At 34.8% G+C, this 144,179-nt stretch overlaps 1 long non-coding RNA gene across 1 annotated transcript; it reads right to left on the reverse strand.

The window, feature by feature from the left end:
* Window positions 1-3,377: 3,377 nt before the first annotated feature.
* Window positions 3,378-70,464, reverse strand: LOC143229904 (uncharacterized). The gene is made up of 3 exons (XR_013016120.1): window positions 70,191-70,464; window positions 69,337-69,787; window positions 3,378-3,506 (listed from the first exon to the last, which is right to left on the reverse strand). It is a non-coding gene; the product is annotated as an uncharacterized LOC143229904 (long non-coding RNA).
* Window positions 70,465-144,179: the final 73,715 nt, after the last annotated feature.

Genomic DNA, 144,179 nt, shown 5'->3' on the forward strand with positions numbered 1-144,179 from the left:
CTAAAGATAAAAAACAAATAAATACCGCGACAATGGTGACTACAAACACAAACAAAGAGCTTCGAAAACATTCAGCGGTTACTACTTGAACATTATTTTGTAAAACCCAAATATTCTGCTATCCTTGTTAAGTATCAGTGGCGGCGCCAAGGGGGAGCTTGGGGGGCTTGAGAACCCCAAAAATGAGCCAAGCCCCGCTCAGCCCCCCAATATTGTTACCTACATATATTCATAAAATATGGAAAGCACTTCCTCTTTTACATATACGCATGTTTTCATAAACAGATTATTTCTAATTTGTAATAATGAATTATTAATCAGAGTACGAGTTTCCAATGAAAACTGCATTGAAAACGCAGTTCAAAATAGCACACCTTTCTGAAATGTACCTTGGTGTTTACATTATTATAATTTACCATCTATACTTCATATTGATGGCATTTTGGGAAGCCCCTCCACAGTTTACCTCCCCCCTCCCCCCCAACGAAAATATCCTGGCGCCGCCACTGCTAAGTTAATTTTTATATATATAAATGCTTATATATATATATGTGTGTGTGTGTGTGTGTGGAACACTGAGTAAGAGTTATGAAGTAACAAAACTAATTTTCAATATAATTAATTTTCTCTTAAGTGGCATTCATAATGTGAATGCGCTGGAACTATCACCAAGGAATGTTATTCACGGGCGGAGCCACACACCCACTGGTAAGGGTGATTTACAGTGATTTTTTTGCAAAAGAATGTCCCGCTAAAAATGAGAAATGTAGCAAAGCGACTTGTGTACAATACGGCGAACTTAAGTACTGAGATATACATGATCGCGTACTCCACTAAAATACTGAAGCCAACATGGAGCCGATAAACTACTACTTTATGAAAGTTACATTTAGAAAATAGGTTTGATGATGCGCTTCCAAGTAAGAAGTATTCACAAAATCAAGGCAAGAAATGTATTACGTGCCTTGAATAGTACCATAAGTTTGATATTCTGATAGATAACACTAGGTAACAGAAACACCGTTTTTCAACTGGCGATTTCCAGTTAAAACATTATTTTACTAGCATTAAACATCACCGCGAACACTTGGTTTGTTTGGTTGTTTTGAATTTTGCACAAAGCCACTCGAGGGCTATCTATGCTAGTCGTCCCTAATTTAGCAGTGTAAGACTAGAGGGAAGGCAGCTAATCGTCACCACCCACCGCCAACTCTTGGACTACTATTTTACCAACAAATAGTGGGACTGACCGTTACATTATAACGCCCTCACGGCTGAAAGGGCAAGCATGTTTGGCGTGACGAGGATTTGAACCCGCGACCCTCGAATTACGAGTAAAGTGCCTTAACCACATAGCCATGCGTGGACAAACACATAAGACTGAAAAACGCTAGACTCGGAGTTTCGACAAGCCAGCCCATTGTGTAGCTTTGTGCTTAGTTAGAAACAAACCAATTTAGATTTTTTTTCCAGTTATCTGGAACTTAAAATCTCTCTAAACATTCAAGCGTAGGCATTCTATGTTATTAAATTTCAAATATTTATCATGTTTATTAAATATATGCAATGCTTGTTTTATTTATTTACGTTTTGCAGCATTGGATTACACTTAACAAATCCAGTGACATCTGAACTAATATCAAGTTGGTAGAGAACGACCAGGTTTCCTGTGTAGACAGAAGTGGACAACAAATCACGTTTCAAAGGAGAATGTTTAATATGGTATAACAACAGATGTAAATACAGTTAGGGTTCTGTCATCCAATCATGAAATAACATGAATTGTTCAAACTAATTACGAAATATTCTCGTAACTTTAAACGTGCAATCCTTAAATACAGCTTTATATATAACAGGACAATATATACTGCTGCTCGTGATATCTTTAGATATTTATCTAAAGTAAAAATATTTATCATTATTTAATTTCAAGAAATATTTGTATATAAATATTAAGCAATGCGATAGCGTGTGTTAAATGGTCCGTAATTGGTTATTTAATATTCATAACAAAATTATTAAAAAAATTAAAAAAATGAAGTTTGCATTAAACATTTTGACCTATTGGGGAATTTTGTTTCAGATGAGAAAGACCTGTCTATCAAATGAAATAAAACATGTTTTTAATGCGGTGTTTTCAAACTGTGTAATCTGTAACAAGTTACAAACCACTTTAGTAAATACAAACAAAAAAACTGAGATTTACCTTACTAATGTTCTTATGGGTCTACACTTTTTTAGGCTTATGAATTTAGCATAAAACTACGAAAGGCTCTTAGGCTACTCTTTTATCAACGAATAAATGGAGTGACCATCACATTACGATGTTCCACAGTTGAAAGATTGAGCAAGTTTGGTGAGACTGGGATTCGAACCCACGACCCTCAGATTACGAGTCAAGCTCCCTGAATACCTGGCCATGTCAGACTACTTATCAAAATATTTTTCTTTTGTTGTTGACTTCACTCAATTTTGACTGTCACAGTCGTTAAGAAATATATATCTGCCAACATCCGTGAAATTCAATAAAAAATACATACATTTGCCAGCATCTGTCAAATTCAATAAAAAATATATACACTTGCCAGCATTTGTGAAATTCAATAAAAAAATATACACATTTGCCAGCATCTGTCAAATTCAATAAAAAAATATACACATTTGCCAGCATCTGTGAGATTCAATAAAAAATATACACATTTGCCAGCATCTGTGAAATTCAATAAAAAAAATACACATTTGTCAGCATTTGGGAAATTCAATAAGAAACATACACATTTGTCAGCATCTGGGACTTAAAGTAACTATACACATTTGCCAGCATCTTTGAGAAGGCAATACAAAATTTTTTTTTCATTTGTGAGAATATGAACGTGAATATGATTCACATTTGCCAGCATCTGTGAAATTCAATAAATAAAATACACATCTGTCAACATCTGTCAAATTCAATAAGAAACATTTTCTTCAATACGTTTTAAAATTAAGCTGGGACCTAAATAACTAAAATAAATCTATTAACCTGAATCAATATTCTATTTTTTCATAACACAAAGAAAATGAACGTAAATGGAATTCCACTTACGTCAAACTTTAATGCATCACAATCATCTTTTCCAACAGTAACTTCGGTCTTCTCCTGAAAAGGAAAATTTTCTTCAATACGTTTTTAAAATTAAGCATATACTCGAAATACTAAAATAAACTATTAACCTGAATCAATATTCTATTTGTTCATAACACAATAGAAAATTTTGTATGGAATTGTCGCATACGTCAAACAATGCATCACAATCATTTCCAACAATAACTTCGGTCTTCTCCTGAAAAGGAAAATTTTCTTCAATACGTTTTTGAAATTAAGCATATACTCGAAATACTAAAATAAACTATTAACCTGAATCAACACTCCATTTTTTATAACACAATAGAAAATTTCGTATGGAATTGTCGCATACGTCAAACAATGCATCACAATCATTTCCAACAATAACTTCGGTCTTCTCCTGAAAAGGAAAATTTTCTTCAATACATTTTTGAAATTAAGCATATACTCGAAATACTAAAATAAACTATTAACCTGAGTGAACACTCCATTTTTTATAACACAATAGAAAATTTCGTATGGAATTGTCGCATACGTCAAACAATGCAATTTTACGTCGTCTCCTCAAATTCTAGAAGTTCAAACGAAAAGATCCACAGTGTTGAATTACAGATTTACACTGGTAACTAAAAGAACTTCATTCATCAGCTTAGACAGAAGGAGTTGCTGTTATGTTGCCTACATAAACTGTAATTGTAGTTTTGATGTGTTCTTTTTTATATAAAAAATGAAAAGTTTAATTATATGGAAACGTTACTTGCTCATAATTTGACAGCGACAGAAATTTCTATAACTATTTAATTCAAAACATCAAAATCGTCAAAGATATATTATTGAAAAGTTTTGATCAAAACGAATTGTATATGCAAAAACGGCTCGTTTGGGTTGAGAAAATATTTTACATAGAAGAGCGAACAACGTTTCGACCTTCTTCGGTCATCGTAAGGTTCACAAAGAAAGAGAGAGGTAACTGACCGGAAGCTGACCACATGTTTGAAAGGGGTTGTGTAACTGAGTGTCGGAATGTAGAGGGCGGTGTTAAATGTTTGAATTTATAATTTTATTTATTTTATTATATTAATATAGGTATAAAGGCGTTCCTTTATATTGGTTTATTTTGGGTTTAAGTTGTTGTATAAGTAAGGCTTCTTTAATTTTGCGTTTGTTTATGTTTGTTTCTTTATTTAGTATTTGAGTGTTTTCTATGGTTATGTTGTGTTTATTTGACTTGCAGTGTTCGAAAACGTGTGAAGGTGACTTTTTATGTTCTTTTAATCTGGTTTCCATTTTTCTACTTGTTTCTCCAATATAGAAGTCGTGGCAGTTATCACATTGTATTTTATAAATAATGTTAGTGTTGTATTTGTCAGTGTAAAGTACTTAAAGCCATGTTGAACACAAAATACAAAGAACTACATGACTTACAAAAACAAAAAATGAACCTAGACAATCAACTGGCATGCTGCATTAAACCAGAGATTTACGGACTTATACAACGAAACGTAAACCAAATCAATACTAAGAACGACAGAGACAAAAAGATCTGCCACAACAAAAAACTAGAAAAATTAAGATGCAAGCAACAGAAAAGACATCAACATGACAAACCGTTGACTAACCTCATAATTAACAGATCTGACCGACAATTAAACACAGATGAGATACATCTACTTAACAAAGGACTCAACTTCGCAATAGCACCTAGGTACATTCCAACCATAGAAATCAAAACATGTTTAGAAGACCGAGCCAGGAGACTTGTGATACTTTCTACAGAAAACAAAAACAAGAAAACAACCAAAAACAACCAACAGAAAGAAGACAACTTAGATAATTGTATTGACATCCAACAGCCAAACTTCCCAGGTAAAATTACAAATTTATATTTTCCAGAAACACCTAAAAACAACATCTTAAACGATTTTTTCAAAGAATTTTCTCACAAAACCATCAACATAATTCCACAAAACAGAAAACTGAAAAACAATCTTACAAAAAGAGACATTAATTACATTAAAAACCTAAAACAAGACAAAAACATAAAAATTCTAAAAGCAGATAAAGGTAACGCTATAGTCATAATGAACACGAACGAATACACCCAAAAAATGAAGAACATCCTATCAGACACGAACAAATTTAAACCAATACACACAAATCCAACAAAGACACACGAGACGCAACTGAACAAGTTACTACTACAAATGAAAAAAGACAACACAATTTCACAAACACTTTATTCCTACCTATGTAAAACAGACTCACGCACACCACAAATATACGGCATTCCCAAACCTCATAAACCAGATTGTCCATTACGACCAATAATGTCCACATATGAATCGTTTAATTACAATCTTGGTAAATACATAGCATGGGCATTCTCCAAATATATAACATCAGCCAGCTCATTCATCAAAGACTCTTTTAATTTCAAGTCTAATCTAAATCAACTTAATCATAAAGCCTTAATGGCCAGTTTCGATGTTATATCCCTCTTTACAGAAGTTCCAACCACTGAAGCCTGCAAGATAGCCTTAGAACTCTATATCCGAGATCCTAACCCAACTACAGGCATTCCCAGTAACCAATTAGCAACCCTCATAGAATTCACCACGATAAAGACAAACTTCATGTTCAACAACCAAAACTATATACAAACAAATGGCCTAAGCATGGGTAACCCAATATCACCAGTTCTAGCCAATATTTTTATGACACAAGTTGAAACACAAGCAATTAACACAGCATTACATCCACCACTATACTGATACAGATATGTAGATGACACGGTTGCGCGATTCAGATCTACAGAACACATACTTAATTTTTTCAATCACATTAACTCTATACATCCCAACATTAACTTCACATGTAAACAGGAAGAAAGCAATCAAATATCATTTCTTAACCTCAAAATTACAAGAACCGACACACAATTCAAAACAGAAATCCACCGAAAAATCACCCATACTGGACTATACATTCCTTGGGACTCAGCACGTGAAACAAAACAAAAACTCAACATACTAAGAAACCAAATAAACACAGCCATAAAACTATGATTACCAGATAAAATTAACGATGAATTAGACAAAATAAAACAATACTTCATCAACATCAATAAGTTTCCTCCACAAACCGTAGAAAACATTATATGCACACACCTAGACAGAAAGCAAAATCAACCAACAAAAGTAAATATATCTCACGAATCAAAAAATCACGAAACCATTACTGCTGTATACCATATACTCCTGACATCAGCAGACAAATAACCAACATTTGGCAAAAAACTGGTAACAAAATATGGCATTCCAGTTAATACCAAATTTATTCAAAAACCAGGCACAAAACTGAGGTCTATACTATGTAAAAACTACACTGACAAACACCACACCAACATTATTTATAAAATACAATGTGATAACTGCCACGACTTCTATATTGGAGAAACAAGTAGAAAAATGGAAACCAGATTAAAAGAACATAAAAAGTCACCTTCACACGTTTTCGAACACTGCAAGTCAAATAAACACAATATAACCATAGAAAACACTCAAATACTTAATAAAGAAACAAACATAAACAAACGCAAAATTAAAGAAGCCTTACTTATACAACAACTTAAACCCAAAATAAACCAATATAAAGGAACACCTTTATACCTATATTAATATAATAAAATAAATAAAAGTATATATTCAAACATTTAACACCGCCCTCTACATTCCGACACTCAGTTACACAACCCCTTTCAAACATGTGGTCAGCTTCCGGTCAGTTACCTCTTTCTTTGTGAACCTGACGATGACCGAAGAAGGTCGAAACGTTGTTCGCTCTTCATGTAAAATATTTTCTCAACCCAAACGAGCCGTTTTTACATATATATTTCTCTACAAGTGGGTTTTCTCGACATCACTGAAAACGAATTGTGTTTCGTACTAAGCTAGAGAAAATCTTCGGTACACAGATAAGATCTCGATTCTCCCCCGCTGGTACAGCGGAAAGTCCACAAATTTACAACGCTAAAATAAGGGGTTCAACTCCCTTTGGGTGGACACAACAAATAGCCCAATGCGGCTTTGCAAAAATAGAAAAAAACACACACAATATCTTGATTATTAAGGCATTTTAATCAGACGATGTTAAGAACATTTCCAAGAATTTCTTTACCAATCCAAGATAACAAATTTCTTGTTCTCTTGGACTATGCATTTGTGGATATAGTTAAAGTATTTGTTTTAAATTTTGTGTCAAGAACAGTGAACTTCCAAACACTAAACAAACGAAACTGTTGATCCATGCTACTTACAAAGATTCATAACTCTGTTATACTTACAAAGTAAAATGCTAGCACTTAAAACCGTATGTATTTACAATATTGCAGGTGATTCAAAGCACACACACCTGAATGATGGACTAGATTCACAGTAGCTTCAGACACAACTACCACACATCATCATTTTGTCTGATAGAATACAAACGAATCAAGTGCTATTTTGTTTTGATTTTCGCGCAAAGATACGCTAGAGTTATATGCGTTAGCCGTTCCTAATTTAGCAGTGTAAGACTAGAGGAAAGGTAGTTAGTCATCGCCACCCACTGTCAACTCTTGGGCTACTCTTTTTACCAACAAAACAATGGTACTGATTGTCACGTTATAACACATCTATGGCTGAAAGAGCGATAATGTTTGATGTGACGAGGATTCGAACCTGGGACCCTGAAATCCTGTAATAACGAACACAGCTTCTAAATTCCTGGCAAAAAAAATCCATTATACTGATGTGAAGAAAGAAACGTTCGATGCTGGGATCTAACATTGAAATTAGACGGAAACACGAATATATAATAAAGCTTAAATTTATAACCAACGTTCATTCAACTTTTTTTTATGTACACGATATATATATGTATGTGTATATATATATGTATGTTTACAAAATAGCATGAATATTAGTTTTTGAGATACTACTGATCCCAAGAAGATAAGTCTTTGAAGATATTACTGATCCCAAGAAGATAAGTCATTCAAGACACTACAGATCCCAAGAAGACAAGTTTTTCAAGATACTACTGATCTTAAGAAGACAAGTTTTTCAAGATACTACTGATCTTAAGAAGACAAGTCTTTCAAGATATTACTGATCCCAAGAAGACAAGTCTTTCAAGATATTACTGATCCCAAGAAGACAAGTCTTTCAAGATATTACTGATCCCAAGAAGACAAGTCTTTCAAGATATTACTGATCCCAAGAAGACAAGTCTTTCAAGATACTACTGATCCCAAGAAGACAAGTCTTTCAAGATATTACTGATTTCAACGGCGTAATTCAGCTGCCACGATACATCCATAATCCATAAACAAATAAGTCAACAGAGTCAAGTCCGTTTCACCAAGAAAATAACATAATTTCCACGTTTCACTTACTGTCACCTAATACGTTCCAAACTTCTTCCTATTAAGATTATCACAACTAAGATTATCACAACCAAGATTATCACAACCAAAATTATCACAACTTAGATTATCACAACCAAGATTATCACAACTAAGATTATTACAACTAAGATTATCACAACTTAGATTATCACAACCAAAATTATCACAACTAAGATTATCACAACTTAGATTATCACAACTAAGATTATCACAACTAAGATTATCACAACCAAGATTATCACAACTAAGATTATCACAACCAAAATTATCACATAGTTTATTTGTTTTTCTAAAATTTTTATTTAACGTCGTTGTTATATTTTAATTTATTTATTCTCAAATTAGTTTCACTTTTATTCTCACACTTGAGATTAAAAAGATTATAAAGGCTCCTTGTTGAGATCCCAGCTTTTACTGAGATAATACACTTTCCACAGTTCCCTTCAATCTGAGAGTACCGTGGTTGTTAACGTGCTAAACTATCAGTTTAAGGGTGGGTTATAAAAGTGATGTCCAAACATCACGCTTTGATTGGAGCAACTGGTCGCAGGTATTGTTGACGAGCTGATTTTCCTACAGTTAATCAATTCAACTTAGGGGCAGATAGCCCCCTCAGTAACTTGTGAGAATTTCCAAAACAAACTCTCCTTGTGACATTTTCTTTTTCACTTCGAGATTAAAGGATGATGTATACTTTATTTATTATACTTTTAATTCAAATAGAATACTATATACACTAATTATCACACTTCATTTTCAGAGAACTATTATATATACATACTTAATGTACTACACTTCTTTTTAATCAGGGCGCCACATACTTTATTTATTATACTTTCTTTCAATTAGAATATCATTTACTTTTTTTAGTGTGTTTCCCTTCCGTTAGAGGCCCGACATGGCTAGGTGGGTAAAGGTGTTGGACTCGTAATCTGAGGGTCGCGGGTTCGAATCCCTGTCGCACCAAACATATTCGCCCTTTCAGCCGTGGGGGCGTTATAATGTGACGGCAATCCCACTATTCGTTGATAAAAGAGTAGCCCAAGAGTTGGCGGTGGGTGGTGGCGGCTAGTTGCCTTCCCTCTAGTCTTACACTACAAAATTAGGGACGGCTAGCACACATAGTCTTCGTGTAGCTTTGAGCGAAATTCAAAACAAACCAAACCATTCAACTTTCATACGAGTGTAGAAATTATTTGTTTCCTTAAATAGCCATGATTACATAGTTTCCTTCAAACACTTTCTTAAGACTCTAAGATTACTCGTTTTGCTGGTTCTACTATCTTTGTATAATTTATTTTGTTCCACTTTCTTTCCCATTTGAATCCAATTTCTGAGTCTTGTTTGCTTCCAGTGAGTTCACACAATCTCTTTATTCTTCCGTAATATATTCCTTTTACTTCATTCCCTTTCAGCTGAGAGATTATATTTATTTGTAAATACAAAGACAAATTGAAAATAAGTAAACAGTATCTTCATCGATTAATCATCCAGAAAATTATACACTTTGTTATATGTTCTCGTTTACCCATCGGATCATTTCTTTGATGTTTTTCTTTCTCTCATCAAGAACTAATAATTGCTTTGGAAACTTTCCCCTTTATCCATGATATAAATAAAACTTTTGTTTTTATTTTACTTCTCTCTGCTCATTCTTTAGAAAACTTATTAAGTTCGCGTGTTTTTAAAGATTGGTTTTCACCAAGCTGGTCGATAACTTCTGATTAAAGCAAAATCATAACTGAAGATAAATCCATTAATGAATGTAACTATAATTGAATATTGATATATTACGTGAATACCTTCCCTTTTGACGATATTGTGAGCCAGAATCCCAGTATTTCACGAGGTTTGAACACATTAGTAGCTCGGGATACCCAGGTGGGTTAAGGCGTTCGACTCGTAATGTGAGAGTCACGGGTTCGAATCCCTGTCGCACCAAATATGCTCGCCCTTTAAGCCGTAGGGGCGTTATAATGTGACGGTCAACCCACTATTCGTTGGTAAAAGAGTAGCCCAAGTGTTGGCGGTGGGTGGTGATGACTAGCTGCCTTCCCTCTAGTCTTACACTACTAAAATAGGGACGGCTAGCGCAGACAGCCCTTGAGTAGCATTGCGCGAAATTCAAAACAAAACAAACTTTGAACACATTAGCAGATTAAGCTAAACCTAGCAATGCAAAATAATCCTCATAATAATATATTTGTGACATAAATCAAAGTAGTAATATATATGTTAAATATTTTAAACAAAAAAGAAACAAACAAAACGTCCTAATTTATTGCAAAGAAATAGGTTTGTTGGAGTCATTGTTTTGTAGCCAAATTCAACTACTTGAATAGAATTTTATTGACGAGATTGAGGTTAGAAACGTGAAATGTTTCTTAGTCTTTAGAAAAATCTTTCGCCTAATTCTTTATCAGATATTCTCACGGCAATGGCCCAGTGGCCAGTGCTTTAGATTTGTAATCATAAGGTTGCGAGTTCGAGGCTTGCTTTCGACACGCCGTTGAGTCCTTGACCAATAAACTTTAGTTATTTCAATATAGCTAGCTGTATAAAGGTAAACCGCAGGTAGCTCTAGGCTATAGGGCGATGGACTGGAATCTGGAGCAGACTATACGTGTCAACATTCTCATTTGTTTGTGTCAATCATACTTCAGCACCGATTCCTACGCGAGATAAATTTGGCCGTAAGGTGTTGTACACATTAAATATGTAACATTCGTTGATGGTTTTCTTGATATTATGTAGAAACGGAAATGAGGCTTTAGGAAAATGAGTTGCAATTTGAAAAACTAAAACTGTACCTAAGATGGTTATTTTAATGAACTTCCTAGGCCTAGCGTATCACCATGATTAGTAGCACCTTCTAGCAAACAATTGAACTATACTATTAAAATAGTGCTTACAACAATATTGATCCACCATAACTTAAAACATGTTAGGCTTCGAATCAGCTAAAGTATATCATTTGAATAAAAATTTAAATTAGAGTTTTCTTTTTATTCAAGGGCTATATTTTTATTTCATCCTCGAATTGCTTGAAACAAAAAGAAGATAAAATTAGACCTAGCTTGCAACTTCAAAAATATAACAAAACGCCGTAAGAGGGCGCTATAAACGGAAAAAATCTGTGAAATGAAATGATGCGCGTCTGGTAGTTGTTACTGTTGTTCTTTGGCATAAACTACACAGTAGGCTTAATAATGAAACCAAGACGCCTATAAGACTTTCCACGATGTATTACTGTAGCAAATACGTGAAGAACATGAAGCTGGTTTACAGAAGAATTAGGGTTATCTTTACCCATTTATCTTCATTACAAAAGATAATTACCAAGTTACTCAGAGCACATTCTAGAGGGTATGAACGAAAGTAATCAGTCATAGATTATACGAAATAGCTTACAAGACTGTGAACAACAACAACTAAAGTCACCTAGTTCAGGCTGTTGTTAACTTCAGCATTAAACAGTATTTATTATACACAATCTATGTATTATACACGATCTACACAAAATAAAGAACAACAAAAAGAAATATATTTTTTTAAATTTACGTTGTTTTTTTGAATTAGGCACAAAGCTACACGATGGGCTATCTGTGCTCTGCCCACCAGGGGCATTGAAACCCGATTTTTAGCGTTGTAAGTCCGCAGACATACCGCTGAGCCACTGGAGGGCTTAAATTTATGTATTCATAATTTGCACTATAAATTTTGAAACACTTTTCAATTCAATCAAAACGTAACGTGTTTTTTTTTTTAATTTATTCATCAAAATACGTGATTTTGCATATAATCAATTAATTAAAACGTGTTTGGCAAAGTTTCAGTTTCTGTTTGTTTCTTTGTTTTTGAATTTCGCCCAAGCTACACGAGGGCTAACTGCGCTAGCCGTCTTAATTTAGCAGTGTAAGACTAAAGGGAAGTCAGCTAGTCATAACAACCCACCGCCAACTCTTGGGCTGCTCTTTTACCAACGAATAATGGAATTGAACGTAACATATTAACGCCCCTACAGCTGAAAGGACAAGCATGTTTGGTGTGACGGGGATTCGAACTCGCAACCCTCAGATTATGAGTCGAGTGTCTTAACCACCTGGACATTTCAGTTTCTATCTTCGTAGCAGCTATAAAAAATGAAAAGTGAAATAATTTCATCTTTAATTTTATTGACTTATATGCTAGAATGCATTCAAACATTTAAAAACAAAACTATTATAGAATAAGAAATTAGCACCTTTAAAGTATGTATTTGTATATATATATATATATATATTTATCTGAATATGAAAAGCTAAGTTCACGAAGAAAATAACTTTACTTAGCTCCTTAGTCCCTACCACGTATCCCGGTCACACCAAACATGCTCGCCCTTTCAGCCGTGGGGGCGTTATGATATGAGGGTCAATCCCACTATTCGTTGGTAAAGGAGTAGCCTAAGAGTTGGCGGTGAGTGGTGATGACTAGCTGCCTTCCTTCTAGCCTTACACTGCTAAATTAGGGAAGGCTAGCGCAGATAGCCCTCGAGTAGCTTTGCGCGAAATTCAAAACAAACAAACTGTTGATACCTTAAGCATAAATTTGATTGTTCTGAGGGGAATAAAACAAGAATTATTCCATTATTTATTTCAATTATAATTAATTTAATCTTGAGTTGAAAACATTTTAAAGTACCATAACTTATCTTAAATATAGCACGTTTCATACAGTACATTTTAGAGGTCTGCTTAATGTGTTTATCTTATGTGGTCTTCATGCCAAAAAAAAGTAATATATCTATAAAATTAGCAACGACTTTACACAACCTGCTAATAATAAATGTTCAAAAATAACTACATTCTGTTACTTAGAAACGCGAGAACGTTCTATGGAACAATAAATATTCATATAGGAACTTATTAAGTTACTGTATAATGAAAATGAAAGCGTATTTAAATTTCCTCTGAATTATGTTATACTTGTCATTGGCATTTTAAGATGGAAGTTCACTTGGCAGTGACCTTATAACATTACAGAATAAGGTCAGATTACTGTATTTTATACTCAAGTAAATAGTATTTCGTCTCTATTAACATGTACACGTAGTTTATATTCTGACACATCTAAAATTATCGTTTTTGTTCCAACAGATGTGATAATTTTCCCAAATAAATATGAAGTCTTTCTGTTATATATTAAACTTTAAATAGTTTTCATACTTGAATTGCAGATACAATAATGTATTACATGAGACAAAAATATGTGGTGAGGAAAGTCTATTGAGTAAATCTGTTGTTTTTATTGATACTTAATAACTTTCGTGCAATTTATCTATTTTAAAAGATTTAACTTGTTGAAATCAGTTTTAGTTTTTGTGTGTGTTTTTTTAAAGCCAAGCCATACCGGGCTCTCTGCTGCGCCTACTAAGGGGAATCGAACCCCTGGTTTGAGCATTGTAAATCTGTAATCCCGGAGAGGTGATAGGGTTTGTTTTGAATTTCGCGTGAAGGTACACGAGGGCTATCTGCGCTAGCCGTCCCTAATTTAGCAGTGTAAGACTAGAGGAAAGGCAGGTAGTCATCACCACCCACCGCCAACTCTTGAGCTACTCTTTTAACCAACGAGTAGTGAGATTGACCACCATATTATAACGCCCCCCACGAGCTGAAAGGGCGAACATGTTTGGTGCGACCGGGATTAGAACCCGGGTCCCTCGGATAACGAGTCGAACGTCAACACTTATTAGCAACTATTAGTCTTCCTCATAATTTTTAATGTTTCAAAAACACAAAAGCAATTATATTAATTACAACTCGAAATTCAGATTAGCGTTTAGAAAATAACATGACAATTTGATTGCTCTCGGTTTTATTACTCATACAATCTGGTAAAGGAAAAACGTTTGATAAACGTTTGGTGTTTTCCCGTGTCTAAGAGTAAGTTTTCACTAAATTAATATTAAATAATTAATTAATTAAGGTATCTTCATTAATAATATTAAAGGGCCTGGCATGGCCAAGCGCGTAAGGCGTGCGACTAGTAATCCGATGGTCGCGGGTTCGCGTTCGCGTCTGCGTCGCGCTAAACATGCTCGCCCTCCCAGCCTTGGGGGAGGTGTATAATGTGACGGTCAAATTCCAAAAAACAAACAATAATAATATTAATAAACTATTAATTTCTTTACTACATTAAACAGAATTATCGATATTAAACACTGGCCTTTCAATACTCGTTCCTGGGTAGAGGAAGTAATGCAAGAAAATTATATGCAAATTACTCGTGTTAAATATCTTTAATGACACACTAAGGAAAACGTACAAGTAGTTTAATAACACTTACAGCAGGATTGTTAGAATCCTGTTTATTGCCTGTCTGTAGCGGGTTACAATCAATTTACTTCCTCCATATTTCTACTCCATTACTTTTATTATTGTATTACCGAGAAATTCCACTTCACTGCTAGTCAACGTTTTTACAGAGTCTTTGCACGTAATGTGATTTAATGTCCAATGTGAATGAGTTATGACCAGAATCGCCTGGAGGGAACTGAGTAAACAGACGTTAATCAAGTGATAGGGTTTCAAAATGTAGGCACTGATTTTTTTGTATGTGTTTTGATACATTCTTATAACATTATTGAGAAAATTTTTTAAAAAATAGCATAAGTTATAGCGTAACCTAATAAAAACTTCCATTCAAAACGCGATTAAACGTTAATTATTTAAGTTCAGAAACACCTGGCGATGGCTGAGTAAACTAAGAAAACTAAAATAACCTCATTTGGGAATGTAACCCGTTTTAGTTTGTTTGTTTTTAAATTTCGCACAAAGCTACTCGAGGGGTATCTGTGGTAGCCGTCCCTAATTTAGCAGTGTTAGACTAGAGGGAAGGCAGCTAGTCAACACCACCCACCGCCAACTGTTTGGGCTACGCTATTACTAACGAATAGTGGGATTGACCGTAACATTATAACGCCCCCACGGCTGAAAGAAAGGGCGAGCATGTTTGGCGCGACGGGGATGCGAACCCGCGCCCCTCGGATTAGGAGTCGAACGCGTTAACCCGTTTTAAAACTGTGCTATAGTTAACAAAATTTAAAGCTAATATTGTTAAAAATACATTTATGTGTCATAACAGACATCAAAGTGTTACTAAAATAATCCAAACGTCATGTGAAATTTCACATGTTGTATCTACATAAGTTACTTCTTTAAAATAAAGGACACAGTAATTTCAGGCCGCACGATAATCATTGGTTACCTAACAAAAGTTTGTTTGTTTAGTGTTTTGAATTTCGCGCAAAACTACTCGAGAGTTACCTAACAAAACAGAAAAAAAAAACAATTTGAGAGGTTAAAATACGTTTGTTTTGAATTTCGCGCAAAGCTACACAACGGCTATTTGCGCTTGCCATCCTTAATTTATCAGTGTAAGACTAGAGAGAAGGCAGCTAGTCATCACTATCCACCGCCAACTCTTGGGCTATTCTTTTACATAGGAATAGTGTGATTAACCATCACATTATGACGCCCCCACGGCTGAAAGGTCGAGCATGTTTGGTACGACAAGGATTCGAACCCGTGACCCTCACATTACGAGTCGAACGCCTTAACCCACTTGGCGTTTAAATACGTAAAAAAGCAAGATGCTTTACTGGTAAAAAAAATACTGTAATAAGGAGATATGGAGAAAACGAAATACCTTTACTTCAGAAGAATGTAAGTCAATACTTTCACGTTCTGAAAAAAAACAAAAACTTCTAAAATATGTTAGTTATTTTATTGCTTTAGCCTGAATGAAGATATCACTGTTTACTTGCTACATACTACAGATATAATTAACTAACAGAGCAACTCGGGAGAGCTTTCCTTATTAAGACTTACAACATGACTGAACCACTGGAGAATTACGGATGTTTCTAGCTAGACTATGGTTTCTTTTTATTGTAATTTTTAACTGCCTTATATGTAAGTGTAAAAAATATCAATTACAATTCAACGAGCGTCAAAATTCTGTTACCTATATAAGACCTTTAGTGACTGCATCCAATAAAAACGATACGTTTCTTTACGACCAGCAAGAGCGCGTGTGGTAGCTGAGATGTCGAGTTATTAAAAAATGCCTTATATTAGCAATTCGAAGAGGACTAAGTCTTTAGTTTAACCAATGGAACATTCGCTTGGTGTGTGAGAGAGTTTCAGATTGAATGCAGGACACTGGACAAAGTTAAGTTACTATAGAAACACTAGTATCCAACGTAAAACTGTTTCATGATTCTGAATTTGAAACTAAAGAATGATCTTTTTTTATAAGAGGGAAGATAAGTAACTTGTGTTGTTTACAAGTGCTACAAACACTTTCTGTGGGTTAACATTTCGCTCAATTCGTAGATCATTTGATTGATGTACGAAACCTACAAGGTTATATTCAAGATGCTATAAATGTTGGATTACTCCAAGTGTCAATGAATTAAATAATATTTTTGGCTAAGGAGAAAACAAATCTATAAACACTAAACGTTTTAATAATCAGTTAATAGATGATAGAGTCTGTTGATCGATGAAGAATAGGTTTTATCGATCAACAAATCGACAAGTACAATAGAACTGTTACTATTCAAGGTCTTACAAAATCACTACAACACCTAACAGGAGTATCTTTTGAAAACAAACACATACGTGCTCACAAACGGTATTGCTTTGTCATAATGTTTTCGCATGCTCCACATGTTGGGTAAACGTTTCCTCATGACCATTTAAAACAAGTGCTTGTTTAGAAACAAAACGTGTTTATTGTGGTACTAATTCTTAAAGAAATTTTACGTTGAACTGTAATGATTGCAGGGCCACTGTTGGAATTAGAGAGTACTTGGCTAGTTCAAAGTTTGGACTACTTTTACTTCTAATTTAGCTTACATATAAACATGATGTAGAAATTATGAAGCATCAAAAAATAATCTGAACATGTAAGTGAAATACTTTTGTAGTATTAACTGACACATTGTTCCATTAGAAGAATAATTGTAACAACAAGAAGCTCACTCTTCGCTTCCACGGGTCAGGTACCCAGAATTTGGGCTGTATAGCAGACCTTAACATCGTTCCAGAATGAGCTAATATTCTATTTTTAGTGTTTTCAGGTCGAGCTAAAATTCCACACAAAGTTTTACGAAAAACTTTGTATATTTAGCATATTTTTTGCTTGCTTTGAAATTCGTGCAAAGCTACAAGGGCTATTTATGCTAGCCGTCCCTAATTTAGAGAAAGTAGCTGGTCATCACCACTTAGAGCTAGCTCTTCGGCTACTCTTTTGCCAACGAGTAGTGGGATTGACTGTTACATTATAACACCCTACAGCTGAAAGGGCCATCGTATTTCATGTGACAGGGATTCGAACACACTAATCTCAAACTGCGAGTCGAGCGCCCCAACCACCTGGGAATGCTCGGCTTTTTTTCTGTTTTGAAAGAAAGGAAGGCATTTTATAATTAAATAACTAGAAAAATGCGATACGGAATATGTTTGTAAAAAATACGTTTGAGACTCAGTATAAGTAGGAACAAATTTATGGTTTTACAGGATACGAATAATAAGTTACGAATGAAGTCACCGGTTATGTATACATATATAAGGACGTACATTTATAATTTATATACATACAAGTAGGAAAACGTTAGGGGTTAGACACATAGAAAATGCTGTCAATACATATGTATTAAAAATGAATGTGTTATATGCGTAGAAACAAATTAGAGATTGAATATGTACAAGTATGTTATGGCTAAGGGATTTTTTTTTTTTTAATTTTGCGCAAGGTTACAAGAGGGCTGTTTGCGATAGTCGTCCCTAATTTAACAGCGTGAGACTAGAGGGAAGGCAGCTAGTCACCACCACCCACCGCTATTTCTTGGACTACGTTTTTTATCAATGAATAGTGTTTTCTTATAGCAGAGCCACATCGGGCTATCTGCTAAGCCCACCGAGGGGAATCGAACCCCTGATTTTAGCGTTGTAAATCCGTAGACTTACCGCTGTACTAGCGAGGGGCATTTCCTTTCATTCTTCTTAAATTAACGCGTGATCACGTGCTATTTTAGTTATTAGCAGCACACTGTAGTTTCTGGTAATACTATAAAATAGGTGTTTTAAATGTTCTCACCAAATGTCAAAGCATAAAAAACACAGATAAAAATATTCGTTAAAATATCCACATTTAAGTTCTAGTTTGGAATATCTCAGTGTTAATAGTATTTTAATGGATACAGTGTGAGAGATGACTACAACATAATCACTTCGACTGTTTATATACAACTTAAAAATAGTTGGCAAACAGCGAAAACACTATGTGTAATTTGGCTGCATACCAAGTGATTAACTTTTGAACTCAGCCTAGCTTTAAAAAATAACGAATAAAGAAAAACAAAACCATGGGAGGAGGACCTACCCTTCATAGAACAAATTCCTAATTTAGATATATTTATTTTGAGTTAACGCACACGTTTCTGTATGCCAGCTTTCGTGTTTGAGAAAAGCTACATCTAATGCTAACATAGATTAAATCACGTGTTAAAAATTTCTTTCGAGCAAACACGCAGTATTACAAATGATCACTGCAGAACCAACAATATGGAAAGGGATTGATTGACAAGAGACGATTTTTGGAAGGTTGAAGCCATCTTAATAGAACTTTGTGATGGTTTTCAGGTTAATGATTTAAGATTAGCTCGTCACAGGTGAAAGTAAGGGGTCATTAATAAATAGATGAAAAACCTAATATTTTAAACTATTATATCTGACAACTGTTCGTCCCAGTGGTATATTTTTAATTTTTATTTAGAAACTTTTATATATAGTTTAAATGTGTTTTTTTTTTTCTATTTTATTCTAAACTGAGTGCTATGTTTACGTGAACTACAGGGTGGCCCATCCCTACCCATCCATATGTTATGTTATATTCAATTACGCATGTATTATAAACTTGTTTCTTTCTTTTTTTTCAGAAAAATATGGCCGATGTAAGCCCATTTACACTTGAAGAGCGTATTGTGACAAGTACATGGGTACATGAGCGCAAGAATACATGTGATAACTCTCTTTGGGGATACATAAAGGACATTGTGTCTGAACAACGTTATGATACTAATGATGAGCTGAAGGCAGCTGTTACCGTGACATTTGGAACAATAACCCCTGCTATGTTGAGGAAAATGTCTCACAGAATATGGCGTCGCATAATATTATGCAGCGAGAATGAGGGACAGCACACAGACACACTGGATGTATAAGATATATGAATGGGTAGGGACTTACGGGCCACCCTGTAGATTCAGATTCTATTGTGCAACTGAAATTCGAATTATATCATACAAACAGACTTAGTTGTTGTAGCAACGTGAGTAGTAAAACATAATTTTAACAAAGAAATTATTCACAAAGATTATTCAATGAACAGACTGAGTTTTCTTTACTGCGTATATAAAAAAGCTTAAAATAATAAAACTTAAATGGGCAAGGTTGGTGGCCAAAAGGTGATATTACCAAACACTGTGTATTATTACACACAGTATAGTAAAGGTGCATGCCGGAAGTAATTATATAGTTATTTATACTACAGGGTTACTTTAGATGTTATGATACTGTTATACTCGCCAAGGTATTACTTTGAAGGCCTGGCATGGCCAAGCGCGTAAGGCGTGCGACTCGTAATCCGAGGGTCGCGGGTTCGCGCCCGAGTCGCGTTAAACATGCTCGCCCTCCCAGCCGTGGGGGCGTATAATGTGACGGTTAATCCCACTATTCGTTGGTAAAAGAGTAGCCCAAGAGTTGGCGGTGGGTGGTGATGACTAGCTGCCTTCCCTCTAGTCTTACACTGCAAAATTAGGGACGGCTAGCGCAGATAGCCCTCGAGTAGCTTTGTGCGAAATTAAAACAAAAAAACAAACAAACAAACAAACAGGTATTACTTTGGATGGTATGATACTGTTGTATATACCACAGTGTTACTGTGGATGTTATTATATTGTCATTCACACAAAGGTGTTAATTTGGTTGTTGTCATATTATTATATACTCCACAGTATTACTCTGGGTGTCACGATATCTTTATAGGTACTCTAATAATGTTGTGGACACGACAACATTGTTTTAGATATCATGTTATTAGTTTGGATACAATGGAAATAAAAGCAAAAACTATATTTCTGTTAAACAATGGTAATTTTATAAGCAACATTGTCCATACAAACTCGCCCCCGAGTGCCAGAGCGACATGTCTGCGGACTGACAACGTTCCGCTAGAAACCTAATTTCGATACCCGTAGTGGCCAGAGCACAAACAGCCCATTGTCTAGCTTTGTAGTTAATTACAAACCATACAAACTCTTAGCAGAAATACGTATCGAACTTTAATAATAAGGCACACCTGATCACAAACTATCTGATATTACTATTCTAGCACGCCCCCGCTAGTTCAGCGGTATGTCTCCGGATTTGCAACGATAAAATCAGGGGTTCGATTCCCCTCGGTGGGCTGAGCAGATAGCCCTATGTGGCTTTGCTATAGGAAAAACACACACTATTCTAGCGTGAGCACGTGTTATATCTTTTAACACAACATTCAATATCTAATCTATTAGAAATTTCTCATAATGAAAAGTAGGTATACCATACTCATTGCATCTACTGCTGATGACACTTTTCGCTCAGTCCAGAAGTCATTAGTTCTGTTGAAACACAACAAACCATTTGTTACAACAACAGTTGCTATGGTGGGAGTGTCTGTTACGAATTGGCGAGGCATTATAATAATTATTTTACTTATATCTACTCATTCAGCACTAAGCCTGGTATGTTTTCTTTTAACACTGCATTCTATATCTAGTCTTTTGTAGATTTTCACAATATAATAACTGTTGTTGTGATAAATGGCTTATTTAAATAACGTTACGACCATTACTGTATTTTTCTGCTCCAAACCGCCTGATGAGCTATGGTCTGAGCGAAAGCGTCTACGGCAATGGATACGAACATAGTGTGGTTGTAAAACTATTGCCATACATTGTTCTAATTCTGGCCTGGCATGGCCAAGCGCGTAATCCGAGGGTCGCGCCAAACATGCTCGCCCTCCCAGCCGTGGGGTGTATAATGTGACGGTCAATCCCACTATTCGTTGGTAAAGAGTAGCCCAAGAGTTGGCGGTGGGTGGTGATGACTAGCTGCCTTCCTTCTAGTCTTACACTGCAAAATTAGGGACGGCTAGCACAGATAGCCCTCGAGTAGCTTTGTGCGAAATTCCAAAAACCAAACCATGTTCTAATTCTTGAAATTCCCGAGGGCTATACATAAAATGTAGTATTTAAAGATGTGGTAGGCCTACTACTAATATCTAATGGTAACTAAATTAATTGTGTGACATGATCTTAAGATTGCCAAGAATAAACTTGAGATAAAAAACCAATTCCACACGTGCTTATAGATTGGTAAAGAAAGTAGTGGAGGGATGGGGGAATCAGACAGTTGGAATGACCGTCACATTATAAACTACCCGCTGCTGAAAGGGCAAGCATATTTGGTGAAATGTTTCGATCCCGTGTGATAAACTAAAAATAACGTTTTAATGTAAATATATTTATTTATTCTTCATTGAAATTTATAGGTTTTCTTAATTATAAAACATTTGTGGTGTTAGTAAGCTTTTCGTAATTAAAGCGCTAAAAATTAAAGCGATAAGTCGTAAAGCTTCAATTCTTCTCCATCGGGAAAATAATTGTTTGTTTGTTTGTATTTGAATTTCGCGCAAAGCTATTCGAGGGCTATCTGCGCTAGCTGTCCCTAATTTAGCAGTGTAAGACTAGAGAGAAGGCAGCTAGTCATCACCACCCACCGCCAACTCTTGGGCTACTCTTTAACCAACGAATAGTGGGATTGACCGTCATATTATAACGCCCCCACGGCTGAAAGAGCGAGCATGTTTGGCGCGACGGGGATGCGAACTCGCGAACCTCGGATTACGAGTCGCACGTCTTGACACGCTTGGCCATGCCGGGCCTCGGGAGAATAAACGTGCACTGAAAACCCAGCGAGATGAGAAATGTTCTAACGTCTCAAGAACGCTCAAAAAAAATTCCCACGACTCCACGTACAGAAAACGGGTGCACGAGCTAAATCAATTCATCAAGCAGTCGTAATCATTAAGACATGACACATGCTTGGAAGATATAAACAAGTCAAACATTACCGCTATCAGATGTATACTTTTACTCAAACTGAATTTAAAATTTAGAAATGGCGAATAATCGACTGTTAAACCTCATAGGAAATACGATATTTCTATACTATATTTGACAAAGATCTAATCTCTAGACCCGGCATGGCCAAGCGTGTTAAGGCGTGCGACTCGTAATCTGAGGGTCGCGGGTTCGCATCCCCGTCGCGCCAAACATGCTCGTCCTCCCAGCCGTGGGGGCATTATAATGTGACGGTCAATCCCACTATTCGTTGGTAAAAGAGTAGCCCAAGAGTTGGCGGTGGGTGGTGATGACTAGCTGCCTTCCCTCTAGTATTACACTGCTAAATTAGGGACGGCTAGCACAGATAGCCTTCGAGTAGCCTTGTGCGAAATTCAAAAACAAACAAATCTAATCTCTAACGCCACCTACTGGTACAGAGGTAAGTCTGCAGACTCGCATCACTAGAAACCGAGTTTCGATACCCGTTGTGGGCAGAGCAGAAATAGCCCATTGTGTAGCTTTGTGCATCGTTCCAAACATACAAACTAATCTGTAACAGTAATTTTATAAACAACATAAAATTAATGAAATTTCCGATCCGATTGGTGAATATAAAATATGGCACAGTTGAAGGTTTAATGCATCATTTTAACAACTATTTTGTTTGTTAATTTTAACTTTGTTGCAGACGGCAGTTGGAATATCTTTATTACAATGACACTGTTTTGTTTAAATATTGTGCAAAACTACACGAGGGCTATATGCGCTAACCGCCTCTAATTCAGCAGTGAAACACTAGAGGGAATGCAGTAGCTAATCATCATCACCCACCGCCAACTATTGGGCTACTCTTTTACCAACGAGTATTGGAATTGACAGTTGTATAATAACGACCCCACGGCTGAGAGGGCGAGCATGTTTGGTGTGACGAAGATTAGAACCCGCGATCCTCAGATTACGAATCGAGCGCCCTAACTACCCGGCCAAACATTGATTTAAACTTCAAACTGTTACTATGACCTTTGTGACGTCTTGCTAATAAACAGTTGACAGCCTTCATGTTCCTGTAAATCTAATCATAGTGTTTTGTTAAATATTTTTCAACACTTTCAAACAAAAGAACGTTGCCAGAAAACATAAATATACTTGTTTTGATCACTTTAAAGGTGAATGAACACCAGTCCCATTGGACTATGATAATTTTAACGCGAACATTCGTTTCAGTGTAAGTGAGGGGTAACTGTCAAACATTTTATCGAATACGTTTGTATTCGAAATATAAAATCCTTCAACAACTATCTCCTCGTGGTTGTGTTTCATTTCTGAAATGAATAATTACCAACCTCATCTGACTTTCGCTTGAACAGAACTGGTACACTACCAAGGTTGTATTTACTGTGATTTACAAATAGTTTTATTCAGTATAACAATGCAATAAAAAAGATTAAAAACACAAACAAAACAGGCGTTTCATTTTGTGATTCCGCAATGAAAAACGACTATACATCACAAGGCATTGATATATGCTCATTTGAGATAATTAAGAGCCTAATTAACAGTAATTAATAAATATATACATACGTGTTTGTGTGTGTGTTGTTGTTGTTTTTTCTCTATCACCTCGACAAGTAAATTTATTCATCTTTTTAAGTCTCGTGGAGCACGTTTGACGTTACAAGTGGACCGAGAAGTTTTATAATAACAACTAATATAAATAAAGCACGTAACAAAAGAAGCGTACAGACAACCCGCCTTTATTTACGTTGTAATAGAGTACAACTAAGTGTTCTGGACCTATTTATGCATGCCACTCAGGAAGTATTTAAGGCTCTATAGAATATCTGGAAAAATATTTCCTCCTGACGTAGTTTCATTTTCAAGTTGATGGACCGCTGTTTATGTTATGGAATATTTATGTATCGTTGTATATTAAATTTCTACATGTCCCTGAACTTTGCATGTGAAATGTGTTAGCTCCAACACAAAACAAACTGTTAGAAGAGGAAATTATTCCCTCATTTGTTTATCCTGATGTTCACGGTACATCAGATGTAAAGATGAGCAAAAGACAAGTTCTTTGGCTGTCGTGGAAAATATTTAGGTGCTTTGGAGTCGTTATGTTTTACTTTCAAGAAAGGAAATATTACATCCTGCGTAAGTAAACGTTTGCACTTCAGTAGATTCCTCTGGAAGTTCCCTACGTTTTATTGTAGTTTTAATTGTGCAAATATTCAAAATGTGATCTTCTAACTTACAATATGTGAATATAATTTACTCATTTCAATGTCATCTGTTCAAACCGTTTGTTCTCTAGTGAGAAGGTAATTATAAAAAATAATGAATTATTCACGTACCCTTTAACTTGGGGTTCAGAGACACAACAGGATGGACTGCTGAGCAGAGATGAGAAATTACAGAACTTACAGATAACTCTCAGTATCAACATAATTACACAGATTATGGTCCTTATTACTCTATACAGCTTATTCTAACGTGTGGATGTGAATGGTGAAATCCGAAGACGATTAAAACTTAGAATCTTAAGTGGATTTGAAATGTAGTAACACATGGGACTTTTCAGAATTCGTGATGATTCCGTGAGCTAATGAACAACATAAACCAAAAGAAGGAAGAGCGGACAGTCTAGGCATAACTCCAGGTAACAGAGTAATGATATGGTAAGTACTATCATGGAAGGTATAGCATCAGGAAAGAACTACATATTGTAAATGACAGAAGGTTTGGCGAAGAAACAAACATCACAGGCTAACTGGGGATTATTACAATGAAGTCTGATAAAATATCATATGAGAGAAAATTACGTCGACTGTCAAAAACATAATAATTCCACGAATATCTGAATAGTTATATAAAGACGGCAAAATATTTTAAGTTATGGGACAAGCAGCAGCTTATAAGCTTATGAATAAATAAGCTCTCTTTTATACCATTTACCCTCGTGGTAAGCAATCACACTACAAAAATTTATATGCAAAAACGGCTCGTTTGGGTTGAGAAAATATTTTACATAGAAGAGCGAACAACGTTTCGACCTTCTTCGGTCATCGTCAGGTTCACAAAGAAAGAGGTAACTGACCGGAAGCTGACCACATGTTTGAAAGGGGTTGTGTAACTGTGTGTCGAAATGTAGAGGGCGGTATTAGATGTTTGAATATATAATTTTATTTATTTTATTATATTAATATAGGTATAAAGGCGTTCCTTTATATTGGTTTATTTTGGGTTTAAGTTGTTGTATAAGTAAGGCTTCTTTAATTTTGCGTTTGTTTATGTTTGTTTCTTTATTTAGTATTTGAGTGTTTTCTATGGTTATGTTGTGTTTATTTGACTTGCAGTGTTCGAAAACGTGTGAAGATGACTTTTTATGTTCTTTGAATCTGGTTTCCATTTTTCTACTTGTTTCTCCAATATGAAAGTCGTGGCAGTTATCACATTGTATTTTATAAATAATGTTGGTGTGGTGTTTGTCAGTGTAGTTTTTACATAGTATAGACCTCAGTTTTGTGCCGGGTTTTTTGAACAAATTTGGTATTAACTGGAATAAAAGGATATATCTATATGTTAGTATGTAGTGTTATGAGACTTAAGCTACTTAGACTAAACATTTGTGTTATAATACGCAGTCATTCTATCATGAAAATTACATAAATTATATTTATTTCCTGATTTTTCCTGAAATATCATTTCTTAACCTCAAAATTACAAGAACTGACACACAATTCAAAACAGAAATCCACCGAAAAATCACCCATACTGGACCCATACATTCCTTGGGACTCAGCACATGAAACAAAACAAAAACTCAACATACTAAGAAACCAAATAAATACAGCCATAAAACTATGCTCACCAGATAAAATTAACGATGAATTAGACAAAATAAAACAATACTTCATCAACATCAATAAGTTTCCTCCACAAACCGTAGAAAACATTATACGCACACACCTAGACATAAAGCAAAATCAACCAACTAAAGTAAATACAGCTCACGAATCAAAAAACCACGAAACCATATACTTCCGTATACCATATATTCCTGACATCAGCAAACAAATAACCAGCATTTAGCAAAAATTAGTAACAAAATATAACATTCCAGTTAATACCAAATTTGTTCAAAAACCCGGCACAAAACTGAGGTCTATACTATGTAAAAACTACACTGACAAACACCACACCAACATTATTTATAAAATACAATGTGATAACTGCCACGACTTTTATATTGAAGAAACAAGTAGGAAAATGGAAACCAGATTCAAAGAACATAAAAAGTCACCTTCACACGTTTTCGAACACTGCAAGTCAAATGGTTTATCATCCTCACATTTGGTATGACACGTTGTGTTTATGCAGTCTTAATATAGAATATTGATTAAAGGAGTCACTAAGTTCCTCTCATCCTGGTGACCTACTGAACTGGTTGATTCAACCAGGGTTTCACGTGTACTTTCCTATGGGAGAGATTCCTATAAAGTGGAACACACTGTATACAAAAAGTTAGTGGTATTTTCCATTGGTAGGCCAAGTGATACCTCAACGATACAACAGCGGTTATTCTGTAGTGAGAGTGGCTATCAGTTGCAGTGTGAAAATAATATCACTGCTGTATTTTTTGTGTATAATGCCACGTTATTTTAGTATTGGATACAAACACTCACATATATATATAAAGAGAATAACACATTTAATAGGTATACATACACATTGAGAGCTCCCCATTTACGATACCCAACACACATGTTTCTTTCTAAACTTTGATTATTATTCGTATGAGTGAAGATTATTTCAAGTTTTGGTTCAGTATTTGTTGTTTTCTTTAAACCCACTTGAGATTGGAGAGTTTAGATTTTTACACTGTAATACAGCTTCTGTTAGGTCTCACGTTATTTTACCGATTACTTTAAAGGAAACCAGAGCAACAGAGTACGAAACAGATTAGGTAGGAAGGAGAAATACTGAAGCCGTGACTACATGACTTGTTTTTGCGAACTTCATTTGTTTTTTTCTGCTGACGAGTATATTTGTCGGTCCTCTTCTGAGCTCTTGGGTAACTGAGTTGAAGTTTCACACTCGCGAAAATGGCAATCTTCACGAGTCAGAAGGTTCACAACCAGGAGGAAGAGTTGAGACCTGAGGGTCACCACGTGACAGAGAGAGTTGTCGGATCTAGAATATAGGACGACAAATGATCGTTTGGTGTTGTGCATCTGGAAAGTCCGAGACTGAACGAGATGTTTTTCACAGGTATTCACCGATCAAATTAACTCAGCTTAGACCTCATGGAATCCACCACTGACCGACCAAGAGCGGTTAGTGACCTACGTCTGCCACTTATAGCTGTTTTGCTGACTGGTGAATGTTGTGGTGGCGACCTGTGGAGCAGACATGTGCCACTCATTTATTATTTCGAAGTAATCAGATATTTTCAAGGTTTACTGACACACTCAAAACTAGCTTTCAAATTTCTTCTACAACAAAAGTAGATTTTAGAACATACATTTGTTTCTTTTGTTTATCAACTACAGAACTTTATCTGTAAAGTGGAAAAAGCATTAAACTGGTTACTCATCAGGCGGGAACATCGTGGTGTCAATCTGATACACTTAAACCTTTCTGCAAATGAAAGCACAAAACAATTGAAATTTACATATTTTATAAAAGTCTTGTACAATACAGATGCAATATTAGTGAACAAGTAGTGACGTAACAAATTAGATGTTGAAAGTACAAACCCAAATTTTACACCTGCGATAATAGGCCCATGAAAATATATTATGTTTCAAAACATGAGTAAGATAACACAGGTACTAAGATTGTTTGAGACATCACTTTAAATTATTCTTTTATGGTAGAGTAACTCCTTTTACCCTGGTATAATACCCTCTCTCCCTTCGTGACTTTATTTCAAAGGGATATCAAATCTGTAATGTTTGATTACCTATCTTCGAACCAGCTTTACTCCATCCTTAGCAACTGTCACTCAGTAGGGGCGTTTTTGGTTTGTCAGTGATTACGCACAAAGCTACACAATGGGCTATCTGTACTCTGCTCACCACGAGTATCGAAACTCGGATTCTAGCGTTGTAAGTCCGCAGACATATCGCTGTGCCACTGGGGGTGGCTTAAGCGGTAGGATAGCGGAAAATTTACGGACTTACAACTCTAAACTCCGGGGTTCGATTCCCGCCGTGCACACAGCAGTTAGTTCAATGTAGTTTTGCTTTAAAAGAAACTTAGCATTCACAGTGCTGGGAAAGAAAGCATACAACAACACAACTACACTCAGTAGAATGAACAATAAGGTCAGAACTGCAATTCTGAACGAAAACGCTCACAAGTGTCCAGTCACTCTAGCTTCTTTCACAAACAGTGTTTGAGAACAAATGAAATTAAAAAAAAAACTTTGTTGGCAACATTCTAATTAAAAAGTAAACTTATTGTTAGTTAATTTAATATTTTATACGTTTGTTTGTTTTTTTGGAATTTCTTCCAAAGCTACACGAGGGCTATCTGTGCTAGCCGTCCCTAATTTAGCAGTGTAAGACTAGAGGGAAGGGAACTAGTCATCACCACCAACTCTTGGGCTACTCTTTTACCAACGAAAAGTGGGATTGACCGTCACATTATACACCCCCACGGCTGGGAGGGCGAGAATGTTTGGCGCGACTCGGGCGCGAACCCGCGAATTACGAAGCGCACGCCTTAACGCGCTAGGCCATGCCGGGCCCTAGTATTTTACACGAGAAAAAATGTTTTACTATTATTACATTTACCAAGCACAAAAGCAGCCACAATTTGCTAGTTATATTTCTTTGTCATGCCAATAACATGGCTACTTTATTGTCACGTGACCTTTATATACATGTATCTAACTCCGAGACTGAAAAACTCAATGCTTGCGAAAATGCAGTTTATTTTCACTTTTCTCTCTTGGAACATACGGCAATATACGTGGTCACACATATATATTGGTTGTATAATTTTCTTTTCTATAGATAACTGTTCACAATTCTCTCTTTGAAGAAAGCTAAGCTGTAAACATCGTACCGGTTATTATCTGGAGACAGCATGACTGCATCTAGGCCGAAGCGTAAGGTGCTCAAGATGTCACTTGTGTCTCTTTCAATTTACTGATCAATGAAATGGAGGCAGAGAAGTAAGAACAAGTAACTTGTGAGAAACGCAAACACACGAAGTGTAGAAGAAGATATTGTAACGGTGACATGAGAAGAACATGAAGGCTTAGGAGCAAGAGAGATAAAACCAAACAGTAAAATAATCCAATGAAAGACAGAAGTGAGCACAGGAAAACGTTATGCTGAAAGCACACTTCTAGCATTAACATGTTTGTATGTTCGATGAAGAAAACGTTTAGTTTAAAAGACGAGTGGTGGAATAGACAAGGGAGTGAATGGCACTTTGAGACGCTTTCCGACTAATGAAAAGTTTGCTATGAATCATCATTAAATGAATACCAGATACGAAGTGGAACTTGAGTAGACGTATGTCATCTGGTGGGCTTTGTATCATTTATTTGAGCGACAGTCTTAAATATATTAGTCTGAGCTGATGTAATCTGATGAGTCCAAAGCAACGGTCTGAGTATATCAATGATTTTATGGGAGGCTTTGGTGTACGGTTAAGAAAAACGGAAGAAAAAAGTCTCTATAACAATATAAAACGAAAATAAACGAGAACATGAAGGGCACGCGCGAATGAACGTGCTGCTACAACAAGCTGTATCAGGACGAGAATACAAATGTGCTGAAGAGTTGTTTTTGGAAGAAGATAAGTTACCACGTTGGATTGAACAGGAATAAACGAGTATTTAACGTGACATTTTTTTTCGGACGTATTGCTAAAACCAGACAAGGGTTTTGGTTTATTTTGAATATCACCGATAGCTACACGAGGCCTATTTGCTCTAGCTGTCCTTACTTTAGCAGTGATAGACCAGGTGTGGAAGGCAGTTAGTCTGTTTGTTTGTTTTAATTAAACACAGAGTTTACACAATATACTATCTATCCTTTGCACTCCACAGGTATCGAAACTCAGTTTCTAACGTTCTAAGTCCACAGACATATCGCTGTGCAACTGGGAGGAGAGGGGGGGCAGACAGCTAGTTAACACCAGCAGTTGCCAACTCTTGGACTACTGTTTTACAAACGAATAATGGAATTGGCCTTAAAATTATAATACCTCAACGGTAGAACGGACTAGCACATTTAGTGACGGAGATTCGAATACGCGAACAGTAAGCTGCGCCCTTACCGTCCTAGACCAGTGAGCTTGTGTATCTCTTCTTGAGAAATCAAAGAGAATTATAATCAAACTACATCGAATGAGTGTGTGTACATGGGTGTGATGACATGAAAAGTATTAAATAATTTCTTTACTCATAAGTGTGTAAAGCAGTCTATGCGTTTTACTATGCCAATGACGAGTCCTTGGAGCGTCCATTCTACATCTGTTTCAGAGTTATCAATGATGTCAGGCCAGACAAGAAGGTTTAGAGTCCATCAGTAACAGCTGTAGTGGGTTGGGACTGAGTAGACATTAGTAGGCCTAATGAAGCTGTGTCAAGCACGTAAAGCGATACTTGAACAAAGTCTGAACTAACTGCGCTAGTCCTGAACACGACTTGGTTCTAAGCAAAAATACTTTATTGCGTAGAAAGACTGTCGAAAATAGAGTAGTTGATGAAACCAGTTGCAACAAGAGTTAAGTTACGAAACTCCACAGATGGAAAAAAGTAAAGAAAGATAAATATAAACCTAAATATACTTTACAGATATTTAAGTAAACGAAATAACGATTAAAAACTGGCAGAAACTATACGAGAGAAATAAGATGATATTCTAACTGTGATTCTTAAATACTGTTCGTCTAGTAACTTCGATGAGGAGAGATTGTAGTGAACTGAATATAAGGGTTAAAATCTATATGATCATAGAATACTAATCCCGTGAGTGTGATGTTAAAGGTCAAAGATCTTCAGAGAATTAAAATTTTATTGACACATAGAAGCCGCCATATTGTCTGTCTGTTTTTATTTTCCTTTGCTTCTCAATGAAATGCCCGGAAAGGCCAAGTGGTTAGGACGCTCGACTCGTAGTCTGTGGATCGCGGGTTCGAATCCTTGTCACACCAAACATGTTCACCCTTTCAGCCGCTGGAGCGTTATAATGTCATAATCAATCATATTATTAGTTGGAAAAAGAGTATCTCAAAAGATGGCGGTGGGTTCTGATGACTAACTGCGCCCTCTAGTCTCATACTGCTAAATTAAGGACGGCTAAAGCACATAACCCTTTTGTAGCATTGAGCGAAATTCAAATAAACAGAGTCAATGAAGCAAAATTATAAATCATATATTTGCTGTTAAGTACAGGTATCAAACCAAGATTTTAACGTTATAAGCTACCGGTGGGGAGGAAAAAAGTTTTTACAATTAGATGATAGTATTTTTGACCAGCAAACACTTGCATTAAAAGTTCAAAAGTTTATAATCAGAGAAGTATTAGGTAACATATAAATGCCCCCCATTGTTTAAAAACAAACAAACGTACAAACCTGTCTGTTCTGAGCACATTTTACCTCGGTACACTGCAATAAAAACTTCGCCCAACAGTGCTCGATCCTAACAAGACGTGTCCAGCATATTGCATTGATAAGGACTTTGCATAACAGTGTGTGATGCTTTTAAATTGACCCGTGATCTAGTTTACATCTTTAAAACAAATACTCATTGTGCAACTTGTGGTGGGTCTTATCATACGGGCCATAAAAAATGTCTGATATTTTAAAACATCATACAACGGGGTGTCACGAGTCAACCAATAACAACTATGTAAAAAATGAAGTGGACTAACCTTTAGCTGATGTTTAGTGGAAATGTGTTTAAACTTTTACTCTAGTTTCGGCTGATGAAAATTAAGTTAAGTTTCCATGTGGAGCAGCTATGATCCAGTTCCAACTCCAAATGAAACTAGACTTGGTCTATCAGAAGCTTACTGATAATGACGAAAAAAAAAAAGTAATATCATGATATCACGGGTGGTTTTATTCAGAAGTTCATATAGGTTTGAGATTACATAAATAATTTGTTTGTTTAGAATTAAGCACAAAGCTACACAATGAGCTATCTATGCTTTACTCTCCACGGATATCGAAATCCGGTTTTTAGCGGTGTTAATCCGCAGACATACCCCTATGCCACTGAGGGTAACATAAATACACTTTTCTGTCTGTCCTTATGTTACTGATGACGGATTAATTGACAAAAGTTGGTTGTTGTTTTTTACTGTGAACCTTATTACTTTAATAAATTTTCCTTTACTTTTCGTATAACTTCTAGAAATATCGATTTAATTATAACAGATATTTACGATTGTAATTCGGCTAAAATAGCTATTACCAGTATCTGTATTATTGATATTGTTGTTTGTTATTAACTACAGAAAGGGCTATCTGTGCTAGCCGTCTCTGATTTAGCAGTGTAAGACTAGAGGGAAGGCAGCTACTCATCACCACCCCCCGCCAACACTTGGGCTACTCTTTTACCAACGAATAGTGAGATTGACTTTAATATTATAACGCCCCCACAGCTGAAAGGGCAAGCACGTTTGGTGTAACGGGGATCCGAACCCGCCACCCTAAGATTAAGAGTAAAGCGCCTTGTGTGAAATACAGCTCTGAAAGTAAAAAATTAAGTGTAATGTTATTAGTGTAGAATTATGAAATACAGCTCAGTGGATGTACACGGTGTTGTATAAAATTCTCTGTTTACTTTAGCGAAGTGCTGTTTATTAGTTCCATGAAGGTAATGTACAGTGAACGTATTTTATGTGTATCGTGCTTAAGTACAGTTAGATGGAAGGACACAGTATTATGTAAAGTTATTAGCGTACTGTTGGTAATAGACAATGTTGTGTGGAATTCTTAGCGTAATACACTGAAGAGCAATTAGTCAGAGAATGTTGCTTGAGGTCCTTATTGTACTATACTAAAGTAAAGATTAACAATGGCAAACAATGCTACGTAATGCCCTTAGCTCACTGTGATATAGTTCCGTTAGATGGTGGTTCCAGATACACGTCATCAAACTAGATAGGGTTGAACTATATCTTCACCATAGCTACGTAATCTCTAACCTATTATGTTTAATCATTCAATATAAAATAATTACGTTACTAGTTGACCAAACGTTAACTTTGTAATTTATGGTTAAATACTTTTATACATTTTAAAAGTGTTTTGGTAATAAATGTATCAGAAGTCACTGTTCGGCACGTTTGGCTTATAAATACGTATCATTAATCACAGTTAAATAACACGTTATTAAAACATTCAATAGAATAATAACACTATTTATTCATGTTTCCAGAGTTCACTCGATGATTTTAACTTCAACTTAACACAAGCATAAAATTACTATAGTTTAAATAACTTATTGTCTGCGAGGTAATAGTCACATATCAAATTGTTACACTACAGACATTCCATGTACGGATAATATTACACATTTATCCAAGTAGTAAGTTCACAGAATTGCAACTAAAATCCACGATTAATTTCCTCAATGTAGTGAATTTGTTCTAAAATACAGAAATAAACATCCGATACATTTTTACATTTGTGAGCATATAAATACACGGAAACGTTAAGGGTGAATTGCTTAAAAAGAAAGAGACAATTGACAAAATGTTCCAGTATTTCTACCAATGTTTACTGTTATAAAGTCGAAAATCTTATAACATTTCCCACTGCATCTAAATAACATTCGTTCAGCGATTTTCGGTTTCAATACACACACGCAGTTAGAAACCAACAAAAAAACGTTGAAGATCTTCCAAGTTCCAAACAGGGTTTCAAGTATGAGATGAGCCAATAATAACTCATCTTCCAAGTTGAAAAGGGAATATTATACGTTTCTTTCACGACGTACACAGTACGTGTGGCCACTTACTGACTTAAGCTTGCATACACAATACTTGTAGCCACTTACTGACTTAAGCTTGCATGCACAGTACTTGTAGCCACTTACTGACTTAAGCTTGCATACACAATACTTGTAGCCACTTACTGACTTAAGCTTGCATGCACAATACTTGTAGCCACTTACTGACTTAAGTTTGCATACACAATACTTGTAGCCACTTACTGACTTAAGCTTGCATGCACAATACTTGTAGCCACTTACTGACTTAAGCTTGTATACACAATACTTGTAGCCACTTACTGACTTAAGCTTGCATACACAATACTTGTAGCCACTTACTGATTTGCCTTAGTTTAGGTAGAGGATGAACGGAAATAATTTATCACACCAATCCTAGATCAGAAAAAATGATAACGTCACGTGCTGGAAACTTAAATGATATAGCTTAAACCGCGCGAAAACTGACAACAAACATACATCGTGCATTGTTGTACCATTTACATCAGTTGAATAAATAGTATATAATGCAGGTATAGTAGTTTTAATAATTAAAATTAATATAAAAATTATAGTACTTATGGTAGAAGCACATTTCAGAGGCTAATTTAAACAATGTTTTTTTTTTTTAATACTCAATGTCACAGTCTGCAACTTGTAATGAAAACTTAGATGCAACGTAGCACACCACCACTACGTCAGTTACGAATTATGAAATAGTTGACTTATGAAATCAAAGATTCCCAAAACAAGCAATGCCGCAATTGATAAGGAATGCGGTCCGAGATATTTGTGAAATCTTTCAGTGAAGTCGTGAAGGCAAAACAATGTGAGAATGAAATACAAGAACAAAAAATCATATAAATATTTTCTGAAGCGAAAAATACACTGCGTACGTGTTCTCTGATATTACACGGTTTGTAAATCTGGCCAAAAGATCGGCCTATACAAATTTCCACAGACTTAACGAACTTACAATGATAGAATCCAAGGATCGATCCCAGACTTTAGTTTCGTTAATGTAAAATATCAACAAGTATCACGTTAATGAAAGAAAATATATTTAATCTTTTTATAGCGCATAGAATAGAAGAAATTTACGTTTACGCCTAACTTACTAAATAAGTAACTAGGAATGATAATAACTTTAAGAATAATTACTTATTGACATGCGAATGCTGTATATCATTGTATTCGTAATTCGTTGATATGTCTTCATAAGAATCTAATATATTGACATGTTGTTTCGTACCAGAAAAAAAACATGTCACAAAACATGTCACAAAACATGAATAATGAGGGAACAATTTTATTACAACCATAAACACAAGACTTGAAATGTCCTCAAAGAATGAATAATACACAAATAGAACAAAATGAAGCAATATTTAGTAACGTTTCTCTATTTACTTTGTATTTTTTATTATCGTATTATTTACGATAAAACAGTACATCACGTTGATTCAAGTAATAATTGCTTCCCAAGTCTTGCTCAGGAACATTAATTTTTAAAACATGTTTAGTTTATCTCTGGAACTTAGCTTCGAGCTCATAGGCTTAACCTGATGTATCGATTTCTAACTCATACCAATACATTTTACGACGAAAAGGAGTTAAAAAAAACAGCAACAACTATGACAACGATAAACATGATTTAGTAGGTGGTTATTATTATTATTACTTTATTTTTATCCCGTTTCAGCTTTGTGGTAAAATGAAAGATTTGGCTTTGTTATATATTTTGCGACTTTCATATATTTCATTTTAAGTTACCATCTCCCAGCATGAAACGTAAGTGGATCTGGCTATGTTCCATAACTTAGACGTCGTGAGACGTTTGAAATGGCAAATAGCATAATGTCTGAATATCAGTCTTTCTCTAGTTTATGACTGTTAAAATCAATATTTTTCAAATCAATGTGATAACGTGCTAGCTGAAATCCGAAATCAATCGAGGCGAAGAGTAGTTCATAAACACGACTGCATTAGCGCCTCACGAAAACAGTTTTATCAGTTTGATCTAACGATGTATTAACATTTAGAAACCGGAAAAAGAAAAAATCAAATCATTATTTACCTTCCTATTTTTCAAAACATTTTCTAAAATCAGTCCTGTCTCAAAGAGAAACATTTACATTTAAACCTAAATCAAATATATTAAAAACAAATGATCCCTGATTAAACGTAATCTTAAATTCTTAAAATTCAAACTTCAACGAATTGTTGTTTGTAGAAATGACGTATCAAAACTATGTTTCACTATATATTCTATAAAACATGGAAATAGTGTATCTGCCACTTAAAAATCGTTCAATAAATCATACGTTCCCTGAAAAATGCACAGTAGAGTTGTAGAAACACGATCTCAAATTACCTTATAGGCCTTATGCAGTCACATGACCAAAGAAACGTGACAAAGATTAGCGGCTATATTGGGCGCAAACAATACTCGCGAAAACATGGCCTCCGATACACAGTCATCTAGTTCTTCGTTCGTTATTCACCAGTTTATTAGCAAATCGGCATGGCCAGGTGGCTAAGGCACTCGACTCGTAATCCGAGGGTCGCGGGTTCGAATCCCGTTCACACCAAACATGCTCGCCCTTTCAGCCGTGGAGACGTTACAATGTGACGGTCAACCCCACTATTCGTTGGTAAAAGAGTAGCCCAAGAGTTGGGGGTGGGTGGTGATGACTAGGTGCCTTTCCTCTTGTCTTACACTGCTAAATTAGGGACGGGTAGAGCAGATAGCCCTCGTGTAGCTTTGCGCGAAATTCAAGAAAACAAACAATTAGCAATCAGTAATGTCGAGAAAACCCACTTGTAGAGAAATATATATGCAAAAACGGCTCGTTTGGGTTGAGAAAATATTTTACATAGAAGAGCGAACAACGTTTCTTTCTTTGTGAACCTGACAATGACCGAAGAAGGTCGAAACGTTGTTCGCTCTTCTACGTAAAATATTTTCTCAACCCAAACGAGCCGTTTTTGCAAATATATTTCTAAACAATTAGCAAATTAGACAACATATGCAAGTCGAGGTATGAAGAAATGTGGATAAAAATCTGTCTTCACACGACAGATCCTTATTACATTACGTCATCGCTAACAATCCGCTAGATGCCACCTACATATAAAATCGATATAACAGAGACAGCAAAATACCAATCTTGTTTTTTTTTTCTCTCTAGTCTCCTTTTAGGATTTTAATATGCTACTTGTTAACCTTTTTATATAATTATATTTATATACATGTGCTCCTTTAAACTGACTTTTTCCAAATGTTCTCGGAAGCCCACCAACTGACATAAGTCTTACCAGTGGTACAGCGGTATGTCTACAGACTTACAATGTTAAATCCGGGTTTCGATACCCGTAGTGGGTAGACCACAGATATCCCTTTGTGTAGATTTGTGTTTAATTCAACACAACTACCTGAAAATGACTCAAAAGTAGGATCTGACAGCTTGTTAGTTGAAAGTTATTTAAAAGTGTCTGAACTAGTTGATCATAGTCTGTAACTGTTAAAAGTTAAAAGTTAAATAATCCAGGAACCTTCTGTGTGTTAGCTTATTTTTCCTATTGAATACAAGTAAACTTTTACAAGAAATGTCTGAAAACTGAATACATTTTTTTAGATATCTCAGGGCATGTAAAATAATTTCAGAAAAATGTTTAAGATGATTTTATGTCAAATCGTTCCAGTTTAGCTAGCTCTCTCAATTTTTAACGCCATCTGTAGTGCCAAATGTTTTTATAAACAAAGGTTACTTAGCATGTCCTGGTGATCAAGGTTCTTGTCTCTCAATATGAAAGTTGCAAGTTCAAAACTCTCATACCGAATATGCTCTCCTTTTCAGCCGTGGACGCGTTATAATGTACTATCAATCCCACTATTCGTTTGTAAAAGAATAGCCCAAGAGTTAGTTGATGACAGTGTATAATACGTACCTTCCTTGTAGTACATCATCGTAAACTTAAAAACACAAGAAACAAAAACAGTCAGAAGAGCAAGAAACAAAATGTTCGGATTTAGTCAAATTAACTAACTGTAATTACAATGGAAAGCTTCGCCAGAAATTCTGTTACACTTCGCCAGAACTTCTGTTACATTTATGTGCGTTTATTTCCTTTTCTGTCGAGCTTTGGGCACGGTATGGTTAGGTGGTTAAGGCACTCGATTCGTAATATAAGGGTCGTGGGTTCGAATCCCTGTCACACCAAACATGCTCGCCCCTTTCAGTCGTGGGGGCATTATAATGTGTCGGTCAATCCCACTATTCGTTGATAAAAGAGTAGCTCAAGAGTTGGCGGAGGGTGATGACAACAAGTGTCTTTCCTCTAGTTTTACACTGCTAAATTAGGGATGGCTAATTAGTGTAGATAGTCCTCGTGTAGCTTTGCGCGAAATTCAAAACACGCCAAACTAAAACAAATGGTCAAGCTTTATTGGTTCATAGAGTACTGATTAACTATAGAATGTATGTGTGTGTTTTCTTATAGCAAAGGTACATCGAGCTGTCTGCTGAGTCCACCGAGGGGAATCGAACCTCTGATTTTAGCGTTGTAAATCCGCAGTCTTACCGCTGTACCAGCGAGGGACTGATTATAATCTAACAACTTTATCTCGATTCCAAAATAGCATCGTTGTTAAAATATTAAAAATAATATGCTTTGAAAAAAATGTTTTGTTTTGTTGTTTTTGAATTAAGCATAAAGCTACAAAATGGGCTATCTGTGCTCTGCCCACCACGGTATCGAAACCCGGTTTTCAGCGTTGTAAGTCCGCAGACATGCCGCTGAGCCACTGGAGGCACTTTGAAAAAAAAAATAAAGCAAAGTGTTTGGTTTCAGTTCTTCACTATTCTCGAAGTTCTCCAATGACGTCGAGATTATTTAAATGTATAGCAACCTTTGATTGCAGTGCCTTAGCAACAGAATATCCAAAACAAAAATCATGGTGTAATTTACTCTACATATGGTTTGAGTCAGTGATTCAATCTCTTTCTAGGAAAGTACAACAGATGACAGCTCGAAAGTGTACTGATATCTGTCCAGCACAAGATAACAACAAAGGTGAGGTTATCCCTTTCGTAGCACCTAATTTCTTAAGTGCAAACCTCAGTTCCTCTAATTGTTTCTATTCAATACATTAACTTCCTCCTTACTACATTCGTTTTGACGAAGATGGAAGTAACTGTATAGAGGCTAAGGTTTATGGGGAAAAATAAAATGTTTAAAACCTTTTGTTTAGGCACTTTGGGGAAAACATCTTAATTCATGTCGTTGTTTAAACTTTTATCTATTTATTTTTTAAAACCAAACACTGGTATGCAAAAAAAACAAACAACTAAACATTTGTAAGGAATATATTAGCTTTTCATTTTGCTATTATCCTAGTTTTTAACTACCCTCCCCTTCCAAAGGGTATTCTGCTATTTATTGAGTGAGGCAGGTGGCCGAAAGACGAAGAGTGATAGATAAACTAAATCAAGATAAAAGTACAAAAAAAAAAAAGAAAAGAATAACTCAGAGAAATATAGACGAATAAAACACGTTTAACTTTACGTATAATTTCAAAGATAAAATTAAACATGTAAGACTTATACCGTTTAGATTAACAGTTCCATTTTAACAGAATTTAACTTCCTTTTCCTTTGTGTTGTTTTTATTTTGAGCCCAGTGTCCAAATCCAAGAAGGTGCGTTTATAAAGAACCCAGAATAACAGAGTGTTTCCTTATACACTAAGCATTTTATTTTCATATGATGAAACGTATTGAAAGATATATTTGCCACATTTGAAATAAATGACATTTCTTTAGGCTCAAGTGATGTCCCCTTTGATCTCGTATTTGCGTATTTTTAATTTACAACACAGTATTAACAGTTTACCAGGCGGTACGTTTAACTTTATAGTGAGACATCTCATATTCCGTTCTTCAATCAAAGACTTTGTATTCTCTTTCAGAAAATGTCAAAGTTTTTATTATAATTATTACTATTTTCAGCCTATTAGCCTGTATGGGAGAGAAAGAGACAAATAATGCAAGGTAAACATTCTAGGTTGGTTTTTAGGAAAAGTCCTTCATGTCTTGAATTGTCTTACAATAATTAAAGCAAAACGGTTGTTTTTTAAGCACATGCACAGATTATTATTTTTTTAATTTCGCGTAAAGCTACACGAGAGCTATCTGCGATAGTCGACTCTAATTTGGCAGTGTAAGACTAGAGGGAAGGCAGTTCGTCCTCACCACCCACCGCCAACTCTTGGACTACTTTTTTACCAACGAAGAGTGGGATTGACTGTCACTTTATAACGCCCCCACCGCTGAAAAGGCGAGAATGTTTGGTGCGACTGGTTTCGAATCCGCGACCCTCAGATTACGAGTCGAATGCCTTAACCCACCTGGCACAGGGATATCACTTTACATGAATGATATGTTTATATTTACTAACTAACGTATCGCTGCGTATATAGACCCATGACGAAAATTCATTATGTTTACTACTGTGTATATATATGTTTGGTTCACAGTAGATTCCCAATCATTCAACAGTACAATACAGTCACTGATGGTGTATTGGCTGGAGGAATATGTCACAGTAGTTGCAGAGGAAGGATATTCGTATATCAAAACTAGTAAACAATGTAAAACATTGTTTAAACATTTCGTGCAATACTTATGCAGGAAAACGAACAAAGCACCATGTTTCCAACCTACACCGTGTGCTGATCCCTGTGATAGTCCTCTTAAAGTGAAGACTCTGTTTATGAAAAGGAACATTAAGACTGAAAACTCTTACGGTGAAGCTGGTTATCTTTCTTCTTACAAGGTCTGGCATGGCCAGGTGGTTTGTTTGTTTCTTGTTGTTGTTGTTTTAATTTCACACAAAGCTACACGAGAGCTCTCTGGTCTAGCCATCCCTGATTTAGCAATGTAAGACTAGAAGGAAGGTTGCTAGTCACGAACACTCACCGCCAACTCTTTGGCTACTCTTTTACCAACGAACAGTGGGATTGATCGTAACTTTATAACATCCCCACGGCTGAAAGAGCGAGAATGTTTAGTGTGACAGGGATTCGAATTCGCGACCCAGAAATCCTGTAATAATAATCACAACTTTTTAATTCCTGGCAAGGCCCAGCATGGTCAGGTGGTTAATGCACTCGACTCGTATTCCGTGGGTTCGAATCCCGGTCATACCAAAAATGGTCGCCCTTTTAGCTCTGGAGGATTTATAATGTTTTGACCAATCTTATTATTCGTTGGTAAAAAAAAAATAGCCCAAGAGTTGGCAGTGAGTAGTGATGAGTAGTTTATTTCCCTTTAGTCATACACTGCTAAATTAGGGACGTCTATCGCAAATAGCACTCGTGTAGTTTTGCGCGAAATTGAAAAATAAATTCTTCTTACAACTAAAATGTTTAGCAAACAATAATTTAAGGTTGTCAAAGGTTCAGAAGTCGAAAATAGCAAGATAGCTGTAATACAACTGTTATAACAGCTATCAATTTCGGCCAGTCAATTGTTGTTGTTTTTTGTTCAATTACACAAAGTTTGTGTTTGTTGTTTTATTTGAAGCCGGTTTCTAAGCACATTGAAGTGACTGTGACCTGCAATTCACTTCGTCATCCTTTGCAGAAGCGAGTTGCAATGAAAATACTGGTGTCAGTTAGTAATAATATTTTCAGTTTGCACACAATCGAAAATATAGAAAGTAATTCCAAGGGCTGAAAGCATTTGGTAATGAAGGAAATAATTAGCACCAAAGACTTAACACGATCGACAATAGAGGGACTAATTCCACGATCAGCACATGGAATGTAGTTGGTATAAAGTTCAATTAACCTCTTTATTAAGTAATGTTCACATACACAATTAATTTTCTGCGTTTTCATGAAGTTGGTATCTTATACATTTGGTCTCTTCGAGAAAATTGGTGGCATGGATACGTTGCTCGGAATATCTTATAAGCTGGTTCAAACAACCATCAACTTGACAGTTTCGGTTTATATCTGTAGATGATGCAAGAAGTAGCTTGAAGATGACTATTATGGTCTGTCTGTTTGGGTCGTGTAGAAAGACGTATAGGACATTGAATATTAACCTTTGAACATTGAAGCAACGATAGAAGAGGTTCTTGGCTTAACGCCCGTGTACAAAGTTCTTAGATGTAACCCAACTTCCTAAGAAAAATTTGAGGTTACTTAAATTCGCAGTGTTAAAAATTCCATTTCACTTTTTGATAACAGTTTGTTGCAAGGCAAAAGCAACAACAACAAAAACAGATACATCAGAGAGAGACGCTGTGTAACATTTGTGTTCTTTAGCGAAATCGTATTTAGTTGATAGAGTTCAAGTCGCAAACAAATAAAATGGTTAATCAACACCCTGAACATAAATGAAAAACGTCTTCCAAAACAATGACCAGAAGACTTCAACCACGACAAATAATGTAAGACTAACAATATTTAACTGTAATGGTTCAGCAAAATATGAGTAAGTCATGCTGGAAAAAAACAGGAACGTATCAGTTCATGCCATACGCAAGACTTGCTTGAGCACGAGGAAATAAATATTTAAATAGTAATGTAATAGATCTATTACGTCATGCCAAGATCTAAGGCATATTTTTTTTACGAAATTACACAACTAAAGACCCACAATAAAGTACTTTGTTCAATATACATTTTATAAGCTAATCTTTAGAAACAATATTGTAAATTACTATTGAATAGTCTTTAGTCATCGTATGAAATAAAGATGACATTCGTACCCAATGGTTTTCTCTTAACTTTTATCGATTTAATCACCAGATGCCTGTACTGTAAGCCATATTTCGACCAAGAGGATAATATGAAAACAAAAACAAGCACCAAAGTTGGTTGGAGCTTTCAATACACACGGTACACTGCTAAACATTTCACACACTGTAGAAGAAATCACATTCGCAAAAAGCGAAAACAAAATAGACATTTAAAAACGCACGCAATAAAACACGTTTCAGTATTATATGAATGTTAAAACCTTCCCTTACCAGTTCTGACGCTAGTTGATACATCTTGGCAACTTGCCAGGAAATGCGCTACAGTAATTTATGTTACCATTCGGTTATGAATGGTACAGACATTAAGAGATAGCATCTTGTCGAGTTCAATGCCAGTAACAGCATTCTTGTAAACTGTTATTTGCCTACAATATTAACGCTAGTAAAGTGTTTTCTTTACGGCACCGTTTAAGGTTCGATTCGATTTAAATGGCTCCGTGAACATCTAATTCTACACTAACATTCGTTCTCACTTTTATTGCCAGTTCTTTGAACACATGTACCGTAACCGCTGTACTTACAAACAACATGTACCGTAACTTACAAACAACATGTAGGGTTGTGAACTGCGTTTTATTATGTGAACAACCACCACGGGACGAGTTTTGGCTTTTATACTGTTTTTATTTCTTACATTTTAATATAGTCAAGTACTCTGTTCACCGAATATACAGACTTACCTTATCTATTGCCTTACTTGTATTAAAGCAGAACTTGTTTCGTGACGACAAGAGAACCCACTTGAAGTATGAATGTATTCTCAAGACGGCTGGTATGGGTGTAATACTTAAATTAAAATAAAATACAGAACAACGTTTCGACCTTCTTAGGTCATCTTCAGAAGATTAACCTGAAGAAGTGAAGTATTAATACCCATACCAGCCGCCTTGAGAATCCAGAACCTGTTTCGCTCTCTCCCATCACTGTCGGGGATTTGCACTTTATTATTAAATACGACGTAGTAAACGAAACATTTGTTTTCACAAAATGCCATAATAAGGACATTTTGTTTCTCTGTGTTTCAAAATTTTCGTGCGAAGCTATATACAAAGGGCTATATGCTCACGGTCGTTCTTAATTTCAAACTGATAGACAAGTGAGAAGAAGGCAGTTACTTAATAAGCACAGACTGCCAACCTCTGGTTTATTCTTTCCTCACCGAATAGTGAGACTTGACAACAGAAACAGGTTGGAAGAAATGAGATAGAATTATATTTAAGAATAACACGAAATTTCAAATTTGTTAAAAAATATCTGTTTATATTTATCTCTGTAAACTGGTGTTTGTTTTTTTCAAATCTTTTTTATCTTTCAATAATTTATTTTGATTAATCTTCGCTGTCCTTAAACTAAATAAAACATTTAGGTCCTAGCAGAGGGTCACCTTCATTGAATTTTTTATGCCTTTATACGCGACCAAAGGTTAAGGTGTTCGACTCGTAATCTGAGGGCCGCGGGTTCGAATCACCGTCGCACCAAACATGCTCGCTCTTTCAGCCGTGGGGGTGTTATAATGTGACGGTCAATCCTACTATTCGTTGGTAAAAGGTAGCCCAATAGTTGGCGGTGGGTGGTGATGACTAGCTGCCTTCCCTTTAGTCTTACACTGCTAAATTAGGGACGGCTAGCGCAGATAGCCCTCGTGTAGCTTTGCGCGAAATTCCTAAAACAAACAAACAAGTAACAACGAGAGTATTGATGTTCTTACAAACCTATACATTTACTTGATTTTTCTTTAGAGGAGACAAATATTTTATGAACTCTTACAAACATTTTTTTTAAAAATCAAAATTATCTTTAAATAAAATATAACACCTGCTTTAGAAATCCTGACATCGATGGGAGTTTGGTGTAATAAAGGACCGCTTATGATTTGACTAATTACGATAAATATGTGTAAAAAGAATGGAAAGAAAGAAGTAGTGATGATAGAAAGAAAGAAGTAGTGATATTGAGCGAATAAGGGGAATGACGTGTGAAATGTTAAAGGCGTGTAGATAACTTTCTCAAAAGGCCACAGTTCACAGCTATCAACATCAACATGATATGCTGTTTTTTTTCTTCTTAATATTACGTGATACATTATATGGAACGTACATAAAATATCCTCTGTTTGTTTTTCAGCTTGTACCTTCTTCTACTAAAAGCCTCCCAGGTCGATAGCTTTTTGAATCCCACCCTTCTCTCTCCAGATCGACAGTTCTCACCAACCATACGCCTCCCCCCCCTTCTATCTCCTAGGTCGATAGCTGTCTCCACGACGTCTAGTTGTCTGCTCATTATGGATATATAATACGACAGTTAGAGAACGCACATAATACATACTCACATCCCCACACAGTGGCCTGAATCTTGTATGATCAATACCACGTGTCTATCAAACTCTCTAAACCCCATTACAGGATCATATTTTGTACAAGGAACGGTTTTCAATGCCCGCCAAAAAAAATCAACAAAAAAATGTAAAATCACATATAACGATTTTGAAATGATGTAAATAAAACTAAAAAAATTTCCTATGAAATTCTAATTTTTTTTATTTTCTAGTTTACAGTGTATAATAAATTATCCATATTCTTCAAGTTCGAAACAAAACGTTACTTTTGAATAATGCTTGTAGCGCGCTTATTTATAGCATTTTTTAACCTATTTTTTTCAGTCTACAAATTCTTGGTCCTTGTTTTTAATACATTACATTATTCTCACATTCACTGGTTTCCGTCCAAGTAATTAGGGGCCCGGCATGGCCAAGCGTGTTAAGGCGTGCGACTCGTAATTTGAGGGTCGCGGGTTCGCATCCCCGTCGCGCCAAACATGCTTGCCCTTTCAGGTGTGGGGGCGTTATTACGTGCCGGTTAATCCCACTATTCGTTGGTAAAAGAGTAGCCCAAGAGTTGGCGGTGGGTGGTGATGACTAGCTGCCTTCCCTCTAGTCTTACACTGCTAAATTAGGGACGGCTAGCACAGATAGCCCTCGAGTAGCTTTGTGCGAAATTCCAAAACAAACAAACAAACCAAGTAATTGGGTGGAAGCTACACAGTTACAGGAACTAGCCAGAAAATACCTTACGATGCAAAATCCGAATCCTTTTATCATGACCTGTGTTTGGAGACAGGGTACATCGCGCTACATAGTGAAAATATTTTTTCTTTCAATACAAATAACAATATAAAGCCAAGACAAGAGCATCTGTGACGCCTTTACTCATTGTGTTTAAAAATACAATACCTCCAATAATCTTAAATCAGTTTCACCATCACCTTGTTATTATATATCAATACCAACAAAACCATTCTTCTTAAGACACAGATGTAGCATACACGTGACTCGAGGTCATTATTACTTCAAGACGAGTTGTTTCTTTGTTTGTTTTCGAATTTTGAACAAAGCTGCACGAGGGCTATCTGCGCTACCCGTCTCTAATTCAACAGTGAAAGAGTGAAGGGAAGGCAGCTAGCCACCACCAACAACCGCCAACTCTTGGGGCACTCTTTTATCAACGAATAGAGGGATTGGTCACAATTTAATAATGCCTCCACGGTTGAAAGGGCGAGCATGTTTGATGGGTCGGAGATTCGAACCCACGACCTTCAGATCGCGAGTCGAGCTCCCTAAACACTTGTCCATGCCGGGCCTCAAAACAAGGGATGTTGAATTGGAGCGTAGTTTGGCTGGACAGTGGGAAGACCACTGTGTTTCCATTTGAATTTGAATTATACTGATATATTATAAGCTCTCAGTCAGGATATGTATCATAAGTTACACTTATTTTTAATAATATTTCAGACACATTTAACGTATTTTTACAAATTGAAGATTCTAAATTTTTTTTCTATTACTTACGATGACCCCTCAAAGGAAATAGAAATAAAAATTCTAAAGCTTTAATTCGTTAATTCCAGTAAAATAGCAGATTGCACCAGACATAACGAAACTGAAACGTGTAAAACATTTTATGTGAAACGTTAAAATCCATATTATTAACAGATAGCCCAGCTAAGGTACTCGACTCGAAATCCAAGGGTCGCGGGTTCGAATTCAGTCACACTAAACATCTCGCCTTTCTGCCGTAGGGGCGTTATAATATACGATCAATCCCACTGTTCGTTGGTAAAAAAGTAGCCCAAGAGTTGGCGGTGGGTGGTGATGGCTAGCTGCCTTTCCTCTAGTCTTATAGTGCTAAATTAGGGATGGCTAGCGCAGATAGTCCTCGAGTAGCTTCGCGCGAAATTCATAAACCAACCAACTGCTTACAGATATGACTTCTTTTATTCGGTCATTTTTTTTTACATATTGTTGTTACTATAAATATATTTATGCGAATGCGCCATTTTCTACTTTATCACGCTCCCTGAAACCTGATTGTAGGAGGCTGCATCTAACAGTTCTTTCACAATAATTTTGACTATACAATAAATTTGAATGTGTTGAGTAAAACAATTTATTACAGTACCTGTGTACAATACACTGAAACATAATGCTCAACAATATCATTAAGCCAAAGATAAACTGACGCAAAGCGTACAGTTATATTCATATAATCATATATAATTATTTATTAGGAACTTGAGCATGAAATGTCGTATCTAACAGATGAATAAGTCGAATTAAAACATAAAGTGTTTACTCATGATCTAATAGTATATGCCTGTATTGGGAGGTCGATGTTTTCACATGGTCTAATAGGGGTCTTCAACCACAATAAAGAGCAGCGGTGGCTCAAGACCACTCCATGATAGGTTAGTTAGTTCAATATGACCAGAATATTTTCATCAAACCATTAGAGTATGCTCTAAGATATCTAGGGTATATATGAAAACAAATGAAGAAAGGTTGAATTCGTTAGTTTGTCTTAGAGCAAAGTCGTATTGAGTTATCTACTGAGTCCATCGAAGGAATCGAAACCCGGATTTTAACACTGTAGATTCGTCTTTTGAAGTTAAGAACAAAGCTTCACAATCTGTACTGTGACCATTACGAGTATCGAAAACCCTGTTCTTAACAGCGTGAGCCCTCAGACTTGTTGCTGTGCCACTAGAGAGGAAGGAAACTGTAACTCTGTAAACATACTGGTGGCGAGAGGCTAGAGTCTACCCAGGATCTAATACCGTATGCTTGTATCGGGAGATTGAAGTTTTCCCATGCTCTAATAGGGTATGCGTGTGTTGAGGAGTTGACCCATGGTCTAATAGTATGTTTTTGTGTCATATCAATAGAACATAACTTTTCTTGTTACTTATTTTTGGGTGGTGTGTGTGTGAGGGTGTGTGTTTTCTTATAGTAAAGCTACATCGCGCTATCTCTTGAGTTTTGGTTGATAATACTTAGTGTTTCTCCTCAGATTTTGCTGAGGGGTGGACTATTTAGAAATAAATAATTTCTAATTTAGGTATATGCTGCATATGTGTAAAAGTTTTAGAATTCGCACTTAAACAAAAACGTTGTTGCGACATTTTTGGGTGTTAAACAGAAAATTATTCTGGTTAGTTCTCAAAATTAACATAGTTGAAGTACCCAAGCTACTAAACGTGTAACTGGCAACCCAATGTAAAATGTACCCAAGCTACTAAACGTGTAACTGGCAACCCAATGTAAAATGTACCCAAGCTACTAAACGTGTAACTGGCAACCCAATGTAAAATGTACCCAAGCTACTAAACGTGTAACTGGCAACTCAATGTAAAATGTACCCAAGCTACTAAAAGTGTAACTGGCAACCTAATGTAAAATGTACCCAAGCTACTAAACGCGTAACTGGCAACTCAATGTAAAATGTACCCAAGCTACTAAAAGTGTAACTGGCAACCTAATGTAAAATGTACCCAAGCTACTAAACGTGTAACTGGCAACTCAATGTAAATGTACCCAAGCTACTAAAAGTGTAACTGGCAACCCAATGTAAAATGTACCCAAGCTACTAAACGTAACTGGCAACCCAATGTAAATGTACCCAAGCTACTAAACGTGTAACTGGCAACCCAATGTAAAATGTACCCAAGCTACTAAACGTGTAACTGGCAACTCAATGTAAAATGTACCCAAGCTACTAAAGTGTAACTGACAACCTAATGTAAATGTACCCAAGCTACTAAACGTGTAACTGGCAACTCAATGTAAAATGTACCCAAGCTACTAAAAGTGTAACTGGCAACCCAATGTAAAATGTACCCAAGCTACTAAACGCGTAACTGGCAACCCAATGTAAAATGTACCCAAGCTACTAAACGTGTAACTGGCAACCCAATGTAAAATGTACCCAAGCTACTAAACGTGTAACTGGCAACTCAATGTAAAATGTACCCAAGCTACTAAAAGTGTAACTGGCAACCTAATGTAAAATGTACCCAAGCTACTAAACGCGTAACTGGCAACTCAATGTAAAATGTACCCAAGCTACTAAAAGTGTAACTGGCAACCTAATGTAAAATGTACCCAAGCTACTAAACGCGTAACTGGCAACCCAATGTAAAATGTACCCAAGCTACTAAACGTGTAACTGGCAACCCAATGTAAAATATATTCAAATATTACGCCTGAAAATGTCATTCAAAAACGCGAGAAGCTGGGAGTGATTGTTTGACACAATCGTTTTCTTTAGTTTTGACTGCTTTGTGTAATATGATAAAGATTTGGTAGAAAATAGAAACAACAAATTGTTTAGCAGCCTGATTCGGGTGACATACATATACATGTGTATGATGCAAAAGTGATATACTCAATTGACTGTCTTGTTGTCATCTGGTCACGGTGTTTATCAAGCTTCATTAGAGAAGTGCTACTAATATATAGTTTTACTGTAATCACCTTCTTAATTTATTTTAATGAAACATTCATTATTTTAACGATATGATGCAAAGTACACACGTATCACTGATTGGCATTGGTTTAAACAAGAGCTTAACAAACCTATGTGCAACTGTTTGTTAAAGTTGTGGGTGTGACGAACAAATCGTTAGTTTCACAAAAGAAATGCCAATTTTCTAGTAGTGTTCGAAGTATACACACATATATACATAGCTACCTATACACACTTAAGGTTTATCGGTTTTGAAGTAAGGCACAAAGTTGTGTGTTTGTGTGTTTTTCTTCTAGCAAAGCCAAATTGGGCCAGCTGTTGTGTCCATCGAGAGAGATTCGAACCTCTGATTCTACCGTACTAAATCCGAAGAGTTATCGCTGCTGTTCCCTTGCGGGACTAGTTTTTCAGTCCCACTTTTGTAAGACGACTTTTCTGTAACGTTTCGTTTTTCAGTTCCACTTTAGTAAGACGACTTTTCTGTAACATTTCGTTTTTCAGTCCCACTTTAGTAAGACGACTTTTCTGTAACATTTCGTTTTTCAGTCCCACTTTAGTAAGACGAATTTTTTGTAACATTTCGTTTTTCAGTCCCACTTTAGTAAGACGACTTTTCTGTAACATTTCGTTTTTCAGTCCCACTTTAGTAAGACGACTTTTCTGTAACATTTCGTTTTTCAGTCCCACTTTAGTAAGACGACTTTTCTGTAACGTTTCGTCCCATCTATAAATTCCTGTCAGTCTAATATTCACGTTCACGTTTCATCAGTTTAGTTTTAAAATAATTAATTAATACATTCAGTAGTTAGTTTCCATTACTTGCATACGATCACCTATACCTCACTTAATTCTAACTTAATATAATAAATCTAAGTGTGTTCTGAGTTTGTGCTTTGTAATGTTAAGTATGAAATAAAGACTTGTGTCACGTATTATACATTAAAGAAAGGTTTGTGCTACACATCACACACTGCCTTAGTCTTATAAACCGGTCACTTGTATCTTTCAGTCAGACCTTAACAAGTGAATCTTCTGAGCTCTTGATTATTTGAAGTATTCTAACAGTTGCCTGTATGAATAATTAATCAGAAACAGTAAAAGTGACGAATAAAAGAAGACTTACAAATTTTATAGCCGTCTGGAGTAAGAACACAGACATGGTGAGACTGACACCAACTATAAAACCTGAAGCCCACAGTTACACAATAGCATCCATAGGAGACCGGAGAGATTCGTGGGTGAATAAAACTGCCGCGTTCATGGTTCACTATAAGATGCCTGTTACAACAACCAATGAGTCATGGATTCAACCAGCGATTGATGAAGGATAAACCACATCTTCTATAAATATGAAATCTTGTGTCGATTTTCAGTCACTGGAACCAGTACAGATCAATACAGAACCAGTACAGATCATGTCGTTTTCTACTATTTTTTAAAATAAAATCCAGTTGTGCTGATTGGAAGCTTCATACGACAGTCATGTTCTGTTTTGTTTTTACACAGATGCATAAAAGCACAGTACTGAGGCTCTATCGATAAAACACAACCCAAGTTTGTTTGTTTGTTTGAATTTCGCGCAAAGCTACACGAGGGCTATCAGCGCTAGCCGTCCCTAATTTAGCAGCGTAAGACTGGCAGCTAGTCATTACCACCCACCGACAATTCTTGGGCTACTTTTTTACCAACGAATAGTAGGAGTGACCGTCACATTATAAAGTCCCCACGGCTGAAAGGGGCAAGCATGTTTGGTGCAACGGGGAGTTGAACCTGCGACCCTTAGGTTTCGAGTCGAGCGCCTTAACCACCAGGCCATGCAGGGCCTCACAACCCAAGTATACATCTTGTTATCTGACTGATGCACACAACGTCATCTGATCCTTGATTATAATACATCTGTACATATGCCTCGCCATATGTATTATCTGTGGTACTTGCATATCAGTGTAAGTGTAGTGCGTATTTCCACCAGGAAAAAAATTCGAGAACAGATGGCAGTAAGATAAATAAATACATTTAACGGCGAAACACCAACAGATAAAATAAATGTTTAATCAGCAGGAACTACTTTCACAGTGACGTTGTATCAAGGGACTACTTTATTCCATAGGTGTTAATGTCTTGGACAAAATTAAATTAAAGTTATCATTCCCTTGCCAAGGCCAAGCAATGTTTCGGCATCTCTTCCTTTCATGCTGTTTTGATGTAAACAATCCCCTGCGGTATCAATGCTTTCTTCGCCTACTATACGGATCAAAAGAAATTCTAACTTCTCTCAGGATTAATCATAGGAATATAAATTCGTGAAGACGCTACTCGAATGGATTTAGGGACATTTAGTTAAGGTAACCCTGGAATATTCGGACTGTTTAATTCGATTTTTGTGAGACTTGGATATGAACCGTTTTTGGAGAGGGTGGACAAGGAGCTTTGCCTTGTAGACGACCCTGTGAAGGTATTGCTAGTGAACCTGTGTTGAGTCCCAAAGTTTACAATCGAGAGTTCTGCTTCCCATTCATCCTAGTTATATCCTTGTTTCGATCATTTTTATATCCCTCTTTAGATCATGTTGAGTTTTTAATATACATCACGTTAGATGACTGAAACAATCGATCAACCGGCCTCAGTTGTCAGCCAAGCTATACGAAGCTGGAATTTTGAGTTGTTATAGATATAAGGTATGACTTGCCAATTAGTGCTGACCTCCCTTGCTTGGGATTGGGATGTTAGAGCAATATGTCAGGCCTCTTTTATTGATTAATGTATGCTTTAATTTCAGTCTATGCTAACACATAGTCTATTATGTTGAGATTTGGATATTGCTAGGCTTAAATCATTCTAGTTGTCTAGGATATGATTAGGACAGTCAGTTTATTTTATTTAATTCTGTATTCTTTCAGATTATAAAGCGCTTTGTTTTCTAGTTGTTTATTGTATGGTTTGTTTCTGAATTTCGCGCAAGCTACACGAGGGCTATATGCGCTAGCTGTCTCTAATTTAACAATATGAGATTAGAGGGAAGGCAACTAGTCATCACTACCTGCCGCCAACCTTTGTTCGTCACATTATAACGCCCCCACGGCTGAAAGGGGCGAGCATGTTTGGTGTGACGGGGATTCGAACCGACGTCTCTCGGATTATGAATCGAGCGCCTTAACCACGTGACTATGCCGGGCATCTAGATGTTTACGTTGTTCCTCTTATGGCAGTAGTGTGTTATGTAAATGTCATGTAGAAATTTGGAGAGTCGTACTTTTACAAGTGCCTCCAAACAGCACATTGTTTAAAAAGAAAAAAAAACAAAACACGTACACAAAATACTCAACAATAGCCAACGATGAAAGTGGTCAAAAGAAAAGCTGTCGTGAGTTATGATATCTTCTTTTCATAACTCCTTACTTCTAAAACATGTTAACTACTTTTGTACATATATGTTTATATATCTCTAAATATTTAGTTCCCTTATTGGGGCCCGGCATGGCTAAGCGTGTTAAGGCGTGCGACTCGTAATCTGAGGGTCGCGGGTTCGCATCCCGGTCGCGCCAAACATGCTCGCCCTTTCAGCCGTGGGGGCATTATAATGTGACGGTCAATCCCACTATTCGTTGGTAAAAGAGTAGCCCAAGAGTTGGCGCTGGGTGGTGATGACTAGCTGCCTTCCCTCTAGTCTTACACTGCTAAATTAGGGACAGCTAGCACAGATAGCCCTCGTGTAGCTTTGTGCGAAATTCAAAAACAAACAAAACACAATCCCTTATTGGTCACAGAAACATTAAAACCTTGTTGTAATTAAAAACGTACTTTAGTTCCACCATCTTATCTATCGTTGTTGCTGCTTCTATGAGGGTGGAAAACTCTTCTTAACATTTCCATACTTTAATTAGTTTAGACTCTAGGCCTATGTATACTTTCCTATTGCTCATGTTCCACACCGAATTTGTGTTTTGTTTCCACATTAAATAAAACGCCTTTCTTGTATAATCTTCTAGCATTTATAAAATAGGCCCAGACAAGTATAGAGAAGGCAGAATTGTATCAGAAGTCGCCACCATCACTTGGACTAGAAGTCTTGCCTAATAAAATAGCCAATTGTTTTAGAAAAGTCACAGCTTCAAAGTGGCTAACGCGTTTTGTAGGCAACAATACACAAACCGTGAACTTTCGGGTTCACAAATCGAGCAAGGTAACCTCGAACTCTTCAGAAAGGTTCTCCATAAAACTCTTCAAATGATTCTTATAAACATCCTGTTACTTAAAGTGTAATAAATTCTCATTACGTAAAAATATCGTGATTAACAATGAACCTGCTTCTATTAAAAAACAACAACCAAAAACCTGCAAGAGTTGTCCATGTATAAAGTTGTTTTCTCTTTACATATATTTGTAGGCAATGTTTAAATGTGATTTCTCATTCAATTGATACCGTGAGCAGAATATATCATGCTAATACATACCAAGTTGTTTATATCTATTAAACGTTGCTTAAAGGCCTGTTCATGGTTGTACTCGAAATGGAAACAGAAAATCAGGCTCGGATACTGTGTTAATAATATTCGTCTGCTAGTGAAACTGTTTACATAATAAACATTAATATTGAGTTAAACAACTTAAGTAAGCCTGATGTATGAATACACTAAATTCGATGTTATTCTTTGTCTTTAATGGCCTGACAGCATTAGACCTCACCAACTCAAGTGGGCGTCAATCATACTTCGGTGAAGATAAGAGTTCTATCATCACAAGGAGAAAGAAAGACCTGAAATACTCCAGAGAACTGGGTTTTATTTTGTTTGCTGATGTTTGCAGAAAATATGGTTAACTTATTAATACAATAGATACATATATGAAGAGTAGTGTTAAAATCTTGAATTCATACATACAGTTAAAAACCTTTCTAGCAAGCTGCAAGTTCCCACTCCTCTGGGAATACATAATAAAGAGCATATTTAAGTTATTCAAATAATGCAAACAGTGCTGTTAGAAACCTTTGTTTCCTGTCTTTTCGAGCTAAATTATGTATAAAAATGTTATTAACTTTGACATGACATTAGCTATGTCAAAAAGCAAAAGAAACCAACCAGTTGCGTAGCTAGGGGGGGCAAGGGGGTACATCTGTCCCCGGGCACAGCATCGGGGTGGGGGGCGCCAAATTGATGTTACATAATATTTAATAATTATGGCTTACATTTTGTCACGAGTTAGTGCGAAAACTGACTTTATCCCCGGGCGCTGAAAATTCTAGCTACGCTTCTGACAACAACACAATAAAATCGGTATAATAAATAACAAAATGTTTGTTTGGACGTTATAGTATCAATTGGTAACCCCTACTATTTGTTATACATCTGTAAAAGAGTTTGACCAATGACAGTTTAAGTAATATATATTTTTACTGAAAACGTAATGTGTCAAAGAACCTCATTGGTCGTTATTTAAATTTTTGGGTACTACAAGTAAATGCATGCTTTGTGACCGCACCATACGTATTCGTTAATTAACATTAAAATTTGTCATAGCAAGAAAGAGTTTATTTTCTTTTTAAACGAGTAATTAAACGATTTTCCTTTCCTAAGAAGGAATATATATATATAAAGAATAAACTTAGCTTCTAATAAACTGATGGATCTCTATACTGTTTGCTTTGTCTTCATAAAATGATTTGATGAATCCAAAATGAAAGAGCTTCGGGGTAAAAACGTTGTGGTGAACCGATAAACAAATATGGTAATTTCTTAACTTTCCATGTTTGTTTGTTTGGTCTTTAGAGCAAAGCCGCATCGTTCTCTCTGCTGGGTACACAATGGAAAATCGAACACCAAATTTTAGCGTTGCAAGTTCGCAGACTTACCGCTGTGCCACCGTGGAAACTTTTTATCATATTATATATCAGACGCTTCAGAAATTAAATGTTCTTTAACCCTGATTTAAAATTTCCTTTGTACATTAAGACGAAGAATAAAATCGCTTCCGAGAACGGTACAACTTAGTTAAACAGGTAATAAATGTGGATTATGCAGTGGAATCTTATTGGCTGCAAACAACGTGTTGCAATTTCTTGCGCAACATGGTGTTATCGCTTCGAGTTAGTTGTCAGATGCTAGCGGTGCATGAAATGTACGAATAGCTAATGTCTCAGTTAACCGAGTCTTCGATCAAAGGCAGTAAATGTGTGTAAATATATGTGTCTACAAGCTGGAAATTACGTCACGTTTCAAGGGACTTCCGCTAGTTTGTTTGTTTGTTTTTGAATTTCGCGTAAAGCTACTCGAGGGCTATCTGCGCTAGCCGCCCCTAATTTAGCACTGTAAGACTAGAGAGAAGCCAGCTAGTGATCACCACCAACCGCCGACTCTCGGGCTACTCTTTTACCAACGAATAATGGGGCTGACCGTCATATTATAACGCCCCCACGGCTGAAAGGGCGAGCATGTTTGGCGCGACGGGGATGCGAACCCGCGACCCTCAGATTACGAGTCGAACGTCTTAACCCACCTGGCCATGCTGGGTCTCCTTTTACTAGTACAGCGGTAAGTTTACGGATTTATAACGCTAACATCCGATGTTCGATTCCCTTCGGTGGGCTCAGGAGATAGCCTGATGTGGCTTTGCTAATAGAAAACACACACACATTTCAAGGTAGTTTCACTCGAAGTTGTACACTTGTACGAAGACGCAAAATCCTTTCTTTCTTTTATCAAAATGTTCTCTATTTATCAAACTTTCTCTTTGTTTAACATCACTGGCTACTCTTCAGCATGAAGACTATAAGAACCAGAAAACTACTAAGTAGTTATTGAAAGTAACAAAGTAAAAATTATATGACGTACATATATTTTGTTTCTCAATTAAATTACTTAATTTTACATTTTTTTACAATTTCAGGTTACAAAAAGTCATTAGCAATAACGCTCAAATTAAAAACCTAATTAATTGTTTTTAATATAAGCATTAAAATACTTTTAAGTCTAACGATAAAATTATTATAATATATTGCCATGTTCTTCAGAAAATATATTTTACTTATTTTGTTGAATAATCTTAAAGTTTCTTTGGAATTTCTCCGCAGTTTATCTAAGGTTTATTTGATTGTTTTGAATTTCGCGTAAAGCTACACGAGGGTTATTTGTCCTAACCGTCTCTAATTTAGAAGTGTAAGATTAGAGGGAAGGCGACAAGTCATCACCACCAACTGCCACTTCTTGGTTAACTCTTCTATCAACAAATAGTGGGATTGACCGTTATATTATAATGTCCCTTTGGCTGAAAGGGCGGGCATATTTGGCGTGAGAGAGGATTCGATGTTAGATTACGAGTCGAGTGCCTTGACCACCTGGCCATGCCGGGCCTCCACTTAAGGTATATTTAAAATTAGAGCTAAAACTCTGGATCCCTAATTGTTAAACGTCTGGACTTCTAACGACTTTTAATTAAAATTAATTAATCGTTAAAAGAGCCAATAAAATGTCTCTAAAAACATAATTTTTATTACACTTCCAAAATGAACAACTCTTTAAAAAAACAAACGAAATTCATTTTAATACGTGAAAGAAATTACTATTACAAGAATAAAAAATATTACTTTTCCCAACATACAAATCTTCAATAGTAAAAAAATTGAAACACAGTTACATTTCTACCAGTTCAGTTTTCATCTTAAATAATTCCTGCCCTTCTGGTCCAACAACAAAATTTCTTAGTTCGAAAGACCTATTTTTAAACATTAAACAATACTTTTCGCAAAATGGTACCAACTTCTTTTCATTCTTTATTTTTGAATTTTTAAAAGTTAAATTTATATGAATATGAAGGTTGTTATTTTGTCCAAATTATTTTGCAATTTTCAAAAACATTATGTAGCTTTTTGTGTACTACGTGATCAGTTTGTTTCAGAATAAAGTTGGTATTAATCGATTTATCTGGTATAACATTTTCATTAATATCTTTATATTTAATGTTCCTTTCTTCTACTGATCATTTCGCATTAACTAAAACCTCCAAGTTTCCTACCTCGTGATTAAATGTCAACATATTTAATCTGGTTGTCTTAGAAACAGGGATATTTTACTCATTTCGAGTGATTGTTAAAATAAAGCAACAAACTTCTGGAATACGTTGGTTTATATTGAATGTCGATCATATCCTCATACGTCTATTAAACCATTACAAGAATATTTAAGCACGATGTCATATTTTCATTACACTAATACACGAATTTGATTGTTTCATTTAATATATATTAGATCAGGATGAATTTGTCAGTATTAGAAAATTAGAAAATCATAAAACAATCATCCAAAAACGTTCTCCATGTTATCTTTAAGTAATTTACGTAGTTAATTTCAAAATAGTTGGAAGAAAGATCAACATTGTACAGGCATGGCATGGCCAGGTGGTTAGGGCACTTTACATGTAATCTGAGGATTGCGGATTCGAATACCCGTCACACCAAACATGCTTGCCCTTTAAGCCGTGGGAACGTTATAACGTGACGGTCAATCCCACTATTCATTGGTAAAATAGTATCCCAAAAAGCTGGGGGTGAGTGATGATGACTAGCTGCCTTCCCCCTAGTCTTACAGCCCCCCCCGCTAGTACAGTGGTAACTCTACGGATTTACAACGCTAAAATAAGGAGTTCGATTCCCCTCGGTGGGCTCAGCAGATAGCCCGATGTGGCTTTGCTAAAAGAAAACACACACACACACACACTAGTCTTACACTGGTAGATTAGGGATGGTTAGCGCAGATAGTCCTCGTGTAGCTTTGTACGAAATTCAAAACAAACAAAAAAATGGGCAACTACTTTCCGAAACATTTGAATATTTTGATATTAATGTAGAGTAATAAAACAATAATTCTAAATATTCGTCATCAAAACTTATGGTTGACTTGAAGAACTACCCTAGCAATTTAATATACTTAATGTAATATATAATACTACATTATAGTATAAGGGAAACTACAGCTCTAGCAAAACTTACTATCTGAATCCTGCTGAATACCAAGAGGCAGATATAAAAATTCAATCAAAAACTTGCTTATGTAAGTCGAGGTGCAGCAATAAAAGCTCGTAAACGTTCAGTGAACTTATTCCAATGCGCTGTCAGATTTGGAGTTATAAAACAAACTATCTGTGGTAAATATATTGTACTTCAACTCTATAAAACTTACGAGGTAATTAAATATATGACCACTAAAAAAGTTGACTCTAGATGTCTAAACATGCCCAGCATGGCCAGGTGGTTAAGGCACTCGACTCGTAATCCGAGGGTCGCGGGTTCGAATTTTCGTCACACCAAACATGCTCGCCCTTTCAGCCGTGGGGGTGTGATAATGTTATAGTCAATCCCACTATTCGTTAGTAAAAGAGTAGCTCAAGAGTTGGTGGTGGGTGGTGATGATTAGCTGCCTTCCATCTAGTCTTACACCGCTAAATTAGGGATGGCCAGTACAGACAGACCTGGTGTAGCTTTGCGCGAAATTCAAAACAAACAAATATGTTTTAACACTGCAACGTAGAAGGAAGAGGTCTAGTGTACCTGACCCTCCTGAGTATACAAATTAATATACCCAAACACCTAGAGAGAGAGAGACTGCAACGTCATCTTTAGGAGTGAGTTGTAAGGCATAATAATGTCTTTATTTATATTTTTGTTGTTGTTATATAACTCATGGCCATATAACTCATGTACAAATTTACAATTCATGAGTGAACATTGTATAGAAATTCATTCCCATATTTCTGTATACATTATCGCTGGACCTTAATCTCCAGTTCATAACACATGATCTCTCTTTATTTTTAATTGTTTCTAAGGATTCACGAATATTATTGACTGTAATACCTTTTGTTTGAGCTAATATTGAAGTTTCTCCAACAATCCCGTGTGTTGTATTTTATGTTCATGTTATACTGTGGCTGAATTTCAATTGTTTGTATTTCTCGCGTATCTTTATGCTTTATCAAACGATATTTTCAGTTTAAATAGTTCCACATTCAATATCAATGTTAAATATTCCTGTTTTTTCCTTAACTGTATGTTATCTTTAGTATTACTTATAATGTGCTTTATTTTATTAATCGGTTTACGTATAGGATAAAATCTTTATTAATAAATTACTAGCTAAGCCCGGAATATGTGTCAAAACTAAAGTTTCCTTTTTAATTATTTCAAAACTGTATTTTAAGGCAATGCTTTCATCAGTGATTACTACACTACCGAATTTCATGGCAGCACTGTCTGTTTGTAGTTAAGCTTATTAGGAGTATCAAAACCCGGTTTCTAGCAGTGTTAAGTCTGCAGACGTACAGCTGTGCTACAAGGGGCCCTTGACAACTCTATCTACACTGTTAGGGTTACTTACTCTATCAGCTGCTAGACATTTTATTACTAATAAATCATTTTTTAAATTCTCCTTGTTAAGTTTGTATCTTTAAAAAGTCTGTAAACATAAAATGCAGATTTTTTTTTGTGTGTGATGATAATTCATGTTGTGGAGAACTAGGAAAAGAAACAGGATTCCGATCAGCAAGTGTTTCTAGGTCACATTTCTAACCGTATATTTATTTTTACTTCTTAAAAATGAACACTTCTGACAAATAGTGTCGAGTGTGGGTCTGTCATCGTATCCAATATGCAAGCATTCACCTTCGGGTTGAGCCACTACTATAGATCCCGCTCGCTATAATATGGTATGCTGTATTTCGTGTTTAGCTACCTTATATGCATATTCGACATTATTGGTTAAAAACGTTCGTTTAAGTAAAGCCGATTTGTTAGCATTATTTAATGTAGTCCTCCGCTGGGATAGTCTACGGATTTACACCTCTAAAATCAGGGGCTCGATTCCCCTCGATGGACGCAGCAGATAGCCATATGACCCCCATCTAGCAGCACAATGGTATTTTTCAGACTTTAACGGCTGGAAATGGAGTTTCAAAACCCCGTGGTGGTCGGAGCAAAGGTAGCCTATTGTGTAGCTTTGCGATTAATTACAAACAAACAGAGATTTGATGTAAAATCGATAATTAAAATAGCTACAGTAGAAGATTCTATTAAGCGTTTTGAAAATAAATTTATTGGGAAATAAAGTTCAAACAGTTGGAACTACATACATACTTAATTTAACAAAGGTAAGTGTTAAAGATACAAGTTATCAATAATGTTTATAAACAAAATTAAGGGTTAAGTGCGGGATCCTCACTTTGAAAAGTTGCTGTGTGACTTGTATTTGAAACTAAAGCCATGAATGTTGTAAACTTCAAATTTCATACTTGGATAAGATGTGTAGATGATACATTCCTGGTGTGGAGGTTAGTTAATAAGGCATTCATTGAGTTTGTGTGCTATTTTAACAGTATTGAACCATCTACACAATTTACTTATAACACTGAGAAAACAAAAGTTTACATTTTCTAGATGTGTTAGTAACAAGGAGTTAAGAAAGTAATCTAAAAACAACTGTGTATGGGAAACCATATTCCATTCGTATGCATCATGTTGTACAAGACCATAAGATATATCGACGATTTACATTTATATTCCCAGAATTTTGAAGATATTTGCGAAACAATAACACTTGGAAAATAAAATAACACAAATGAAATCTATATCAACTGAAAGAGAATTTAACCAAACTATTGTAAACAGAACTTCATAGAATCTCAAATGATTTTAAAAGAACTCGAAATCACTATTTGTTTTCCTTTATACCAATGTATTAAGAAGTCTTCTTCTAGGAAGGGGTTTGTAAGTTCTGAAAAAAAAATCTACAATTGAACATTTAGTGTAAGTACACATGGAATTTTGAATAAATTTAGGAATTCGTTATTTATGTTTTATTTTGTAAAATGTTTTATTTCCGCACTTTATTAATTATCTTTCAAACCTGCCAACTATTATAGTTTTATCAAATTTGTTTGTTCATTTGTTTTGAATTTCGCACAAAGCTACTCGAGGGCTATCTGTGCTAGCCGTCCCTAAGTTAGCAGTGTAAGACTAGAGGGAAGGCAGCTAGTCACCACCGCCCATCGCCAACTCCTGGGCTACTCTTTTACCAAAGAATGGTGAGATTGACCGTAACATTATAACGCCCGCACGGCTGAAAGGGCGATCATGTTTGGCGCGACGGGGATGCGAACCCGCGACTCTCAGATTACGAGTCACACGCCTTATCACGCTTGGCCATGCCGGGCCTATATAGTTTTATCATATTTATATTGCCTAATATATCATCTAGTCCTTCAGCAGCACCCTCTGAGAGATATTGCCTATCCAGGTGATTAGGGTGTTCGACTCGTAATTTGAAGGTCGAGGGATAGAATCCCTGTTCAAAGAAATATTCTCGCCCTTTTAGCCGCGGGGGCGTTGCAATGTCACGCTCAATCTAACTTTGTGTTAGTAAAAAAAAACAGTGCAAGAGATGGTGGTGGTGGCGATGAGTAGCTTCCTTATTGTGCTGCTAAATTAGGGACGGCTAGCGCAGATAGCTCTCGTGTCGGTTTGCTCGAAATTCAAACTAAACCTTTCGTGCATATTTTTGTAACCTTACTTCTAAAGTGGTCACAGTTATTATTCTTTGATGCATACAGAGGGTCACTTACAAATAATTAACACGTATTAGCTATCGTTTCCTAGCTTGGGAAAGGCTACAGTGTTAATGTTACCGAATTGTGTAAAACAGTAAAGTGAGCTGATGTAGGAACTAAACTTGATCAGTATCTGAAATGTTATGTAATTATTCTCTCCGAAAATAAATATTGTTGTTTTGTTTTTGTTGAATTAAGCACAAAGCTACACAATGGGCTATCTGTGCTCTGGCCATCACGGGTATCGAAAACCGATTTTTAACATTGGAAGTCCGCAGACATACCGCTGAGCCACTGGGTGGCTAATAAATATTGTTAAACTATAACACAAAGTTAAAAAGTTTTAAAGTTTCAAAAAATGTTGGCTTTAGCCCAGAGGAAAACTCATGACGTTCTGAAACTATACCCGAAGAAATAATCAAGACCATTCGAAATCACACCAGAAGACTCGATCTGGACCTTTCAAAACCATACCAAAATACTTAATGAGGACCATTCAAAACCACACTAGAAGACTCGATCTGGACCTTTCAAAACCATACCAAAATACTTAATAAGAACCATTCGAAACCACACTAGAAGACTCGATCTGGACCTTTCAAAACCATACCAAAATACTTAATGATGACCATTCGAAACCACACCAAAACACTTTGTTAGGACCATTCAAAACCACACCAGAAGACTTAATCAGGACTTTTCAAAACCACACCAGAATACTTAATCAGGACCTTTCTAAACCACACCAGAAAACCTAATTTGGATCTTTCAAAACTACAACAGAAGACTTAATCAGGACCTTTCTCAATTACACCAGAAGACTTAATCAGGACCTTTCAAAACTACACCAGAAGACTTAACCAGGATTAATGTTGTTAAGATACGACTAAAAAGAGCATCCGTAACTCTGAATGCTACTGTGTAAAGCTGGGCAGATCTTCCAGTATTTTTAATAAGATAAACAAAAATGGCTTAAATATTTCCAGTTTGCAGGAGAGTTTGCAAGTTTTGCAAGAGAAAAGCTCAGGTTACTAGCAACGCCTTGAAATAAATAGTTGTTTTTATAAGAAAGGCGGTCAAAGAAACTGTAACCACCGCAGTCCTATTCTACCTCATCCTTATATAATTCATGAAGTCTAGTTTCATGGTGTTACCGTTTTGTTTCAGAGTCACTGATTAAAAGAAATAAAGTGAACGTTGATAGAACTCGATCGCCTAAGAAAATAAGTGTTCAGTTCTGGAATATGGAACCTTATAATAATTTTCAAAATGAGTCAATGACTTTTCTTACTTCTTATCTTAGCCTATCTGTAACTGTTTTTGTCTTTCTTTTCAACTAATTCATTACTACCACTTCTTGACAGTCACTTCTTATCTAGTATCACAGATATTTCATTCAGCACTCCCATCATGTAACAGAGGTTCTCTCTGTGACAATAACATAACATTTTTACTCCTTTAAGTAGCTTATCTTATCAAACTATTTACTGCTTGTTTTCTCCTTTCGACGTTTTTTTGTGGTTGATTTTATTACTGACTTCTACTACAGTTTTTTTTATCAGTTGATAAACAGTGAGTGTGAGTTACGTGAAGATTCATGGATGATCTTTTTAAAATGATTTAAATCACAACGTCAAGAAACTCCTTGACTTCCTAGACATTCAGCACCTGTTTCTCTACCCCTAATATTTATCATTATTTTCTTATTATGCTAATTGGATAAAACAGTTGCATAGACCATCAACCCTAGGCATAACAAAAAAAAACTCTGTTAATTATAAAATGTAACCTTCAAATAATTATTAACCATAAATAAAACATCTGGAATTAAACTACCAGCTGCTAGCAGAGGGTCTTACGAAGAACGTTTTGTTTGTATAAAATTTCGGTAATTGGTGTAATCTGGCCAGGTGGTTAGGGGGTTCGACTCATAATCTGAGGGTCGCGGATTCGAATCCCTGTCGCATCAAACAAACTCACTCTTACAGCCGTGAGGGCTATTCTTACTATTCGGTGGTAAAAGAGTAGCCCAAAAGTTGGCGGTGGATGGTGATGACCAGTTGCCTTCCTTTCAATCTTACACTACTAAATTAAGGACAACTAGCGTCGATAGCCCTCGTGTACCTTTGCGCGAAATTCAAACAATGAGTGTAATCATTTTTATAGCTGGCTTTTATTTCAATGTAAGTAATTTATAAACTATTCGAATCTGCTAAACTTACGGGTATAAAATAACTACTCGTCCAGTTAGAGCGACGACGTCGCTATCCTGTAGTTTAAGAGGAAGTTATAGCATAAATCTATATACAAGAAGCTTGCTCTTAGGTAAGAACAAAACGACACACTGGACTAACTGTTCTCTGTTCTCCAAGGGTATCGAAACCGGGTTTCTAGTGTTGTAAGTTCGCAGACTGTTCCGCTGTGCCACTAGGAGGCGTATAAGAAGCACACGGCATACTCTCGCACGCACTGTTTCTGAAGTTGAAAATCACTAACTGATCATTCTCTCATCCCGTAAACGATAAAAGACAGATAATTTCTTGCCATGCTTTGATAATTGAGCATATAATTTATATCGGTAATACACGACAAGATTTCTGCATTAAATACCTTGCTATAATTTAATAAATAATAAAACTTCAATTTTTCATCTCGAGGCGCCTGTTTTTATCACCTATTTTACCGCCTAATATGTTTTATTTGTTGAGTGAAACACGACGTTCAAATTCCTTTACTTTCTTCGATTAAAGCACAGAAATTTCTCTTCGTAGAAACCAATAAGATATTTCAATTACCGATTCTTCGAAATGTTCTATCACCCTTGACAACAGTTCTTTATGTTTCTCTCACCATTTTCGGTTTCCATTTGTAATGTAATTGACTTCAAAGCAGACTTTGCTTTGTTTTTCTTGTTACCAACGATCATATTTTTAATCTACAATACTTTACACATATTCTTTTTTAAGCAATAATTAGATGTTGCACCGAACACTCCAAATATCGTAAAACCAAAGTATCGATTATTTCAAATGTGTATTATAGGTTCTTTCTATTGTTATCGTCAGAGCCATCTTAGTAAGTATACTAGAATGTGATCAGTGTACCGCTATAGGAAACCATTCGTACGAACTAATAGCAAATTGTCAAAAACAATTAAATCTTAACAATCTTACCAAATATGAGTTCTGAACAACAACAACAAATTGTAAAAATTAAAATTATAGTTTGTTTTTCTGCTAAGCACAAACTTTCAGAATGTTGTGCCCAAGAGCAGTCCCGGGTTGAAAGCCAGGACCTCATACTAATTAGCAGGCCTCAAGATATGACTATAAATGTACCACACGAAGAGTTTCAGTCTCGAGGGGGTCTGTATAAGTTCAAATGCCAAGGGCCAATAAAACCCTTAATCCAGCCTTGCCTGCAAGGTATCAAAATACGACTTTTAGCGTTATAAGCGTTGTCCAAACTATTTTTAATATTATTTTTCTTATTGCTTTTCAAAAATAAAGTAGTAACCATAGTACCTTAGCAACTAGCAAGGATACGAACTTGGAATAATGAAATATTTACATGGTTTGAACTCACCCGTTAGCTGTTAAAACGAACAGGTATCTTAATTATATTGGTGAGCTGATTGCGGTTCAACGGTTGGCAAGTGAGAAATCGAGATTCCCTTGTTTGCGCCTAATAATGACAAAATAAATAAATAAATCGCGCTCCGCGCTTTGGAACTGTTGGTGGATTATTAGAGCGACAGCCAAGTTCCCACTGTTTGAAATAAATAGGACACGACGTGGTGGTAGGTGGTGTGGTCTAGCTGTCTTCCCCCAGAAAATTAGAGAGGCTAGCAAAGATATTTGTATTTTTTATTTTTTTTTATGTTTAAAATATAAGTTGACTGGGGAGAGATGTTTAGGACTAACTTCATCAGTCACAATCGTTCCGAGGTTCCTTTGGCATTTTGAAAAAACATAAATGACACTGTAAAATTACGACCTTTGTGTTTTTAGCGTAAAAGTGAACTTTATGATACTGAAGTTTGTCGGCAGTGTTTGTAGTAAACAAACACCATGGCTGTGGTTAAATAACTAGAGAATAAAACTAAAAAGGTTTGGTTTCATTTGTTTTGAATTTCGCGCGAAGCTACACGAGGGCTATATGCACTAGCCGTCCCTTAATTAGCAGTGAAAGACTAGATGGAAGGCAGCTTGTCATCACCACCCACCGCCAACTCTTGGGTTACTCTTTCACCAACGAATAGTAGGATTGACCCCACATTATAATGCCCACACGGCTGAAGGGGGCGAGCATGTTTGGTGGACGAGAAAACTAAACAGGAACTTTATATATGCAAAAACGGCTCGTTTGGGTTGAGAAAATATTTTACGTAGAAGAGCGAACAACCTTTCGACCTTCTTCGGTCATCGTCATGTGAACCTGACAGGCACTTTGCCTATAGGGTGTTAAACTAAGTATTTACAAATCGCGAATACATTAATATGTAGAGGGCGCTTGATTTGTTAAATACAGATAGGAAACATTATTTTACTGTAGCCTCATGACTAATAATCATTTTTTACAACTGACTGGTTTTTTCTATCAACATTCACATAGGAAAGGATAGAAAATTAGGCCTACACTTTAATTATGGTGACTCTTGTATACATTTAACATGACTTCAAGCTCTCCTGTGGCTTCACCTAAGACACAAATAACGAACTATATTCATTCGTTGTCGAAATTAAAGACGGTTTATATTTCGTATGATTTATAAGTTAGTGGAACAAGTTATTTAAGATCAATACATTTTATCAACCTCTTAATCGATATTGAGAAGGAGATAATAAATTGAGTTCAGTATCTCGTATTCAACTGCATACTTATGTGTATAAAATTTTCTCAAACGGTTTATAACGTAAACATATTAAATTTATTATTAACATTTCAGATGCCAAATTTAAGCATTCTTTTCAAACGTTTAATTATGTGTTTCCAGCAGTTTATTGTTGTTTGCGCTATATATAATGATGTATATATGCATATGTATTTATTTAGGAGCTTTCGTAACTTACTCTTTTATAAATAAGTTAGACACTTGTTTGGTTTGTTCGTTATCTGTGTATGTACCTAAAACCTTTTAGGATACACACAATGACGCATCTCCACCACCATGAACAAACCTTTAGCAAGCATGGTTATTATACGTTTTTTCTCACATATGGCTTCATTCTGGAAGCTTAAGATGTCATTAGGGCGAGCTATTGACTGCTGATAAACTGAATTCACACTTCATGAGATACAGTTAGCTTTACCATGTACACTACTTGGAAAATCATTTGATTTATTTCATATAACTTAAGTAGATAAACACGGTTGAACGTCCACAAAAGATCCATATTTTGCACATTATTCAATTTAGTGACTATCCATATGTGTTGATAATGCTGTTTTTGTGAGTGATATACTTGAATAATTCAATTTAAAGGCGCTACGGGCTGAGCGTTTATTGGTCTGAAAAACTGCAGTATCTGTGCCCGAAAGTTTGTAATTTCTGAGAGACATAATCTTTACTATGTGAAAACAAAACGATAAAGGTACAAAAGGGAGTCAATTTCATCAAATTTAAACTAGTAGCAAACGAAATGCCGAAGAAAAAATTATGAAACATTATTGTATATGATCCTAACTTTACTTAAGAGATCATTCTATTAATGAAATATAAACACTATTGTTTTAAACCCGCAAATGCTATTCTATATTAGACGTTACACATTGTTGGATTGTATTAGCTTGGTATACGTTTTGCATTATTTTAGCATGCTATAAGATGTTGCATTACATTAGCATGCTATAAATTATTACATTATATCAGCATAGTTCATGTTGTTGCACTATGTCGGCACGTGTTGTAAGTTGTTACGTTACATTAGCATGTTATAAGTCATTACACTACGTTGACACATGTAAGTTGTTACATTACGATATCGTGTTATAAGTCATTACACTATATTAACACGTTAAAAGTTACTAAACTATATATGCATGCTATAAGTTGTGTAAGTAAAGAAAATACCCTGAAAGGTTGATAGCTTCTCGATAAATTTGTTGAGAATTTTAATTTCATGAAATTATTTTTATCAGATCAAAATAAAGTCCAGATTTTTTTCTTCTAGTTTTAGTCACAAAATACACAGTCAAATTGTAATGAAGCTACAAATATCTTGGGTTACTCATAAAAATTTCTTAGATTATATGAGAGAACTAGAACCTAGAAACGTTCTTAGTACCCTAGGATGACTAGCACTAATAATGAGGCATTGAAAGTTTTCGCCCTCTGGGCGAATGGGTGTCTTAAATCTTTTGTGGAAACTTGATAGATAAATTTTACTGACCTGAACTGTCGTTGGTCGTAGTGGCGCCCTTTTGGAATCCTGCCGTTGAGTTCCGAAGCACACGCAGGTGGAATAAGGTATCATGATGTCAGTAGCATTCACTAGGCTTAACCTTAAGATCTTACGTTGTGTTACAGATTCTGCTTTTAAGAAACTGTCGGTGCAAAGCCGATGTTAATTCACTGCCGAACGGAAATACGAGCTTGCCCTTCCTTTCTTGCTTTAAGAGATACTAACGTCTGGTACTTTTCTGCGAGGTCGGGTTAAGCAAGGATTGGTGCAATAAGCCGGGGTCTTGAAGCAGAGTGACTGTGATGGTGTACAGCTCTTAACGTACCCCACGCGCCCGTCGCGTCACAAGGTTCAGCTCGGCTTCACAGGGCCCCGGTTTCATTAAACAGCTACGGCTACATTTCGCGTGACGCGTGAGCTCAATACACCAGGAAGGTGACTGGAAAAAAAACAAAAAAACCCAACAACAACATACCACTATTCAGTATAAAGAAAAACACGGAATGTAAATGTAAATCGTTAACCCTAATGATTGTTTATTAGGCATATGAATCAATTATATAGTTTCTAAAAACAACAATAAGAATTTAAATCAACTTAGAACAACAACAAAAAGAGACACTGTTAAGCCTCTCTGATGTTCGCTGAAATGAATTGTAGACTCTCTCTTTATTACATTTATTTTCAGTATAAGTTTTATTTTTGCAATGTATATTATTCACTTGACTATATCAGTTTTTTTTTTGTTTCCACGCCTGAGAAAGAAAGACGGAAAAATAATTAACTAGTAGTAAAAATCCTCTTAAGTTTTCTGTAAAATTGTTTAACGCAAGAGAACTTACCAAGCGGTGGGAATGCTTAGGTTAAACGTACCACACACAATTCACGAACTGTGTTTATTTACCAAAAAGATATTCCTCTTTGTACAACATTTAACGTTTAAGGTTATTTATGGATATATATATATATATATATAGACTGACATTTCCCTTATTGTTACGATCTTAATACTATCTATGTTGATTTTAATCACACAAATAAAACAGGAAAAAAAAATAGTCGGAGATATAGGCCTTTTCGTGTCCTCTCGCGGTACGATACACGCGCTTTAACACCATACTGTAGATGTCGCGATGCAGATAAATTCTATACAAGACCAAGCTGCTTGTTGTGCCTCATCGATGTAGGTGGCGCTTAAGTATAGGATTTTTTTTTAGGGACGACTCAATTTGCGCTATGATGGAATCGTTTTACGATCTGCTCTGTATAGGAGATTGAAACAAGGTGCTTTTCAAGAAATACTTTTTTTCCCTTCTTTATCAACGAAGCGAACATCGCATATCCTACGTTTTTCTCTCGTCATATGGTGTTCTGTTTTTTAACATCAGCATAATATATTTTGTATTCCAGTGGAACGACAGTAACTTAAAGCTAAGAGCTGTTAATATACGAGGTTCAATTTTCCACGGTGAACACGTTCGGTATCCCAGTTTGGTTTCATTATAAAGAAAATAAACGAATATAATTTACATTTAGTAAATTAAAGACAATTTAGTTATTGTACTGACATTTAAAAGCCTAAGATAATCGGTCACTTCGTTTCCTTGCAATGTTATATGTTTACTTTAAAAAAAAAAATTCAGTCTTAAAAACTTTATGACTTCAAACATTATAAACCGAAATCATTTATTTTAAATTCGGCAGAAAATTCGACTACTTAAACCGTTGTGATTACCTTACTGAGTTTTTGTGGTTGTTTTCTTTTTTGAGAAAGGGAGTCCATGGCCGCATGAAAGGGTCATCTCTTTCAACCACTTGCACCAATACAGTAGTGTGTTGTCTGTCTGTCGGTTAGCTGAAATTAAATTGACGTCACATAAGAAGCGCTTTATGTTGTAATTTGTATTCTCGTAAAGTCAGTAAAATGTGTACATGCCATGAATCACGAGAACAATTATGTAGTCCATAGGTTACAACACAACATGAAATACGAGCTTCAAAAGCAAGAAATAAAAATATTTTTTACTCTTAGTTTGGCTTAATTTACTCTTGTAACAGAACACTGTCTGGAACCCTACGGAAGTACATCTGGTAAGTACCGAACTTAGATATATGCAAATTTCCAGTAATGCAAATGTGTATACATTAATAAAGATTATACATAAGGGATTTTGAATCGTAACACTGAGAAAATGAAACCACGACTTTTACATACAAAAGCTAAAGTAGTATATATATTTTTTTTAATTTTGCGTAAAGCTACATGAGGGGTATCTGCGCTAGCCGACCCTTATTTAGTCGTGTAAGACTAAAGGGAAGGCAACTAGTCATCATCACTTTATAGCACGCCCACGGCTGAAAGGGCGAGCATGTTTTTTTCCGACGGGAATTCGAACCCGCAACCCTCAGATTACGAGTCAAGCGCCTTAACCACCTGGCAATGTCGGGCCTCAAGAGTAAGTGTGAGAGTTTACTACGCTAGACATCAGGTTTTGATACTTGCCGCGTAAATTTGTCCTTTACGATGAAACAAACAAACGTTCAGTAAGAATCGCCGTATCGTTCATATGTTTTAAGAATGATTCTTGCGTAATTAGTGCTATGAATAATTGGTGAGTTGAGATTTCTTCTGCTTGAAAATTAACCCTAATCCACATCATGTTTTACATGTGTAACCGCTAATTTTATTATTATCTTTCCTTTTCTAATGGTCTACTGTTGAACTTTGTTCTCTTATTTTGTTTGGAACTGTTGTTCCAAGCTCTGTTTATTTTCTGAACACTTCTCTTTAGGGAAGTGGGGCGTGGACAGGTGATTATGCAGCTTAACTCGCAATTAAGGGGACGCGGGTTCAAATCAGCCTCCTCCCAAATAATCTTCCCCTTTCAGCCGTGAAGGCGTTATAACGTGAGATCACTCCCACTGGTCGTTGGCGAAGCAGTAGCTCGCGAACTTTCGCTACTAAATTAAGAACGGCTAGCGCAGATAAATCTGCGGTTCTTCGCTCAAAATTCAAAGTTTTATATTTTTTCATTATTTTATTGTTCAACTCTCAAATAATGTTGCACCATTTGTAAATAGTTTACGCAGAACAACAAGAACAATTTGTAGATGAAGTTTGATTTATGTTGTAAACTAAGTTTTCTCCACGTTTATTATAAGATAAACTATTCTTTGAAACTTGTTATTGTTCGTTTTATGTTTATTTCGGATACTCGCACCAAGTTACAGAAGGACTCTTTACTCTAGCTATCCCTAATCTGGAATTCATAAGCTAAATGGAAAGCAACAAGGCAACAATATCTATCTTGAAACACGTCCAATAATGAAACTTGATCGCTACTCTGATCATACAGCACGTCACCAAGTACTGAAAAGGATTTGGGGCCATAAGGCGATAACCATGGATTCTCAATTCCACATGCCGATATACCAACCAATAAGCTACGTCTGAGCCTTTGTAGATGACTTTTCTCCTAATAATTTGAATAGTCATGCTAGCTAGGAATCAACAATGGATATCATTTTCCATAAAAGAACTATCTGTCACAAAGATGAGAAATTACACAGTATGAGAGAGAGAGAACCCTAAACGGAAAACTTCTGATTTTGATTAATATAGAATATCCGTTAGTGAAGTAGAACAAGCATCAGTTGAGTTATATAAACATCATTAGCTCCAAGAATTATAAATTATAAACTGAACGAGTTAAGATAAAATAGTCTGAAATACTAGTGGTCATGAAATATTTTTATCAATTGTTATATGGTTCGTTATACTGTAACTTGTTGTTTGCCTTTAAGTTTATGTAAATTTATTTACATTTAAAACCGGTCTGCAATGCTTAATAATCAACCAATAAATTGAGAAACAGGAAAAAAAAATTCATTACATTTCAAGAGGGACCTGAAAGCCATTAAAGGGTTACTTCATCTCTCTAGCGAGGTGATGAACGAAATTACGGAGCGCGAAGGTTATAAGTGAGGGTTAAGATTTCCCGACTAAAATTACTTGACCGTGAAGGAAAAATAACAGAAAAGGACGAGAAGAAATATACTATATGGACGAGTGACAAGAACAGTCAGAAGGCCAATCCATTAGCCGTCGAAATAAATATGATCTGGTAAGTTTGGTTGCAGCGAGGCCTTATAATTGATATAAGCTTTTGGGAATGATGTTACACAGAAGTTCAATAAATGACCGACAGGGAGAAAGAGTTTGGGAGAGCTGGTATGGAGAGTTTATCAGTCAATATTACATTTGATCATTATTAATATCAGTCATTTTGTTTGGTTTATTTGAATTTTGCGCAAAGTTGCACAAGGATATATTTTGCTAGCCGTCCTAAATTCAGCAGTGATAGAACAAATGGTGGGTTCGACCGTCATATTATAATGCGCCCACAGATGATTAGACAAGAATATTATTATTATATAATGAGAATTCCAACCCGTCCTTACCGATTGCGAGTTAAGTACTCAAAGCGCGAATCCATCCACGAATTTGCGATTTGTCGCGTTTAGCTACATCCTCTATTATGGTGTATAACATCGTATGTCGATGAAAAGTGATGTGCAAATCTATTGTTTATGTAAAACTACATCAAAATCACATTGACGATAATTTTTAACACATCTTTCTTTAGTTTAGCTGTACGGACTACCAATAAAAAGAACGTTATTTTTGCATATTTTATGTGACGTATATTCAATGCTAGAGCTCAATGCGACACTTTAAAGTTCTGTACTCTAGCGGTAGTAAATGTAACGTTTTCAATTTGGAACAAAGTGAAAGAACGTGTGGTTATGTTATTATTGATCCTATTACGATTACTATTGTTAGTTTTATAACCGCTGTTGTTTATTGATAAGATAGTAAAAAAAATATTAAGTTGTATTTCATGTTCTACCTCGACGTCTGCTTGTGTGGTAATGTGCAGTTTTCACATTTGAAAGATAGTAAAGTAACAATAAATAAATAAATATATGGATAATATATTGTTGCTAGATGCATATGGAGAAACAAAATAAATATGCAGTGCATTGTTTTGTTTATTTGTCTTGTTTCTTAAAGAGCTACTTGAGGACTATATTTACTAACTGTCCCTAATTTTGTAGTGTTAGAGTAAACGTGATAGTAGTTAGTCCATATCATCAAATGCCTATTCTTTAGCTACTCTTTACCAACGAATAGTGGTATTGACGATTACTCTATTATGTCCACAAAGCTGGAAGGGTGAAAATGGGCAACATAACAGACATCAGAAACTTTTCTTACAAAGTTGAGTCGAGTATCAGAAACAATCCCAGGAAAATTTCGCCGATGTGAAGGCCAGCAGTCTCGAAGATGGTTGTAGCTTTACGAGAGGTCTTCCGATTGTTTGTGTTTTTCTCAGCTAGCTGGCTCTATACATACGGAGTCGGTGGATTACACCAATTTTGTAACCCCAAAGTAACCATCAGTTTCAATACTATAATATTTAATATGGTACCTGAACATTAAAAATCTTTTGTCCACAAAATTTCCGATTACTTAAATAAATATTCATACTATAGATTTGTCAGTAAAATATATGGAGTTTGAGGGTTGTCTGCTCCGAGTGCAAAGTGATTTTCATATTAAAATTGAAAATTTCCAAATTACTTTTGTATAACTTCTAAGTTTCATAAATAAATGTTAAAAGTGTTTAGTTTCCAATAACACCTTCTATCCTATCTATTATTTTCTCCACCTCGACTCTGTAGAAACTCAATCGATTTGACCAATTTCGTAATTACTATTGTTATTTTGGAATTTCGCGCAAAGCTACGCGAGGGCTATCTGCGCTAGCCGTCCCTAATTTAACAGTGTAAGACTAGAGGGAAGGCAGTTAGTCATCACCACCCACCGCCAACTCTTGGGCTACTCTTTTACCAACGAATAATGGGATTGACCGTCACATTATACACCCCCACGGCTGGGAGGGCGAGCATGTTTGGTGCGACGGTCCTTAGATTACGAGTCGAATGCCTTAACTCACCTGGCCATGCCGGGCCTTATCTTGTAGTAACCATAAAAAAAAACGAAATAAGTTTAAACTTCCATTTTCTTTTATTTCTTGAAAGATTTGTAATAGCAAACTATAGCTAGTTATCCTAGTTAGCTTTAGTAGCGTAAAAATTTACATCTGTTTTCATTTAATCATATTATATTATTGCCCTTTTAACTGGGTCTAACTAATAATCGTACCATACAAGTTGTAAGCCACAAGATGAATGGCGAGATCAAGTTATGGTATTGAATGACGCAACGCACGAGCTGGTCGCGAGTATACCTCGTGATTAATTATTATTTTTATTATTAATTTTCCGTTATACTACTTAATCTAATATTACATAACCTAATAAGTTTCCAATTTTCACATTCCGTTTAATTTTTAACAATAAAAATAAGATTTATAATGCGTTAGTTTGCCCTCTATTTTTTTTTTCTGTCAGTTGTCGGTGAAATTGAAGACTGCAATTTTATAGCGATGGTACTGGTACACTAAACAATTTTTATTTACTTAAGCAATGCGCCTAATAACACAAAATATAAACACAAATAAAGTAACAATGTCCTATCACTCTTATAATTTAACTGGCTTTTAAGAAATTGTACAGAAAGAAGCCTTTAATTTCATCTGGGAATACCAGGTAATAATAAAATTATTACCCACCCCAACACGCGGAACTCTGAAAGCTTGTAACCCTAAAACCGATGGAAGATTGTCTGTTGTGTAGTTTCGTACTTAATAATGACCTACACATATAATTTTTAGGGTTCTGTCATCATATATTATATATATTAACACAGTTTCATAATATTAATGCAACAAAGATTATTAGTAATCTTAATACACTGAATTTAAAATGTTACTGTTTGAAACGTGTTTTACTGTCATTCAAATGAAAGCGTTTATAGTCTAGAAAACGAAGTCTTTCAAATGGTGTAAACGAACATATTAATATGTTATATTTTTCAATCAGTTGAAAATATTCTGAAAAAATATTTTCGTCATTTCAGTTACACTGTCAATAAACGGTAGGAATCTTAACTTCACTGATCCACCACTGTGATTGGAATATAAAGCAATGGAAAGCAGTTTTTTTTGTTTTGAATTTCGCGCAAAGCTACACAAGGGCTATCTGTGTTAGCCGTCCCTAATTTAGCAGTGTAAGACGAGAGGGAAGGCAGCTAGTCATCACCGCCCATTGCCAACTCTTGGGCTACTCGTTTACCAACGAATAGTGGGATTGACCATAACATTATAACGCCTTCACAGCTGGGAGGGCGAGCATGTTTGGTGCGACCGGGATTCGAACCTCCGACCCTCGAATTACGAGCCGGACGCCTTAACACGCTTGGCCATGTCGGACCCGAAAAGCAGTTTATCGTGCATGAACACTGAATGTATTGTCTCTCGAAGAAGCATACTTCAAATAAAGGTCGAATGTCATAAGAAAAATAAAATATCCACCCAAAATCTTAAAGACAGAATATCCTAACAATTTCGTCAGCCCTACTCCACATATATAGTATTTATTTTCTTACTTAGCACGCTATAGTTTTGTCCTATCGCCATTTCTTCAGCATAAATAAAAATCTATTTTCAGTTTCTAATATTCCTTTTCCAGAAGGGTTATACAAATGCGTATGATTTTACTTTGTACATTTCACTCATATTTAGCTTTTTTTTATTGTCAAAAAAACATCAACAAATATTTCCCGTTCCCCTAGTGGTGAAAATAAAATCGCAAATAATTGATAGAGTCCTTTGGCGATTTGAGAAAAAACGAAATGAAACCAAACTTGTAAATAAATGTGTGTAAGTGCATAAAAATTATGTGAAATTAAATTTATATAAAATCTACTGTGTTTTCTTATTTTAGAAACAACTATTATATACATAAATATTTTCACAAAATGTGCCTCTGGTTCAAGGGGAACTATGGTATTTGCGTTATAACTCACAAGGAAGAAAACGTTGCTAAGAGCTTAGACACGTGTAACTGATCTGGCGTTGTTCGAAAAACGAATTTTAAAACATTAAATTAGTAAATATTTACCTGAAGGTATTTTCCAACTGGTAAAAATCAATTTCTAAGACGGTGAGGATAACCCGCTGATACGTCTCTGAGCCCATTTCTTCTTTCTCCTGTCTTGATAGGTTAAGAAAAATGAATGATATTGTAATAACTCATAATAATAAATTTGATGTAACAACCTAGTAGAACACTGTTAATAATTAACAGGTAACTTTGATGTGTAAACCTGACACTGCTTATACATTTATAGTGTTTACTGTTAATAACTAGTAGTTAACCTTGATTTAAAACATTGTTTTAATTTTGTTAAAATATTGTTAAAAAGAGTAGTTATTAAAATGTTGTTATGAAGAGCAGTTGTTAAAATGCTGTTATGAAGAGTAATTGTTAAAATGTTGTTGAGAGCAGTAGTTGTAAAAATGTTGTTAAGAATAGTAGTTGTTAAAATGTTGTTACGAAGACCAGTTGTTAAAATGTTGTTGTGGAGAGCAGTTGTTAAAATGTTGTTATGAAGAGTAGTTGTTAAAATGTTGTTGTGGAGAGTAGTTGTTAAAATGTTGTTAAGAATAGTAGTTGTTAAAATGTTGTTATGAAGAGTAGTTGTTAAAATGTTGTTATGAAGAGCAGTTGTTAAAATGTTGTTGTGGAGAGTAGTTGTTAAAATGTTGTTAAGAATAGTAGTTGTTAAAATGTTGTTATGAAGAGTAGTTGTTAAAATGTTGTTAAGAATAGTAGTTGTTAAAATGTTGTAATGAGGAGCAGTTGTTAAATGTTGTTATGAAGAGTAGTTGTTAAAATGTTGTTAAGAATAGTAGTTGTTAAAATGTTGTTATGAAGAGCAGTTGTTAAAATGTTGTTAAGAATAGTAGTTGTTAAAATGTTGTTATGAGGAGCAGTTGTTAAAATGTTGTTATGAAGAGCAGTTGTTAAAATGTTGTTGTGGAGAGTAGTTGTTAAAATGTTGTTCAGAATAGAAATTGTTAAAATGTTGTTATGAAGAGCAGTTGTTAAAATGTTGTTATGAAGAGCAGTTGTTAAAATTTTGTTGTGGAGAGTAGTTGTTAAAATGTTGTTATGAAGAGTAGTTGTTAAAATGTTGTTATGAGGAGCAGTTGTTAAAATGTTGTTAAGAATAGTAGTTGTTAAAATGTTGTTATGAAGAGTAGTTATTAAAATGTTGTTAAGAATAGTAGTTGTTAAAATGTTGTTAAGAATAGTAGTTGTTAAAATGTTGCTATGAAGAGTAGTTGTTAAAATGTTATTATGAAGAGCAGTAGTTGTAAAAATGTTGTGAAGAATAGTAGTTGTTAAAATGTTGTTATGAAGAGTAGTTGTTAAAATGTTGTTAAGAATAGTAGTTGTTAAAATGTTGTTAAGAATAGTAGTTGTTAAAATGTTGTTATGAAGAGCAGTTGTTAAAATGTTGTTATGAAGAGTAGTTATTAAAATGTTGTTATGAAGAGGAGTTGTTAAAATGTTGTTAAGAATAGTAGTTGTTAAAATGTTGCTATGAAGAGCAGTTGTTAAAATGTTGTTAAGAATAGTAGTTGTTAAAATGTTGTTATGAAGAGCAGTTGTTAAAATGTTGTTAAGAATAGTAGTTGTTAAAATGTTGTTATGAAGAGCAGTTGTTAAAATGTTGTTATGAAGAGTAGTTGTTAAAATGTTGTTATGAAGAGCAGTTGTTAAAATGTTGTTATGAAGAGTAGTTGTTAAAATGTTGTTATGAAGAGCAGTTGTTAAAATGTTGTTATGAAGAGTAGTTATTAAAATGTTGTTATGAAGAGTAGTTGTTAAAATGTTGTTAAGAATAGTAGTTGTTAAATGTTGTTATGAAGAGCAGTTGTTAAAATGTTGTTAAGAATAGTAGTTGTTAATATGTTGCTATGAATAGTAGTTGTTAAAATGTTGTTAAGAATAGTAGTTGTTAAAATGTTGTAATGAGGAGCAGTTGTTAAATGTTGTTATGAAGAGTAGTTGTTAAAATGTTGTTAAGAATAGTAGTTGTTAAAATGTTGTTATGAAGAGCAGTTGTTAAAATGTTGTTGTGGAGAGTAGTTGTTAAAATGTTGTTCAGAATAGAAATTGTTAAAATGTTGTTATGAAGAGCAGTTGTTAAAATGTTGTTATGAAGAGCAGTTGTTAAAATTTTGTTGTGGAGAGTAGTTGTTAAAATGTTGTTATGAAGAGTAGTTGTTAAAATGTTGTTATGAGGAGCAGTTGTTAAAATGTTGTTAAGAATAGTAGTTGTTAAAATGTTGTTATGAAGAGTAGTTATTAAAATGTTGTTAAGAATAGTAGTTGTTAAGAATAGTAGTTGTTAAAATGTTGCTATGAAGAGTAGTTGTTAAAATGTTATTATGAAGAGCAGTAGTTGTAAAAATGTTGTGAAGAATAGTAGTTGTTAAAATGTTGTTATGAAGAGTAGTTGTTAAAATATTGTTATGAAGAGTAGTTGTTAAAATGTTATTATGAAGAGCAGTAGTTGTAAAAATGTTGTGAAGAATAGTAGTTGTTAAAATGTTGTTATGAAGAGTAGTTGTTAAAATGTTGTTAAGAATAGTAGTTGTTAAAATGTTGTTATGAAGAGTAGTTGTTAAAATGTTGTTAAGAATAGTAGTTGTTAAAATGTTGTTATGAAGAGCAGTTGTTAAAATGTTGTTATGAAGAGTAGTTATTAAAATGTTGTTATGAAGAGGAGTTGTTAAAATGTTGTTAAGAATAGTAGTTGTTAAAATGTTGCTATGAAGAGCAGTTGTTAAAATGTTGTTAAGAATAGTAGTTGTTAAAATGTTGTTATGAAGAGCAGTTGTTAAAATGTTGTTAAGAATAGTAGTTGTTAAAATGTTGTTATGAAGAGCAGTTGTTAAAATGTTGTTAAGAATAGTAGTTGTTAAAATGTTGTTATGAAGAGTAGTTGTTAAAATGTTGTTATGAAGAGCAGTTGTTAAAATGTTGTTATGAAGAGTAGTTGTTAAAATGTTGTTATGAAGAGTAGTTGTTAAAATGTTGTTAAGAATAGTAGTTGTTAAATGTTGTTATGAAGAGCAGTTGTTAAAATGTTGTTAAAAATAGTAGTTGTTAAAATGTTGCTATGAATAGCAGTTGTTAAAATGTTGTTAAGAATAGTAGTTATTAAAATGTTGTTATGAAGAGTAGTTGTTAAAATGTTGTTAAGAATAGTAGTTGTTAAATGTTGTTATGAAGAGCAGTTGTTAAAATGTTGTTAAGAATAGTAGTTGTTAAAATGTTGCTATGAATAGCAGTTGTTAAAATGTTGTTAAGAATAGTAGTTGTTAAAATGTTGTTGTGAAGAGTAGTTGTTAAAATGTTGCTATGAAGAGCAGTTGTTAAAATGTTGTTATGAAGAGCAGTTGTTAAAATGTTGTTAAGGCTAGCCACGCCTCCCGCTAGTACAGCGGTATGTCTCCGGATTTACGACGCTAAAATAAGGAGCTCGATTCCCCTCAGTGGGCTAAGCAGATAGCCCGATGTGGCTTTGCTATAAGAAAACACACAGACCAGTCACCTTTCCTCCAGTTTTTCACTGCTAAATGAGGGAGAGCTATCGCAAATATCCTTCGTTTAGGTTGTTATGAAAATGTAAGACAAACAAATGGTAAATTTTACTGTTAGTTATTCTAATAAGCTTCATGCGCTCATTTCGTATTTCTGCAGTTTGTATAAATTTGTGTTCATGATGTCATCTTTTGTTTCTCACAGAGACGTACGGAAGATCAGAAAGCAGTTGTTGTTTTCTATAAATATTCATGATGACGTCAGTATTATTTACCATACTGTGATAAATGTCAGAAGTATTTGTTTGTTTTGAATTTCGCGCAAAGCTACTCGAGTGCTATCTGTGTTAGCCGTCCCTAATTTAGTAGTGTAAGACTAGAGGGAAGCTAGTCATCACCACCCACCGCTAACTCTTGGGCTACTCATTTACCAACGAATAGTGGTATTGATCGTCACCTTATGACACCCCCAAGGCTGAAAAGGCGAGCATGTTTAGTGCGACCGGGATTCGAACCCGCGACCCTCGGATTACGAGTCGAACGCCTTAACATGCTTGGTCATGCCGGGCCATGTCAGAAGTAAGAATGGACCACAAATGTTGATACAGTTGAAGTCAAGATAACAGTGAATTTTATGGGTGGTCCAACATGTTCTATATTTTATTCGCATTACAATTAAAATTATAAAAAATTTTCATAAGTGATGAGATACCATTGAAAGCTTATAATGCGAAAAACTGGATTTCGATACTCGCGCTGGACACAGCAAATATAGCCTATTATACAGCTTTGTGCTTATTAACTAGTGTTAGTTTTAATGGCACTAACATGAACCTAAATCTGCGAATAATACTTTTATATGTATTGAATGTTCATAATTGATTTCTAACGTAATGTGCACTGTACATACAAGAACTTCCGCCATGGAAGGCAACATATTTCATTTAGTATTGCCTCTCTTTCATATGTCTGAAATAAGAGTGTATAATAGTTAACATGATTAACTCTTAAAGACAAGACTGTCGTAGTTTGAGTAGTCCTGGAGACAAGGCCCGGCATAGCCAGATGGGCTAAGGTGTGCGACTCATAAGCCGACGGTCGCAGGTTCGAATCCCGTCGCACCAAACATGCTTCTCCTTTCAGTCGTGGGGACATTATAATGTGACGGTCAATCCCACTATTCTTTGGTAAAGGAGTAGCCCAAGAGTTGGCGGTGGGTGGTGATGACTAGCTGCCTTCCTCTCGTCTTACACTGCGAAATTAAAAAAAAAAAACGAAAAAAAAACCTGGAGATAAACAACGAGCCTACAGAAAACGTCCTTAGGTTCAAATCTAATGAATTATGGATGATCAGAAATAGTTATCAGTCACTACCCAGTCAAAGAAGTAGACTATGTTGGTTTTTAATCCAGTTTGCCAGTTACTTGTGAATGATAGTGAAGTAAATAAAAGTTAAAATAACCATAAATAAATATATAAATAATAATTACCTCATTAAGTATTTCTTACTGTAATTTCGGTTTTATAAATTACTTAACGTATGCCCTGCAAGTGGCTCAGCTGAAAATCTGAAGGCTTATAACGTTTAAAATCAAGTTTAGATACTCGTAGTCGACAGATCATATATACCCTATGAGCGGCTCTCTACTGAATTAAAAAAAAGACACTAGACTTAAATATACTGAAAATAAAAAGCGTTATAAAAGTCTTAAGAGTTAGCAGAATCACTTAGTCAGTCTTGGCGTCTTTGAAGACTCTACCCCAGCTTACTTTGATATTAATAACTCGTGTTTGGCTGTGGTATAAAGAATAGTAAACTATACAGCGGGACTGAACCTCAATTTAATGAAAACTTCATTGTAGCACGGGCCCGGCATGGCCAAGCGTGTTGAGGCGTTCGACTCGTAATCCGAGGAACGCGGGTTCGAATCCCGGTCACACCAAACATGCTAGCCCTTTCACCCGTGGGGGCTTTATAATGTGATGGTAAATCCCACTATTCGTTGGTAAAAGAGTAGTCCAAGGGTTGGCGGTGGGTGGTGATGAATAGCTGCCTTCCCTCTAGTCTTACACTGCTAAATTAGGGACGGTTAGCACAGATAGTCCTCGAGTATCTTTGTGCGAAATTCAAAAACAAACATCATTGTAGTACTTTAACTACCAATAACGTGGATGAGATGATAGGTTTAGAGATCAGTAAAAGTTCTGGTAGGGTCCTTCTATCCCCCTATGGAGTAATGAGTATTAAAACTCACATACTATATTATACTCTTGAACATTTCTCTTGAAACTCGTTTAAAATTTGACTTTCTACTGTCGTCAGTTAAAATCAGTAGCAGGTGGACTTGACATTAATAGAAGCAAAACAAAAAAATGCACTCACAAACATCAAACACAATTTTCTTTTGAACTATTAAACATGAAAGTGATCTAAACTTGGTGCTGAATAAAGTTTCATATCAATGTAGACAGAGTTATGAGTATTGAATTGCGACTATTAACCTGAACTGTTTGGTGAGAGCTGTAATTATAATGGCCATCCGGAAGGTCGGTAGCTTTCAAATTTTTACAGAAGCATTCCTAATATTCTAGTTCTTTGTAATTTCATGTCGAAAGAGATACTTAAAGTCTGAAACATTGAACTGTTCTACAAAATTTAAGAGTTTTATTGTTTGTATATTATCTAAAATAATAAATAATGTAAACTATATTTCATACCATCTGAATGTTTCCATAGTTTTCAAAAATTGATTTTAATTCAGAGAATCGAAACCTTTCTAACATAAGTTTCAATTTATATTTCGAAATTTTACCGACGATATAGGCTTACGAATGTACACATATCATGAAAATTGGCATGTAGTTTTTACTGTAAGTTTAGCCAGCAAGCGAGAAACTCCATGGAAGACCACCAATTCCGATCAATGTTATTGGTTTTGCTGACACGATACGCTTCCTGGTGTGACAGTAGTAAATTTATGGACTTACAAAATCATGGGATGTTGGTTTTACTTTAAAATAAAGACTCACAAACTCACAGTAACTTTTAAGACCCAGTTTAATTATACCTGTTATTGCCTGCAAAACATTAGCTAAAAGACGTTTCGTTCCCGAGGACTTAATCTCCAGCCGCAACTCTTGTTTTGACTGTGTTTTACTCACGAGCTACAACAGTGATTTTCAATTATGATTATACTCAACAGGCCACAAGTCTGATCTGCATATTTTTCTTTTTTACTCACCAGTCACAACTCTGATTCACGCTATGTTTTACTCTCCAGCCACAACTATTGTTCCCCTTTGTAATATATAAATTAACTATAACTGTGGGTGTACGTCAGTGTAGACGGCGAATGAAGAAAGGAGAAAAAATTGTTTGTTTATTTTTCGCATAAAGCTACCCGAGGGCTATCTGTACTAGCCGTCCCTAATTTAGCAGTGTAAGACTAGAAGGAAGGCAGCTAGTCATCACAACCCACCGCCAACTCTTGGGCTACTCTTTTACTAACGAATAGTGGGATTGACCGTCACATTATTATGCCCCCACGACTGAAAGGGCGAGGACGGAAAAACACATTCATTAATGTCATCGAGAATGAATACTAGTAACATGTTTCAAAACAAGTTTTATTTTGAAAAAAACACATGTTTATGTTTTTATGATCTTGGTATTTAATGTTCCTCTATAGATTAATGTTGATTTTTTACATGTTTACAAGGAGGATCGCATTCTGTTGTGTGATTATAAGGATCGTCTGTGAGCCTAAGCCCTGTACCGAAGTTCTTGATGTCAGATGTTAGATCCCTTTTCCGGCGATCTGGATACAGCGTTATGAGATGGGCGTAACGTCGCCTGTTCCATAGATGATTTCTACTTTTAACGTTGTTGTGTGTTACTTGTGTTTTTTTACTCTTTTGAATTTTGCGCATAGCTACACGAGGGCTATCTGCGCTAGCCGTCCCTAATTTAGCAGTGTGAGACTAGAGGGAAGGCAGCTAGTCATCACCACCCACCGATAGTGGGATTGACTCTCACTATATAACGCCCTCACGGTTGAAAGGGTGAACTCGTTTGGTGTGATGGGGATTCGAATCCGCGACCTTCGGATTACGAGTCGAGTGCCTTAACCACCTGGTCATGCCGGGCTTGTTACTTGTGTTAAACAATCATTAATGAAAACCTCTTGATGCTTGTATCATGTAATTATTTCTTCCAAGAGAACGATACCATGAGAGGAAGTTTTTCACTTTATGATACAACGCCCTGCAATATAATATTATACTTTGAAGTGATTAAATTTTTAATTTTTATTGTCATTTTTGTTCACGTGTAAAATAAAATAAACATAGGTATTGCACAAAAATCTCCGGCAGTATCAGGGGGACAGTCTATATAACATAAAGCGAAACGTATATCTAGGAAAGTTAGAAAGAATAATATGTCTGTCAGATAGAAGCATCATGGAGCATCCATAGCATATATTACTCTATTAACTAATTTCTTATATATATATTATATAAATTATACCTGTAGTGTGGGTGTTTTGAAATACTAGGTGATAAAAATAAGCTTTCTCTAGGGAGTGACGAGCCAGCAGGATGTCTCATAGCATCTCTTGGTAAGTATGTTTATATGATGAATATCTCCCATTGTCGCAATTCCATCTGCAAGAAACGTACGTTATTTATTATTACACAGCGTCCTTTGTTATCATAGCTCTACACTTTGTACATACCCTATTACGGTTCGAAATGTTGAAAGTCTCTAAACATTCTTATAACTTAACCAAAGTTATGCAGCTGCACCAAATGCTAATGTGATATTCCAAAGCATCGTGAGTAAACATAAAGAAAATTGTTTGCTCAACGCTTGTAGTTTGGCGTGGACTAATATTCGTGTGAGAAGTTGTGAAAGGTAGGTTCATAGAACGAGATGTCGCTGAATGTGCTTCTGTCTGTCAATAACAGAGCTGCAAGGGTCAATCTCCTATATTCGAGTAGGCAGCGGACGCAATTTACTAGTCTCCCTTGATTTGATTATTAGTCCTAAGCTAGAGGTGGCAAACCTAAATCTTAAGTATCTGGAATATGGACTCAGCCTTTAAGTCTCACAAGGTGCCATTCAGATCAAAGAAAACCAAATGTCTCTTGTTATAAGACTAAGAACTCTTTTGTTGTTCCGACTAAGTTTGCTTTAATATTAAAATCATAAGTAAAGTTAGAAATGAAAAGACGAATGATGTGACAAATTAAAATGACGAAAGCGCATCCTGGTGAAAACAAAATGTAGCTTCTGGCCTGAATAACACCAATCATTTTCGTTAAGGGGTTACCTATTATTCTTATAACGATTTCACAGTTTATATTTCGGGAATTTTATTTGCGATATTTCATATATTCTAAATCAGCTCTTTAGCTTCAAAATCAGGAGCTCCGTCAGAGGGACGACAGGTGCTCTAAACACGTTTGTTTGTTTTGGAATTTCGCACAAAGCTACTCGATGGCTATCTGTGCTAGCCGTCCCTAATTTAGCAGTGTAAGACTAGAGGGAAGGCAGCTAGTCATCACCACCTACCGCCAACTCTTGGGCTACTCTTTTACCAACGAATAGTGGGATTGACCGTCACATTATAACGCCCCCACGGGGGGAAAGGGCGAGCATGTTTGGCGCGACCGGGATTCGAACCCGCCACCCTCAGATTACGAGTCACACGCCTTAACACGCTTGGCCATGCCGGGCCGCTCTAAACACCAATGAAAAAACATAAATTCTCAGATGAAGGTAACAGTAAAATAAACAAGTACTTTCATATGTTGTTAACCTTATACATAATACGTAAGATTATGATTATTTGTTAATGTCATTATATTGATTTTTTATGATATGCATATGAAAATAAACCATGTTCTATATTCATAAAATGTCCATATTGTAAGTTTTATTTGTTTTAGTAATACGAGAAATAACTTATGCATTAAAATTATAAATTATTTTAATAAAACCTCCCGTGACACAATGATAAGTCTTCGGATTTACAAGGCTAAAATCAAGGGTTTGAGTCCTTTGATGGACACAGCAAATAGCCCGTTGTGGCTTTGCTGTACCGCCTCAGCAACCAATACAACTCTCTTAATAACCTTAAACACGTGTGTGTGTTTTCCGTATAGCAAAGCCACTAAGGGCTATCTGCTCAGCCCACCGAGGGGAATCGAACCCCTGATTTTAGCGTTGTAAATCCGGAGACATACCGCTGTACTAGCGACGGGAAACCTTAAACACCTCAATTAGATACCCTTTAACTTTTCAAGAAAAATAAAAAACGACAAGTTCCGAAATCTTAACCAACCCTCGAATGATAACCGAAATTTCTCTCCAGGCATTATCCTATTAGCCTTTCCTGTACGCTTTCTAACAATTTAACGTTCTTTCTAATGTAAGGGCGTATTATATCGTGAAAGTCTGAGATAAAGGACATCTGGAATCTTAATACTTTTCATATAAACATATATATTCGTTCATCCCTCTAATGAGACTTGTGTAGTATATACAATATGTTGTGTGTTTTAATCGTATTAAAACTGTATTTACAGAAGAGTAAATTTTACTTTTAATGATACTACACGTACGTCTTTCCATACATCACTTGTACTTAGCAATATTTGAGCGATTTGTTTTACCTTCATCTTATTACATTTAACAAGGTTTAAAACTGTGTTGTGTAGTCAGCACAGTTTCTATAAGGAAAGATTAGCCTTATTCATTTTGACATTATTTGAAGAGGTTACTTACTGCCTTTACAGGTGAAAATACGGGTGAGACTTTAGTGTATCTGTACTCCAGAAAACATTTGAGAAGTTGCCTTATAAAAGGTTTATTATAAGGTTTCCTGTAGGTGTGAGGTATGCCTTAGTTCATTGCATGGAAACCTTGCAGGATGAAAGAAAACAGAAGGTTGTAATAAATAGAGTTCCGTCAACTGGATTAATGCCACGGTGGGGCACCTCAGGGTTCACTGTTAAAACCTTCGCTCGTTGTGATTTACCTTGATAGCGTAAATAAAGTAATGTTAAATAGATTAGTTAAATACGCTGATGACATTAAAATTTTGGATGTTGCAGGTTGTGAAAACAACGTTTCTGCTTTAGAAAAAGATTTGGATTACTTGATGAGTTGGGCGAACGAATGACAGATGGCTTTAATTTAAATAAGTGTAAAATAATGCATGTAAGGTATCACAATATGAATTATAAGTATAATTTTGATGAGATGACCTTAACAGTGTTATGGAATAAAACGTTTTGTGCTCTGGTTGATTAGTCTCTGAAATCATTGTAAATCCGATGTTTTACCGCAGTCCCATCAGGACTTCGATTCCCCTTGGTGGACACAGCAGATAACCCAATGTGTCTTTATTATAGGAAGACAAAACAGAAACAAACAAGTAATGCAACGTGATGGTGGTACTGGTAGAGCAAATAGGATTTTAGGTTGTATCTACGGAAATATTGAATACAAGTGTAAAACTTATAATGTCACTGATTAAACCATGTTTGAAATGGTATGCGCCATCTTGGACTCCTTACTTTTGAAATCAACATTGAATTGTTAGAAAAGGTAGAGAGTAGGGCGACACCTGGGATGGAGATGGTGTCCTACGAGGATATGTTAAGAGTAGAGTTAGAGGGGTATGGTTGAGGTGTTTAAGATTGTTAAGAGTAGAGTTAGAGGGATATGGTTGAGGTGTTTAAGATTGTTAAGAGTAGAGTTAGAGGTGTATGGTTGAAGTGTTTAAGATTGTTAAGAGTAGAGTTAGAGTGGTATGGTTGAAGTGTTTAAGATTGTTAAGAGTAGAGTTAGAGGTATAGTTGAAGTGTTTAAGATTGTTAAGAGTAGAGTTAGAGGATATAGTTGAGTGTTTAAGATTATAAAAGTAGAGTTAGAGGATATAGTTGACGTGTTTAAGATTATTAAAAGTAGAGATTAGAGTGTATAGTTGAGTGTTTAAGATTATTAAAATAGAGATTAGAGGTATAGTTGAGAGTGTTTAAGATTATTAAAGTAGAGATTAGAGTATAGTTATTAAAGTATTTAAAATTATAAAGAAAGATTAGTAGATTAGGAGGATATAGTTGGCAATATATAAAGATTATTAAAGTAGAGATTAAGTGTATAGTTGAAGAATGTTTAAGATTATTAAAGTAGAGAAATTAGAGGTATAGTTGAGTGTTTAAAATTATTAGAAGTAGAGATTAGAGGATATAGTTGAGAGTGTTTAAAATTATTAAAAGTAGAGAGATTAGAGGATATAGTTAGAGTATTTAAAATTATTAAGTAGAGAGTTAGAAGTATATAGTTGAGAGTATTTAAAATTATTAAAGTAGAGATTAGAGAGTATAGTTAAAGTGTTTAAAATTATTAAAGTAGAGTTAGAGGATATAGTTGAGTGTTTAAAATTATTAAATGAAGAGATTAGAGAGTATAGTTGGAGTGTTTAAGATTATTAAAATAGAGATTAGAAAGTATAGTTGAGTATTTAAATTATTAAAATGAGAGATTAGAGGATATAGTTAAAGTGTTAGATTATTAGAAATGAGATTAGAGGATATAGTTAAAGTATTTAAGATTATTAAAGTGGAGATTAGAGGAATATAGTTGAGTATTTAAGATTATTAAAGTAGAGTTAGAGGAGTATAGTTAGAGTATTTAAGATTATTAAAATAAAGTTAGAGGATATAGTTGAAGTATTTAAGATTATTAAAGTAGAGATTAGAGGATATAGTTGAGAGTATTTAAATTATAAAAGTAGAGTTAGAGGATATAGTTGAGAGTATTTAAGATTATTAAAGTAAATTAGAGGATATAGTTAAGTGTTTAAGATTATTAGAGTAGAGTTAGAGGATATAGTTGAGAGTATTTAAGATTGTAAGAAGTAAGAGTTAGAGGTATAGTTAAAATATTTAAGATTATTAAAGTAGAGATTAGAGGTGTATAGTTGAAATATTTAAAATTATTAGAAGTAGAGTTAGAGGTATAGTTGAGAGTGTTTAAAATTATTAAAGTAGAGTTAGAGGTATAGTTGAAGTATTTAAGATTATAAAAAGTAGAGTTAGAGGATATAGTTGAGAGTGTTTAAGATTATAAAGTAGAGATTAGAGGATATAGTTGGCAGTATTTAAGATTATTAAGAGAGATTAGAGGTGTATAGTTGAAGTGTTTAAGATTATTAAAAGTAGAGATTAGAGGAGTATAGTTGAAGTGTTTAAGATTATTAAAGTAGAGAGTTAGAGGTATAGTTGAAGATATTTAAAATTATAAGAAATAGAGATTAGAGGATATAGTTGAGAGTATTTAAAATTATAAAGTAAGTTAGAAGGATATAGTTGGCAATGTTTAAAATTATTAAAGTAGAGTCAAGGTATATAGTTGAAGGGAGTATTTAAAATTATTAAAGTAGAGATTAGAGGTATAGTTAGAAAGTATTTAAGATTATTAAAGTAAAGTTAGAGAGTATAGTTGAAGATATTTAAGTTATAAAAATAAGATTAGAGGATATAGTTGGCAATATATAAGATTATTAAAGTAGAGATTAGAGAGTGTATAGTTGAAGTATTTAAATTATTAAGAATAGAGATTAGAGGTATAGTTGAGAAGTGTTTAAGATTATTAAGAGTAGAAGTTAGAGAGATATAGTTGAGAGTATTTAAGATTATTAAAGTAGAGATTAGAGGATATAGTTGAAGAGTATTTAAGATTATTAAGTAGAGTTAGAGGATATAGTTGAGTGTTTAAAATTATTAAAAGTAGAGATTAGAGGTATAGTTAAGTGTTTAAAATTATTAAAGTAGAGTTAGAGGATATAGTTGAGTATTTAAAATTATTAAGTAGAGATTAGAGGTATAGTTGAGTGTTTAAAATTATTAAAGTAGAGATTAGAGGTATAGTTGAGAGTATTTAAAATTATTAAGTAGAGATTAGAGATATAGTTGAGAGTATTTAAAATTATTAAAGTAGAGTTAGAGGATATAGTTGAAGTATTTAAAATTATTAAGTAGAGTTAGAGGGATATAGTTGAGAGTATTTAAAATTATTAAGAAGTAGAGTTAGAGGGAGTATAGTTGAAGTATTTAAAATTATTAAAATAAGATTAGAGGGATATAGTTAAGTGTTTAAGATTATTAAAGTAGAGTTAAAGGATATAGTTGAGAGTATTTAAAATTATAAAAATAGATTAGAGAGTATAGTTAAGTATTTAAGATTATTAAAGTAAATAAGAGAGTATAGTTGAAGTATTTAAAATTATTAAAGTAGAGATTAGAGAGATATAGTTGACATATTTAAATTATTAAGAGTAGAGATTAGAAGGATGTATAGTTGAGAGTGTTTAAAATTATAAAAGTAAGTTAGAGGATATAGTTGAAAGTATTTAAGATTATTAAAGTAGATTAAAGGTGTATAGTTGAAGTATTTAAGATTATTAAGAGTAGAGTTAAAGGTATAGTTGAAGTGTTTAAGATTATTAAGAAGTAGAGTTAGAGAGTATAGTTGAAGTGTTTAAGATTATTAAAATAGAGATTAGAAGGATATAGTTGAGTATTTAAGATTATTAAATAGAGATTAGAGAGTATAGTTGAAGTGTTTAAAATTATTAAAATTAGATTAGAGAGTATAGTTGAGAGTATTTAAGTTATTAGAAGTAGAGATTAGAGGATATAGTTGAAAGTATTTAAGATTATAAAAGTAGAGATTAGAGGATATAGTTGAGAGTGTTTAAAATTATTAAAAGTAAAATTAGAGGATATAGTTGAAGTATTTAAAATTATTAAAGTAGAGTTAGAGGATATAGTTGAGAGTGTTTAAGATTATAAAAGTAGAGTTAGAGGGAATAGTTTGAAATATTTAAGATTATTAAAGTAGAGTTAGAGGTGTATAGTTGAAGTATTTAAGATTATTAAAATAGAGTTAGAGGTATAGTTGAAAGTATTTAAGATTATTAAGTAGATTAGAGGTATAGTTGAAGTATTTAAGTTATAAAAGTAGAGATTAGAGGATATAGTTGAGTGTTTAAGATTATAAAAGTAGAGTTAGAGGATATAGTTGGCAATATTTAAGATTATTAAGAGATAGAATTAGAGGTGTATAGTTGAGTGTTTAAAGTTATTAAGAAGTAGAGTTAGAGGAGTATAGTTAGAAGTGTTTAAGATTATTAAAGTAGAAGTTAGAAGAGTATAGTTGAAGTATTTAAAATTATAAAAGTAGAGATTAGAGGATATAGTTGAGTGTTTAAGATTATAAGAAGTAGAGATTAGAGGATATAGTTGACAGTATTTAAAATTATTAAAGTAGAAGTTAGAGGTGTATAGTTGAGAGTATTTAAGATTATTAAAAGTAAGTTAGAGTATAGTTGAAGTATTTAAGATTATTAAGTAGAAGTTAGAGTATAGTTGAAGTGTTTAAATTATAAAGTAAAGTTAGAGGGATATAGTTGACAATATATAAGATTATTAAGAGTAGAGATTAGAGGTGTATAGTTGAAGTGTTTAAGATTATTAAGAGTAGAGTTAGAGGTATAGTTGAGAGTATTTAAAATTATTAAAAGTAGAGTTAGAGGATATAGTTGAGTGTTTAAAATTATTAAGTAGAGATTAGAGGTGTATAGTTGAAGTATTTAAGATTATTAAGAGTAGAGATTAGAAAGTATAGTTGAGGTGTTTAAGGTATTAAAGTAGAAGTTAGAGGATATAGTTGAGTGTATTAAAATTATTAAGAAGTAGAGATTAGAGGATATAGTTGAGAGTATTTAAGATTATTAGAAGTAGATTAGAGGTATAGTTGAGAGTTATTTAAGATTATTAAGAAGAAGTTAGAGTATAGTTGAGTATTTAAAGTTATTAAAGTAGAGATTAGAGAGATATAGTTGAAGTGTTTAAGATATTAAAAGTAAATTAGAAAGTATAGTTGAGTATTTAAGATTATTAAATAGAGATTAGAGTATAGTTGAGTATTTAAGATTATTAAATGTAAGTTAGAGATATAGTTGAGTGTTTAAGATTATTAAAAGTAGAGATTAGAGGATATAGTTGAGAGTATTTAAGATTATTAAAGTAAGATTAGAGGATATAGTTGAGTATTTAAGATTATTAAAGTAGAGTTAGAGGTATAGTTGAAGTGTTTAAGATTATTAAAGTAAAGTTAGAGGATATAGTTGAAGTATTTAAGATTATTAAAGTAGAGTTAAAGGATATAGTTGAGGTATTTAAGATTATAAAGTAGAGTTAGAGGTATAGTTGAAGTGTATTTAAAATTATTAAGTAGAAATAGAAGAGTATAGTTGAGTATTTAAAATTATTAAAGTAGAGATTAGAGGATATAGTTGGCAATGTTTAAGATTATTAAGAAATAGAGATTAGAGTGTATAGTTGAGGTATTTAAAATTATAAAAGTAGAGTTAGAGGAGATATAGTTGGCAGTATTTAAGATTATTAAGTAGAGATTAGAAGTGTATAGTTGAAGATATTTAAAATTATTAAAAGTAAGATTAAAGTATAGTTGAGTATTTAAATTATTAAAATAGAGATTAGAGAGTATAGTTGAGTATTTTAAGATTATTAAAGTAGAGATTAGAGGATATAGTTGAGTATTTAAAATTATTAAAGTAGAGTTAGAGGAGTATAGTTGAGAATTGTTTAAATTATTAAGATTAGAGTTAGAGGGTATAGTTGAGTGTTTAAGATTATTAGAAATGAAGATTAGAGGATATAGTTGAGAGTATTTAAAATTATTAGAAGTAGAGTTAGAGGTATAGTTGAGGTTTTAAGATTATTAAAGTAAGATTAGAGTATAGTTGAGGTATTTAAGATTATTAAGTAGAAAGTTAGAGGATATAGTTGAAGTATTTAAGATTATTAAGAGTAGAGTTAGAGGATATAGTTGAAGTATTTAAAATTATTAAAATAGAGTTAGAGGATATAGTTGAAAAGTATTTAAAATTATTAAGAGTAAGTTAGAGATATAGTTGAGAGTATTTAAAATTATTAAAGTAGAGTTAGAGTATAGTTGAAGTATTTAAGATTATTAAGAAGTAAATTAGAGGATATAGTTGAAGTATTTAAGATTATTAAGAAGTAGAGTTAGAGGATATAGTTGAGAATGTTTAAATTATAAAAAGTAGAGATTAGAGGTATGGTTGAAGTGTTTAAGATTATTAAGTAGAGATTAGAGTATAGTTGAAGTGTATTTAAGATTATTAAAAGTAGAGTTAGAGATATAGTTGAGAATATTTAAATTATTAAAGTAGAGTTAGAGTTATATAGTTGAGGTGTTTAAAATTATAAGAGTAGAGTTAGAGGATATAGTTGACAATGTTTAAGATTATTAAGAAGTAGAGTTAAAGTGTATAGTTGAAGTATTTAAGATTATTAAGAAGTAGAGTTAGAAGTATAGTTTAAGTATTTAAGATTATAAAAAGTAGAGTTAAAGAGATATAGTTGGCTTATATATAAGGTATTAAAGTAGAGTTAGAGAGTATAGTTGTAATATATAAAATTATTAAAATGAGATTAGAGAGTATAGTTGGCAATGTTTAAGATTATTAAGTAGAGATTAGAGGATATAGTTGAGTGTTTAAGATTATTAAAGTAGAGTTAGAGTATAGTTGAGAGTATTTAAAATTATTAAATAGAGATTAGAAGTATAGTTGAGTGTTTAAAGTTATTAAGAAGTTAGAGAGATATAGTTGAGAATTATTTAAAATTATTAAAGAGATTAGAAGTATAGTTGAGAGTGTTTAAATTATTAAAATAGAGATTAGAGAGGATATAGTTGAAAGTATTTAAAATTATTAAAGTAGAGTTAGAGATATAGTTGAGTATTTAAGATTATTAAAGTAGAGATTAGAGAGATATAGTTGAAGTATTTAAAATTATTAAAGTAGAGTTAGAGGAAATATAGTTGAGTATTTAAGATTATTAAAGTAGAGATTAGAGAATATAGTTAGAAAGTGTTTAAATTATTAAAGTAAGATTAGAGGATATAGTTGAAGTGTTTAAGATTATTAAAGAAGTAGAGTTAGAGGATATAGTTGAGAGTGTTTAAGATTATAAAAAGAGAGTTAGAGGTATAGTTGAAGTGTTTAAGATTATTAAAGTAGAGATTAGAGGGTATGGTTGAGTGTTTAAGATTGTTAAGAGTAGAGTTAGAGGGGATATGGTCGAGGATATGGTTGAGGTGTTTAAGATTGTTACGGAAATTGATAGTGTTGGTGAATTATCTTTCTTCGTATTTAGTTAATGGTAAAAATGTCATGGAGTGTAAGGTGTTTGGAACGGGTTTCTTTGAGATGTGGCAGATGGAGTTAATTTAAGTGATTTTAAGGTAATAATTGATAAATATTTTTATAATAACGGCTACCTTTGAGTTTTTAATGTTTAGTGTATAGGACAACACAGATAGACCTCAAGGACCCTTGTTGTTCTTTAACGCTATGTGACTACTATGTATTGGTTTTAGTTCTATGCTATCATATTCCTGATACACTACAACATTAAATACTGATCATAGAAGGAACATATAAAATGATATTAGATAATATAAGTTTACCATTAGAAACAACTAATATTCATACAATTTTTAAATACTTCTTCCAGATTTCACAAAGTGTAAAATTCAATATTTTTGTATTTTGAAATTAATACCTTCAGTATTTATGTATTTTGAAACAAATTCGTTCAGTATTTATGTGTTTTGAACTAATACATTCAGTATTTATGTGTTTTGAAACTAATCCTTTCAGCATATGTGTGTTTTGAAACTAATACCTTTAGTATTGATGTGTTTGAAATTAATACCTTCAGCATTTATGTGTTTTGAAACTAATCCCTTCAGTATATGTGTAGTTTGAAACTAATCCATTCAGTATTTATGTGTTTTGAAACTACTATCTTCAATATTTGTGTGTTTTGAACTAATCCATTCAGTATATGTGTGTTTTGAAACTAATCTCTTCAGTATTTATGTGTTTTGGACTAATCCATTCAGTATTTATGTGTTTTGAAACTAATCCTTTCAGTATATGTGTGTTTTGAAACTAATCCCTTCAGTATTTATGTATTTTGAACTAATCCATTCAGTATTTACGTGTTTTGAAACTAATACCCTTAGTATTTATGTGTTTGAAATTAATACTTTCAGCATTTATGTGTTTTGAAACTAATCCCTTCAGTATATGTGTAGTTTGAAACTAATCCATTCAGTATTTATGTGTTTTGAAACTACTATCTTCAATATTTGTGTGTTTTGAACTAATCCATTCAGTATTTATGTGTTTTGAAACTAATCCCTTCAGTATATGTGTGTTTTGAAACTAATAACTTCAATATTTATTTGTCTTGAAACTAATACCTTCAGTATTTATTTGTCTTGAAACTAATACCTTCAGTATTTATGTGTCTTGAAACCAATCCATTCAGTATTTATGACTTAATATAGTAATTTGATGCTTTAAATTATACATCATTTATTTCCCTCAATAAAATTCCCCTTCCTTTTTTGAATACAGTTATTTCTGATGTACTAAGATCGATATATGGATTACCATCAACTTGTGTAACGTGTGACGAGGAACAAACTTGGCTAAATAGTTAGCGTTTTGGACTGTTGGTCGGAGGATTCATGGTTTATATTCCCTTTGTTGCAAAAATCCGTGAGTACGTTATACGAATGACGCTCAATTCCCAATATTCGATTATAGTATCCAAAGAGTTGGCGCTCGATGCTTTTGTTTAACTTCCTTTCTTCTATAAGCTCAAATTTAGGAACGGCTACCGTATTCAGCCTTTGGAAAGTTTTGCAGGAATATTTGAAGAAAAAGAAAACAAAGCAAACATTACTTTACTGTTATTTTCGTGTAACAGAGACACCCTAGAGACTGAGCAATAAGTCCGAAGGGCTAATGAACCACGTTCCAATATTCGTTGTAGGCAAAGAACAGATAGCCTATTGTGTAGCTTTGTGCTGAACGCCTAACAAATAATCGAAAATATAATAAAGTTGACATAGCTTTTTCATTAATATTTCTTGCATAATTTCGTTTAAAACTTGCATGCTGTGCTAAGTCAGTCGAAAATAATAATAATAAACACGCTTCCTTAGCTTACCTTCTTATTATATTGGATATTTGTATAATTTAAAAGTCCAGACATGACTCTTGGTACACTGTTTCAAAACCTGGCTTTTTTACATTTCCCCATTACTCCAATTAATCAACTCAGAATTGTTTCTAAAATAATAAAACAAACACACAATATAGACTTCTCCTTACGAACCTTCTAGCAGCTAAAAAGTCAGTAATAAGACGTTGAAAGGCCTAATTAAAAAAAACAAATTGTTGACAGTTATTCCATGTACCATGTTCGTTGCAGTGGACAAAATCCTGATTCAGAAATTTGAACATATGTTTGCAAAAGCTTGTAACAAAGTAATATCGCTATAATTTCCCTTATAGACTTTAATAATATCTTTTGTGAAGCGCCCCTACATGGCCAGGTGAGTTAAGGCGTGCGACTCGTAATCTGAGGGTCGCGGGTTCGAATCCCCATCGCGCCAAACGTGCTCGCCCTTTCAGCCGTGGGGGCGTTATAATGTGACGGTCAATCCCACTATTTGTTGGTAAAAGAGTAGCCCAAGAGTTGGCGGAGGTGGTGATGACTAGCTGTCATTAGATGAATACTAATACTTTATCATGTACACAACAGCATAGTGTAGCTCTACGGTGGGTAAATAATCACCGACAGGAATGACTTGTATTTGCGTGCAATCGCACTTTTGAATTGTCTCGTCGCGAGCGAGAATGTTAACGTCAATATATTTTGTTGACGTCAGAGCCTCAATCATTAAACAGTGAAATGCTGTCACGTGGAGACTTATGTTACTGCTTTTTTCTCAGAGAGAGTATTCGTATACTAGAATGGGGGAGAAAAAATGTAAAATTTAGAGTGTAAACTGGCTATTGTGTTTGGCATGCAGCCACCTACCGGCACTGCTAACGAACACCCCAAGGTGCTGTCTCGTAGTAAAGTTAATTAAATACTAAAACACTTCCTCTTGATATTTTCAACACACGCTCTGAAATATACAGCTTTGTCATAATGATAATTAAATGTTACAACAACACTTCCGGACAAACTCAGGCCAATCACAATTGCAGTTCAAAACAAAGAAAGCCTATTGTGGTTTTACTTTAAAATAAAGACTCACAAACTCACAGTAACTTTTAAGACCCAGTTTAATTATACCTGTTATTGCCTGCAAAACATTAGCTAAAAGACGTTTCGTTCCCGAGGACTTAATCTCCAGCAAAAACTCTTGTTTTGACTATGTTTTACTCACGAGCTACAAGAGTGATTTTCAATTATGATTATACTCAACAGGCTACAAGTCTGATCTGTATATTTTTCTTTTTTACTCACCATCAGGTTTAGGTTTTGGAATAACTGTTGTGATACTACATACAGTATCTTAACTATATATAAAATGAAGCTAACAAAAAGCTAGAATATGGTACCGATATATGTTATAAGAAATGCATTTTTTAAAAGCACTCAACAAATAAGCCTTGATAAAGACAGATTTTTAACACTTTATTTTACGTTTTGTTGTCAGGTCACGGTCCAAAGAGAGCTGCCAGTAGAGCAGAGTTCACATAAAAGCTTTACCTGATGCTGGTTGGACTCTCCGACATATTGCTGTAGACTTGAAATGATCCCCAAACATTATCAAGTACACCCTGGATATGAGACCGAAACAAATAAATCTGGATATAGTAAAGTAAGAGACAGAACACCTAAACTCAATGATACTGATGTTAAGTATCTTCGTTTATGCAGCCTTTAGGACAGAAGGAAAACTGTTACTGATCTCAAGCATGAGATAAACAACCAGGTAACAAATGTAGAAATGTGTCCAGGTCTACAGTATCAAAAGACTTAACGAGAATGGAATATTTGGTTGTTTAGAAGTTTAAAACTGGACTGTAGATGATTGGAAAATAGTGTTATGAATAGATTAGTCCATGTTTGAAATATTTGGTCCAAAGAGTAAGTCGTACGTCCGGTGGAAGAGAGGTGAAAGATACTTACTTCAATGCATAGCACCTAACATGAAGCATGGGAGAAGCAGTGTGATATTTTTGGAGTGTTTGTCTGCTGAGGCGACGGAGAATATTGGAAAAATAGATGAAATAATAGACCAGAGCAAGTACCATCAGATATCTATCGTGGTGTAGCCAGTGGTTTGCATATTGTTGTTAAAGAACGCTACTTCCGAAAAGGTTATAACTCTAAACATACATCAAACCTCTGCTGGAGTCGTTCAAAATTATGCTATGGCTCACACAGAACTTTGATCTCAACTCAACTAAACAGATCTGGGATTTGAAAGATAATAAAAAAAAAACTTGCCAAATAAAAAATTATTTCCAAAGAAGCTTTATGGGAGTGTATTAGAGATATTTGGAGCAAAATCCCAAAGGACACTTTGATTGAATATCTTGTAACAATGCCTGATAGAGTGTCTTCAGTTATTAAACCAAAATGAGGACACATACAATATTAACTGTTCACTGAACTCAGTCACTTCCACTGAGTTTCTGTCATACTAAACATGAAGATTAATAACATGTTTTATATGTGATTTATCTTTCACTGTTCTTTGGAAGTAGCCTGAAATATAGTTTTTGACTTTGTCCTAACACTTATAGACAGTACTGTACGTCTTGGGTTTAAACAAATATACCACTGTGTATTTACTATAAATATTATGTATCACGTAGACGTGTGTGTTTGTATTAGCATCCATCAGCCAACGTTGGCTGACTTGATTACCGTAACTGTTGTTTGGTATAGTAACTGTTCAACCGTTTACCTGTACATATTTGTTTTTGGACTTTTGCTAGAGGAAGGAAATAAAAGGTGTTGAAATAGGATAAAACGTCTGCTTTTGGTTTGAATTTAAAGACACAAGAACTTAATCCGCTAATTGAGTCAATTATTGCCTTCTACTATATAGGATATTTAATTAACATTTAATGAGGTCATTAGGGATTTAATAGCAAAAGAAAGAAGGATGAAGGTATTATCTAACATTATCCTTTTTACAGTTTCTGTTTCCGCAAGGGGTATTTTGAGATAGTAGTATTTATAATATGATTTATATAATTTCTTATAGATCGTTTACTCTGCATGCATTCAACAGTGCTTTGGAGTTATATAACATTACTCTGAATTAATCTGATTTTTCCTGTACCAATATTTCGTTTGCTTTAATCAAATGTTGTATCCGTTTCTTTATTTATCACGTTAATTTCAATCTGCCATACATGCATAACTTAAATTATTCCTTGAAAGCATATTTAATTTTAAATTGATATTTTTTATCGTATTCCATAATTCGGGATTATTACCTTGCGTTGTTTGCTCTTCCAGCATTGCATTTCTCTTTTATTATCTTAACGAACGTGTTTAGTAATATCTCTCCGTCGATACAATTGAAAAAAAAATCTCATTAATTTTGTTTACTTCAATCCTATTTAAATATTTCTCCGAATAAAGAAAGTGTTTTTTTTTTGCTTCACGTCACTTACTCTTTAATGTGACATGTGTGTAATATTACTTTCATTAGTTCCTGTCCTATTGAAGTTAATATTTTAGTGAAAAATCACGCGACACTTGGCTGTGTATTCTCAAAACGTAACTGAGGTGTTTGTTTGTTTTTATTTTTAATTTCGCGCAAAGCTACACGAAATTTAGCAGTGTAAGACTAGAGGGAAGACAGTTTGTCATAACCGCCCATTGCCAACTCCTGGGATACTCTCTTACCAGCGAATAGAGGGATTGACAGTCATATTATAACGCCCCACGGCTGAAAGAACGAGCATGTTTGGTGTGACGGGGATTCAAACCCTCGACTCTCAGATCACGAGTCGAATGCCTTAATCACCTGGCTAAGCTTGGCCTAACTGATGTGTTTACACACTTTCGTAGCATCAGTCCTCCAGAATGTTCGGCAATCCTAAGTGAGGTTCTCCAGCCAATGAAGCTAGGTAGATACTAACTTGTGTGTTTTACATACTTACGACTTCCCGACATCTTTGTGTGATTCACAGGTAAGTTTGTGGCCCCAGGTTTGGGAACCCATGGATAACTATTTACAATCATCAGAGTATGTTAGAATGACATAATTAAACCCAATCACATGTTCAATTGTAATAAATATTTCATTTCTACACTCATATATCACTAAGTTACTTTCTACAGTGAACGGTTTTTATACCAATTTTTCGAGTAAATATTTCATTGTTCTAGTAATTTTCAAATAATATACAATCTGTCATGCATGTAATCATCTTTCTTGAAGTATCCTTTCACGTGAATATCAAGCCTATTACGAAACACTGACATTGTTCATATGTTTCGTTTCCAAAATACTTTTTTCATTGATTGAAAATTAAGAATATTCATTTGGTGGTCGGTTATTGGTTTGTTTTGTTTTGAATTTTGCGCAAAGCTATATGGAAACTTATCTGCGCTACCCGTCCCTAATTTAGCAGTGAGGGGCTCGAGGGAACGAAGTTATTCATCGTTACTTACCGCCAACTCTTGGGCTACTCTTTTACCAACGAATAATGAGATTGACTGTCACTTTATAACTTCCCACGGCTGAAAGAACGAGCATCTTTCGGTGAGTTATGGCCCGGCATGGCCAAGCGTATTAACGCGTGCGACTCATAATCTGAGGGTCGCGGGTTCGCATCCCGGTCGCGCCAAACATGCTCGCCCTTTCAGCCGTGGGGGGCGTTATAATGTTACTGTCAATCCCACTATTCGATGGTAAAAGAGTAGCCCAAGAGTTGGCGGTGGTGGTGATAACTAGCTGCCTTCCCTCTAGTCTTACACTGTTAAATTAGAGACGGCTAGCGCAGATAGCCTACGTGTCGTTTTGCGCAAAATTCAAAGCCAATTTTTTTTTTATTAAAACAGACGAGCTTATGTAATACCCCACCTGGGTGTATATACTTTAGTTAAAATATTATAATTGGTATATATTTTCCTAAGAAACAATCTGACTTTTTTCTAGATTTATATAAATATACATGTATATTTATGTAAAGTTTTAATATACCACAATCTTTGCTTGATATTTCAAACTAAGGTTTAAACCGCAGTTAAAAGTATAATTTTAACATGCATATGTTATATATATGATATAAATTACTTATCTCTAATATTTCATACCTCAACAATTTTATTAATTCAATCTCTACAGAGTACGCCATTTTCTTTTCAGTATGATTACACGACAGATTTTCATTGACCAATTTGTAGTATCTGAATAGGTCTCTCTTCCTCAGCTTTATCTTATTTTAGATAATACATATTTTCTTACTTTTAATTTTATTGTGATAAGCTTCAATGGTGTAAAAGGAAAACGTTCAACTTTATACACAGTATGAATGTAACAGTTTTTCATAATTTTTTTCCATGTCAGCCTTATACGCTCATCTCCTCAATGGGACTTACAACTCTGGAAAGCGAGCTTCGATACCTGCTGTGGGCAGAGCAAAAATTGTCCACCGTAGAGCTTTGCCCTTAAATTCAAACAAGTGAACCTATGTGTCCTTTGAGTCGTCAACATATATATGTCTACATTGTTTGTAATATTTGATTTTTAAAGTCAGATAACTAAACTAGCATTTTTTTCACCACATCTATTTTCTAAGCTTAAAAATACTAAGTTTCCTTTCATCGTGCTCTTCAAAAATACCATCTACTGCACCCTGTAGTGATTACAGGTCATGTATCAATCCCAGCGCACTTTCTCTAGCTTCCACAGAATTTGTTCTCTTGTTTTTTAAGTCAGTAATATTATATTTTCGTTACTTTTGAACTGTAACCTGTTTTTACCTCTATCAACATATATTTTCTGTATTTTACCAAAGTTTCTATTCACGTGCTTTAACACATCTTTGTAAGTAGAAATCGTCTGTGTTACGAGAATTACTCTATTTGGCAAGCCTGCTATTGATGCATTCATTAAACTTTGTCTGATTGCTTTTGTTTTGTCCGCCATCCCTTTATCAAACAACTTTTACAATAGACAATTATATCCCTAAATCTAAACTTAATTTTACCAATATTACATTTTTTTAAAATTCATATTTAACCTTATTTTACCCAAACTGCTAATGTGGCAATTACCATCTCACTTTGTAAAACTACTAGGTTTTTCAAGTTTCTTTACCATCAATTAATTCATTTGTGATAAGCACACTTTCAAGCTTGTTTAGAATAATTTCTCAGTATTTTAACAAAGTGAAATTCACGAGTCATCTGCTCTTGAGGCAAATCTCTTCTCAGCGAAAGTTCCTTGGGAAAAGTCGAAAAGTGCAGAAACAAAATACATCTGACTCCATAAGGAGGTTCAAATATTTGTCTTTGATTAAGTTAAATTCGGATTTTAGTATTTAATACACGCTAATTAATGAAATAATTTTGCATTAGTCAACTCAAATTTAACCTTTCTTAGCTTTGTTTGTAATTAAACACAAAGCTATACAACGGGATATCTGAGCACTGCCCGCTACGAGTATCGAAACCCGGATTCTAGTGATTTCCTAGACATTCCGCTGTCCCAATGAGAGGGAGGGAGCTTTTAGCTTTCTAGTATCGAAACCCGGATACTAGCATTGTGATTTCCTAGACATTCCGCTGTGCCAATGAGAGGGAGGGAGCTTTTAGCTTTCTAGTATCGAAACCCGGATTCTAACGTCTGATTTCCTAGACATTCCGCTGTGCCAATGAGAGGGAGGGAGCTTTTAGCTTTCTAGTATCGAAACCCGGATACTAGCATTGTGATTTCCTAGACATTCCGCTGTGCCAATGAGAGGGAGGGAGCTTTTAGCTTTCTAGTATCGAAACCCGGATACTAGCATTGTGATTTCCTAGACATTCCGCTGTGCCAATGAGAGGGAGGGAGCTTTTAGCTTTCTAGTATCGAAACCCGGATTCTAACGTCTGATTTCCTAGACATTTCGCTGTGTCAATGAGAGAGAGGGAGCTTTTAGCTTTCTATTACTAGCTGAACTTTAGAAAATCAGTCTCTCATCAGTGGAATACGTGTTTAGTGAATTAATCAATTTGTGAGCTGCTCTATTATTCTATTTTGTTTTTCTCACACTGCCTGCTCAGGAAACACGGTATTTTATTTTTTAATAACTTTGATAATCTAGTGGTATAATCTTGCACAGGAAGACTTTCCGACAGCAACGAAGAAGCGTGAGTGTACTTTGCTGTTTTTCGATTAGGTTCACTCCTTGCACTGTCTTTTGAGGATTCGATCCTGTTGACTTCTGCATTGTTTGTGATAGGAAACCTTAACATTCCAACGCACAAGTGACGCTGAACGTTGTTACCATCGCAACTGACGGAGTCCACTTAATATTGTTAGATACTTTCACTCACCCGACCTTTTATCGCTATTATTACGTTTTATGGGAGCGCTGAACAGTTCCCATCCTGTCAGCATTTCAGTTATCGGAGATAAATAGTTTCTTCCTTATATTGACTACGGTGATATTTTTAAGCGTATGTCATTAGAGCACAAGAAAAGAACCATAAACAAAAGTACAGTTTCTCGTCTTATATTTTATTGTATTTATTTTTTGTATAAAGGTGTCTGATTTGCATTCTTAGCGTGTATATTGTGTGGTGCCTTTTCTTCCCCCGAAAATACATAAATATGGAAACTTTACACTTACGTATTTTACAACTCGACAAAGAGTCAACCACGAATAAAGTAAACAGTTTTCAAGATTACTTTTAGATCAAATACTTTATTAACTCAGAATACTATTTCAGACTCGAAAGAATTTCTGGAATTTCTTTTTTCATTTTGAAATTACATAGATTTTATTTGTTTGTTTTGGAATTTCGCACAAAGCTACACGAGGGCTATCTGCGCTAGCCATCCGTAATTTAGCAGTGTAAGGCTAGAGGAAAGGCAGCTAGTCATCACCACCCACCGCCAACTCTTGTGCTATTTTTTTACCAACGAATAGTGGGATTGACAGTCATATTATAACGCCCCACGGCTGAAAGGACAAGCATGTCTGGTGCTAAGAGGATTCGAACCCGCGATCCCCAGATTACGAGTCGATATAGATGTTCCCATATGGGCACATCATATTTTAAATACCACAACACAATAATGAGCGTTCCTAACCATAAGTTTTTTTTTATAGTGAAGACATCAAGTACGAATATTTCTCATTAGGAAATTAAAGTTAGCAATACAAAAATTACAAGATTCTGAATAACTTTAAAAGTAACTAAATCAGCCAAATCTAAATTTCAGGTTTCGAACCCTTCTTCACTGAAGTGAGTGTGATACCGTTTCATAAAATAACGAATTTCTTTTTTTACTTTTGTATATTTATACTTACCTTACTTGGAAACGTTAGCTGGTAATGGTTTATTTATTTTTTAATTTCGCGCAAAGATATACGAGGGCTATCTGAGCTAGTCGTCCCTCAGTTTATAGTGTAAGATCAGAGGGAAGTAGCTAGTTATCACCACTCGCCGCTAACTCTTTGGCTACTCTTTCACAAACGAATAGTTGGATCGAAGATAACATTATAACGCCCCTACGGTTAAAAGAACGAGCATGTTTGGTGTGACGGGGATTCGAACCCGTGACTCTCAGATTTCGAGTCGAATGCCTTAACCACCTGTAAAGATTCAATTTAATTGAACGTGCTCTTTAATGGCATATTAACCATAACCGTGCATTTGTCACTACTTTTTTAGAGGGAACAGTGAAATTATTCCTACATAGTTAGAAAGAACAGTGAAATCTGCACTACTTTTCTGAGAACGATCTGTAAAATGTATTATTACTTCTTATAAAGGGATTATTTCGTTTCCCATTCAGTTGATAGGATAAATTTTTAAGTAGACGTCATACACTTTTACTACCTTGAATGTGGCCATAACGGATGTTAAAGGCCCACTTCAGAAAACAAACTCTAGATTTCCACTTCCATTCTGCATTGTCTATCTGAAGCAACCTGTTTTAACTTTATTATTATTTTGTATCTTCATTTACTTTGATACAGTTATCCAGTGGTGGTCAGCAGTAAGTTTATTTGTTTCAGAACGTAGCTATTTGCAGTATTCACCGCAGGGAACCGATCCCCGAATTTCAGCGTTGTAACTACGTAAACTTACCGCTGTCCCACGGGGTTACATCAATGGTAGAGTTACGGGCTCATGGAGCTAAAATAATGGATTCTATTAAACGAGGAATGTGTGGATCATTAGGCTTAATTTAATGTTTTGAGATAAGGGAAGCGTTGAATTCAGGTTTCGTATGAAAGATATTGTGCTAAGTAAAAGAGTGTAGCTTAACCAGATTAATACTTCAGTTATATTTCTGATAACGTGAAAGGTCATCTAGTTATATTATTAGCCATATAGATGTGAAAATAACTCAGAAATGTATGGATTACAAGCTTTTGCTACATATATATGATCGCATAGACACTAAACCAACTAAAGCATTATTGTGTGTGTGTGTGTGTGTTTTCTTTTAGCAAAGCCACAAAGGCTATCTGCTCAGCCCACCGAGGGGAATCGAACCCCTGATTTTAGCGTTGTAAATCCGGAGACATACCGCTGTACTAGCGGGGGGCCTAAAGCATTATTACCGGAAAAAGGTTAACAAGAAATATAATTTTTGATGTACTTTTATAACCACTAAAAACTATCATTCTTCAAGTTATAAATAGTTAAATTTGTATTTACGTCCACTTAAAAGTATCAATCATACATCTTGCAATATTCACCATTAAATTATTTCGGAAGAAAAACAACAGTCAAAGAGCTTCTAACTAAATGTTTCCTACCAGCAAGCATCTTAATTAAATATATTACATACAGCATCCCAGGAGTTTGCGAGATATTTATGTAACGCGCTTAAATATCCATTTACACAGCAGCAAAACACTCAACTTGTTAACATAGATCCGTAACTTAAAAATTAGGTTATAAGAATAACTTAGGGTGCTTTACACAACTTTAACAACTAGGTTTGTTTGTTTTTAATTTCGTGCAAGGCTACACGAGGGCTATCTGCGCTAGCTATCCCTAATTTAGGAATGTAAGACTAGAGTGAAGGCAGCTAGTCATCACCACCTACCGTCAAATCTTTGACTTCTCTTTTACCAACGAATGGTAGAAATGACCGTCAATTTATAACGCCCCCACGGCTGAAAGGGCAAGCATGTTTGGTGCGCCGGAGGTTCGAACCTGCGCCCCTCAGATTACGAGCCAAGCGCATTAACTACCTTGCCATGTTTGGTCTTAACAACTACGAAATAACTTTACGATATGACAGAAAATACGTTAATTGCTTGGCCCAGCAAGTGTTTAAGATACTTGACTCGTAATCTGAGGGTCACGAATTCCATGGGGGCGTTATAATTTGATGATCAATCCCACTGTTCGTTGGTAAAGGAGTAGTCCAAGAGTTGGCGGTGGGTGGTGATGACTAGCTGCCTTCCCTCTAGTCTTACAATGCTAAATTAGGGATAGCTAGCGCAGATAGCTCTCGTGTAGCTAGCTTTGCGCGAATTCCAAACAAACTAAATGGCTAATGTTTGTGATGAACTTTGTAGTATATTTTTTATTTTTTATTTTTACGCAACGTGCAATATTAGAGTTCTGTAAATAGAACTTACTGTATATATAAGCAAAAGAAAGAAAAAATACGTTGTAAAGTGTTCATCGTTATTGGACTACTGCAAAACATGGTCTATGGTAAAACTAAAAAAATCTCTAAATTTTCTGGAATAACAAAACTCTTTCACAGTAAAATATGATAGACCTTGCTGAAAGTACCGAGTAATATATATAATGTTTACTGGGTGAATAAAATCTATTTATTTCAGACACTAGCGGTTATATTGTTGAGGTAAATAATTATTCTAAAGAAGACAGCAGAACACTGAAAATTAGGGAAACGCATTTCCAATTGTTACTGTTACGTTTAAGACGATTTATTTTGAATATATGTGTTACCTTGTAGACTCTGTTTGTCTCGACGTTTGTTAATATATGCGTTAAAAATCATCTGTTCAAATACCTTGGAACTGTAAAAAAGCAAATAAACGTAAGCATATATCAACATGTTCCTTCAACAATTGTTTTGTTGTCACAAAAAAAAATATTTTCCGTGCAGCAGATGGAGCAGAATCACGGAAACCAAGTTAGCAAATATTTCCGTCGAGTAATCTCTGTGAGATTGAGAAATATAAAAAAACAAACCGGTAGAAAAAGAGTGTTCGTTTTATTAACTCAGGTCACGAGCCGAGCTGAGAACCTGGATGTTTAAGAATTCTGATAAATGACGTATAGTTGCGTCGATTGCTCCTCTTTTGTGCTTTCTAGTTGTTCAATCGGTTAAAAAACGTTGATTAGTTAAATATATGACCACACGTGACGAAACTGACCGCTAACGGGTTATACTTAAATGACATAAGAAAACGTAAGACTAAATTTACGCATTTCTCAAAATTCCAAATTTTCATATAAACTTCATCTTTACAATAATTCCAAATGTTCATATAAACTTCATCTTTACAGTAATTCCAAATGTTCATATAAACTTCGTCTTTACAGTAATTCCTAATGTTCATATAAACTTCATCTTTAGAGTAATTCCAAATGTTCATATAAACTTCATCTTTACAGTAATTCCTAATGTTCATATAAACTTCATCTTTTCAGTAATTCCTAATGTTCATATAAACTTCATCTTTACAGTAATTCCAAATGTTCATATAAACTTCATCTTTACAGTAATTCCAAATGTTCATATAAACTTCATCTTTACAGTAATTCCAAATGTTCATATAAATTTCATCTTTACAGTAATTCCAAATGTTCATTTAAACTTCATCTTTACAGTAATTCCAAATGTTCATATAAACTTCATCTTTACAGTAATTCCTAATGTTCATATAAACTTCATCTTTTCAGTAATTTCTAATGTTCATATAAACTTCATCTTTACAGTAATTCCAAATGTTCATATAAACTTCATCTTTACAGTAATTCCAAATGTTCATATAAACTTCATCTTTACAGTAATTCCAAATGTTCATATAAATTTCATCTTTACAGTAATTCCAAATGTCCATATAAACTTCATCTTTACAGTAATTCCAAATGTTCATATAAACTTCATCTTTACAGTAATTCCAAATGTTCATATAAACTTCATCTTTACAGTAATTCCAAATGTTCATATAAATTTCATCTTTACAGTAATTCCAAATGTTCATTTAAACTTCATCTTTACAGTAATTTCAAATGTTCATATTAACTTCATCTTTACAGTAATTCCTAATGTTCATATAAACTTCATCTTTTCAGCAATTTCTAATGTTCATATAAACTTCATCTTTACAGTAATTCCAAATGTCCATATAAACTTCATCTTTACAGTAATTCCAAATGTTCATATAAACTTCATCTTTACAGTAATTCCAAATGTTCATATAAACTTCATCTTTTCAGTAATTCCTAATGTTCATATAAACTTCATCTTTACAGTAATTCCAAATGTTCATATAAACTTCATCTTTTCAGTAATTCCTAATGTTCATATAAACTTCATCTTTACAGTAATTCCAAATGTTCATATAAACTTCATCTTTTCAGTAATTCCTAATGTTCATATAAACTTCATCTTTACAGTAATTCCAAATGTTCATATAAACTTCATCTTTTCAGTAATTCCTAATGTTCATATAAACTTCATCTTTACAGTAATTCCAAATGTTCATATAAACTTCATCTTTTCAGTAATTCCAAATGTTCATATAAACTTCATCTTTACAGTAATTCCAAACTGTTTCGTTCTGACTTTTCCAACTTCATGAAAGTACAAACTGATCATGTCTTAATTATACAGAGCAGTAACTTAACAGCGTAAGTGTACACGTAAAACAAAACACAATGAATAAATTGTTTACACAGTAACGCAGCATAGCCTCTCTTGTAAGCACACGATTTACGTCCTGACCAGATGTGTAACTGAGTAACAGATGTGTGCATTATTTACTGTGAAGTGGTAATAGATGCACACGGTACGCTATATTCATCGTAACACATTGTACTTGTAACAGCAAATACTAATACTTTATCATGTACACAACAGCACAGTGTAGCTCTACGGTGGGTAAATAATCACCGACAGGAATGACTTGTATTTGAGTGTAATCGTACTTTTGAATTGTCTCGTCGCGAGCGAGAATGTTAACGTTAATATATTTTGTTGACGTCAGAGCCTCAATCATTAAACAGTGAAATGCTGTCACGTGGAGACTTATGTTACTGCTTTTTTCTCAGAGAGAGTATTCGTATACTAGAATGGGGGGTAAATATGTAAAATTTAGAGTGTAAACTGGCTATTGTGTTTGGCATGCAGCCACCTACCGGCACTGCTAACGAACACCCCAAGGTGCTGTCTCGTAGTAAAGTTAATTAAATACTAAAACTCTTCCTCTCGGTGTTTTCAACACACGCTCCGAAATATATAGCTTTGTCATAATGATAATTAAATGTTACAACAACACTTCCGGACAAATTCAGGCCAATCACAATTGCAGTTCAAAACAAAGATTTTCCAAAGGAAAACCATTATTTTCCATTAGGAACTCAAACCTGTTTTAGTAAAATCAACAGTTTGCTTTATTGGATATTTTTGTGCATACACTAGGAAAATCAACAGTTTGCTTTATTGAATATTTTTGTGCATACACTAGGAAAATCAACAGTTTGCCTTATTGGATATTTTTGTGCATACACTAGGAAAATCAACAGTTTGCTTTATTGGATATTTTTGTGCATACACTAGGAAAATCAACAGTTTGCTTTATTGGATATTTTTGTGCATACACTAGGAAAATCAACAGTTTGCTTTATTGGATATTTTTGTGCATACACTAGGAAAATCAACAGTTTGCTTTATTGAATATTTTGTGCATACACTAGGAAAATCAACAGTTTGCCTTATTGATATTTTTGTGCATACACTAGGAAAATCAACAGTTTGATTTATTGATATTTTGTGCATACACTAGTAAAATCAACAGTTTGTTTTATTGATATTTTTTGTGCATACACTAGGAAAATCAACAGTTTGCCTTATTGGATATTTTTGTGCTTACACTAGTAAAATCAACAGTTTGCTTTATTGGATATTTTTGTGCATACACTAGGAAAATCAACAGTTTGCTTTATTGGATATTTTTGTGCATACACTAGTAAAATCAACAGTTTGCTTTATTGGATATTTTTGTGCATATAACAAAATAATATCGGATTCTGAATATTTTCATAAAAGTTACTTTTATGGTTTATGGTTTTTTTGTAATTTCTTAAACTTCATTCTAAACGAGCTTTAGTATAATCTTGCGAAAACATTAATTATTAATTAAATAATTAATTATTGTGCTTATGACATCACAAGCATTTACAATTGTTTTCAAGTAAATAGGTGAAGAATATAATGGTATTTTTGAAAAGAAGGATTTATATAACTTTAGAATTAAGATCAAACGAGTGAACTTAAGAGATGATCAGATATCGAAACAACGTTACGTTTGAGTAAAAAAAAAACATTACTAAAGCCTACCCTCAAATATACCCCAAAGTTATTTTGAACTCTAGCTGTAGATTGCATAGTGTTTTTTTTTAATGAAAAAATAAGGTCTCTGCATAAGGTCTATTTATGAACTTATTTCCGTTGTGATGCTAGTTTTATAAGATCTACCACTAGATGGCTTCTAGCTAGGGTTCGGGAACATGAAAGACTATTGAGAGTGATAACAAGTCAAGTGTAAAAGAATACGTCATGCATGAGTGTAACGGAGAAATAAGAAGCAATTTATTCAAGATTTTGGCAAATTGTAATGATGATAGAAGTCTAAGCGTCAAAGGAACACCATTAACTAAGAGTTTTAAACCCCAAAAATAATGACGCAGGAACACCCGTGAAATTATTATTTGTGTCTTTAAACGTCGTTTGGAGGAGCCTTTATGGTATGACGTGGAAATTTCCTCATTTATGGATTTAAGCCTAGTGTGTGTTTCATTCGGATATTCATGCAAAGCTAAATAAGAATATTTTGACGTTATATTTAATTTCTGAACTGATAACTTACAGGGAAGTCAGCTAATAAAACACACTCACGTGCAACTCTTACACTACTATAACTGAATTGTGGCATCTGGCTGCCAGTCTTGTGATGCAACCGTGGAACGTTTTTGGGTTGGTAACGCAACCTCCGATTCACATTCAGCACGTCAATAACTACGTCACATGTACAGCCAGACGTAGGATAAAAGTTTGTGTATTTTCAATACTCTTAACTTTATAACCGGTGGCTTACGTGATGAAAACTGAGATTTACTTTCTCGACTTTGTTTCTAAAATCTATAAATATGAATAAAGTAAAGTACAGGCAATAAGGCTACCCATCACAGACAATAAAGCTACCTGTGTTGTACCCACCACAGGCAATAAGGCCACCATAGGAATTGAGCTCTGATACTTTACTTTATAAGCCCTCAACCATATTGCTGAGTCATATGCAGAAGATCACTGCAAGATATATAGACAGATAGACAAACAGATAGATAGACTGGTGCCTTCAGTTTAAACCATTCTTTAGCACTATACGCGCTTAAGCTTAGCCACTGGGGGGTTTAGTGATGGAATGACACAGAAATTTTGTTTCCCGTTCTGAGACATGTTCAACCCAGGTATGGGAGACTTATTGATACTTTGATTCTGAACAAATTGATTGTTAAAAATCTTCCTTTTTAACAAGACCACAGAACCAGAAAGTAACCTTCTTCTTTACTTAACAATACCATAGAACCAGAAAGTGACCCTCTTCTTTATTTAACAAGACCACAGAACCAGAAAGTGACCCTCTTCTTTATTTAACAAGACCACAGAACCAGAAAGTGACCCTCTTCTTTACTTAACAATACCATAGAACCAGAAAGTGACCCTCTTCTTTACTTAACAACAACATAGAACCAGAAAGTGACCCTCTTCTTTACTTAACAAGACCACAGAACCAGAAAGTGACCATATTCTTTACTTAACAAGACCACAGAACCAGAAAGTGACCCTCTTCTTTACTTAACAATACCATAGAACCAGAAAGTGACCATATTCTTTACTTAACAAGACCACAAAACCAGAAAGTGACCCTCTTCTTTATTTAACAAGACCACAGAACCAGAAAGTGACCCTCTTCTTCATTTAACAAGACCACAGAACCAGAAGGTGACCCTCTTCTTTACTTAACAATACCATAGAACCAGAAAGTGACCCTCTTTTTTACTTAACAATACCATAGAACCAGAAAGTGACCCTCTTCTTTATTTAACAAGACCACAAAACCAGAAAGTGACCCTCTTCTTTATTTAACAAGACCACAGAACCAGAAAGTGACCCTCTTCTTCATTTAACAAGACCACAGAACCAGAAAGTGACCCTCTTCTTTACTTAACAATACCATAGAACCAGAAAGTGACCCTCTTTTTTACTTAACAATACCATAGAACCAGAAAGTGACCCTCTTCTTTATTTAACAAGACCACAGAACCAGAAAGTGACCCTCTTCTTTACTTAACAATACCACAGAACCAGAAAGTGACCATATTCTTTACTTAACAAGACCACAGAACCAGAAAGTGACCCTCTTCTTTACTTAACAATACCATAGAGCCAGAAAGTGACCATATTCTTTACTTAACAAGACCACAAAACCAGAAAGTGACCCTCTTCTTTATTTAACAAGACCACAGAACCAGAAAGTGACCCTCTTTTTCACTTAACAAGACCACAGAACCAGAAAGTGACCCTCTTCTTTATTTAACAAGACCATAGAACCAGAAAGTGACCCTCTTCTTTATTTAACAATACTATAGAACCAAAAAGTGACCCTCTTCTTTATTTAACAAGACCACAGAACCAGAGAGTGACCCTCTTCTTTATTTAACAAGACCACAGAACCAGAAAGTGACCCTCTTCTTTATTTAACAAGACCACAGAACCAGAAAGTGACCCTCTTCTTTATTTAACAAGACCACAGAACCAGAAAGTGACCATATTCTTTACTTAACAAGACCACAAATCCAGAAAGTGACTCTCTTCTTTATTTAACAAGACCACAGAACCAGAAAGTGACCCTCTTCTTTATTTAACAAGACCACAGAACCAGAAAGTGACGCTCTTCTTTATTTAACAATACTATAGAACCAAAAAGTGACCCTCTTCTTTATTTAACAAGACCACAGAACCAGAAGGTGACCCTCTTCTTTGTTTAACAAGACCACAGAACCAGAAAGTGGCCCTCTTCTTTATTTAACAAGACCACAGAACCAGAAAGTGACCATATTCTTTACTTAACAAGACCACAAATCCAGAAAGTGACCCTCTTCTTTATTTAACAATACCACAGAACCAGAAAGTGACCCTCTTCTTTATTTAACAAGACCACAGAACCAGAAAGTGACCCTCTTCTTTATTTAACAAGACCACAGAACCAGAAAGTGACCATATTCTTTACTTCACAAGACCACAAATCCAGAAAGTGACCCTCTTCTTTATTTAACAAGACCACAGAACCAGAAAGTGACCCTCTTCTTTATTTAACAAGACCACAGAACCAGAAAGTGACCATATTTTTTTACTTAACAAGACCACAAATCCAGAAAGTGACCCTCTTCTTTATTTAACAAGACCACAGAACCAGAAAGTGACCCTCTTCTTTATTTAACAAGACCACAGAACCAGAAAGTGACGCTCTTCTTTATTTAACAATACTATAGAACCAAAAAGTGACCCTCTTCTTTATTTAACAAGACCACAGAACCAGAAGGTGACCCTCTTCTTTGTTTAACAAGACCACAGAACCAGAAAGTGGCCCTCTTCTTTATTTAACAAGACCACAGAACCAGAAAGTGACCATATTCTTTACTTAACAAGACCACAAATCCAGAAAGTGACCCTCTTCTTTATTTAACAATACCACAGAACCAGAAAGTGACCCTCTTCTTTATTTAACAAGACCACAGAACCAGAAAGTGACCCTCTTCTTTATTTAACAAGACCACAGAACCAGAAAGTGACCATATTCTTTACTTCACAAGACCACAAATCCAGAAAGTGACCCTCTTCTTTATTTAACAAGACCACAGAACCAGAAAGTGACCCTCTTCTTTACTTAATAAGACCACAGAACCAAAAAGTGACCCTCTTCCTTATTTAACAAGACCACAGAACCAGAAAGTGAACCTCTTCTGTACTTAACAAGACCACAGAACCAGAAAGTGACCCTCTTCCTTATTTAACAAGACCACAGAACCAGAAAGTGACCCTCTTTTTTACTTAACAAGACCACAGAACCAGAAAGTGACCCTCTTTCTTATTTAACAAGATCACAGAACCAGAAAGTGACCCTCTTCTTTACTTAACAAGACCACAGAACCAGAAAGTGACCCTCTTCTTTACTTAACAAGACCACAGAACCAGAAAGTGACCCTCTTCCTTATTTAACAAGACCACAGAACCAGAAAGTGACCCTCTTCCTTATTTAACAAGACCACAGAACCAGAAAGTGACGCTCTTCTTTATCTTTTTTTTTGCAAGAATGAAATATATAGGCTTCGAGGTCTTGCATATTTGGTTTCTATTTTGGCTGGTTCTACAGACATTCAATGCAAAGGGCAGAGAAACTGATGACCACTGAGCCGGTAAAGGAGATTGTTCACTGTCTATACAAGTACCACATTTGCTTTCTTGTTGTACTCTAATAAAGGTACCACATCTTAGTGGAGATATTGTAATTATATTTTTGGAAATAATTGAACGTACGATCTTTCATTCGTGGTATATTTCTATTTAGAGTAGATATCTTTATATAACACTCTATTGCATGTAAGCGCATAGTTATTTTCTGTTATTCGAGCTTTTTTTCAAAAGGGTGTTTATTGTGTATATATTATTCCTTTGTTAATTCTTTTGTTTTGTTGTTTTTATTACTAGTGCCACATAGTGTAAAAGGTTTTTATTACTATATTGTGTAAAATGTTGCGTTTGTTTGTAATTAAGGACAAAGCTACACAATGGACTATCTGTGCTCTGCTCGCCTCGAGTATCGAAACTCGATTACCAGCGTGGTGAGCTCGCAGACATGCCGCGGTGCCACTGGGGAACTTGTGGGTGTTTAATGTGTTTGTTCAAGTTTTTATTTTGTAATGTATTTCATTCAGGAAAGCTAATTAAGGTTTCTTTTTATCATTCCTGCAAAGTCTCTTATATTATCGAGTTCTTATGGAGGTAACGTATCTTTGTTAAAGTGTTTTAAAAATAAAATGTTCATGTTAAAGGGTTTTGCATGTACATGTCTTTTTGTTCTTTCTGAAATGTACTATCATGTTCAATATTTAGAGATATTTTTATCTATATATATTTTAAAGCGTCATTCCTTGCTCTTAATGCATGGCAAAGGGTAATTCTGTCTTCTATCAGGAATTAGAGGATTTCACTGTTTACATTACCCTACGAGCTCAGCGGCGAATCTGCATGTTTACGACATTAAAATTAGGTTTTCAATACTAATTGTGGGCAGGGCACAAATAACACATCGTGTAGATTTATGCTCGAAACTAAACAATACATTTCTCGATTTTTTTATTTTGTTGTTGTTTTTAATTACGAAACTACGGGAACAGCTACCTAGCTCTGCCTACCACGAGTATCAAAAGCCGATTTTTATCAGTACATGTCCACAGATATAACTCTGTGTCATTTGGGGAACACCTTTCTGTGTTATGTAGGTCGAATTGTAAGAATATTTATTTTGTTATTAGTTTTTCATGTAATGCTCCACTTTATTGTAACGTGTTTTAAAGGGCTCTTTTAACACCTTTCGTAAGGGCAAACTGGACAACATTTTGTATTGAATAGGATCCCAAAACATCGGCCGTAGAAATAGACTGTAAAAAGGATACTGAACTATAGGACTAATGATAAGGAATTAATGTTTCACAGCAAATATTAAGTAAAAATGATGATAAACTATAGCACTAATGATAAGGAATTAATGTTTTACAGCAAATATTAAGTAAAAATGATGATAAACTATAGCACTAATGATAAGGAATTAATGTTTCACAGCAAATATTAAGTAAAAATGATGATAAACTATAGTACTAATGATAAGGAATTTATGTTTTACATCAAATATTGAGCAAAAATGATGATAAACTATAGTACTAATGATAAGGAATTTATGTTTTACAGCAAATATTGAGTAAAAATGATGATAAACTATAGCACTAATGATAATGAATTAATGTTTTACAGCAAATATTGAGTAAAAATGATGATAAACTATAGCACTAATGATAAGGAATTAATGTTTTACAGCAAATATTGAGTAAAAATGATGATAAACTATAGCACTAATGATAAGGAATTAATGTTTTACAGCAAATATTGAGTAAAAATGATGATAAACTATAGCACTAATGATAAGAAATTAATGTTTTACAGCAAATATTGAGTAAAAATGATGATAAACTATAGTACTAATGATAAGAAATTAATGTTTTACAGCAAATATTGAGTAAAATGATGATAAACTATAGCACTAATGATAAGGAATTAATGTTTCACAGCAAATATTAAGTAAAAATGATGATAAACTATAGCACTAATGATAAGGAATTAATGTTTCACAGCAAATATTGAGTAAAAATGGTGATAAACTATAGCACTAATGATAAGGAATTAATGTTTTACAGCAAATATTGAGTAAAAATGATGATAAACTATAGCACTAATGATAAGGAATTAATGTTTTACAGCAAATATTGAGTAAAAATGATGATAAACTATAGCACTAATGATAAGGAATTAATGTTTTACAGCAAATATTGAGTAAAAATGATGATAAACTATAGTACTAATGATAAGGAATTAATGTTTTACAGCAAATACTAAATAAAAATGAAGATATGGCTTCATCAAGATTGGTATATCAATGAAGATTAGCTGTGTATTAGGAGCATTAGATAAATAACACTGCAGTTGTAGACAGCTTCATTCTGAGTGCGTTTATCAGATACTGTATTCAGCTAAAATATCAGTTTGTACATTTTCATACATGTGTTACAGAAGTGTTAAAACTTTGATCATTTTGTAGTGAAGCACACAGTAGTTAATAACACTTTTCAGTGGATAGAATTAAGCGGATGTTTTGATTTACATGTTTTTCTTTATCTTGTTGGGGAATAATATGATTTCGTTGGTTTTTCTGTTTTATGTTAAGCAATAATCGGTCTGCACTATTGGGTAAGATAATAGAACATATCTTACTTAGTTCTAAAATGCTGAAGATAATTACACGACTTATTTTATCAACAGAATTAAAAGATTCACTTTCACATGATTGTCGACTTGGTAAATTTCTCGTTAAAGAAGCATCTATTCTCTTTGTCACCATCATGTCCACACTATCTTCAGTTAAAGCTGAAACGTAAAGTCCATATCCTCGTTTCCATCACATAAAACTGCATTGTTCATATTCACAATATTCTCATTGTAAATTGATTGTGTTCTTACATTATTAGTGCTTATCAATAAATATCCTTTTCTGGATGCTTTCCACAACGTCTTCCACTTAATTGGACAAAATTTGATAAATCATCATATTGATAACAGCAAAGAGAGCACCATAGGCACTTTAGATATGCAGGTCTTTTATACTGTAAGATAAAGGTTGCAATTTTGAACTAGAAATTCATTTTTTTCTCGACGTTCATTGAAGCGGCAGTCAGCAAATTAGATCTATCGATTTGGAACAGCTAGTCGTTCAATGAAGCTAAAATAAGCCAAACCCTCGTCTTTTTAAGCCATTGACATTGGTTAAGAAAGGAAAACAAAATGCGTCATAAGCTTAACCGATACACACATAGATAATGGGTCGTGTTAATTACATCTTTTCCATTGTTTATCGTACATTGCATTTCATTTCACTTACAAGGTTTTTGATATAATGAAATAGATTCAATGGTTTATAATGTTACTCGTTGTTTAAGGGTTTTATTGTGTATTACTTTGTTAAATTCTTGAAATCTGGAAGCACGTTCTTTGAGTAGGTTGCAAGTTTAAAGTTGACTGGGTTTGAAAATAATTTTAAGTGTTGGCTTGAGGTCAAGCCTAAAATAGAGGTAGAGAACACGTTATATTCAAGTATGTTCCTCTCGATTCTCCAGTAGTACAGCGTGATGCATGCTGACTTACAACGCTAGAAACTGGGTTTCGATACCTGTGATAGGCAGAACACAAATAGCCCAGGGTTCATATTTTATTTTTTACCTTTATAGAAATAAGCTAACAATTCTGTTATCCTACTTAAGACTTTTATGTACTTGGCACACCTCTTTGGAACAAACTAAGCTTGACACAAACAATCTGTGTTATGATTGGCTTGTTCTTAAGGCCATCTCGTATTGAACATCCTCTTTTCGTGACGTAAGCATCTGTGAGTATATACTTCATTACACATGTCAAACACAACCCTTTATTTTCCTGAAAAAAATAGTCAACTAGTCGAAAGTGTTCGAGTTTTGGGTCTCGTTTAGAAACATTACAACGTTTGTAGCTAAGCCTATGTGCTAACATTTTGCCAGAACAAAAGAAGAGTTTATATCACAATGAAACCCAGATTTCGGTATCCTTTTTATTTGGTTTTCAACTATGAGTGGTTCTTCAGAGATTTCAACTCGATAAAAGAAAATGCAATGATCTAGTTATTAATGCAGTATAAGTGACAGCCCACTTATTATGCAGATACGTTTATTGTTTTGTTTTGTGTTTTTGGTATACAAAGCTTATTTTCACTGTCTTAAGAACGTGTTCAATCTCTTTATTTTTCAACCATCTTAGAAACTTAACTAAAATTTCTCGATTCTACTGTTATTAGCGGCTCTATCCTGTATATATAATTACTGTAGTGGTACCAGCAAGTTGTCTGCATAATGAGACGGAATAATTGAATCTAATTTCTTTAATCCTATCAGAATAACGTGAACTGAGAAAGAAGATAAAATATTTCATATTTAGGAATTAACTAGAAAGTGCTTTAACATGTTATCGGATTAACCGTAAATTATAGTCCTTTTACTAGGAGGTATACTTAGAGTTATTACTGAGTGCATATTAAGTTGTTTTAGGCCTACGCTCTATGAACTGAAACGGTGTGGTAAACAAGTGTAAGGGAAGTAATAATAAAGTAATATACATCATGTCGGAAAACAGAGAAGTAAACTTTATGGTAATATCAAGTAAAATAGCGTAAGTGATCACAAGACGAAACAGAAATCACAAATTTTACCGGGTAGGACGCTTATGAGCAAAATATTGTAACAGTACTGTTTAAAATAAATATTGTAAAGTACTGTTTAAAATGATGTGTGTTTTATCAATTTAAATATTTATATATATTTTCCTTTATAAGAAAATCCTCAAAATGGAGAAGAGAAATATGGCAGGAATTTCCCTTCCATTATTCTGTGAATTAGGCTTAAATTTTAAACAAACAAACTAACAAAAAAGATGTCCCTTCCTTCCCTAGCGGTTGAGCTTTAAGTCTGAAGGCTTACAATGTTTGAAACTGTGTTTCCATACTCGCTGTAGGCACAGCACAGATAGCTTATTGTGTATATTTGTGTTTAAAAACAAACCAACAACAAACACGAAACTTATATGTTTTCTTGGATAAAAACCTGAAACATAAGTGTTGTTTGCTACAGATGTTTGTTAACTTTAAGCATTCGCAGCCAAAACTTCCGTTTTAATACTTTAAATTGGTGTGTTTCCACATCGTATTTCCACATTGTATTTCCACATTGTATTTCCGCATTGTATTTCCACATCGTATTTCCACATTGTATTTCCACATCGTCTTTTGAGGATAGAATTAGAAATGATGAAAAACTAGAAAGAATCATTTTATGTTTAATTTGACCCAGCTGAACACTATTCAGTCACAAACCTATTTGTGTATAGAGAAAAAAAATCAAAGTTGTCTTTTTTTTTACAACCTAAAAAAATGGGAAAATTCAAATTTTCACTGTATTTATGATTGGTTGGGCAAATGTTACATACTATCAACTTTATAGAAATTTCAATTGGTGTAAATTAAATTAATGAAAATCTTACACCATCAGGGAAAGGCTTCAAAAATAAAAAAAAGTATATATCCTGTTCCTTATCTCCATAGTCGTGTATTCACACCATTGTACTAATCATACTGGCCCGGCATGGCCAGGTGGTTTAAGCACTCGACTCCTAATCGGAGAGTCGTGTGTTCGAATTCCCGCTGCACCAAATATGTTTGCCATTTTAGCCGTGGGACCGTTATAATGTTACGGTCAATACCACTATTCGTTACTGAAAGAGTAGCCCAAGATTTGACGGTTGGTAATGATGACTAGCTGTCTTCCCTCTAGTCTATCACTGCTGAATTAGGGACGGCTAGCGCAGATAGCCCTCGTGTAGCTTTGCGCGAAATTCCAAAACAAACAAACAAAGTTAACATAGTAACGATTCAATAGAGTTTGTATTCATTTGAACATCTTTGCACCATTGACTGGTACGCTATAGTTTGAGCCATCCTAAATTGAGGGATGGTATAGCAATTTGTATAAGTTTGTATGAACCAGGGAGTAATATTCCATTTAATGTGTATAATTAGGTTGATAACTGACGTACGTGATCTAGGAGTGCAGAATACTTCTTTGACTTAAAATCATGGCACATACACGATCGAGTAATAACAATCTTACAGTGCCTTTCTGTCTACTCCAACAGCCAAATTATTCTGTTGTTAAATCGTGGCTGGACAGATTTTAATAAGAATCTAAAAAAGAATCTAAAAATATATTTTTTAATTCCTCTGTAATAAATATTTTGCTTTATCTTTCACACGTATTTGTTGGCTGTGTTAAGCTAATTATTTCTCAAAGAAATCTCTTTGACCTTTGTGTAAGTGTGACATTTATTACTTTTCTGATGGTTTCAGTTTTGTTTGTGAATACCACAGGCTACGCTGAAGTATCAAGTTGACCTTTTGGCGTTTTGAGGAGTTTATTTTGAAAGTGATTTTTGTTGTATTTGATAGTTTAACGTCTGATTTTTTGTTGTTGTAAGTGGTAATCATTGCAAAGACATTTTTAATACCACATAGAAATTAAAGTTGAGAGAAGATATGTTGTGGCTAAGGGGAAAGACGTGATCTGAATGTTTAGCAATGGTAAAGAACTTTCTTCAGTCATGGTGAGAGTTACGCCTCTGATTTTGACTTGCCTTTTGACTCTGAGGTTCAAGACAACTAGGAGAAAACCTATATGTCTCAACAACTCCTTAACTTCTTTTGAAAAACTCTCACGTGGAGAAGCATAGGGTTGGATCTTAGTGGTTATGACTAACCCAAGTCACCCGATATTTGCAGTCTCTATGAGAGACTTATACATTCATTGACTAGCCTAGACATTTTCAAGGTGGCCAGTGACAAGAGAGCTATGAAATGTATGGAGAAAGCTGACACGAAAGAGTGCCTTTTTTTTTTTGTAGCAGTTCTAGATTTTTTCAGTCAATGATGGCACACTGACAATTTCCTGATTATATCTGACACACGAGGTTGATGCTGAATGTAATGCCAACATGTATTCACACACATCAGAGCTAGAGAGATCAAAGAAGTAGCTTGAACAGCCAATTTCGCGGAATGATGGATTTGATAAAAATTGCATTTCACAACATCGTCCATAGTATGATGGTTTGAAATGAGGTTTCAATACAAACATTCAGGCAGATTCTTGTACCATACGTGAGCCGGAATGAACCATCTGCTGACATGATGCTATGATGACATCTTCTATAACTAATAAACAATTGATTTATTGTCTTCGAATCTTGTTATATCCAGATGACCAGTACAGCTCCCAATGAATATGACATACATCCCACCACCTAATGCATATCTAAATACATATAAACGAGGAGAGGTGCTTTTAGCAGAATCTGATGCATATCTACTTCTGTTTAGGTAAACTGGTTGAATGTCAAGACAATCTTATTGTAAAAGTATAATTGAATAAATGCTCAAGCCTGGTGATTAAGTTTCGATAAGGAATACATATTCAAAATATAAGTAATGGAGCTGCAGAGCTCAGCATATGGAAGGTCCATGTTAGTAATGAGTCCCTCTAGAAATGGTTTTCCCAGGAATTAGACAGGGGCATTGTATGTTCACAATTTAGCTCATCATGAGGAAATGGTTTCAGTATATATATATAGTATATAAGTAGCAATAAAGTACTGATTTGACTTCTTTGGTGACTAGCTTTTCTTAACACTAATCTTTAACTATTAAAGCTTGGATGAACCAGCAGCTATGATGGTCAGCTTGTGAAAAGGTAACGACTTAAAGGGAGTTAGGATTATTACTTTCTGTGCTATCAAGAGATATTTAGTGGTGAAATATTTGGTAAAAGGAGTAAAATATTTACTTACTCCAGTAAGATATGAGCTAGATGAATGCAGCTGGAACAGCTAAGATTTACAGTTGACGATTCTGTAATACTGATGATTGGTTTCCCTGTTGACAGTAACAGAGAAGTTTGGTATAGAAACAAAATGAAAGGACTTTACAATCCTTGAGTTATAAGTAGTTAGTTTCAGTTTCACGTCGAATGTTGATGGACATTGACTGACCAGTAGAAAGTTCTTGAACGACCGTGTATTTTTCGCTGTTCAGCACTGTATTGTTTCATCATATAAGGCAGTACATGTTGGTTTATTTAGGTTTTTCAAGCCTACTTGATATATATACCAAGATATATGTACTTCAATACGGCACGATAAAATGTGAACTTTATTAGTAATGTTGTATTGTTAATAATATTACTAAATGTGATCTGCTTTAACTTTACATCTGTGATTACTTTGATTTTCATGGTATTGTAGTTCTGAGTCAAAATGTGTCATCTGAATGTCATATGTAATCCAATATGTAAAAGGAGTGTTGTTGTTGTGGATATTGAAGTTGTCACTGAACTGTGTAATCATATACTGAAATTATATGTTTTTAATCATACAATGTTGAGATAGGCGTGTGTGTGTATTTGCGCACACATTATAGAGGTTTGAGCATATTTATATACACGAATATGACATTTGTAAAAGCAAAATTTTTTAGACAAATGAAACGCATAGAGTATTGATATCTATATATGTTTAGCTTAGACCACATTGACAGAAAGGGAGATGTGTTTACTTTATAAGGAAAAATTACAATCACAGGTTTGATCAGAATAGCAGAAAGAATAGTATATTTATTATTTTCCAGTAATTTTGATTTAGAAATATATTAAATGTAGAGAATTAAACTATTTTGAAACTCTACATTGAATATTTTATATATCAATATTAATTATGAGCAAATTAGTTGTTCTAAATTATGTTTGTATTTAATGTACTATTAAAAAATGAATAATTTTGTGTTGGTTACATTATCTACGTTTCGAGCTTCTTTGTAATTTCGCCCCCCTGCTAGTACAGCGGTATGTCTACGGATTTACAAGGCTAATATCAGGGGTTTGATTCCCCTCAGTGGGCCCAGCAGATAGTCCACTGTGGCTTTGCGATAAGAAAACACACTCTTTGTTTTTGTTTCAGAAGTGAAATTTATGTTGAGCTAAGATAGCATTCAGATTAGAAGCAATACTCCCTACTCTTACTAGTAAACTTGGAGTAAGATTGCATTAAGATTAGAAGCAATACTCCCTACTCTTACTAGTAAACTTGGAGTAAGATTGCATTAAGATTAGAAGCAATACTCCCTACTCTTACTAGTAAACTTGGAGTAAGATAGCATTAAGATTAGAAGCAATACTCCCTACTCTTACTAGTAAACTTGGAGTAATATTGCATTAAGATTAGAAGCAATACTCCCTACTCTTACTAGTAAACTTGGAGTAAGATAGCATTAAGATTAGAAGCAATACTCCCTACTCTTACTAGTAAACTTGGAGTAAGATTGCATTAAGATTAGAAGCAATACTCCCTACTCTTACTAGTAAACTTGGAGTAAGATAGCATTAAGATTAGAAGCAATACTCCCTACTCTTACTAGTAAACTTGGAGTAAGATAGCATTAAGATTAGAAGCAATACTCCCTACTCTTACTAGTAAACTTGGAGTAAGATTGCATTAAGATTAGAAGCAATACTCCCTGCTCTTACTAGTAAACTTGGAGTAAGATAGCATTAAGATTAGAAGCAATACTCCCTACTCTTACTAGTAAACTTGGAGTAAGATTGCATTAAGATTAGAAGCAATACTCCCTACTCTTACTAGTAAACTTGGAGAAAGAGCTTAAAGTTCTTAGATACAAATCTTCCCTGTTGGAACAGGATTTCTGCTTTAGCAACGTTGTGAGATGACAGTTAGGTATAGGTGCAACCAGGGAGGTATAGAATGTTAACAGTTACATATTTTGGGCTAGGACATATTTAACAGTGGATGAGTGAAAGAATATTTCTATTGTGACATTCGCAATACATTTGAATTCACAGTGATTAGCCTGACAGTTTGGATTTGTCGATTCTGACCTGAACTACAAAGAAAATAATTTGTTAATTTGTTTTTGAATCTCGCACAAAGCTACTCGAGGGCTACCTATGCTGGCTGTCCCTAATTTAGCAGTGTAAGACCAGAAGGAAGGCAACTAGTCATCACCACCCACCGCCAACTCTTGGGCTACTCTTTTTACCAACGAATAGTGGGATTGACCGTCACATTATAACGCTCTCACGGCTGAAAGGGCGAGCTTGTTTGGCGCGACGGGGATGCAAACCCGCGACCCTCAGATTACGAGTCGCATGTCTTAACTCGCTTGACCATGCCAGGCCACAAAGAAAAGAAAACACGATTATTCACTTGTGACATAGGCCCGGCATGGTCAGATAATTAGGTCGCTTGGCTCGTAATCTAAGGGTCACGGGTTTGAATCCCCGTAACACTAAACATGCTCGCCTTTTCAGACGTGCGTGTGTTATAATGTTACAGTCAATTCCACTATTCATTGGCAAAAGAGTAGCCCAAGAGTTGGCGTTTGACGGTGATAACTAGTCTTACACTACTAAATTAGGAACGGCTAATACAGATAGCTCTCGTGCAGTAAAAATATGTTCTCAAGACGGCTGGTATGAGTATTAAAACTTTTATTAAAGCAAAGCATGAGAACAGTGTTTCTCTTCATCTTCAGGTCATCTTCAAGTTAACGGAGAGAGTTTGCAGTTGCACTCTTTAATTAAAGATAGAATGATTATGTGTAGCACTTTCAGAGCTGTTTTTACATTAAATAAAATAAGAGCTAATACGAATGTGTTATGACAATCATTATTTGTATAAAATACTGAGTACTGTAAAGAACCTCCGAAGATATATTCGATAATACAGGGCGGAAAATATCAATTACAGCAGTTTCTGTCAAAAAATAATAACATTTCTGACTATTTCGCAATTCTACGTCATTCAAAGACTTTTAGTTATAATTTGGGTTTTATGGCTATCTGCGCTAACCGTTCCTAATTTTGCAGTGTAAGACCAGAGGGAAGGCAGCTAGTCATCATCATTCACCGCCAACTCTTGGGTTACTCTTTTATCAACGAATAGTGGGATAGACCGTCACACTATAACGCCCCCACGGCTGAAAGGGAGAGCATGTTTTGTGTGACAAGAATTCGAACCCACGATCTTCAGATTGCGAGTCGAGTGCCTTAACCCACCTGGCCAGGGCCTCTTTGATAACACCAAGAATAGTTCAGGCTTTAGAAATCAAGAAAAATAATAAACTATTACCAGGTCTTTATGAATCTTGTCACGTATTTTGCATCTTCTGGACGAACCTAGACTGTTAAAATTAAACCTTTCTCCAAAAGAATATAAATCACAAAACTATTTTACACACATCTAACAAAGGTAATGCTGTGGTTATCATGTTATCCCTCTTTAGTATAACAACAAAAGATGCTCATTCCCTTCGATGATTAATACCAAACAAGAGGAATCCCTCAATAGTCACGGCACTCGAGATTCTTGTAGGTAGGATTAGAGCAAATTAATCTATGAGACCTTCTTCTTTTTCCGTTCTATTAGCTGTATTTCTGTGCACTGGCAATATCAAGTGTTATTACTCTCGAACCGAAAGGGGAGCGCATGAACCCGATTTGATGTTATTACTCTCGAACCGAAATTCTTTTAGACAGGATTAAATTGATGAATTAATCTATGAAATCTAGGGTGTGGTCAAATGTATAAATTGAAAGGGTCTGACTGACCTCCTAAGTCCAAAGATATAATTAAATTTCAACTCAATCACTGGATGACTGAACTATGAGCTAATAATCTGTACTTTAAAAAACTCAGACCCATCCTATGAGCCGTTATGCCGCGGCTGAGAATGGAAACCAACTTGACCCCTTCCAAAGAAACTGAATTTAAGCAATCTTCTTCTGCTAGAGAGAACTTCTTAACTTTCTACTCGTATATATCACTTTATTCGTCTCGAAGATTCCCGAACTTCCCAAATTAATGGTCTCTTCAAAATTCACCAGCCTGATTTACCTTTATGTTCTACTGTTTAGGCAATGAAATCTTAGAATTGCAACGTAGGAAACTACCTTGGTTTGATATTTTCTGAGTACGTTTCTACTGCTTGTCTTACCTAAAACAAATCTGATATGTTTACCAATAAATTCTGATAATTTAGTAACTTTGTTGAGTTTCATATAAAAATCGATTCACTCAAGTTCCTGTCTTATAACCAATAAATGCAGCTCTGCAATGTTAACAAAACATTTTGATTCTCGTTTTAGTCTAAACATCAACACATAACAACAAAATTATTTCTACTTGTATTTAAATCCTCCAATTTCCAGTTTATAAAAAGATAATGACAACCTTGGATTTTAGTTTCGTGTACACAACAATACTTATTTCACAGCTGTTAATAAAAAAATTAATTATTTTGAAAACAAGCAATAAATTAATATGGGAAATGATTCTTTAACTGTTGTTTTCCTGTTTTACCATTAATCTCACATTTATTTTCCTGCTTTCGAAGTAAACAATCTGAGAGAGTACAAAAGGGATATTAAGGTACGGGCTCGTCATGGCCAGGTGGTTAAGGGACTCGACTCTTAATCCGAGGGCCACGGGTTCGAATCCCCGTCACACCAAACATGCTCCCCCTTTTTTAGCTGTGGGGGCGTTATAATGTGACAGTCAATCCCACTGTTCGTCGGTAAAAGAGTAAACCCAAAGTTGGCGGTGGGTGGTGATGACTAGCTGCCTTCCCTCTAGTCTTACACTGCTAAATTAGGGACGGCTAGCACAGATAGCCCTCGTGTAGCTTTGCGCGAAATTCATAAACCAAGTCAACCAATCAAAACCAAACTCACAAGAAGTGATCGCTCTAACGGTAGGTTTCTTTTTCCTAAAGACGATTGAAGGCGAGTAGTGATAAACAATTATACTGTTCCAAAAAACTATCATGAAAGTAAAAATTATACACACAAAACAGAAGTTACATTCATTTCTGCTACAAGGGCAGTGTGAGCCGTAAGATAGGAGAAACGGCAACATGGAAATACCATGTAATGGAATAGAATTATTTCTATTAATAATTATAGAATTATTAGCTGTAGTTATATTTGGTCCTTGAGTTACACCTTATTGTAAAATTAGCAGTATCGTCAAATACTTAAAAGTAGAAAATATTACACCTTTCATTTTAACTTTTCACTATGTACGAGGAACATAATATAACACTAAGAATATTATTGTGTTTTCTTACAGCAAAGCCACATCCGGCTATCTACTGAGCCCACCAAAGGGAATCGAACCCCTAATTTTAGCGTTGTAAATTCGTAGACTTACCGCTCTACTAGCGGGGGGCTACTAAGAATATAAAGGCAGGAAACAGTTTAAAGAGATTAATTCGTCTCGCTACCTCATTAGAGACTTCCAACAGCTGTGAAGAAATCGATAAAACGAACTTCGTCACTTTACTGAAATTGGATACAATTTTAACAAAATTATTTCGACCAATCACTGCGCAGTAGCTCTTATCAGAGAGACTGTAACTTCCTCGTCCTTGTTCACATGCTGGTCATGTTTACATTATCTTAAGTTAGTAACGCCCTTTAATCGCTTTTGTTTGTACAACGAACAGGAAGTCATATTATGGACCAACAAACTGACAGATGTTAACTAGAGTTAATGCACGTGCATGCATAATATTATACAACCATTGAAAGTTTGTTTTTTGTTTGTTTGTTTTTTTGGAATTTCGCACAAAGCTACTCGAGGGCTATCTGTGCTAGCCGTCCCTAATTTAGCAGTGTAAGACTAGAGGGAAGGCAGCTAGTCATCACCACCCACCGCCAACTCTTGGGCCACTCTTTTACCAACGAATAGTGGGATTGAAGGTATCGTGATCACATGTCCTTCAATAAATGAATCCACTTGAAGTTTGCAATGATTTAATTTTAATGACGTGGACGAAACTAACACTCACTTTATAAATATATAAAGAAAAAATGTTTTTTTCTTTTCGTATGTCAGGACAATGTTAATGTGAAGTAGGTTTATGTGAACCTCATGTGTCAAGTCTGATGGTTGAGATAGTTCACGTTTTACTAAAACATTTCTCTAAGTGTTTGTGTTCTGTAAAGGCTCAGAATTAGCTTGCGGGAAATGTCAAAAATATTTTAGAACTTGTAGTGTTCTAGAAGTTATTAACCATCATTTATCCGTATTTTATTACTCCAGTTTTGAGTTTCACGTTTTCACTTGAAAAATGTCAAATTATTTCTAAAATTATGGGTTTGATGCATATATATCACATACTTTGCTAGTAGGCCAACACAATAAAATTTTTAATAAATGTGGTAATTATTTGGTCTCAATATAATTTTTTTTATAAGTTGAATTTAAAACTTGTTCAAAAGATGTGTTTTTTATTTCTGATGTACTTGTATTTTTGGCAAAGCTCCTAAGACTATTTATTACCGTCCCTAATTATGAACTACCAACCAGAGACAAGGCAGGCAGTCAGTAGCACTCTATCTTCAACCACCAACTGTCACTCTTATAACGCATCCACAACTTAAAGTGCGGGAAATATTTTGCCACCTCTGAAATCGACAACTCTGTATCATTTAAACAATCTAACTGAAATCTATATAGCGACGGTAATTAAATACAAAATAAAGCATTTAAATAATAATATTCTCAAAGTTTTCCGTGTGGTATTTTTGATAAAACTTGAAAATTACTGAAAGAAAACTTGTGTGTAAAGGCCCATTCTGATGCTTCCTGACACACAATACGTGAACATGTCACAGTGAAATGCTATTTAAATTTAGAACGGATGTTATCAGAATGATATTCTTAAAGTTTAGAACGGAAGTAATGTGTCTTTTGAAAAAGAAATCATTATATTTACACAAGAACGAGTTACCGAATGTACGAAGATTGCGAAACGAAGAAGATATATATATATATATATATATACAAAACCCAGCTGTATTCTGGTTACGCTCTGTTTAGTAGTAAAACTAGAGTCTAAAATTGTTGTCCTAATTATGTATGTAATACTTCGAACACTTGCAAGGGCTGTCTTGAATTCCATTTTTTGAGATCGTTTTACGTTTAAGTTTCTCTCTCTATATATATATAGCTTGAAGCTTGGCGAGTTTTAAAATATCTAGAAACTATATTAATTGCTCAGGTTCTATCATTTCACAATGGTAACAACTATTTGAATTGTACAGGTCACATGAGTTCACATTTTGTTATATTTACTTCTGTTTCATGTCCTGACTAAAATTCTGACGACTATCTAGTAACGCAGATAAACAATTTATGTTAAACGTTTGTTTTAAAACTTGGTAGGCCCGACACGGCCAAGAGTGTTAAGGCGTGCGACTCTTAATCTGAGGATCGCGGGTTCGCATCCCCGTCACACCAAACACGCTCGCCCTGTCAGCCGTGGGGGCGTTATAATGTTACGGTCAATCCCACTATTCGTTGGTAAAAGAATAGCCCAAGAGTTGGCGGTGGGTGGTGATGACTAGCTGCCTTCCCTCTAGTCTTACACTGCTAAATTGGGGACGACTAGCGCAGATAGCCCTCGTGTAGCTTTGCGCGAAATTCAAAACACAAACAAAACAAACAAAAACTTGGTTGTGTATGTAATTGCATGAACACATTGTAGTTTTATGGTACCAAGATAGAAATGTTGAGCTCTACGCTTTAACAGCGCCATCAGAATAACTACGAAGTTTCATACCTAGGATATTTATTTAGGTACATTGCATAATAATATGTGTTAGGCATGACGCAAAGTATTACATAATACTTGCTGATATGTTATATTTTTATATTTACAAAGCAATAGTATCCGTATGTCGCGCTCTCTGGAGTAGAAACAGTGTAACAGACAGTTAAAATTTACTAATGATCATTCCTATGACCAAGTGGTTAGGACACTCGACTCGCATTCTGAGAGTTGCTGGTTCAAATCCCCATCACACCAAACATGCTCGCTCTATCAGCCGTGGGGGGAGTTATAATGTGACAGCCAATCCCACTATTCATGGTAAAAAAGGTAGTCCAAGCGTAGGCGGTGGATCACGACAACTAGCTTCTTTCCCTATAGATTCACGCTGTTCAATTATGGACGGCCAGCGCAGATAACCCTCGTGTAGCTTTGCGCAAAATTCATAACAAACCAACTTAAATTTTATTAGTTTTAGAATATACACAAGTGTAAATGCACGTCCATTATTAAATAATGTATGTTGTAACTCGGTAGTGTGTCATGTGGCCAAAACAATCTGCAGGACTAACAGGAGTAATAATTAACGATATTCCATCTACTTTAGCTAGATCTGTGGTGATCCAAACTATAACACCTTTTGAGGGTATGTGATCGACTGAACTCTTACTTCACGTAACAACTTTCAAAGCAATCCATTAAAAAATATCCGAGATATAACACCTGCAAGTTTGACGAGTTTATTAATTTTCCACCAAAAGTACGAAATCTTTATTTGAGAGAAAAACATGTTTAACTTTTACGGAGTTTATCAAATTTGTTACTGTGATAAATCTTTACTGCCAACAATTAGGCGTTTCATTTGGTGTTAATATGAACCACATGTGCAAAGTTAATTAACAAAAAAAACCGCTCAAATGCGACGAAACTTTTTGAGTACGCTTGCGCGAACAGTCAAGTGAGTTATCGGTATAACAATTTTAGTACAGCTTAACTTAAGATTAAGAGAGGAATATTTTTAGTGTTTTTTTTTGTCATTCGGATTAAATACGGTTGATTTAGAGCAGAAAAACTGTAAAGTGAAAGAACGTGCAGATACAAAAGCATTGGTTAGGCTAAGCCTAATTAGATTAGCAGTTTATGGATCATGTTTTCGAAATAATCGTCGGATAGACCGTTATTATTGATTTTTCATTGCCAAGTGCTTAGTACAAATTTACTAAATTTTATGAAATTATCATGTGATATTAGCTTAAGCAATTAGGATAAATAAAGATGTTTTATACGGATGTACCGATCGTATGGTTTGTTTGATTGTTTGTTTGTTTTGAATTTCGCGCAAAGCTACTCGATGGCTATCTGCGATAGCAGTCCCTAATTTAGTAGTGTAAGACTAGAGGGAAGGCAGCTAGTCGTCACCATCCACTGCCAACTCTTGGGCTACTTTTTTACCAACGAATAGTGGAATTGACCGTCACATTATAACGCCCCCACGGCTGAAAGGGCGAGCATGTTTGGCGCGACGGGGATGCGAACCCGCGTACCCTCAGATTACGAGTAGAACGCCTTAACACACTTGGCCATGTCAGGCCACCGAATATATGGAGATGATGACAAGAAACTATTAATCTAAATTCCATGGCGTTATTATTAGGAAATTTATTAATACTGTTTTATAGAAGAAAAATCTACCTCGGTATATTTTAAAGAATCTGGATGAGCTGTAAAGTACAAATGTGTTCCAACTAATAGGGTTGCGATCCTAAAACTAATGTATGCTACTATCTAGTGTCGTTTTCTTACTTGCTGTAGTTTGCTGGTGTGTAGATATAATGAATTTATGTAAATAATCCAAAACACTCTCGGTTTGGAAAATAAAAGGATGAGGCCAATAAAAGATTGAGCGCACGACTTAAAGGAATAAAACCCAGATTGGCAGTTACACGTTTAGCACTGATAATAATCTTACAGCAAATATTAGTTGATTAGTTAGCTTGTCCTAGTATTTTATTTTAGCTATCATCGTGTTCCAGGCCGAACAAAAAACACAGCTCTGTCTAACTAGTGAATGAATATTTGCTGTAAAAATTCTTATCAATGCTATAAGTTTTGTTAACAGTTTAACAAACAGTTTTGATTTTGAACCCAGCGCTCACTCCTTTTTTCTGAAATACACAACCGTGGATTAGAACTTTGAAACTCGGGATAGAATTAGAGAGTCACATATCTAAAGAGTAAAGCCACTGTGAAAGCGAAAATTAATGTTAAAGAGCCATCAATTGTTGCGGTAGAGATTAAAGGTGAAAATCCATAGGTTTAAAGAGAAAACAGCTCATTTATTTGAATATTTCTAGCATCGAGAAAAAGGAATTCGAATAAATATGATATTGTTATAGAATATGGACACTTGCACGAGTTTTATAAAATATAGTTTGTAAATTGTGTTTGATTTTTACGTTTTCAAGATGAGAAATAAACCTCCCATTCAGCTACAAAGCTGGACCATCTAAAAAAGGTCTTTTTAGTGTGTATAGTATCAGTCTTTGTTTAAATAAAGATTTCTGACAAGAAATAGACCTAAAGATAGAATATAATGTGCTTTGTGTTCACACCTTACTTCTGTCAAGTACAAATCACAAATTATTGTTGATGAGAGATGATACAAGCGGGTTTCTTAACAATGTTACCAGAAACTATCGAGCTGTCTGAAACTTTACGGAACGAGAAATGTTCTTTACAAATAAATAAAAAGTTCCAAGCATTTGTAGATGTAAATAAACAACATAAAAAACAACAAAAATAGTTACTAAGAACATTAACTTGTTCTTTTTACAGTTTTTATGACAAACGTGCATAAACAGAAGACTTCCGTCGAACAGTGTCTCTGCTGCAGTTTCTGTACACGTCTTAATATCCAATATCTGATTACCAAAGTTCTTACATAATATAGAAATACAAAACATTAAACTTAATGAAATGCCAAAAAAATGAAATTCGTACATATGCATTTAAAAAAACAATATAGTTCACCTATAAACTTGACACATTGTGTATTGGTTTTTTTTTATTGTTTTACTGATATTATGGAATTAGTTAAATGTTTTAACTTTGGTTTTACCGTATAATGAAACGAAGATATATTTTAAAGACGAATACATACTGCATAACTACAGTTGAGACACCAGTCGTAGTCTTTGGTTTGTTTTGAATTTCGTACAAAGCTACACGAGGGCTATCTGCGCTAGCCGCCCCTTATTTAGCAGTGTTAGACTAGAGGGAAGGCAACTAGTCTTCACCGCCCACAATCAACTCTTGGAGTACGATTTTACCAACGAATGCGATTGACTGTCACATTATAACGCCTCCAAGACTGAAAGGTCGAGCATTTTTAGTGTGACGGGGATTCGAACCCGCTACTCTCAGATTACGAGTCAAGTGCCTTAATCACCTGGCCATGCTGGGCCTGTTGTACTCTTTACTGACAGATAGTCTTTATCTGTTCACGAGAAGTTTACTTTCTCCCAACTGAACATGTTCACACTTTATTCTAAACAGTTTAGTTAACATCAGAATATTTCTAAGTATCGCAAACTTTAGCATTACCCGCTTGAAGGCAAAAGTTAAATCAAAAGTAATAATATAAGAAACATGTAATGTTCTTTGTAAAAATGTATTGTGTGAAGGTTATGTATCATATTGTATGTATTATTTTGTGTGCTCTTCTCCCTGGTAAGCAGCATGTTGTACAAACGTTTTAAAATTGTACAAAGCAAACTTACACGATTAACTACGTATGAAAATATATACTTTTCAGACAAAAAAATCAAAAGGCAGACAAAGAATTTTTAAATAAAATCTACAGTGTGGGTAGGAGAGTGTATGTATTTTATTTTAGCAAAGTCATATGGGGCTACCTGCTGAGCCTACCGAGGGGAATCGAACCCCCGATTTTAGCGTTGTAAATCCGTAGACTTACCGCTGTACCAGCGGGAGACGTGTAGGAAGGAAAGGTACCTACATTGTGTTTGGAATACTTCGTGCATATGGTTTATTTTTTTATTCGCAAGTTCCACATGTCTCAAAACATAACAATAATTATTAAAATCTGGTTGCTGAAACCCACATCGCCCTACATTCGAAACTATTTTTCATCGCAAGCGACCAAACGTATTATCCAACTATAAACAAAAATACACACACAAACTGTTACTAGCCCACCAACTTCTGAAGTTGGTATTGAAACCCTGCAATGATCCTAATGTACAATATATTGAAACCTAAGAAATCTGCGATCAAAAACAAAAATATTAAACGAATCATTTTTTTTCCTGCTGCGAATCCATTAAAGCACAGCAATAAAACATATCCAATAATCCATCTTAGTCATTATGTTATAAAAAAGTGCGATATTTGAATGAACGAACTTCTATACTTAGGTTTTCTAATTAACGGTTGTTGGTAAGTACAAGTCTAGACAATAGGCTTTCTGTACTCTGCCAATTTCAGGTATAGAAATCCGATTTTTGACGTTATAATCTCTTAGTTTTACCGCTTAACCGTTACTGATGGTTCAGCGGTATCAGGAAGGAAATGTCATAGTTTCTGACAGTTTCTAAATTACTGAAACAGTGACACTTATGTATTTTACTTAAGTATGAAGTAATATTACTGTCAGCTGAACGAAGTACTTATCTTTGGATTAAAAATAAATCGGCATCTCTAAACAATATTTATAAAAACCAACTATTAATAATATCTTATTTCAGTGTTTAAATATAAGTAACGTATTTGTGAATCGGATGCTGTAGTGTATCGTATATTTTCCATTCAGCGTTTAGTAGTATTGTTACGTCATTACTTTTTCTGAATATTTCATTATATCAACAACGTATATAAGCCCTCTGGTGGTTCAGTGGTAAGCCTGAGGGTCAAAACGCAAAATATTGAGTTGCAACGCACTTAGTGAGCACAGAAAGCTAATCCAGTGTTTAGCTTTGTCTTTTGACCCGGCATGCCCAGGTGTTTAGGGCACTCAACTTCTTATTCTTGTCACACCAAATACGCACGCACTTTCAGCTGTGTGAGCGTTATAAAGAGACGGTGAACTCCACTATTTGTTAGTAAAAGAGCAGCCTAAGAGCTGGTGGTGGGTGGTGGTGACTAGCAGCCTATCTTCTAGTCTTACATTGCTAAATTAGGGATGGCTGACGCAGATAATCCTCGTGTAGCTTTGCACAAACTACCAAACAAACCAAACCTCTCTCTCGTTGTTGGGCCTGGCATGGCCAAGCGCGTAAGGCGTGCGACTCGTAATCCGAGGGTCGCGGGTTCACATCCCCGTCGCGCTAAACATGCTCGCCCTCCCAGCCGTGGGGGCGTATAATGTGACGGTCAATCCCACTATTCGTTGGTAAAAGAGTAGCCCTAGAGTTGGCGGTGGGTGGTGATGACTAGCTGCCTTCCCTCTAGTCTTACACTGCTAAATTAGGGACGGCTAGCACAGATAGCCCTCGAGTAGCTTTGTGCGAAATTCCAAAACAAACAAACAAACAAAACTCTCGTTGTTCATTAAAACTGTTCTATGTTTTCATGATTTATGGTGAGTGAGGTCTTTTGATCAGCGAGGTTCAAATATCTTTGCACGAAATTAAAACAAAAGGATTACTACGACAGAAAAGATGTTAAAATTAAGCTATATTACTCGTAGCTTTGATCTCACAAACGCTTAAGTCCTACCTCCTGCAGGTATGATTTATTTTTTTTGACGTAATCCATACATTTCCAATAGGAAAAGTGTGGTATATTATACGAGATTAGAGTAAGTACGTTACACTGGAAATAACATATTCATGATGAAGTGTGTAATTAAGTGGATATATATTAGATATTCGCTTGTATCATCTTGATCACAGCGAACATTAAACAGTTCATTTATTATGAAACGTTACTTCCCGACAAACGATGGTACTTGTACTACTAGAGAAATTGGCAACAGATCATCCGAAGTAATGGCTCTCGGATCATCCGTCGTACGACGGATTAACTCAGAATTAATTGATAAAGAGTGTCTTTTTCTCACCGGATCACGTGGTCATTAAAATGTTATCCCTTCCAACTAAGAAAGTCTGACGTCAAAGAAAGCCACACCAGAATCCATAAAATATTTGCTTTGCCTTTTAATACACAGTGTGAATTCTCTTCTTAAGGAGAAATTATTATTAATATCAGGGCAACCGGAATCCGTCAATGCTTGCTGACTACTGTTGGACACTGCAACGTGATGTACCGGACATTGAATACAAACGAAAATCAGGAGCAAAACACTTGTAATTATGTTAAACTCAATAGCGTATTAGAAACATAAACGCAATTAAATATGTTATTGCCGGTAAACAGTTAACTGTCTATTTCTCAGAGTTCGTAAGTGTTGAAGCAAAACCGAAACTATATTTGTGCATAACCACCAGGTACCTGTCACAATCAGCAAACACTTTCCAGGAAGCAAAACTTTTCAAACAAATTGTTGTGCAGTGTTACTTGACTAGACATCCTGAGGGGATATCAAAATAAAAATAAAGTGTAAGAAAAATATAGCTAGGAACAAAGAAAGACTTTTTTTTTCAAAAAAGTATGCTCCTTTGCTATTGTTAAGTGGATCTTCAGAGGACCACGAATATCTTCATACAAAGATAAAATACGAGGAAACAGCAGAGAACTGGAAAATTTGGAGAGACACAACAGCTGAATCCAAGGTGTCTCAACGATCGTAATGGTCACTGGTTTGAATTGACTCGCGAGTCAATATTGGCATACTGCTCGACTCGTAACGATATTAAAAATAGCAGATATGATCTCATGTATCCTCCAATGGGGACAAAATCGCTAAACCAAGATAGGGATATTGAATACTGGGGATTTTTCTTATTCTATTAAGAACTCACCTTCGGGGAACAAAAGATCCGAGTTGAAATAGCTCAATTATTTCAGGTACACAATACGTATTACAGATTACTTCTCATTATCTATAGTACACGGGTTGCATATCTGGTATTTTGGTCTAGTGTTTACGACGTTCATTAAACCTTTAACAAATCGAATAATTTGGACTTTGTTTATGTTACAGAATCAGGTTATTCGCTTAACTAAACTTAGTTTAGCACATTTAGTTCAACTGTGTAAGTTATTTGTATAAGTTGTATTAGAATTAAATCTACAAATGAATATTTTTAAAGTTGGGATGACCTGATTAGTGTGGGTGTGTAAGGAGGGAGGGCTAGAGGGTTTGGTTTGTTTTGAATTTCGCGCAAAGCTACACGAGGGCTATACGCGTTAGCCGTCCCTAGTTTAGTAGTTCAAAACTAGATGGAAAGCAACTTGTCATCACCATCCACCGCCAGCTCTTGTGGGATTGATCGTCACATTATAAGGCCCCCACGCCTGAAAGGGCAAGCAGGGTGACTAGAGGGACCAGTGTGTATCTATACTTATTTGTATAGGTTAAAACTATGAATTTCTAGCTGGTTAAGTGCTAGCTTATGATTGTACAGCCAGGAGATATAATCATAATTTGTTTGTGGTACTCGTTTTTATATATCTAGTACTTGCTGTATTATCCGTTATCTGGTGAGGAAGTATGTAAATTCGTGATTAATGAGAGGTTATCTTAGGTCATGAAAAGCTGCTTCTCTTATACGGATTTGTATTTTAAAAAAACAACACCCACTATTGCTCATAAAACTGCAAAACACAAAATGTGAGACCGAAAATTTGCATGTATCTCCACGTGGATCCCAACAAACCTTTATGCCAAATTTGGTGAGGGTCCATCAAAAGGGGGCGAAGTAGTGCCCCTGAAAAAAACAACAACAAACAAATACCCAAAACGGATAAGCTTGTATGTACTTCTGCATGGACCTAATGGACCTCCATAACAATTATGGCAAAGATTCATCCACACAATGCGAAGTAGTTATAGAAACATGCAACACGGCAGATAGTTTTATTATATTTATATCGATTTGTCAAATGTAAGAAGTTTGGGGTTTTCTTAAATTATAATGTCCTTAAGTCACTCTTTTTGCCATCACTGGTGACCTTTGGGCTTGATTAAGAAGCAAAGTTCACGGTGATGTTTGTATGTGTGTTTTCTTTTATCAAAGCCGCATTGGGCTATCTGCTATGTCCACATGAATGGAATCTAACTCTTAATTTTAACGCTGTAAATCCGAAGACTTAGTGTTGTCCCTGCGGGTTAACGCTATTGTTTGAAAACTCTTACTAGGCTATTATATAAAGTACGATTGTATATAATTAATGTTGTAACAAATATTTGGGATTTTATATAAAAATCCACCTAACGATTTTAATAATGAGCAAAAACTAACAGTTACTAATTTATTTGGTTATCTCAACAAGAAGAAATTCATCTGATTTACGCTACGCATTTGAACTAGCTAATTTTTCAAAAGCGCCAACGTATTTGCTTAAAGAAGGAATCAGTAATAAGCGTTCATAGAAAGAACACGAAACGCCTCAGATCGTTTCAGATCCTTAAAATCGCGGATGACTTAAAGCTGTGACTCGCTATAATATTTTTCTTTATTTTTTTAACGTCTAAGTGGTAAAAAAATGAATTAAGGTTTAAGCAAGTTTGTTTTTGACTTACGTGAATTACAGATAAAATATCCATCCGCACCTTTGTTTGTTAACTACTACCAGTAGAAATTAATTATTAACTCTACATTCCTACGCCAGGAACGAAAGTAACCCATCAACGTGTATGATCTGTGTGTTAACATTACCCCCCCCGCTAGTACAGCGGTAAGTCTCCGGATTTACAACGCTAAAATCAGGGGTTCGATTCTCCTGGGTGTGCTCAGCAGATAGCCCGCTGTGGCTTTGCTATAAGAAAACACACATACACTGTTAACATTACTCGACTCAGCAGGGCGCGTGCAGTAATCACGACAGTTCATAAGAGTGTCTAAATTTATTTTGTATGACTTGACCATAACGTTCAGTAAGTCTTCCGGTGAGGCTCGCAGGGTACTGAAAAGGTAAAGAACGGAATAAAAAAAAGAATAAATACTGAAAACACGTTTTTTTTTCTATTTTCTTTAGGAATCGCACGTTTTGTATTTATCTAAAGCAGTGGTTCTCAGCCGTTTTTATGCCCCGCACCCCTAAAAACTTTTATATGTTCTTGCACCCCACACAGTAATTATTTATTTAAGAATAAAGGTGAAGGTGGACAAAATAAATTTTTTATAATTAGTGTTTAATGATATATAAACAAAAACGAAACATTTGGAAAAGAAAAAGTATTACAACAAACTGAAAGTTGCATAAACCCTACAAAACCCTACAACCCTATGACTTACAAAAAATACATTTTCATCAATGCATGAAATGAAATTTCTTTGAATTTGAAATGTTCAAATGTTCATAAGCCAATTTAAATTTAATGAATCTTTTGTTCATGTTTATTTCTTACGAGTTTTTCAAAGCGTAGCACAATTTTTGAATATATAATACAGTACCCTTAATATAAAAAAAAATAAAATTGAAATGTTATCTCGCACCCCTGGTTAGGAACCACTGAACTAAAGACATAAAAAAAAGCGTGAAAACTATATCAATCCTTCTACTAGAAATACCAGATGTGTGATCTCCGCTAGAATCCGGGTTTCGATACCCGTGGTGGGCAGAACACAGATAGCCCTTTGTGTAGCTTTGTGCTTAATAACAAACAGAAACTCGCAAAACATTTGCTGTCTAATTACCATTTTTTATTACAATATTACTTCTTTAAATACAAGATCATAGGCCTAAACCATTGTATTAACTAACCTAGCATGAAACCAATTTTTTAGCTGATATATCAGAAACTTTAATTTCAAAATATTAAAAATAATTTATATTGCAGGTACCGAAATCTGAAAGTTCACTTGTCTTTGTGTTAATAATTACTTAAGTCTGTATTAAATTGGATAAAGAGATAAATTATCATTAACCTATAACGTTATATCTGTGTTTACTTTAGTACTTTAACTTACCTGTTACTATCAGTAAAGAAACTTACAGAGTTAGACATAAGATTAGTCCTTTTCGTTATCTAACTTAAATACTACGTTGAAGGAAGATTCCCGAGGGAGGTCATTAAATATCCAATTCGTCATGTTTTTTGAAATGTCAGGAAAAGCTAGTTATTACATAAACCACAGTCACGTGAAATTTAAAAATAACATCAAACACACCTGATTGGTCGAAGTATAATTTAAATACACGCATCAGACGAATTATTTTTAATCAATGGAGACACTTAAGTAGAATAACAAGTTATATTTTTCCAGTTTCGTTGTCTAGACGTTTCAATTCAGACTGTCAGTACTTGAATTAACAACAATATGAGGTTATACTTTTGCTACTTAGACCATAAAATCGACTGATGAAAACGCATATCACAGTTTGGTTTTATACGATCAGTCGATTAAGAAACTGTCAAAACCGAGCACAAAAGGTCCAGTATCATTAGACAATGCATTATGATTCAGTCTATCTAATGTTACAAAGAGCATCCACCATTCTGTTAGTATAAGACTAGTGAGCAGTAGTAATATATTTCCGTTACTGAAGTTTAATATGGAAAAAAGTCATTTTATTTCATAAATGATGTTGAAACAGTTTTTAAAATATAAAGATTATAAAGTGAATGATATTCTACTAAGATTAATCTCCGTGTTTAACTTACTTAAAGAAACGTAAGGGATTTTGAAGTAAACAGGTGAATTGAGTTTTACTTCTAAATGAGAAAACATAATAGTCTATAAACGATGGAATGAAAATGTAAAAACTGCAGTAATGGAACCTTAAGTAAATGTAGTAGTGGAAGTAGCTAATACGAGATATAAAAAACGTTTGTTGTTCAAGTTAAGCTTAGATCAATTCAGTGACTTGTAAGGGTTCAATTATAATTTATTTCACGAAGGAAGATTCAAATACGTGGAATGTTCAATCATCGCTCTTTGTTTGGTTTTGAATTTCGCGCAAAGCTACACAAGGGCTATCTGTGCTAGCCGTCCCTCATTTAGCAGTGTAAGACTAGAGGGAAGGTAGCTAGTCATCATCACCCACCGACAACTCTTGGGCTACTCTTTTACCAACGAATAGTGGGATTGATCGTTATATTATAACGCCCCTAAAGCTGAAAGGGCGAGCATGTTTGGTGAGACGGGGATTCGAACCCGCGACCCTCAGATTACGAGTCGGATGCCTTAACCCACCTGGTCATGGCGGGCCGAATCATAACTGAACTGGAAATTTAATGTCGAAGATAGCTTAAATAAATGAATTAGACTACAAACTATTGAATAAGACTCAAACTTTTAACGATCGACAACCAGAACGAGGTACTAACTTTAAACTACGTTTGAATAAATACAGTACTTTATATGCATTGGAAAATTTAAATATATAGTTTTAGAGAGATATTAATTAAGCAGTGTGTATTTATCTCTATAATCCTCTACCAATTTGTGTTGTTTGTTTTGAATTTCGAGCAAATCGACCGAAAGTTATTTGTACTAGCTGTCTCGAATTTACCAGTGAAGAACTAGAAGGAAGGCAGCTAGCAATTAGTACGCACCGCCAACTCTTGGGCTACTATTTAACCAATGAATACTGCGATTGCCCGACATATTTTAAGGATCGTACGGCTAAAAATGCAAGTATGTTTGGGAGGACAAGGATTCGAACTTGTGATCCTCAGATTTTACATTAGACAAGTCTTTAAGCTAAAAATGAAATATTATGGTTTGAAATTCGCGCAAAGCTACTCGAGGGCTATTGTGCCAGCTGTTTCTAATTTAACAGTGTAAAAAATGGAAGGGAAAAAGCTAGTCAACACCACCCACCGCCAATTGTGATATTTTCTTTTACCAACGAACATTGTAAATGACCGTCACATTATAGTGTCTCCACGGCTGAAAAACCTAACATATTTGGTGTGAGATACGAACCTTCGACCCACAGATTGCGAGTCGAGCGCCCTAACCACCAGACCACTCCACGCCCAGATATTTGTTAATTGGCTATCAAAATTTAAGGTGTTTCAATCGAAAGTTCACAGTTGAGTACTATACAGTAAATGAATTAGACCTTTGGACTTTATTAATGTGTAAAAAACGTATAAACATAAATCTAACAAATAAAAGCTAGTAATAAAACAGTTCATGATCCTGGGCAAAATAATTGGCATACACTTCGATAGTGAACACAGAAACTGTTGAGAGGATCCTGTGTGTAACCACCAAACCATAACAAATCATGACAGAGCCCACAGAGTCACTTTATTTCAAACCATTCACGTTAATAGATATGGAAGGATGGTTTGATAGATGTTCGGCAAATATAAAACGTTACTTCAAGTAGGGAGTATCCATCTAACCTTTCTCCGATCATTCAGAGAAAAGCCACATTTGAGAATGGTAATAAGTCATGGAGGGGTGGGCTGAACAGTGGATGCATTCCAAGGACAGATCCAAAGTAGCCACCTACGCTTGGATACGAAGACCAAAAGGAACAATGGTACACTGTTTATCCTGTAAAAAGCACGCTCCGCCTGAAGAAGAAAGACACGACCCCAGGTGGGATGCTGTGAAAAGGAATCAAGCTTTCTAGCACACAGTGAAGGAAG

This window comes from Tachypleus tridentatus, chromosome 10 (assembly GCF_004210375.1).
Source record: "Tachypleus tridentatus isolate NWPU-2018 chromosome 10, ASM421037v1, whole genome shotgun sequence".
NCBI lineage: Eukaryota > Metazoa > Arthropoda > Merostomata > Xiphosura > Limulidae > Tachypleus > Tachypleus tridentatus.